Source organism: Anomalospiza imberbis, chromosome 1 (assembly GCF_031753505.1).
Source record: "Anomalospiza imberbis isolate Cuckoo-Finch-1a 21T00152 chromosome 1, ASM3175350v1, whole genome shotgun sequence".
NCBI classification, from domain to species: Eukaryota; Metazoa; Chordata; class Aves; order Passeriformes; family Viduidae; genus Anomalospiza; species Anomalospiza imberbis.
The window spans coordinates 33,766,268-33,910,446 of NC_089681.1; the positions used below are offsets into that span (position 1 = coordinate 33,766,268).

Below are 144,179 nucleotides of genomic sequence, written 5' to 3' on the forward strand. Positions count from 1 at the left end.
TTTGCTATAGGAGATCAGAATACATGATAAAAATGTTTCCTTTTGCTTCCGTTTCAAATACTTGTTGCACCAAGAAATTTCTACCATGGCGAAAATTGGCAAAGTAGTATGCCATAGTGTAATTGCAGCCCAGCCCTCGTCCATTTTTATCACTTCCCCATTTTAATCATCACAGGGAGAAGTGAAGAGTGACAATCTTTTAAAATACCTCAGGAACAGAGCATTTAGGGAATTTTAAAAGACCGAAGATTAATCATCTGTCCCGATCTCTTATGTTTCATGCCTTTTGTGCTTGAGTTCCATACAAAAACCAAGGAAGAGCAGATTAGGATTGTCAGGAACTAATGGCACTGATGCCAAAGAATGAGAGTGATAAAAGTGACACTTCTGCAGCTGCTGCTGTTTCTGAGCTTTGAAGGGATTTCAGAGCTTGTTGCAATGGAAACCATCTATTTTTTAGGATATCCTGACCCTTTTACTTCCAAGAACATTCATATTTCCTAAATGGTTGAAAAAGTGGAATGTAGAAAGAAAGATGTTAACTTTGGAAATACTGAAAAAGCCTTTTTTGCATACTTTCAATTTTAATTTTTAATTGGAAAATAAATTTTAATTTTTCTTTAAGTATCACATGCAAAACAAAATGTAATTCCTTACTTTTCAAACAAATTTTTCCCTGGTTTTGGGTATAGATAATTTTGGCAATGCAAATAAATTTCTATAAAATCAATTAAGTCAGTATCCTCTGAAAGAAAGAAAAGCCAAACACTGGCCAGTTTTTGAAGAAACGTATGCAGGGGAAACACATTCACTTCCTAGAAATGTCAATTCCAGCATTGTCATTTACCAGTATATGGACTGAGACCTGCTGACCAAACACTGTGTTCTGAGGCTGTCACTGCTGGAGGAAGCAGCATCTCCAGACATTGAGAGCACTCCAAGCAGTAGTCGTGGTCAACACATGGTGCTAAACCGACTTCACAGGAACTAAAAAGAACTTTGTCTGTCATCTAGTGAAGGGGCCCATGCTGTCTTCCTACTGTGACATCTTCTCACCATAGAACATAAAATTCCATTAAGCTGTAATTTTTACCACCTTCCCTCTCTGTCCCTGAACACAAAACACTGTTTGCTGGCAGTGAATACAAGAAAAAGTGAAACAGGTGTCCTGCTCACCACAGGCTGCTATTGGTAGCAAACCCAAGTCACCTGCCTGCAGCTTACCAGCCAGTGATAATACGGAGCAACATCTGGTGATGGGCAAATTGCCACCATGCCATCATAGGGACAGACTAAATCCCCCTTCCACCACTTAGTCCTGATTTAGAGTGAGGAACATGAGAAGTGGAGTAACCCAATACGTGGACTTGAGTGAACAGGTTAATTGTCCCTGCTTAGCTCCCATTCACCCTTGTTTCCTCAAAAAGGAGAAAACTTCAGCCATGGCCTTAGGTGCTTATGAATTCAGCACCCTCAGGAGGTAATTTGTAGATCTTCGCAGAACTGGAGTAATCTAGAGAGTGGGAGTATCCGTGTTTCCAGTTTTAGTCAAAGGCAGCCCCCTGGTTTTGGTCTCCCTTCTTCCCCTTGAGCATACTGGATAAAATACAGTATAATTTAGAACCAATGATATTTTATAGCCTTTCAGTACAGTGTGAGCAGCTGCAAGAACCTTTGAATATTATGGTGCAGTTTGTGTTTATTCAGAAACTTTCAGTTCTTTGGCCAGCCTATATATCTTTAAAAGTACATATAGTAAGATGCAGTTCTTCAGAACTTACTGTTATGTAAGTGGAGGTACAAATCTCCTACTAAGTGTTAGAAATGTACATTTGAAAGGTCCTAAATTAATATAGTGTTTTCAAAAATATGGGTTTTTTAATATTGATTATTAATCTGTAGTATTAGCTATTCATTCATTATGGCTCTGATCCAGCAGAACACTTAAATATGTGGGTAAATTTATATATTTAAATAATGAACTTGAAAATAATGCACATATGTAACTATGGGACTGAATCCTGTCTGCATTCAAAAAGAAATTCCTTTATCCAAAGAATATTTCTATGCTGAGCATTTTCCCCATGGGTTCAATGATAATTGTAACCAGAATAGCACAAAGTAGCACTTGAGTATTCTTCTGTGGCATTCAGGTGTGGCTACTTACATATCCAGCAATTGAGGAAGGCCATTATTTTCAAATAGAATTCGAATTCAAAATATTTTGTGAGAATGGGCTAAGATACATTCTCGCTCTTCCTGCCATTCACTTATTTTATGAATTTTTGTCTGAAAACCTATGTGTTACATGGGGAGATAGGTTAAATAAAGGCATCCTTCTGACCTTAGAGCCAATGAAATTGCTCAAGTAATGCTGTAGACTAGAATTGTGCCCTTTCACAGATTTTGAACCTAGAATTTCAGATGACAAATTGTCAGTATCCTGCACAAACGGAGCAGAGCATTGCCTGCTCAGTGGAACTTCAGAGAGCATGTTTGGGACAGGGGTCAGCACCTTCTGCACTGTTCTTGCAGGTTTTCCCCCAAAATGCCTGAATAATTGCTGCCTTACTACACTTTTCTGTGCATGTGATACCACAGCTCTTCATGTTGTTATATTGACATAAAATTGATGATGAATAGGTCCAAAGTGTCTTACTGCTATTTTGGAGCCAGATTCTTGGCTTCACTAGTCCAATGTTGAGGCTGAAGAACTAGACCATACCTAGTGTTGGAAGTTAACAAGCTGGTGCTTTAGCAAGTGTGTGTGAAGTAGGGAGTATCAAGCTTGTTTAGCTTTTATACTCTGTTCACTGGTTGTTACTACTATTTTTGGAGATTGAAGACAAAAAACTTCCTAAACAAGTTTATCTTTTTCTGTTTTCTCAATAATGTGTCTTTTACAATGGCTCAGGACATGCCATGCTGCATGCTTCAGAATCTGGGTTCCCCCACCTGAAGCCATCCAGCTGTGGTTGCTTTCCAGGGGCTTAAAACACCTGGTAATAGAGATTTACCAGGACTGCAGCCTGCATCATCATTGCTATGGACAGTGTTTGCTACTTATAAATTAAACCTGTAATCAACACATTTCAGGTTCTTCACATACTGGACTTGATTATTTGGACATTTTCATCACTTCAGAGTGCTTAGAAAATAGGCAGTCAACATCATGGTGGTAGATATATTCTTTGGTAGGGAATTACAGCTTTCTTATTTTTTCTTTTAACATCTTGTTTGACAAATAATTAAACAAGATTGCATGTAAAAATTGTCACAGAGTAGAGATGTGGAGCCTTCAGTGTGAGGACAGGATATGGCCAGATTCATATGATTAGTCTCCTTTACACTGAATATCACTAATACATGCTACTTTGTGGACAAAGGTCTGAAAGCCTACCTGATCCTCAGGAAGGAAATTTTTCCTATATTTTCCTCATAATTTATTGCGTACATTAAGGAGGAAAGTTAGCACTACCCATGTCCTGTGGCCATATTCATTGCATTAAACTGCAGTTAATAATTTTAGCAGTTGCCCCTCCAGTCCTTCAGCTCAGCTATCTTTTTTGTTAATACAGCCTGTTAAACACAGAGGTAGCTTTGCAATGTCAAAGTTGCTCCAAAGTTTTCTTGACTTCAAGTGTTACAGAATAGGTGCTTATTCATCCAGGTTCCATTCTACTCTTTTAATTATTGCATTATCCATTGTGTGTATTGTATTTATAAATTTGTTTTCAATCTCAAACCAGTTGTCACAATGTTATCCTGTAACATGTTTTGTTCATTATATAGAATAGGTGAAATGCTTTGGAATTAATGAAGGGCTACAAAAAGCATCCAAAATGTTTTCACCTTGAGGAAGGGTGAGACAGCTTGATAATCTCTGGACAATAGACTAAACAACACTGTGGTGCTAATAGGTACAGAAGTATTTAATGATATATTTACTATCACTTAAATAACATATTCAAGGCATGTCAGTGATGCAACTGCATGTGTTTCTGTTCCTAAAGTCTGGACTGCTCCAACAAAGACAGTGTTTGGAATTCCTGGTGGGCCAATTCCTACCTAGCTGTCCTGTGGGTAAGTAATTTCAGGAGTCTGTGTAGGATTTGGCCCAGCACTATTAGGTAAAGTAAAAGCTACACAGACCACAGAAGTCTCATGTGCGTAGAATGTATTCAGCCTGATGTAGCATGTTACTTTATTTAGTTGCTTTGCTTAAGCAGGGGCTAAAAATAAATTCTGTAGTAATGATAAGAAACACTGGGCTAAATTCTGGAACCACTTAACCAAGCAATATTAGCAAGCATTTGAATTAAAATGAGGATTGAAATCTGAAATATGAATGTTCTTTCATGGAATACCAGGAAGAGAGGGGTAGAATAAGAGCAAATTCTATCTCTAGAAATGGAAAAAGGCCAAATCTGGTTGACTTTAAAGTGAGCTATGATTTACAAGAGGGACGTTTGGTTTTAAAATCTTGAAGAAAAAATTTCCCTTTTGAATTCTGAACCATAATTTTTTGTCTTATTGTGCCTGGGCTGCTCATGCAGGGCAGGTGTCTGTATTCCAAATAGTACTGAAAGCACTAATAGCACTAATCACACTTCTGACCGACAGGCCAGAAAATTTGCTTCTGTAGCAAATTCCATATTTGAAAACCTGGAGGGAAATTTCCAAACAAAACAAAAAAAAATGTACAAAATGATCCAAAGCTGAGTTTCAGTAAAAAAATGGAAAATTTTCTGTCAGTGAGATCCACAGTTGAGTGGAGGCTTTCCTGGAAGAAAACCTGCTCTTTTCACCAGCTGAGCACATGGGAGTTTGGCTCCTGGCTGCAGTACATGCCTCTACCAAACGATTTGTGCAGAACAGCAACAGTCTTGGTAGCATTGTAGGAGCATGGAGTGGGCACACTGCCTGTAACTGTTTAGTTTTTAAAAAAATCATTATTGAGCAAATGTGTAGAGTATTAAGGAAATTTGTAGAGTATGTCTGATGGTATGAGTGTGTGGGTGCTGTGCTGTGGTAAAAAGAGAATTGGTTTATGCTGGGTATTTTTGCATACTTTAGGCTCCTGTATGGTTTTGGTTTTTCCTTTTTCTTTTTTTTTTTTTTAATTTATATTTATTTCTCATCAGAGCTTAGAGTAATTTTAAAGTTATATAACCCATGATTTAATGAAACCTACTGTCAGCATCTGTTGTAAACATGTGTTTACAAAACAAACACTTGAATACTTGATACTTGGAAATAAAAAATAGCATATCATGTGTGTTGACTGGGTCCAGATCCTCTCTGATTTCAAAGTAAGACTTGCATGTTTTCATTTCCAATACATATAACCACACAACAAGTCATCTTTCAGATCCCTTGCACATTACCAGTGTCCAAGACCAGAGCGGTTAAACCAAGGAAAGTGGATGAAATTAGATTTGTAGCACATCCCGGGTGCCGCTGCCGGTGAAGCCGGAATGGGTGCGGCAGCGCGGGCAGCGCAGGAGGGGCGCAGGCTCAAGGAGAGGCGCAGGCTCAAGGAGAGGCGCTTGTGGCGTGGCTCTGCACCGACACCTGCTGCCCGAGCGGCTGTGACACACTCCAGGCAGTCCCAGGCAGCTCAGGCTGGCACTGAATCCCCTCAGGTGCGACTCATCATTTCTGAAATGACTCTCTGGCTTGTACCCTATTTACTGCACATCGGTTCTCTCTGAAAAATGATGTCAGACCACACCAACAGGATTGAGTTTTGCTGAAACTAAAGGAAGAAGTTTCTTACAACATCACACGTACCCAGGCACCCACGGCTGCTCAGGGCTCAAGTCTGGTCCTGGGCAGATCTTCCTTGGACAAGGCTGTTGCACCTCTTGGGTTCTCAGCCCTGACTGTTTTACACAGATCCTTTCTGACTGTGCTTGTGTGACTTCAGTGTAGAGAGCTGCAAGCATCTCAAGGGATTTTGGCTGGGAGAGTGGTGGTGGTTTGTGCTCAGACCTGCACTCTAAAGTACCTTCCCTCAACTGTCACAAAAACCTACGGGTGGCTGAACTCCAGAATAATGCTCTGATCTGAATGTTTGCTTCTTTCTTTGTGGGTTCTTGGGTTCTTTTTTTGATTTTTAAAGCCACTTCTGACCCAAGCCACTTTGTGATTCTATGTCTAGTTCTGGAACTGAAGCACTACACATCTTTGCTCTTTTGCAGGGCTTTCAGTTGCTAGGCAGTCTCAGAAAGTGTTTCACACTGTCCAAGGACGTGAGGTTAATATGGCTGCCTTACCTTAAATTCCAGATGAAACTTTTTGCATAACACTGCTACCTCCCAAAGATGTGCGAGATTTAAAGTTCTTCTGCCCATCTCCAGGGGCCCTTCAGAAAGTCATGAACTATGTCCTGCCTTTCAGAATAGACACATCTCTACTGCTCTGCAGGTCACAAAAAGCTACAAAGGTCATCCTCTTGGCCCTCCCCCATGTGAGGAGCACTTGCCAGATTTAGGCACTTGCATCGTTCCTGAGCCTGCAACTGCCTGTAAAAGCTTCCTGACAATCCCACCATGCACTGCTCATGGACTTGACTGCCTCAGCTATGGGACAAGAAGTACTGTGCAAAAAGAAATACAAAAATTGGGACAGCAACACACTGCTTAGGCTGCATACTTAGAAATACGAGAGATTTTTGCCTCTAACTTGGTTTAGTTTTGTATTTGCTGCATGTTTCCAAGACAGCAAGGATCAGAGCTCATTGCTGTCTGTACCTCTTGCCTACAAAATCAGTGTCCTTTATAGTTTCTTTCCTCCACACTCCTATAAGAAACCTGTTAAAATGTCTCCCACCTGGTTTAGAAGGTAGAGCAGTGTTTAGCTGATAGTTTAGATGACAGAGTACTGTCCTAGACAAAGGAAGGTAGACAACTTTCAAACTAATAAGATGCTCTTTCTTCCATTTCCTGAATGAGTACTTTAAGCTCTCAGGTAAGGAGGAAGGACAAGAGGGGTGAATCGATGGACCACACTGTTGCACAATTCCCTTCTCTATCTCTGCCCCAGCATTAAGAGAGAAAGTACCTTGCTTGGTTCTTTCAAAGAACTGTACTTCCAAAGAATGTAGGGCACATTGTTGGCACTGGATAATTCCCTGCTCAGAAGTACAAGAGCTGGTTGTGTGGGACCTTGCTTCAATTTGCCTTTGTCCTTCAAGTCCTCCCAAACTCACTGGCTCAGCCTGCTCTGCACCCTGCTTTGAGATACATCCTGTGCTTACTACTGTGCTTTCAGGGCAGACTTCTCCCAGGGCTCTACCTGACACTGCAGTGACTGCTTTTTGAGCACTTGGATTCATCCACTTTCCTGATCCCCGCAAACATCACCTGTAACTTCATGTCTGCAGGAGCATCAGAGTCCCAGGACCATGTAAAAGAAAGAAGAGTTCAAGAAGTACAGATTCAGAGGCTGAGATTAGGTATGAAGTACTCTTATTCACAGGCCATTGAACAAACATAGAGTTCATGTAAGAGAGAGTATACTTTGAAAGCTAAGTTCCTTTTTGTGCTGACTCTTGTACAAGCAGACACAAGTCCTGACTAGGGATCTGTGGTTCACTCTTAGTAAGCACTGCATGTCTGGTCTGCAGTAATGTGCTGTCACAGGGAGAGCTGTGCAGGGAGGAGAGAAAACAGCAGAGCAAGATACGGCTTCATGAAACATTTCATTACTCCTGGGAACTGCTGGTTGTGCAGCTCGGTGCATGGAGTTCAAGGAAGAAAGGACCGGATGAATTTGGAATTTAAAAAAATTAAAGTCACAGGATGTCTTAAACAAAAAATATACATTACTCACATTTCCAGGAATAATTTATACCTAAAAGAATGTTGTGTGTTATTTTTTACATGTCGCTTTTAATGTAGATGGATTCTTAAAGCTGAAACTGTTAACATATTTTTGAAATGAACCTTATTCAGGAGGAAAACTGCATCATGTGGACTTCTTTGAAGCAGGTAAAGTAAAACACTTTTTATTTCAAGAAATATTGCTTCTAGACTTTCCCGAAGCCAGAATTGTACTATAAAAGTATCACAGAAATATTATACAAGATTTAAAAACACAGTTTGTATCCTAGTAACTTGAAACCTATGTACAAATAGCATCATTCATGACCATAAATATTTGTTTCTATCAATCAGCCCATGACACATACATCAGATAAAGAACTAGTAATTTTAACATATTTACAGAGTCCATCAAAAAGACTGCTTCTTAAAATTATTAAAATCCTACTAAAAGAATCTCCTTTTTAAAAAGTTTCAACTTAAAATACAATGTAATGAATGTAAGTTTAACCTGCAGGGCTTGCAATAGCCAAAAAATATTCACTACACTAAATAACATGTAACAGGTAGGAAACACACCCGTGAGTTGGACACTGTGGAATTACGTCTGTTGGAGGTAATTCTCTTTTGTTGCTGTTGTGATAATTATTTAAAAATTTATAAAAAAGCGAGGGAAAATATTAAGCTTTGACTAATACAGATTTTAGAAGTAATTTTTGTATTATACTTCATATGATTTAATGTTTGGTAAAAATCAAGAGAAAAAATAGAATACAACAACAAAAACTATTACTGAAGTACTATTTTTTACTCTCATGTGCCTTTTTTGTCTAAAATATTGGAAACCTAACATGATTTTATCATTCCCTTTAATGCCTTTTCAAAACAGAAAAGGAATTTATGACTCAAAATTATAATAATGCTTTCAAGATATTGCTCAGAATAACAAAAATCAGATGGGGCAACAAAAACATTTAAGTACTGATGCAAACCTTTCTACCAGTATCAGAAAAAAAAAGTCAGAAAAATTAATGGAATTTTAATACTGACAATATCAACATATAAGGAAACAATCCAATTTAAACAAATCCTTCTACAGTTAACAATTATTAGCCATACCTTTCTGAGATTAAATTTAATAAAGTAACAAAATCATGCAATATTTTTGCTAAGATAATATTTGAAGAGTCTGTTTCCACAATCCATGGTGTTTACCTCTTTCAGGTCAGTCTGTTTATTGGTTTCACAATTTCATAAGACAGTGAGCAAACTAAGAACCTGTAAGGTATTAGAAGCATAAATGGTATGGCATACAGATTTTCAAAGTGCATTTTACTTGAAAGCATGGCGTTAAGAATTGCCAGTGGTTAAAATAATTGATGAAAAATACATTATGCAGGCATACTGGGTGAACTGAAACATTCAGTTATGGTGGGACCATTTGGAAATAGAGAAAGTGACTTGAACATCCTTTTGGAAGAAATTATTTTTAGCTTTCAGAGAATGTGCTACTGCATTTGAAAACTGACACTGTTTCTTTTAATGGAAAACTGGAAATCTTGCTTCCCAGTGTGAAGAATTACAGTCAAAGTATGTGCATGTGAAAAAAAAATGCACAGAGACAAATACTGAACTGGGCTCAATTTAGCTGCAAAATGTATCTACAATAAACATGGAATGTCAGTTGTCTTGATTTATTAGTTTGCTAATAAGAAAAAGGAGAACTTATTTAATGGTTTACAATTTGATCTAATCCAAGGAGAGTGGAGCTGAGGCACTGCCTTCTGCATTTAGGATTTGTGAACTTTCTCCTCCAAGACTCTGTTTGGCTTTTTTAAAGAAAGTTCCTTCTTCCTGGGTACTGGCAGGTGAATCCCTAATGGATATGTTTACGGTCTGACGAATGAAGGGTTCATCAGACCTCATGGGAAGATACATTTGGTCTTCAAATATATCTTCCACAGTGTCACTATCCTGATGAATGTCTTTTTGAGGAATGCTGATGGGCTGTAGCATGAAGCTATGCCGGGACTCCAACTCTATCAAACCGTTTCCACTGAAATCCATATCAAAACGATCCGATTCTTTATCCTCCATCCATTTTTCAGCTGGATGACTATTTCTCCAGTGTGCATCATTCAAACTACTTTTCTCAGGAATATCATTGTTTAATTCAAGTTTCCTCTCCTGACTTAAATTCACCGTGCTCAAAGCAAGGGCTGCAAAGTCTGTTGGCACAATAAGCTGCAACTCTTCTGCAGTCAGGCCGCTGGACTCTTCAGCAGAAGTCATTTCCACCAAGGTGAATGGCGTGGATGATTCGTCCCTGTCCCCATTGCTCTGACCAGTGTTGTCCTTGTCTGGTTTATTTTGCTGGTAGTAACTGTTCAGCAGTGCAAACATTCTATCTACATCCTTCAAGTAATTAGTCCAGTCAGCCAGACTAAGTCTAAAGTTGTGTCTGTATTCATATACACTTTCATTCACACTGTACAAGTCTTCCAGTCCTTGCCAGTCAATGTCGCCAGTGAAAATGGGCAGCTTAGCCTTCCCATCCATCCCATAATTGTCCTCTGTTGAGAGAAAGAATAAAGCCTACTGGTGAACACTATTAAAGGTGCAAGCAAAGCTTCCATGTGTGTTTCTACTTCAACTGGCTTGAAAGCACCACTGTTCATAAAGTAGGTAGCTCAAAGTGTAAGACACTCCACCTCTTCTGTCATCAGAAGAATGATTCTGTGCTTGGGTATGTTCACAGCCCCTGCTAAACACACAGCAAGAACTCCCTGTCTCCTGCTACGTCCCTGGGCTGAGTAAAAAAAGAGCAAAATCTGGTCGAATGGGGCTTTGTGATGACATTCAGAGATAAGTCCTTCCTCTGATATTTCAAGGCAGGAAAAATGTTTCAATACACAAATAATCCATTTGCCTTTCTTGAGCACTCCAGCAAAACATGCAATAACCAAACAATGGTTAAGTATAAAAGAGGGGACTAACGCTGAAAGCCATTGGTGAACTTCAATGCCCACATGAATTTTGTTTCTGGATAGCTTAAAAATATGGTCTATAAACTAACTAGACACATTTTGTTTAGTAAATGTTAGCCAAAGGGGGTTTTAATCTATTTCATAACCATTCATTTTAGTTTACATGGAGCAATTAGGGGAAAAGAAAGCTGTAAAAAATTGGTGTGAATTAATTTATAGGACTGCACCACTGTGTAAAATAGTGTTTAAATATACACAGAGAATCTTCCTAAGGTTTTATTTTTAAAAAAAAAGCTTTCAAAGAAAATATCTAGCAGTCTTCTCAAATTATAAGTCTGAATAAAGTGTATAGATATGGGTCTATAAGCAACAACAGAACTGCATTTTTTTATTGATCACAGCCAGAAAATGCAAAGACACAAAAGAAACCCATTTCCAAAATATTTTAAAATTTGCTACAGTAACTATAGTGACTCAGATTATCACCTGTGATGTGAACTCTGTTTTATACTGAAAAGTAACACTGGACAGCAACATTTTATTGAATTCACTGGGCAGACTGAATTCACTGGAGAGATTTTATCAACAAGGTGGTCTGCAAGGAAAGACAAATCAAGCAATGCAAACGTTTGTCAGGAAAAGTGACAATTTTGCCCTTACAAATGATGTTGCAGGCAATCTTTAGTAATTAACTTACTGATTTATTCTCTTCGTGATAATTGTACAGGCAATAGGCTAGTAGCAATTACTTTAGAAGTTCAAATGGCTGCATTCCAACCATGTGAACTGAGCTCAATTCCTCATCTATATTGAGCCCTGCATCCCCACATTTGGCTCTTGGCATCTCCATTAATTTGTTTGTATTTTAAGTTGCCCATTCTCTTTATTCAAGTAGAACAGAAGATATAACATTTGTCTATCCTAGATTACATTCTTTGCTTCTTACTAGCTTGGGATTTCACAGTAAAAGAATTTCTCCAATATTTAGTCCATCATATGGAAAGTCAGAAAAATACCATTACGGTCAGAAAAAAACCTTGATATTTTCTTGCAATGTGGGGTCTTACTCTGCTCCACCAAAAGGAGACCACTTTCCTTATCTGAAAACACCTGAGCCTTTTCTCTTAGTTGGAAATATTTTGCAATATAAAATTTAAGTATTTTATTTTTTATTATCAATATCAAATATCAATATCAATATTAATATCAATATCAAATTCTAGAATTCTTTTTTTTTGCAAATATTTGACAAGTCTTCCTGATCCAGGAAGAAACAAAAGCTTTTTGAATTTGGTAGAACAGCTATGACAGAGCATCTTCTTTCTTTCCTGAAGCAGACAAGAGAAATGAAATGATGGCATGGCCACATGAGAGCCATCTTTGTAAGTCACATTATGGATAATTTGTTTCCTGAAACAAAAGATAATTAAATACCACAGAGATTTCAAGAAAGAAGATTTACTCTTCTGGTGCTTAGAGGCATAAAGGGCCCTAGAAAACATCATGGCAGGGGGCTGCTTTTGCAAGGAATTTAGTCACTAAACCCTTGAAGATATTAACCACACTGCAGATGCAACAATATTTAATTTTCTCTGTTATTATTTTTATTGGTAGGGTTTGTTTTGTTGTGTTTTTTTTTTTTTTTTCCTTTGCCAAGTCAGAGCCTGTATAGAAAAGCAAACTGTTGCAGGGACAGTCACGTGGGTGTTATGGCAGGAACTGGAACAGGAGAGATGCTGTTTGACTGGTAACAGGTTTGGGGACAGACCAGGGGACTGGGGGGCAAAGCAGGAGCTATAAAGGTGCATTTGGGGCCAGGAGGGCCTCTGCTGCCCATCCCCAGCAGGGGAACAGAGGCTTGAGCTGGGTGGCAGGTTGGGCAGTGGGGAAGTCTGGGGAGCAGTGAAGAAGAACAGGGCTTCTGAGGAGGCTCAGCAGCAGGGCAATGGGGCTGTGCTGCACAGGAGTGAGATCAGCAAGGAGTTTGCAGTGTTCCTACAAAATAGCTGAAAGTCTGAGTCAGAGCTACATGGTCCTTTACTCTGGATCTATTTTTTGCTCTCTAAATGTGGCACTGTTTCTGCAGTCTCAGAGAAGCTTCACAGCCGGGAAGGCACTGGGAATTGTTCCATGATCTTTGTGTCACACAGAGGAAAATAGCTTGTTTGAAGACAGAGATAACTTATATTCATATATGTTAAACAAACAGGGAAGCAAAGTCTCAAGGTCCTAGAGCTATTTTGGTTGACTGAGCAAATTACTTCACAGTTTAATTCCACAACTTGCAGTAAGCATGAAAAGTCTCCCACTGAAATTAAAGCAAACAGAGGGAAGAGGAGAGGAAAGAAGAGGTTTTTCCCCTGTAAGAAATTTTGTTACAAAGAAATATGAAATGGGAAAGTGCAGATGAGTTTCATTTGAGAAACAGCATGGCAGTAGTTTCCTTGATCAACATTTTGGAATTTCTCAGTTATGACATAGATCCAAAAGAGAAAAAAAATGTTGCTAGCAGTTCAAAGCAAAACTTGCTCTTTTTTTTTTTTTTTTTTTGGTTGTTGTTCTGTTGTTTGTTCATTTGTAGATCAAGCTTTAGTTAAGCTTTACTCTCCATTTATCCTACCCTGGCATCCTCTATAATGCCATCTGTGCCTGTTTTATTTCAAAACTAATAAGAGATTTGAATATGTCTCCTTTGAGACTAAAGACAGGTAGGTAAAATCATATCCTTGGTGGTTTTGAAAAACTTCAGACAAGTAGGAGAGGAGAGAGGAATGTGCAATTCACACATCCTGTTATCACCCTTGTCTGCAGAGCCCCACCACGTGGGTCACAGGGCAGAGGTGGTGCCAGTTCTTCCCTGCTGAAGCTCTCTGTCCCTTTGTGCAAAGCACACAGCATCATTCTGGCTATTTCCACATGGGCCTGTTGGCCCAGTGCTTTACTGCAGCACAGGCAGTGCTTTACTAACTCAGGGAATTTTGAACTGGAAACAGGTCTGAGTCAAGAACCTACATGATCTGAAGGAAGCCTAAGGAGCAGTTCAGATGACTTTTCATTGTCACTCAATTTGTTCTCTCCAGGCAGCAACAAAAGGATCCTCTACTAGATCATTGTTATGACTCCTGATAAATGGGATTTGTAAATTTTTGTTTTGTTTTGGTTGGTTGGTTTTGTTTTGTTTAAGAAGAGAAAAACATCCTACCAAGATGGCGCTTGAACCAAAATGTTGAATGTGTAAATTGAAAAGCTGTGTGTCTGCAATGTCACAACATTGCTTATGTTATATTATACTGCTGTTTATCACAGTAGCAAAATGTTTATGGTATGTTCTTTGGTATCAGAAGTTAAAATGTTTTTGTTGCTAAACAGTGTAGGAAGATATAATTAAAAAACATATCCTGTGTGCTCTACTATTTCATATAATCCTACAATTCAAAAATGCTATTTCTGTTAGAGCTGTAGTTAAAATGAGGAATGCTTACTTGCAAGGACTGCTTCTAATGAAAGACTTAAAAGCATAATTACAGGGATTGCTTTTTATCATTGTAGCAACCAGTTCACACCAGGCTGTAATGACCAATGCAAACAGTGGGATACAAACTAAAAAAAAGTTTATCATTTTCCTAGATCCCAAAACTACTCAGGTGAGAAAATACAAAACTATCTGCAAAAGAAAATCTATAGATGCAGATCTATACATTGAAATACATTAGCTTAATTGTTCTCTGACTTCTAGAAATTAATGAAAAAGTTTTTTTCAGAAGACTCTGTGAAAAAGGTTTTATGTAGACTTGTAGACCACTTGGACTCCCTTGTTTACTTTTCAAGTAAGCAGTGTGTATCAGCAGCTACTCCTCCAAAGTGTATAGAGGTGAAAATGTATAAAACTGATAAACTGTGAAAAGGAGTCCAGTCTAAATATGACACTCCACAGATGTTAATCTGTTTTTTACCCTGAGAACAATTACTGCTCAATGAATACCAAGGGCAGTACTCTTAAGACCTGCAGTTTTTTTAAGCTCTTCAGGTTTTGCTTTATGTTGGTCTGGTTTCTCCACCAGGAGACATAGAGCTCTGAATGATAAACATGTAGGTACAATAAGTATACTTTTAAACAGAAAAATATACTTTCAAAGAGATGTCTGTCATGTATTCCTCATGTTCAAGTGTTAGGTTTAAAAAACCTCACCTGGTACCTTTCCTCAGTTCAAATAATACAACCTTTTTAGGAAATTTTATTTCACGCTTGTCTGATCTGGTCCCAGCCCAAAGGAGCTTCATTTTTCTGCCACACTTAAATTGAACATCCTCCTGCTGGCTTCTGAGAACAGGCCGCTCATATTGAGCACTGCTTTTGCTTAAAGTGGTATCTGCCAACATTTCCAAAAGCCAGTGAGAAGATTTTGCTTTGCTTCCATAGGTTTGACTAGGTTCTTTGTACTTCAGAAAGCCTTCTAAGCATACTTAGTTTACATTTAAAAAGCAGTTGTGAAGACCTACTAAATAAAACCAGAAAAACACCTCCGACCCATTCAAAATCAACATGATAACACAAGAGCAACCCAAAAGAGGTGATTCTTCCTGTATAATTTTCCTTGGGCAAACATCTAAGGAGTACAGGCATGAAATATGAACTCTATGAGGTCTTGCTACGACAATGAGCTACATTAAATGCAGAATGGTAGATCTAAAAAACAATGGCCAAGTTCAGTGTAGGGTAGTTAGAAAATGCATGCATCAAAAGCTACGCTGTGTGCAACATGGCAGGATACAGACATTAGTTGAAATGGACTGGAGACATGCAATTATTTGGAAAGAAGCTGCTGAGGAGAATAAAAAAGTGTGGATACCTGTGTGGATCATAGCTTCCTCCATCTTTATTTCCTGATATAGGAAAATACAAGAGTAACTTTTGTTAGTGTTTAGAACTTGTAAAACCATTCAAAATGTAGTTTTCCATGCACAGCATCTAATTCCTAAAAAGAAACGTACTGTGTTAAATAAAGACAGAGCTGCAGTCCAACAAAGATTTCCTGGAAGTTTTACATAAAAGAACTGAAAACCCACAGGTTTTCAAAAATAATAAAACCCCCAAACAATTAGATATTGTAAAAAAGAGAAACATTTGTAGATGTAGAAAGAGATACAAAGAGGCAACACCACAAATTATACAGAATGGAGCATTCCTGTGAAAAAATAATAAATCACAATGTTCAATCAACCGAAGTTAAGAGCAAAGAATTCCAGAGACTTGAAGTAAAAATACCGGTTTTGTTTTACTCAGAGACTCTTGTAAAGAAATGTTGCTTTCTTAAAAAAGGAAGGAGACTACTGGTGATTAGAAGTTTACAACGTTAAATCTTGGTTGTGATAAGGAATCTGAAGTTGTTGACATAGGCAGACAGCATTTGAAATAAACACAGGTGTTAATACTTCATCTGATACTGGGAGGCAAAAACTAATGAAATAAACCCTGCAAGAGAGAAAAGAGATATGGCTGTGAAGATCTGCATGCAGCTGTTATTGATTAGCTCCAATAACGATATCCCTTCTGCAGCATTTCTATGAAGTGACAGGTTTTGCCATCAATATGTGTCAAGAATAACCTGTGCAGACTTGCAAAGAAGCCTCTTGGTCATGCAGATGTGCAGGATTGGTGTATATGGAAAATTCCAAATTGTTCAGAGCAATACTTAGGAGAGTGACACTTCATGGATACAATTAGAATTTAAGTAGGTGAAAACAATGTTAATAAAATGGAAATAGACCCTACTATTTATCTTGTACCTGTTTCAAGTCCCTTTGGCCTTGGATTGCACTGTTTGTAACCTTGACAACTTCTTAGTTCCATAAGCTGGATGTGTAATTGATTCAAAATGCCTCTTTCCACTGTGTGAACTGTATTGGTCAGCTGAAAAAGAGAGGAACCAAGGGAAATGATGCTTGTTAACAAAAAATAAGAAAAATCTGGGAAAAAAAAATTAAGGAAACTTTTGTAACAGGGAAAGGGGTTTACCTGATAGGGATCAGTGTTCATATCAAAATATTCCAAGAAGCCGGTCGCAAACTCACAAAACAGAAAATTGTGGGTGTCATTTACTGTTCGCAAACACCAGTAAGTGTTGTTGTTGGAGCTTGTGCAAGCACAGAAAGAGCCCACTGTAATTATAGAAATAAGTTATTAGTTTTCAGTCAAAAATAATATGCTCATTTCTCCTCCTAGTACCTTTAATCACAGTAATAAAATATTAGCATTGCTTTAGGTTTTTATTTAGATTTATTTAGATTATTTAGATTTGGGTACTGTGACTAGCTGTGAACAGTGTCAATGTTTTGAACAGGCTTAATAAAAATAGTAATAGTATTACAATACATTAATACATCTTCTTTAAATTGTGAACTGTGTCAAAAGGACATTTTTTTACCCATGACTGTTGCTGGAGCATTGCCAGAATGCACAGCAATATGAGAACTCTTTTCATAACTTTTTGTTACTCACAGTTAAAGAGAAATTAACTAATGTAATTGTTGTCTTTAAAACAAATATCATGCATATGACTACTTTAGGAACATCTTAAAATGTAAAGTGCATAGCAGAAGTCCTAGTCCAATCAGAACAGATTATCACTGGGAGACAATTTCTTTCTCCAAATGAAAAGTTGTTCTTAGCAAATTTTCAGCTTGGGGTCAAATATGTTGTAACTTAATCACCACCTGATCTTGAAATTTCTACAAATAAAGTTTTCAGTCACTTTTCTTTCTCCATCATCACAAATGAGAAAAATACTGGTTTTTAATGCTGACTCCTGAGAAAAGTTTAAGTGTGTCTCAATGGGATAATAATCTGTATACCGTCAAGTTTAAAGAGACTTAAAATAACCTTTAGCTCTAATATTTTATTCATATACAAAAGTGCTACGCAGTTGTGATTTTGAAAATATTTTAGGATATAAAAAGTGGAATAATGGGAAGAATTCATCAGGGATAGTATCTGCATTTTGTTCACGATATGTTGTTTATTATATACTTTGAAATAAAAATGTTAAAATGAAAGTAGACCTTTTATGTGCTGAAGTTTTTGACAGCATTAAAGGTCAGAATAATGCCCTGACTGCATGAAGTGGAAAGCCAGTAATACAGCAGAAGATAATGTAGATCACATCTGCATTTTGACATAAGACTCACAGTTCCAGAATGGTGCTGTTTGCCAGTGGTTGTTGTCATGGGTAAAACATGTCAGCCCGGGAAGGCTACACTCATCTCCCTTCTTCTGGCGCCTTTTTCCCTTCCGCTCCTTCTTCCTTCTCCGGTTCTCTTTGAACAGCTGCAGTTTGCCATCCACCTCCTGTGCTGCTTCTCTGTTCAGAGAAGTTGGGCATGGCTGACTAAGAACAGTCTCTGTTTGATTAACAACAGCTCTAGCAGTTTTTACATCTTTCTGGATTTTATAAAGGTGAAAGGATGAGAACAGGACCTTCTAGCTCAGCTTCCCCAGCTGTTGAGATAAGGTGTTCCCTTCAGCAAGCATGAGAAAGGATGCACTGCTGCACTTAGGTTTTACTGGATCTTCTCAAAAAATATTAATCAGTTTCTGACAGTACTATTTTCATCCTTTTTCTATCAGTAGGTTGAAGAAATATTATCCATAAACTTTCACAAGTTGGTCCAAAATTACTGAATGTTTCTTTTGATAGCTTTACTACACATGACCTTTTCTTCCCCTCACCTCCCTCCACAAAAAACACAACAAAACCCAAACCAAAAAAACTCCCCAAATGCCCAAAACTACATTTATCCAGCCACCAAAAAGTCAGCTGTGAGAGTGAGAGGTTAATAACAGCCTTACTTGAAGGGATGAAGATGGCTCTTGAGTTTGTCTTGGGCCTTTACCCCCTTCTCTTTGTTGTAATAGCTACAGGGAAAAATTTTAGGAATTATTAAGTCACTAAACTATTTTCAACACAAAACCAAAACAGAAATATACTATCATTGGCATTTTCTTAAGGAACTATACAGACTCAAAATTTTCACTTAATTTAAGAAAGTTATATCTGTGTGACACTATGCTAGGTTATAGCAGAACTACAGCTGGATTCAAACATGTTAGTAGAATACAAACATATGTAATCTTAAAATGTTAAAATTCATCTTCTTGTGGTTCACAGTAGCTTCTACTCATATCTAACTAAAATAGAGGTCTATTATGGTTATAAATATCAATAAAGCTTTGGGGTTTTATTTTCAATCTCAAAATCCCTGGAAATTGCATAAGCCTTAGAAATCAGAGTAGCATTCAATATTTAGTGCCACCTCTCTTACCTCTGTTTACTACAATCACATTCGTCTGGTTTTCTTCTTTTTAGGTGTCCTCTAACTTCCCTCAAATTCTTAATTTTGTCTTGGAGAGCTTCGATCTGCAAAGAGAATATTTCTGAGTCAGAATTATTCTTTGAAAAGCTATCAGTGTAAAGACTTCACCGAGATTTTAAAATACCTCTTACCTCCTTATCAATGTAAGCCTTGTGATCCTTCCAGGCTCTGGCAGACTGGTACAACTCCCTCTCACAGTGAATAGTGTCATTTGGAAGAATAAAACATCTGTGGATGTGAGTTTAAGAAATAGGAAAATGAAGGTCACTCGTTTCTCAGTTACCCACCCATTTTTACTCTTTCTTCCAACATTCCTAATCAATTTTTTAACATATTCTGTTAGTAAATAAATAAAAACGCTACAAGGTCTTCCTCTGTTGATTTAATAGTAACAATTGTTTTTATCTGTTTTCTCTGGAAAACTTGTCATCCATAACAGATGGTCTGTGCCTGCTAAGCAAAAAATGTAATACATTCTTATTCAATCAGAAATGAAATTGAAACTGAAGTAAAAATCTGCTCAGAATTAAAAGCCTCTTGTTAATCAAATGTGCCATTGTTTATTTAACCACCAGCTGCTGAGAAATACGTTCTTCTTGCCACATGAATGTGGCTCATCTTCCCAGCATTCAAAATACACAAGAAGAGAACATACAGTCAGAGAGCTGAAGATCAATATAATCAATAAAGACCAAGAAGAATCAAAGTTAGAGGAAAGAATTCAAACACATCATTAAACAAAAAGTCTACAGAGCACTTGAGTTAAAAAACAATGCAATGACAAAAATATTCACAACTGTGTTTGAAAAAACAGCTCTGCCAAGAAGAAAAAAAAAAGCAAAAGAAAAACTGAGGCAATGGACTGAGGCAGAAAATCCAGCAAAGTGCAGGCTAGGATTTCAATGGGACAAGGCTGGGATTGCCATGCTGACAAACAGAAATTCCTTAATTAGAGAAATATAATTTTATAGACAGAACTTTTCTTGGGTCCTCCTTCATCAGAGCCCTTCTTTTAGTTTTTGAGAAGAATAACAGAAAAAAGATGTAGATGCTTATCTCTTCCAACGTTATCATATTGTTTTTTTCTTCACTCAAAAATTATGAAAGCAATGCTGTTCTTTAAAGGTCAAAACACTTTATGGAAAAATCATATTTTTTCCGGAAAACTATTTAAAGCTCTAATAATTCCATGGCTGGAAATTATCAGTGCAAGAAAGTATAATTTCTGCTATTCAAAACTAACCTTCATGTCCTCTTAAAAAGAAAAAAAAAAAAAAAAAAGAAAAGAGATAAACTCTACTTACATTTAACATATAATAAAAGAGATTAAACAAAGATTTTTTCACCCTACGTATTCCTGGATTTTGAAACAAATCATATTAACTTGTTGAAATTAAAAATTATTTTGAGATGTTTGCCTTTTCATTCAGATTTAGTGTATCTTGAATAAACAGGTTTAATGTATCTTAGCTAGTGCTAATGGCTGCAAACAGCGAAGCATTAAGAAACATAATGTAGCTGACCTAATCTGTCTTCATGTAGAGTGAGACTTCAGTCATCTCAAATTTAGGCCTCTGTGATAAATTGGTAGTCTAGACTTTATAATAAACACCAGAAGCATCAACTGAACAGGGTGATTAATCCATCATAAAATGCATATTTTGATACCAGGCATGAATTTCCCTCTGGAGATGCCTACTCCTCCCTAGAAACAGAACCTAAACCAGAGGCCTCCATTTAAAATACACATGCTAAATATAAATTATTCCACTTCCCAAAAAACACAACTCAGGTGTATCTAAAATCTATGATGTCAGTTTCAGGTTCCTAAATACTGTACAGAGGGAGAAAGAGTACAGTTAGAATATGAAGATTTGGTTTTAAGAAACAGAAATGCCATATAGAGAAAGCAATCATACTTGTGTGTCACTCTGACAGAGCTGGGTTGACTGATAGCATCAGTGCCGTCAGCGAGCATTGTGTCACGAGCAGCACGAGCAGTTTCCTCTCCTTCCCCCTGATTTCCAACATTGTGACGCTTGGTGATACTTCTGGTCCTCAACACCTGCAGTTCTTCTTCTTCCAGGTTTATGTCGTATATCTCACCTTCAAATTCCACAGACAAGGACCGGGTTTGGCGAGTGTGAACAAATCGAGGTTTGTACTCTGAACCAGAAGAAACATTCACGGTCAAATATATATATATATATATATATATATATATATATGTATCTATATATGTATCTATATGTATATACATGGTCCATGCCATGAACATATATTCCAAAGAGAAGAATGCTGTTCAAAAAAACCAGTTGACTTTTTCTGTGACTTTACAGAATTTATTTAATGCTTTTTGATACATTGTGTCCCACATTTCCATGAGTAACATGAAATTTTGGTTGCTTCAAGGTTTGCATTTCATTTTAGTCTGACCTTATGCCACAGTTAGCATCTATATCTTCAAATAAAAAACAGTATCTCAGAAATCAGATATCTAGAAAGAGACACTAAAAAAAAAAAAAATCAGAGAATACAGGATTAGAAACCACTTTAGAAAATTAAAACATTCAGTACTGTGAAACAAGGTCACCACCTGTAAATTGGCATGTGACATATTAAGGTATATTTTAGAGTAAAAAAGTAATTTTTAAAAGGTTAATAGATTTTCCTTTTTAAAGGTAAGAATTTAGAGGGTAAGGATCCATCAGATATCAATATCTGTATATATCTACCTGTGTATATGTCCATATACTTCGACATATATGTCATCTGTATTTACATGTGCAAGTCATAGACCACGAAAGAGTTGCTGCATTGCAAAGCTACAGTGAGATTAATTGTGCCACTTTTACCCCTTGAAAGCTCTGAGCTTAGTAGGGTTACAGCTCTTTTAGTTACTGTGTATATGAGTAAGACTAACTAAGACAATTAACTTTTGTGAGGGGTCTTAAATTTAATGTACAAGAGAACCTCTGTTTGGTCTCAGTCTCAAAGACATTACTTACACTTTTTACTTCTTTTGCTAAATGCACTTGACCCAAACCAAGATGATAAAACTGACAGTCAATACCACACCAAAGCATGCTCTGTCTAGCATTGATGCCTTGCAAAGCCACCCACAGAGAGCTCTAAACATACAAAATTAAGCTTGTAAAATGTCAGTTGTAGGGCATTTCCATTTGTTGCATCTATGCTGAGTGCACCCATGTCCCCTAACAATAATTTATCCAGCAGAAAACAGAAGATGTAATAAGTACGGCCTTTGGTAGGCAGCATCACTTCTAGTGAGGTTTTTATGTTAGTGTTTTTGAGAGACTCAGGCTGAATTTTTTCTGCAAGAATCTTTTAAAGGAGAAGATAGTGAGCCTCACTGAACTTTTCATTCAAACCACCCTGTCATAAATGTTTTCAGCAATCACCGGCTGTCAGGTGAAAAAAGTCTCAGTCAAGGCAATGAGGACATTCATCTTCATCAACAGAAAAACTAGTTTCAAAGTATCTTTCTGGTCTGTAACCATATTATTCTTTAATAAAATTATATAGATAGATTCATAGGGTCAGATGGGACAATTTCTTACATTTGACAGCCTCTGATGATACTGCTCAGTAAACTCAGTAAAGTGGCTGAAAGGGTGGAATATATAGGCATCTCATGCATGTGTCATCTGAAGACAAACCTGAATTAGTAATTCCCTTTAAAATATTTCATCATTATGAGTCTTTCCCTGTTGTACTCAGAGGAGTGTTAAGGCTGATTTGGAGGAGGCTGAGAAGGGAAGAGATGTAAGAAGGCTGTAAAGAGTTAAAGCATAACAAAGCAACATTTTCCAATGCCTCCTTCAGATGTTTTCCATCCTTTCCCTACTTTCTCTCCCCAAGTAACTTGCTCCAGTCACAAACCCCTTTCAACCCTTGCTGGTGACTTGGCAGCACCTCTTTCCAAGGTACACAGAAAGTATCTCCCCACAAAAATATCACTTGAGGGAACATTCCCCAGTTTGAGAATCACCCTGGCAGGCTGTGGCATGTAGACTTTTCAGCAGAGCTCTGCCTGTACACACTGTGAGGTTCTTAGGTCATGCTAAACAAATGGAAGAAATTAGATCAAGACAGTATTTAGGCCAAACAGTGAGACAGCTTAAGACAGACAATATTGTGGTTGAATGTATAAAGAATACCAGGAATTCTTGTTCACATCCACAGTGCGGGGGGCTTTAAGTCAGGAAACATTTTGAATGATACTGACATTATTTTCTTAGTTCATAGACATCTGGGCAGCACCTTCTAACTTTTGTGTTTCTCATACAATTTCAGTAACATCTTGCTTGAAGACCCATCTTTACTTCATTCCCCAGTTTTGTACTCTAGTTAGACGGCAGGAGAGCACAGCCTGCTCCTCAACAAATTCTAAAATCTGTTTCTATTGCTACAGCTACAGAAATTCACTTGCATTGCTGGGCAGAGAGGAGAAAAATCGCTCTCCATTTAAAAGAATAGCGTCTTGAAATAGGCTTCTTTTGTAGAAATCATTAGCAGAAAGAAACCCAAGTGCTACAGTCCTAAAACCCTCTTGTACAATCCCTTCAGCCCACGCTCCACTAGAGGACACTGTGATCTCACTCGTGTCCCTGCGGGGATCCCGCTGCGGACGCGCAGCGCAGGGAGAAGGGAAGCGAGAGCTGAGCAGAATTTCAGTCCGAGAGCAGTCCCGCAGCGCCCCGGGGAGCACATGTGTGCGGGGCATCACCAAACAGCGAGTGGGTTCAGCCTTGGCCATGCAACAAAACGCTTGCCCCGGCCACCTTGGCAAGTAGCGGCCCCGAATCGCCGCGGAGGCCACCGGGCTGCCGTGCGTGAGCTGTGCGAGAGGTGGCACCAGAGCATCACCGCCACCACCGCCGCACCGCAGCCTAAAGGCTGCTCCTCACCCTGATCCAAAGGATAAATATCGCTGTTGTTAGAATCACAGAACGGTTTGCGTTGGAAAGGACCTGAAAGAATACCCAGTTCCAGCACCTCTGCCATGGGAAGGAACGCTTGCCACTAGAACAGGTTGCTCAAAGCTCCGCCTAACCTGGTCTTGAACACATCCAGGGATGGGGCATCCACAGCTTCTCTGGACAACCCTCACAATACTGAATTTCTTCCTAATATTTAACCCAAACCTACTCTGTCCAAGTTTAAAGCAATTTCCCCTTGTCCTGTCACTAAATGCCCTTGTAAAAAGTCCCTCTCCAGCTTTAGGCCCACTTTAGGTACTTATTACAGAGGCAATTATGCAGAACCTGACTACCAATTCTGGACAACTTCGTTAGACGCGAAGGTGAAAGCAAGAGCATACTGGTAGGAAAATGCTCTGCTTGCCATTTCCCCCTGCTCTCTGCCTCAGAGTCCAAGAGATCAAGTAACACTTACTTTGCACGTTAGGGTTTCTCAGGAACTGTCTTTGATTTTTCCTTTGGGTCCTGCTGTTCCGGTAATCAGTGTCTCCACAGTTGCAGTCTTTGTCTTTGCCGCTGTAGCCCCGAGAGTGGAGGCTGCGAGCTCTCTTTCTGATGGCGAGGATGTCGCTCGACACCTTGCACTTGTGAATTCGAAGTTTGCCAGAAGCATCCTCTGTGCACTGCCACTTCTGCAAAAGAGAGACATGAAGATGATTTCCCAGCAGCCTTCCAAACCCCTGTTGCTTTCAGGTAGACAGTAAAAGGAGACAGGTAAATTTATTTTTAAATTTAAGCAGTCCTGGGAAGGGAAATATTTTAGGACAAAAAATGCAGTCACATTCTCCACAACGTCTTTCTCATGCTAGGAAAACATAAGCTTGAATGAAATCACCTCAAATCTGTATAAAATATACAATCCAGACAAAAAAAACAACAAAACAAACAAACAAACAAACAAAAAAAACCCACAAAAAAACCCCAAAAAACCCCACCAAACAAACACACACACATATATATATATAAATCAAGAGTATCTAGACTACACACATCCCTGAAAAGAGCAAGTAAAAAGTCCTAGTTTACTGAGTCAAGGAGTAGTGGCAAGGCAGTTTTCACCCACCCTTTGTCTTCTTTGAAAAAAACAATGTACTTTGTTCTGTGACTTGGATTTTCTAGCATGATTCAGGGAAAAATTAAAAAAAAATCCTCAATCCATGGATGAGGAAGAACTGATTCAGTTGTAGAGTGTTTTGAAAAGAAAAAAACAAATTCTGGAAGTAATCTATAGAAAAATACATAAACCATTCCCTACAACCAGCAGGTGCAAGCAAGGGGATGAACCTTAGGGACAGTAAACAAGAAATTATCTTGGATAAACTCCTTTGGATTTATAAGTCATGAGATTTGTATGAGACTTGGGAGGAAAAGCTCTGGAAGGAGTACCTGTAAAAAGCATTGTATGTGTGCTGAATATCAGAGCAAGTGTGGGAGAATGAAAGGAAACAGATTTTTTTCCAGTTTGTCTGCACAATATCTGGCTGACTTAATTATCAACATCACTGGACCAGATGGAAGAATTCCAGGTGGGTTTTTCCTGTGGATCCCATCACCTTCACATTTCAAATTAAAAAGCAACTGGGACTTTAATTTCCTTTCCACATCATATTGTTTTAAAAAACCTAAATGTTATTTTAAAACAAAAAATGGATAGATGCTGAGAGATCAGAGCTCATTTGCCCACACTCAAAGCTTGCCATACATGGTACTCACAATACACTACACAAAATAAGAAGTCTGTGATGATTTTAAGTCAGTGGTAGTCTGAATAACAATAGGTAGAACTAGAAATAGCTATGTTTATTTATAATTTTAATGCAACCATAAATGACTATTACTCAGTGAGTTTTGTTTACTTTTGCATCTTAAGCCACAATGACCAGAGTTTGTGTACAAAGCACCAAGCTTGGCTGGATATTGCAAAGAACAAAACTTAGTAATGCTACTGGTAACTGGAACCTTTTAGCTGCAGTTTCAGTAAAGTTTCTCTGTACTGTGTCTTTTTTTTGGTTCCCATGACTGAATAGCATAAGTAGCTTTCTCTTGCCTCATTAATAATAAGAAAGATGGATGCTGGTCCTAATGGAGTTGCCAACTTCATTTTTGAAATGGACAATAATATTAGAGCATGCACATTTCGGTAAGCTCCATTAACTAATGGCTACTCTGGACTGTTTTTGGGATGCTGTCATGCTGACTGAAGAATGGAGAAAGAAAACTGAACCTCAGGTAGATTTTCTGGCCTGATAACCTGAGGAATGAGCTGATGTGAATCTGAACCACAGCATCATGAGTGCACTCTCTGTCCTAACATGTGGGCTGAATTAAAGATGGATTCCATGCTGAGATCCTCCTGTGGATTGGCATGACTCTGATCTCAGAACAGTAAGCCATGTGTAAAAGGACATTAGTTTGAACAAGTCTAATAAGTGGCAGAGAAATTACACTTGTGCCCAGACTTTCAGTGTAAAGGTACATCTGTAAGTGACAATGTAACTTTTTACAAGAAAAGGTGTCCAAGAGCTGTAAAGCTTTGCAGACTTTATTCTGCCATAGCACGTGCTCTCTTACTTCTGCAGCAAGAGATGGTTGTTATAGGATAAGAACTGACTGCACCACTATATTTCCTGTCTTTATTGAGTGCGTGTTACAGTTATAAACATATGGCACTAGCTTTTAAGGTGTCTCAAAAGCAGCATTTTAAAGTAGAATAAGTATTCTCTTTGTCTCTTTACATTAATCATAGCAAGAGGTAGTAGGAGTGGCTTCAAAAACCTTTTAGATCATTTTTAACAGTATTATGACTAACACTGAAACAAGACGCTCTGTGTCTAGTACAAGTCAATAATAGTTCCCTATTTAAAACAGGGATTAAATGTGATTCATTTCCTCTTCTATTTTCCTTTTAAAAATTCTACTTTAAAAAGTGTCATTATAAAGATGCTTTAGAGTTCTAAGATGGAATTTTCAGTCTAACTTTCCTGAAATCCTGCCCATGTCAGTGTAATCAGACACTAAGCATGCCTTATGCAGTTAAGTTGTAATAGTCCTTCTGCTCATCTTTAGATCTATAAAATGCATTAATGCACATAAAAGAAGATTCTGACTGAATGCCCTGCCCCTTTCCCTGTTTTCTACCTTCTTTCCCACTTTGAATACCAAACTATTCTTTGAAGTTCAGGACTATAAATTTTGGTTTCTGGATCACCATTTCTCCATCAATTAAATAACCCCATTAACATATACACAGGCTATATATGTCTTCATTAAATTTAAATTTGTATATGTTTTCTTATTTTCCCCATGTTTATCTTCTTTCTTACAGTGATATTTCACAAGACACCTAAGACAATCTAACAATCCACTGTTGCCATAGGAATATAGGCTAGTCCTTGCTTCTGGCTGCCTGCTGATTTAGGCACTTTGCACTGATTTTTTCTAACCTCGGTAGGAGAAAAGACAACTAACTGAGAATTAAAAACTCAAAACTAATAGTAGAGAAAAAAACCAAGCCCCTGACATTCGGCTGTAACAAGCCGTTATATTGTTTCAGTCATGTTGTGAAACTTCATCTGTGTCAGCCTTTTTCCTTGCCATTGACTCATCTTTTCCTTCTTTCATCTCATTTCATCACCTACCCTCCAGCCACTATTTCCCTCTCACCTCAGCTCCCTGCCTTCAGTTCACATTCCTCCTCAATTTAGGTTCAGAGGGAAAGCAAAGGTGAAAAAGGATCTTTAATGCTTCCACACCAGTGGAGCCCTGAAACCCCACACCTGAAAGCTGATGGAACTTAGCCCACTGGGAGGAGCTTTGATAGTTTACAGCCACCCTGAACCAAGCAGGGTTTGTTCTGCATATGCACTTGAAGCCTTGGCTGGGTTTGTGTGTGCTGGCTGCCAGCTCTTCCCAGTGCCTTCCCTGCCCCCGTCAGCAAATTGCAAAGGAGCTTAGGAGAGATAAAAGTGTAAAAGGACTGAGCAGCTAAGGGCTTTGAGTTTGTCAGGTTTGAAAGAAACAGGCTGAGGGGCAATGTCATTGCTCTTCATAGCTCTCTGAGGAGGGAAAGCAGAGAGGGCGATGTGGATCCAGTGACAGGACATGTGGGAAATGATTCAAAGTTGTGCCAGGGGAGGTTCAGATTGGACATTAGGATGCATTTCTTTACTAAGAGAGTAGTCAAACACTGTACAGGCTTCCTGGAGATGGGGTTGTTGCCCCAAGCCTGTCAATGTTCAAAAGGCATTTGGACATGCCATGGAAGTGGCCAGGCAGTTGGACTCAATGATCGTGGTAGGTCCCTTCCAACAGAAATAGTTCTATCCCATCCTATTGTGCTGATTTAGGCTGAGGTAGAGTTAATTTTCTTCACAGTGGCTGGTATGGGCCTGTTTTGGATTTGTGCTGAACACATGGTTGATAATATAGAGATGTTTTTGTTATTGCTGAGCAGGGCTTACACAGAGCCAAAGCCTTTTCTGCTTTTTCTGCTGCCATGCTGGTGAAGGAACTGTATGTGGCTGGAGGGCTGGGGGGAGACATAGCTGGAAAAGGCAACCCCAACTGATCAAAGGGATATTCCAGACCATATGACATCATACTCAGTATATAAAGTTAGGGAAAAAGGGAATATTGTCTTCCCAGATCATTGTTACATGTGATGGAGTCCTGCTCTCCCAGAGATGGCTGAAAAACTGCCTGTCCCTGGGAAGGGGTGAATGAACTCCCTTTTGCTTTGCTTGTGTGCACTGCTTTTCCTTTCCCTATCAAACTTTATGTCAACCCATGAGTTTCCTAGCTTTTACTCTTCCGATTCTCTCTTTGATCCCACTGGTGAGGGAGAGAGTGAGTGGCTGTGTGGTCTTAGTTGCTGGCTGGGGTTAAACCACTACTCCTATCCTATCCTATCCTATCCTATCCTATCCTATCCTATCCTATCCTTCAGAAGTTGAGCTGCTTTAATCTCTGCCAAACCTGAAGTTTAAACATGTAAGTACCTGTGCCTGTTCCTCAGTGTTGAGGCAAGCAAGGCAACGGTGCTGCAGCAGGAGCTTTTCCTTGGATAATGGCACTAGCATGATGCACTTTCTTCTGGGGATAGAGGATTGTCCTCATAAAGACATTTCAAAGACAAAGGGTAGAACATGGGCTGGTTAAAAGCGATGATTTGTCCTTGGTGGCTTTGCTTTGCCTTGCTACCTGGCATGGCTCCAGTTGTGACTTGCAGCTACATAAGGAAGACAGCACCAATTGACTTCATAACTACCTGGGATCTCAATTTCCTGGTATTAATCAGTTGTGCCACGGACTTAAAATTAAGTCTATTTCATTACTGATTATAATTAAGACATAAAACTATACATTCAGAATGAATCATTGTGATGTGTTCCACATCACAAAATAGCTGCTTAGGCAGGACTTCCAATCAGCTTTGTGCAGTTAATAGACTGTGACGGATTTGCGACAGTTGCTGCTCCCTTATATAGAGGGGAAATGAATTAGACAAGTCATGAAAAGTGTCCCAACAGTAGGCAAGCTAAAGGTTTCTATGAAATGTAAACACCTAGTATTTGCAGTAGACACGTCAGTGTTAAATACCTTGTCAGATTTTATCACAAAGTTACAAAACCCCAAACAACACGCAACCGGAAATATAACCTAGCAGCAATATTTTTACAGGTGCTCTTTAATTTTTGTAATGTATGACTGACTTTGAGTATTATTGCTCAGCCTAGGGAATGTTAAGATAAGGCCTGAAAAATGAAGACTTCATGAATTTAAACATGTCCTCAAGATCTCATTTCCCTTTTTTCCTGTTTTGAAAGGTACGCTCTAAATTTGAAAACAGTATAGATGGAAATACCATCACAGGCTGAATATGTGTGCACCATTTTCCTTCATTAGCAGTAACCAGATATGGGGGAGTACAAGGGGACTTGATGTGATAATGCTGGAAAAGGAGTCTGGTTCAGGGCTGTGCTGCTGCAATCAGAGCTGTCTTGCTTTTGCTTTCTCTGGGCCATTAGAAGAGGCCATGTCACACAACATATTGAAAAGTGCCCTGTAATTAGTTGACTACGGTAAACAGTACAGAGCAGCAGCAGTTCATTTCTGCTGAACTGGACCTGAATACTGAGAAACGTTTGCTGGTTAAAGTCATGTCCTCTGTGCATTCCCATAGAGCAGAACTGAACCCTGGTCCTGACCAAGGCTCCTAAATGCCCCTGGAAATACTAATCTGGGTTGTTTCATCTCAGCAGTACTTCAACATTGCATGAGTGCAGCTGTTTAACAGGGATGGTTTGCCAGTTTCACACAGGGAATTTGGAATTGCTGCATTTTTGTGGAAAAAAAAAGTCTCCTCCTCCATTTCAGAGCTAAGTAGATACTGCCTGTAATGGCAGATCCCAAGTTTTGCACCACTCTCTCATAAGTGAACCACTTTCTGTTGGATCATGCTCCAGAGTCTGGCAACATGAATATATTCAAAGGCAGTTATTTATATACAGCCTTAGCCCCTGAGAAGTGTTACTAAAAAATGCAATGGTCAGTGGCTCAACAGATAGTGAAGAAGTTTGTCCTACAAGAACTGATGGGCAGAAATGTATGACAGAATTTAGAAATACTTTCAGATAAATGCACAGGGACAGAACTGGAGGAAAAAAGGAATGAAGGAATTAATCACTAGATAACAGAAATAGCTACATAAAAATTAGCAACTTTGAGCTACATCACAAGCTTACGAAAAGAAAGAAAAAGAAAATTGCCCAGGAATTTTACAGACTACAAAATTTTGCATTCTTGCTGTATAGACAAGATTTATTTTAAGTGTTGCAGTTATAGAAGTTCTCTAGTTATCAAATATGCATGAACTGCATTGTTAGCTCTAGAAATATAGGCACCTAGGTCAAGAAAGCAAATATTTCTCCTGCATAGCATTCTCTACCAAATCTATTAACTTGCTTGTAGTTACAGCTCAACATCGAGAGACTTCTGTTGTTATCCAATAAACATCCACTATCAGGTGCAAACAAATAAGAGCTAATGAAAAGGATAAATTTAATCCTTTAGCTATAAATAGTAATACCATAATACCAACAACAATCTGTTACTATTGTGTCATATACATTTAACTTGCAGAGGACTTAGCTTATATTCTATTTCACTGGATACTTTAAAATGGAAACTCTGCAAAAAGAGAACCTCCAAGGAGTACTACAGAAAGTGTTAAAAATAATTCTTGCATAAACTGTGTTTTCTGTCTAGACATTTTTGGTACATAGAGTTACATTAATAAAGGTTTAAAGAATTTGCTTTGTTAAAAACTGCACCACTCCACCAAAAAGTTCTTTCTGTTGGAGAACACCAGTAAGGTGATAGTGAAAATGTTGAACACAGTTGTACGTTGAAAGAGATGAAACCAGCAAATCCAGTAATCTTCCTGGAATATCTCTGGATTTTATCCAGAATAGACTTCATACATCCAATTAAGAATTGCTTGAATTTAAAGAATTGTCAAATCTGGGAAGAGCTGCTCTCTGTTTGATAAAAACTTAAATATTTAGGCTGAAATGTGAACTATTTAGGCTGAAATATGAAATACCATGCCTTGAAAGATTATTTTTACAGATAAAGGAACTTATCTTCATATTTGGTTTCAGTTCATAAACAGAGTGGTATTTTAACTAGAGGTATCATAATTTCTGGCAATTCCTACAAATTCTTGAGCAACTGAATTGCAGGCATGTTTCTGTCAACCGTGAGGGATGACTCTACAGGGTCTAAAGTGAGGAATAGCTACAAGGGCTGTTCACAAAAGCACTGAAGTATGCACATAGTTTTAGGCACATAACTGGTCCCAAACACATGTGCTTCCAGTTAAGCCTGTGCATAGACACCTCCACTGAATTATTACTAAGAAAAGATGGTATCAGTGGGGAGATGGCAAAGAAGAGACAGCTTTGAATCAGTGCTCTGGTAAAACAGGTTGATCACCAACTGCTTTTTGACTCCTGCAAATATCAGGAGGTTGTTCTGGAATCTGGAGAATCCACGACTGATGTTAATATGCCATAGCATAATTTTAGTTGGGTTTTAGTGGGTGCTCAGGCTCTGGCTGTCAGTGGCTGGCCAGCCATCTGACACTTCTGGCCAGCTCTTACCAGTGTATGTGTTTTTATTCATACTCTGCAGCTGGTCATAAAGCTGACCTATACAAATGTATGGTCTGTGATATTTATTTTATGAGAACATAGATACGCGAGCCAAACCAGACTACACCTAATAAGCCCCATTCTAATTTCCTTTACAATATTATCTGTGAGCTGATTGATGGCAAGTGTTCTTTCAGTATGGCAAATAGATGTTCTCACGACTGAATGCTGATATGATAATTTGATAATATGAATATCAATAATAAAATTAAATTCTTATGCTTGGTTTTTAGAGGGTGAAAAATACACGAGGAATGGGAGTATAGGCTACAAAACATGCTTTTTGGATCAGAGCCAGAAGAATCTTGCACATTTACCACAAAGCTGATGTTTGGATTCAGCAACATGTCTCCAGTGACTACCCATAAAGACTCAGATCACTGTAAAATACACTGAGACATAATCTAACTAAAATCTCACTGTACAGTCTTCAGGCATTTTCTCCAAATGAAACATTATTTCCTCAGGGTAGTTTTGGGATACAGTTGTTCAGGAGGAAACTCAGTATTTTGCATCCCTAAAGCCGAGAGGCATGAAAAGAGAGCACAGGGAAGGTGCAGCTACGATGCTATACCTGTCTAGCACAGTGTGAGTTCATGTCATACCAACACGGGCAGCACAATGCATTTTTCTGCTCTGCCCACTGTCAGTGCTCATTGGAGCTGGCAGAAGGCCACAGATCTTTGCAAGTTTCAGACCTTTGCTGTTCACAAACTGGCAGGTAGTGTCGAGCAGATGGTAGGAGATGTATGCCCATAAAATAAACAGACCCATGTCTGGGTTTCACTGCTGAGTCATCCAATCTAAGAGCTGAAATTTTAAACACAGTTCTTCACAGTCCTCATTTGGGGAGGGTAGTTCTTTATTTTTATCCTATTGGGAAAATTTTAAAAAAAGATTGTGGTTTGTGTAATTTTTCTAAGAGAACGAAAAGGCATATTTGGCCATGGATTTGATACTGATTATAAATAATGGATTGAGCAGTACACTGGAGACATCCAGCCTATCAGTCACCAGACCTCATAAGGTAACTGTGATCTGGGAAAGAGTGTTAAGTCCCAGAAGTCAAAATTATGCCTTAGGAAAATTCCTATGACTCAGACTGGAGAGAAAAAGAATAAATACTTATGAATTAACTCAACTCCTTAATTACACATTTAGGTAAGGGAAGAGAGAAAGAAAAAGTATAAATGAAAACACAGTTAACATGGTTTTATTTGATATTTGCTAAGTATCCAGAAGAATTTCATGAGTGAGAAGATGGAATGAGTTCAAGAAAAATAACCTGCTGGAGGATTTAAGAGCAGCTTGCCTCTAAACCTCCTGAACTAACATATATTCTTGTCTCAGGTTATTCCAGTGGAAAGCTGAGAAGAGATTTGTGTCATGATAAGGTTGTATTAATCCAGAGAAACATTTGTTCACATGTTATTTTTTCTGCTCTGTTGGAAAATTAACAAAGCTTTATTACAAGCTGACACCAACTCTTTCCTATTTTAAAACAAAAGCAGGGTTATGCTGCAGATGAACACTGTAGATGAACACTGCAAATGAATCAATATTTCTGTATGGCGTAGCTTATTACTGTGAGGGTAAATATACATCAGTGAAATATAAAAATACCCTGCAAACAAACCATTTAATTGTTAAAACCCATCAGTATCCGCTGCTAAACCAACTGGGCTCAATCAGGTGACCTCAATAAGTTACACCATGTAAACTGGTGACAAACTTGGCATACGAACTATGAAAGAAACCTCCCGTTCCCATCATAAATTCTTGAGCATTCTCTCATGTGGAGATGTGGAGGGAACGCAAATTAAATGTCTGTCAATCTCCAAGTCCCAAGCTGAGCAGGGACCCCACCAGCTCCTGCTCTCTTTTCCAGGGGAGTGAATCTGGTTGATGTGATGGGACTGTCTGTGCTTTGGGTGAGCGCAGATCAACAGCTGGGGCAGGGCAGGGGCTGAAATCTGGTCTATATCCAAATATGACATGGGCAGGTGACCCATAACTCACTTACAAATTCATGAAATTAACAGCACTCCCCAAGTTTGAAGTTGAGGAGGAAGAAGAAAACATGAAATCCTCAAGGCCAGATACTAAGGAAGCAAAAAATTATGAGCATGTACTGAAGGTTATTTAGTTCATCCTCCTCCTCAAAGCAGCAACATTATTAGGTTTGGATGTATCCTAGAGTGGACTTTCCACAGCCTCTTTGGTCTCCAGTTCTTAATCATATTTATGGTAACACTTTTTTCCATGCACCTCTTTACAATTTCCCTTGCTGTAACTTGTCTCTTACTGATAGCCCTTTTGCTGTGCACCTCCAAGACATACCTTGGTCTGTCTTCTCTCTAATTAGCCATTGGTTAATCAAAGGAAACCATTAGCTTCTTCCTTTGCCTTCTCTTCCCCTGGCTAAACAAACCTCTGCCCCTTCTCAGTACTTCCACCCCACCTCTGGGGTCCTCCCCTGGACTTGCTCCAGTGCACCAAAGTCCCGTTGCTCATGGAGATCCCAACCCGGATGCAGCATTCCAGGTGCAGCCCACAGGCACCAGGGAGAGGCGAGTGCTCACTTCCCACGACCTGTCAGTGGTGCTCCTGCTAGTGTAGCTCAGCAGGAGCTCCTCTCCTTGGCATGGGCTCACTGCTGACCTGTGTCATGACTGCTGGAACATAACTCAGGAGTGAACACATCCCATGTACATCTCACTTCTGAGATGTTCTCAACGAGGTGGGTGAATGCTTGGAAACTGTCCTCCCATAAAGGGGATTAGGAAAAAACAGCAAGGGGACAGTGATCTACAATGTGATCTACAATGAAAGTGATGCAACATGTCAATGGTGCTAGTAAATTTAAACACACTAAAAACTAAGTGTGAAATTATTTTCTATTTATATTTTACAGATGTTTAGTATTTTTCTTCAAATCCCCCTGTTTTTGAGGTTTATCTATTTTCAGATACACATTGGACATGAAAAAAATAAGAATTTTGACAGTTTTAATTTAAAAAATATTATGCTAGGTTCCTTTATTTTCCTTTCTTTTAAAGAGAAAATAAGCTGAAGCAAGTATTTTCCTGAGTACCACAGCCTTGGAGATTTTGGAACTAGCAGATCTCAGGATCGCACCTCATTTAAATACAGGAATTTTTTTTTTTCTTTTTCAGCTTTCTTGTGTTCTCCTTTTCAAATAAACTACATATTGACTAGAGTAAGTTTAAATTAAGAGCAAGCTTTTAATGGGGTATTAATTCCCCACATGCTTATTCTCAGTTTCAGACATTTAGCAGCAGCTTCCCACAGACCAGTAATTTCACTATTTTAGATTCTGTCAGCAATCACTCATTCTGTGAAAGTAATTTTAATTTAACTGGTATTAACTGCAACTGATTAGAGTAAATGTAGGAAGTATTATAAACTACCATAATTTAAATGAAGATTTTATTTCTATATATGCACCTAAGTAATTGAAATCAACTATACAAATCTCAAAAGATAAAACAAAGTTAATTCATGCACAGCAATATTTTCTCTTTTCTAAGAGGTGCAAAATTATTAGAGCAAATCTGCTGCAGGAACCTCTTATTAAACTATGATGGCTCAGAAATTCACATTGGAACACATTTGGACTAAGGTACATTTATTTGATCTACTAACTTTTTTCTTTTTTAGAACTTCTCTACATGGAAAAAATCCTGCAGACACTTATTTCACATTGCAATGCCTCACTGAAGTTCAGTGTTGGTCTTTAAATTCACACCTTACCTATTCTATGCTGGCTTTCCTGTGAGCACCACAGGTAGTCTGTCCTTGAGAGAGAAACTGGTCTTGTTTCCCAGGGCTGGCGCAAGGGTGGACGGAGTGGGAGGAATGGGTTTGTGTCCCATGGGCTGAAGAAGCCCAGAGGATGATCCACCCCTCATGATGCTCTGCCTAACAGAAGTTTTCCACAGGCATATTAACTTCAGCATCCCCGCAGGAAGCCTTGAGGATGTTGAAATTATCAGGGACAGCCTTTATCTATTTTTTTAAGAAAATAATGCATACACGCCAATGGCTGTGTCTGAAAATTGGTCTCAAAGAGGTCAGTTCAGCCCTGTCCTTCATCCAGCTGTGAGGGATGGCTGCTGGGTTCTGTGCAGCCAACTATCTTCAGCACTGAAAAGACCTCGATGAGAGTTTGTAGGTGGGAGACCCACTATCAAACACTATTGCTCTTGTAGCCTCCCTGCTGCTCTTCTTCCTTCACCCTTTGGTCAAACTGGATTCACCAATATGGGATTGTCTGCTGCCCTGGCAGGGTTTCTTACTGCTTCAGGTGTTGTATCTGGTCAGGACACTTAACCTTTTCTATTCATATGTGAAAAAGTAGTTATTCCAAACCTGGATTTTGGCATAAGAGGTAATAAATATAAGGAATAATTGCAAAGAAAATATTTTGTTACTTTAAAATGAAACATCTTAGCGTCTAACAGTCTAAAATTACTGCATTGATCTGCTTTAGTTTTTATAAAGCATTCAGATTTTCAAACTTAATCTCTGTTTACAATGGCACTGCTTGAACTCCTGAAAACTTTGCCCTTGGGTGAGACTGCGATATTGTGTATATCCCTTCAAAAGTGGCTGCATTTAAGGAGCACGTGTGAGGTAAGAGCCGTGACAGAGGACCCGACCAAGGATGTGACAGCCAAAACATTAATCCAGTCCAATCTGCGATTACCCGAGAATTACTGTAACCCTACACTCCAGAGGAGAAGGGGAAAGGCAGGGACAGAGCATTTCTCTAGGCGAGCTCTCGGGCTGGCCGTGCAGAGCGCGACCTGCCCAGGGCTCGGCACCATGGGTGGCAGTGGAGCGGAGAGCAGCACAGAGAGGGCTTTGTGCCCTCGCTCCAAAGAGCCGGCCGAGATCCCAGCGCCAGGCCCACGGCTGCCTGCAGTGGTCTGAGCAAACATCTGAGGGGAAAGCGCAAGTGCCTGCCTGGGAGAAATCACCTCACACTTCTCCGGGGAGGTGTGTGGGGATGGGGATGGACTACAAGGACGGCAAGGCAGGCACAAGCCACTGCCTGGGGCCCCCAGCGTGTGCCCCAGGGTGGTTGGAGGTGGTGTCAGTGAGAAGGATTCAGCTTCTCTTACACATCTCCCCAGTAAATCCATCTTTGCATGTTAACATAGGTATTGCATTAATTCAGGATGGATTGATGAGAATTTGGAGTCACTTTTCTTAATTTAGCTCTCTTCCTGTGTGTGCACTGCAGAGATGCAGGTGTAAGCATAGTAGTCAGGGGTGGAGTAATTTCTGGTTTTATGAGCAGGCAGTTAGACCTTTGTATCAAAGTCAGGCATTACACTGAAATCATTAAGGCTGAAAGAAGAAAAAGTAATGCTTGGGTATGGGTATCACTGCTTGAATCCTTACAGTGACCTGAAATAGGGAGTGTTTCTGGGCAAGGGGACCCTTCTATTTAAAGTATTTCAATAAGTATTAAAGGATGATGATTACTAAGTGTGCTGTTAAGTTGTTCGTCCCAGCAAATGAATTCATGTGTAACCTTAGGACTAACCAGCTTGCTTTGGTAATTCTGAACTAGCCCAGTGAGTACAAGCTTTCACAGCTCAGAAAGATTCACTCCCTCATTAACAATTATCACTGAACTATCTTGCGTATTTATCAATGCACCCGATCAAAGGAAAAGTAGTCATTCCATGTTATATTTGAGCACAGGATTTTTATAATAAGCTCTGTACTAACACAGCAAATGAAGGACCAGGTCCTCCCCACCTTGAATTTGACCACAGCTTAGAGAAAGTTGTCTGGTTTTCTTTTGCTCTGAAGATATTAACAACAGTGATATTTTAGTTACCTTCCAAAAGCCATGTTCTTCAAATTCTTTTGACCTGTAGTGTAAAATGCATATTTCCCTGTGACATATAGAAAACTGCAGTTACTTGTGGCTTACCTGTCCTGGTTGTTCACAGGCTGTCTGATATCTTGCTTGTTGGCATAATTCTTTTACTCTCTCGTACTTTGGTAGTTGATTAGACTGCTGAGTGTTTTTATTGGGTTCCTCCTTCTTGCGTAGAAATTTGCTTATAAAAAAATAAAGTGGAATGTTTTAGGTACATTGTTCTAAGCCCTAAGGATGAATTTAACTTGAACAATGAAGCTAATTGAAGGTTTAATGTCTTCTCAGCGAAAAAAACCCCCCATATTTCTGTTACTGACCTTCGATGTAGGTCACATACTGAAAAAAAGCCTCAGGTGACTGGCTGAAAATTGCCAGAAGATAAATAAGTGCTGCTAAAATATGTCTAACTGGTACAGTTCAGCACCATTCATACATAGATGCAAGTTTTTACAAAAAGCAAAACTCTTTGAAGCACTACTTTCTTGGCTGGAAAACACAGCTGAGGACACAACAGGACTTTCATACTCAGCACAAGCTCGGCTGTATCTTATGTATTATGATGTGTTTTTCATGCACTGTTTTGTAATACATCTGACAAAGTTTTCATAATCTGTAGAGTCATAAAGTACCAAAAGGAAATTGCTGTAAAATTTTTTACCAAGAGAAAATTTTCACGGCAACAACTGGCAAGGTAAGAGGGTTTAAGGAGTTATCAGTAAAGAGAGGAGCAGTTATAGTCATGAACCTCAATTACACATAAGTCTTAGCTAGAACAAAAATGAAGAATGCTTCTAATACATGATGGAAAATACAAAATCAGATGATAAGAGGATTCTACACAGCTGGATTTGAAACTGAGATTTGGGAAGAAAATGATTTGGATAATGACAAAAGTGGGCACAAGCACAATGTTAGGGAAAGAGGCTAGGAGAATCATCCGAAAAACATGCTTTCAAATTTCTTCAGAGAAAGGGATTTGGGAGCACAGTAGATTGCAAAGGCAGTGGTGGGAAACTAGGAAAAAAGTCATGCCTGTCAGTTTGCTTGCAAAATTTACTGCTTCTCTGACCATAAAAAGAAAGAGGAGGAAGCAGAAAGGAAAGCATATACAAGGGAGTGTTCCCAGCAGGCAGGCTCTCCCAAAACTCTCTCACTCCTAGTAATTACCCTCTTTCCACTAGAAACGTGTCACGCCAAATTTTGGTCTTCTTGTTTGTTCGAAACCTGAAAGTAAAATAATGACATTTACTGCTGGCACTGAAGTACACCACTGTAAGTGTTAACAAATTATTTTTGAAAAAAACAGCTCTCCACTTATATATACACGCAATTTTATAGATCTACTACTTAAGAGACTCTTGAAATGGGAAAGCTGTGGTCGTTGCCATGACACAACTCATTTTCACAGAATCTGTTTTTCCACTCAGCTGTTGATTTACTAAGGTGTTTGCTTCTGATCTGGCTAAAAAAAGGATCATGGGACCCACCTGTTTCCTGGTCTCTCCAAGTCCAGAAGCTTTAGGACAGATTTGCCATCCATATCTGGAGGTGTGTCAAGGCCTGCTATATCCAGAATTGTTGGAGCAAGATCAATATTCAGAACTATCTGAGGCACACTGCAAATCAACAGGAAAGGTCATAGTTGCCATGTGTTCAATGTGTAAGTCTTCACATTCTTTTGGAAATAGAATGATAATTAATGCTTATCAGGCCTTTGAAGATGTAAAGCTCTACAGAAGTGCTAAGTTTAGAAACCCCCCTTTGAAGTCTACAGCTCAGAACGATAGGCCAGTACTGCAAACTGACATCACAAAGAAAAAGTTAAGCACAATTAAACAAGGAGGTGCAGCAGCAACACTGCTCTTATCTCACTGACAATGAGGGCATGATGCTAAATGACAGAGTGGGCAGTAAAGATGAGCACATTGTTTTTAAAAGCAAACCCCAAGTCTAATCCTATAGGACTATGCATTACACAGTTTTCTCATCTGCATTATAACTTATTCATAATATGCAAAGTGGAAAAAACTGCCTGTTTATGAGACTCATTGCTCTGCAATAATAGAGCATCCTTATGAAATGAAACTAGACAGAGTGATAATTACATGTTCTCAGAAACGTTTTACATTAGGCTCAACAGCTGTGCTAGAGACATAAGGAAACGTACACTGATCCCGGCTCCACACTTGGACCACGAATAAAGAAAGGAACTCGAATATCAAAGTCATATGGCATTGACTTCCCCTTCACCAGTCCGAACTGCCCAATATGGTATCCATGGTCAGCAGTGTAAATAATGTAGGTATTCTCCAGTTCTCCCATCTCTGCAAGCATTTGGTGTAACTGCAACCCAGCACAGAAAGAACTCCAAGTTAAATGTAGCAAAACATGTTTTGTGCAGAGTCGTGTATAGCCATCATTTATAACCCTTAAATACACAGGACCAAACAGGGCATCAATGACATTGTTGACACAGATTCTGGGGACTGATATTTGTACATCTTGCCTTTATTGTGCTGTGAAAAAATCAACATACCAGTTCAATTTCACATTTGACAGAGGGGACAATTAAACAACTCCAGAAAATTAGAATAGAAAAAATATGGTAATGACGGGGTAGCTGCCCTAGTATGTCCAAAATTCATTGTGTACTCAAACACAGCTTGTGAAAAATGTCTGCTACAGCTTTAGGGGAAAAGGTACTAAGATTTGATTTACTGAGCTAGTCTGCAACTTTCTCATTCCTTACAGTTGTGGGCTTGGGAAAAAGCTGTAAATTTTTATTAAAGTTTAAAGAAATCTCTCTAGGGGAAGATCTTTGGTCATGGTGCTTGATTTTGGAACAAAAAGTCATACAAAGTAAACCTAATAGTTCATGTATCATGTTACCTATAATTACCAGTACACTGCATTGCCTAACTTCAGCAAACACTTGTAGACTGACACCTGAGTTGCTGTGATTTGCCAGTTCCCAGATTTCAACGGAAGGACAAACTATGAATGAAGTGTGTGAAATGAATAGAAGTTGTCATGTGTGCACCTGTGTCTATCCATGTGTACTCACAGGTGATGCATCTTCTGTTAATACCAGGCTTTGCCCAGTGACTTTTCCCTTTAAAAAAGCCCACTATTTTTTTGACCCAGCAATTGAAAGAGGAAAGCCAGGACCTTGGTCTCACGTCGCAGAGAACCAAATTCAATTCTACTGGGAAAAAGTGGAGTAATTCCTCATAGTACAATGACTTACCCCAGAATGTGGTTGGTAAAGGTAAAGAAAAAATTAATTAGTTTAATTTTGTTACCAACTAATAAGATTGTATTCACAGCAGTTTCTTGCACTCACTCTTTCCATAGAGTCATCAACTGACATAAGGGTCTGAAGTCTTTTGCGTTGCAAGACGTTGGTGAACTCCATGTGGATTGGCAGCATGGGCCCCGTGTATTGCATAATCCAGTGCTTATCCATGTTTGGTGCATAGTTATAGCTGGGAGTGCTGCAGGAAAAGAATGGCTCTGAAAAGTTGTGCAGCATGACAGGCATCAGAGGCAGGTGGGAAGTCCTCCAACACAGAAATAGCCAACAAACAGTTAAATCACAAATTCCATGTGGTATCTGACAAATATCAACAAACATCACTTCAGTGGCTTCCAAGATTCATTGGGTCATGTATCACCTCCTCAAAATATTTTAACCACTTGCTTTCCAAACTTTCTTTCAGACTCAAAGACCACTACAAGTTCCACGTTAATATTTGGGATTTGCTAAAATCTATTTCTCAAACAAACCTGCAATCATTAAAAAGGCTTATCTGAATGGTGCATCCCATAGAGATAAGAAAATTAAGGAAGTTAGAAAAAGGACTGCTTCTTAATATTAAGGTATATTGCCCTGGTACTTCCAGTAGAGAAATTACCTCTAAATAAAAGTCAATGAAAGGTATTTTCCAGTGGGATAAAGAAATTTAGTAGTCAGTATAAAGAATACCACCAGTGTTACAGTTAGTTCTACACTAAATACTGTTGAGATGTTATTTTCAATGTGAATGCAAAGCACAGTGCATTACATGCATAAAATGAACCATGACAACTGAGTTAACACTGCTATTGATACTAGTACTAAGAAGAAGTATGGCACAGAGTCCTGTCTAAAGCAAAGAATGATGCTTTAGGAGTTTGCACAAACATCAAAAGAAATATTTAAGAGTGGTGTTCTATCCACAGCCAGTGTATTTTTGAAAGATATCATGTAAGAAACGAGAATATTTTCCCAGAGATATCACCTTGGGAGAAAATGTGTGGCAAAAAATGTGTCAAGTAAATTTTCTCTACAGAGAAACATGTTACAAAATTTCTCTATCATTCTTATTTTTATGCCTAGCATACATGACAACTACAAGGTGAAGAGAAACCAAGCAATATCCATTTCCTATAATGGTTTCACCTACATATAAGCAGTTCCCCTTCTTTAGAAAGAAGGAATCTAGGCTTTGTCATTTTCATTAAGTTCTTTGGGTTTTATTTTTCCCCTGTACATTGCAGTACGTGATACATGAACAGCAGCATTACATTTGAAAATTAAACATAAAGTGAAAAAATACTTTTGGGTGATTAGATTAATTTGATTACTCTCTTTTCAGTTTATAAGAAAAATGCAATTCAATATTAATTTACTGTTTAGGTACTGAAAATTATAACGTGCATTAACAAAAGGTACATTTTTCTGCTGAAATATGTATGTGTAGTTGTCTTTTCTTAAAATGAACAATATCAGAATACTATATAACTTAGAGTCATACCTTTAACCAGTCCTTCACTTAGGTTTCATTTTTCTTTACATGGTTGTATGTGATCTCAGAATGGTGGAAACAGTTGATTTTTATATCAGATATCATATGTATAACCTTTAACTACATACTCTGAGGACAAAAAAGTCAGCTGAAAGGATAACATAGTAAACTGATAATCAACTTCAATAAATTTCTGGAGTCCACTTTCAAACTGGAGACCATTATTTGAGAAGTTAGGTAGAATTTGAGAAGTATGTGTTTAACACACACAGCAAGTTTTGACTAACCTTCTTAATCATTAGTCTCAAGGGAAAAGAGAAGTGATGCAACAGTATCAGAGAATTTTGATAGAGATTATGAAGTATGAAAAGGTTAGCTCCCTACTGAGCAAAGACAAGCATAAACTAGAATTCCTTTTCTGTTGAAAAATCTTTCATTTCATGTTGAAAAGTCAAAGTTTTTGTAATTTCCCATGGTTGAAATCTGATTTTTAAAATTAATACTGTCATAATATTAATAAGATTTATGTCAGGAGCACAGCCCTCTGTGTTGCTGGCTAGCCTGCAGTCCTAGCAGAGGGAGACCCTAGAAGAAGCAAGTCTTAGGAATTCTGTCACCTATCATTTATCAGTTATCGGACAGAAAAGAAGGATACTTTCAGTGCAATTTTTTCTCTGTTTCCTTGGAAGTTTGTCAGACAAGATGTTTTCCCATGAAAGAGTTCATTTTTGATTAATCAGCATTTCCTAGTAAAACCCTGGAGTTTTTTTCAGTGAGGTCCTGAGTGCCGCAGGCACAGAGGGATGAGGTGGCTGTGAGCTGCGCTCCGCCGGCAGCGTGGTGACAGCCTGCTGCTGTGCCAGGAAGGAGAGCCAGCTGCTGAAGCAGGCTCAGGTCTTATGTTCCCAGGCTATTGTGAGCAGCCTCCTCCACATAATGGATAGTTTTTAAAAGCAGCACTCAAGGGTTTAGCAGGGCAGTTAAAACCTTTCGCAGACGCTTTCCAAATGCATTTTGAATTTTCTGGGTGAGAAATGCAGCAGGCAGAGAGAGAGCAGAACTTTCCTCCCAGGCAATTCAAGGAACAGGAACCTTCTGTGAAATATCCAATGTCACAGGCTGATGGATAAATGTGAAACAGGGGTCCATAATGTTGGAGAAAGAGTACTAAGGAAGAGACAGAAAGGAATTCCAAAACCCCACAGCTTGTACATGTTCCCTGTGTACCCCTGTTTGCTGGGCCTTTCAGAAATCCACCAGAATGGCACTGGCTGCCAGGCCCAAGATCTGACATTGCCCTCACCAACGAACCAACCAACCAAAAACTGCAGACATAAATCTTAGGGAGAATCTTGCTGCCTCTGAAAACTTGTCCATGTAGACAGACCTCTTCCTGGTCAGTGATAATTTTTTATCAAAACATTTTTTCTTGAAGCAGCTGGAGACTACCAGTTAGATGTTCAGCTGTTATAAAAGTCCTTGAAAGTCATTATGGCATGGTGCGTCTCTGTTTCTAGTCTTCCAATTTTGGAACAACTTTGCTCTGTATTGACAAGTGCTGCTATAAAGTATCACTGATATCTACATTTACTTGATTTCTCTTTGCACTGGAAGTTTGAAATTGAAGATGTGTGCCATATCTTCCATGGCCTCCTCTCAGTTGTGGAGTCCATTTTGTGTTGAGTACATTAGCTGATCCATGAGAGAGTGCCAGGTAGCCCATTATTTTCAGGTTACCCATGGCCTCTAAGTCTTGCAAGCTGCTACTGTAGTACTTGTCATTCTTGTAGAATATACTAACTTGGGCAAATCTAAATTGCTCCATTGCTCACTTTTATTTGTCCAACACATACTGTGAAGAATTTAATACACAGAGACCACTTGGTACTCCCTAACAGACCTATTCTGGCCCAGGAAGGCATTAGATTAATAAAATTTTAAATTGACACCCTCAGTTAAACTAACAAAAAATTCTAACTGTTACGTAGCAATAACAAATGCTGAGCACAGACACTTTCCTATAAAGGCATACTCATAATGAGAACATTTCACACTGAGATTTTTGTGGTCAGTCACCTATGTGAATAAGTTTAGAGAGAAATTTACAGTGATAATCAAGTGATCTATAGACTATGCAAGGAATAAATATTCATAACCATTAGTACATTTTTTAAAAAAAGATTCTCCTCAAAATGTATAGTTTATTTGTCTGTAAACATCAGTTCAAGTAGATACTTATGTTGAGAGAAAAGGAGTAGTATTAGCAGTCATTGCTGCAATCAAAAGGCCTCAGTAACTTTTTCTGACAACATATTTACTATATTCATATATTTAAATTTGAACTTCTAAATTAAGAATTCATCTTATTTGGCTTTTAAGGCACCACAATAACTTTAAGTTAGGCAAGAAACAATAAAAATACCCAACAACCCAAAAAATGGATGCTTGTACTTGATGATCTATTATAATGGTGTTCCCAAACAAATAATTCAGAAGCAAATTTCACTAGCTTCTACTAGTAACTGAATTGTCATATTCAATGAAATATATGGAATACAGCTGTTTTGCAAATCATTATTACAAAAATATATCTTACAGTTAAGAAAGGATTGGGAGAGTACAGAATGTTTTAAGAGCTTCAAGAATTTAGTACAACTTTAAATTAACATTTGCTTTCTTAAAAATTAATCTAAATATATATGTCTCTAACAGATGGGATAATGTGGAGAGAAACAAGTATGTTTCCAAACATTTGTTCAATTGCTCATAGTAAAAATCTGTGTTTGCCCCTATTTACAATCTTTCCTCCTGTAATTTCTTCCTGTTTCTACTCAACAAAAGAAATTATGTTCACAAAAATACTGCCTAAAAATGTTGAGTTTGAATAATTCCATAAAGTTCTCAGGGGGTTTTGTCCCAAAAGTGTTTGGCTAACATCTATTTGGATTGTGAGTCCTCCAGTTAGTAAAAATAATACAGTACTTAGATACCCCAAGAATATTTTCATTTCATAAAAATAAAAGTCAACAACATTTTAAAATAATAACTTTGGTAAAACTGATTGAGAAAAATGAATAGTTTTTCTACAGAATTAGCACCTCTATTATTCTTTAAAATATGATTAGCAAACACAGCATAAGTGGTTGTGTTTCTTCAAGTGAAAATAAACAAAGGAAGCAAATTCTTTGTTTCCAGGGAGAGTAGACTTCCAGGTTTAGACACTGTTCTTGGAAAGCAGGAAGCCTAGGTTCTGGGCAAAATTAAAAAAAAAAAAAAAAAAAAAAAAAGAAAACCACAAACAGTGGCCTTGGTCATTATTAATGTGAAGTTGAATTTCACCACTCTGGGTCTGCTTTTTGTGTCTTTTAAATGGGGACTCTTTTAAACCCAGTGATATTTATAGATGTGGGTATGTGGGGTATGAAAGTTTCACTCCTGAAGTGAACACAGCTCCTATATTTTAGAATAAAGAAGTGAGACAGTTGTTGCCTGTTAACACCTTTTCCATTTAGGAAACATTATTTGTTGCTCCTGCAGAAATTAATGGTGCAACTAGAATACTACTTACATTTCTATTTCACACCATTTCTTCTTGTTTTGTCTTGAAAATCACACTCACAATGACAGGTGCGATGATTGTGATCTCTTATCTCTAAGCCAGGAGTCCAATCAGGCCTCGGGCCAGTAGTGACACTGCACACTGCCATGTCAAGATTTATTACTGATGCAAATGCATGATCCCACTCTAATGGCCCCGTGTCCACATTACAAGAAGTGCCATTGTTACTAACACATGTTTGAGACTTGGCCTCAGTGATTCCAGATGCAGCCACCTAACACCCCAAACTCACACTGAAGACTGTTCTGGGGATCCAGAGCTACAAGATTTCTTTTGATGCTACACTACTGCAGACCTACACACCTGGTATATCAGCACCTTTCACATGATCTTTAAATGGAAATATAAACTTCTGCCTTTCATATCACCTACCTTTTCTTAGCTTGTGAAGTTTTCTGATCTATTCCAAGATAGATCAGATTCCATTTCTATCTGCTCCTCCTAATGTTTCTAGCTTGGCAATAGGAATGCTTCCAGGTAGTCATAAAATCTGGCTGCGAGTCCTCCTGCCAGCCCAAGTATTTTAACTCAGCACAGCCAGCAGTGGTTCAGATTTCCATTTTTTACATTCTTCAGTAAACCTGCCTCCTGTAGATTTTTGCTTCTAATGTTTGTTTACTTCACAGCTTATAAACAGCCTAGGTCTGATTCACAGTTCCTCTAAGACTGGTTCACACTGGAAGGTAAAGGGAAGTGAAAGTGCCAGAGGCCCTGAGCATAACAGATAATTCAGGCTTTCATCAGAGCATCCTTTGAGTCAAAGCTTACCTGCATCTGTCTGATGAAACAAGATTGTCCTGTAACATAACTTCATATTTAACAACAACGTTTCCAAAGGTCTAACAACCCTGCTCCCTAACAGATGATGTTCATTACCACAGCAAAAATCTGTGTATTGCTTTCATCTAGTACATCTTCTCTAGTCCCATTTTCTTTATCAGAAATAAATGTCTGGGGATAGTTAGAGTACATGCATTAGTATGATTTATTTTCAGAACATATTTCACTCATTATGGTGATAGCAGCCAGGATAAACCTTCAGAAATATTTCTAGATGTCAGAAATAGGACATACATTATGGAGAGGAGAAGCGGAAGAGTGGGAGGGGAGAATTGATGTTTAAAAACAATAAAGAGTCTGCTGCTTCTCATATGATATAGTTTGTGTTTCATTTTAAACTGGAGTTAATAAGAATTAACAGGAATCACTTAATAAGTAAACAGTGTACACATTACTGTTCTTGTCTTTGTAAGACTTTCCATTCCACTCCAGAGCCTGTTTGTGTTGAGGAGGACAGGACTGTAACATAATGATGGCATGTAATTCTTAATTTTCTTTTTGTCTTTGATGTATTTTTCACGAATCTTAACGACTTTGCTGCTGCATTAATTTGATTTTATTCTTGACATGTTGATAAGTGAGGAAATGAGACCAATAGACACCCACACTTGAGGGCAGAGTTCTCCCTGAACTGGAGTATTTCCTGCCATGGCCACTCCCTTCTTAATATGTGCCAGTGGAAAACTTCTTCTAAACAAACTTTTGGGCTGTTTTTTTTTATGTTGGTTTTGTTTTGTTTTGTTTTAATTCATAGAGGCAGCATTTAAATCTTTAGCAGGCACTTTACCAGCAAAGAGACATCATGTAATTTAAGGGTCTGCTTCAGCTACTGTTCTCTTAAGCAAAACTTCTTACATGTGGTTGACAGGCTATCTTAATCCTTGGTTTGTAGGTATAACCTTCCATCTCAGTTTGTTAAGCCAGCAAGCAGCTTTTGACCTGGCTTCCCTTCTTTGTTGGAGGTAGGCGTTACAGTAACATGATACAGCAACTACATTTTTAAAAACAAAATCCAAGGTCAGATGGCTGTCACCCAAGGTCAGAACGAAAGAGATTCAAATGGTGCTTGACCACCAAGGAAGAAAACCTAAGGGTTAAATGTTCAAATTACACAAACCTTGGCAGGAGGGATTTTATTGTTCTTGTTCTGTTTTCATAGGAAACACAGAATATTTCTATGAGAACTGAACTTCTCATATCTTTCAGAGCACGTTGCTCATATTTTTGATAGGGAAATCAGTTGGAATCGTCAGCCACCCAAACCCAAATTAGCAGTTTATCTTCAATTTGTCTCATTTCTCAGTCTGCAGACTGAACTTTAACACATGCAGTCAGTCAGTGCAATAAGAAACACAAAACAAGCCAGCAAGGATCTCTTAAGGTCATTGGAGAAAAAAATCTTTGCAAGAAGCTTGCCAAGAAATCAACAACACAAGAAGAAAAGAAGAAGCACAGCTGAGTGCTCTCACAAGTAGCCTAGCAGAGGAAGGTATTTAGACCCCAGGAGTCCACACAAATAAAAATTAATTGTAGCTAGGATTTTGCTTAATTTTTGCAGGTAACATGTAACCTGTATATAAGGTAGAGATGCAGTTAAAAATTTGGAGACTAGCTAAAGCCTTTTGTTCTACCAGCACAAGCTAGAAAACAAGCAGGCTGAACACACCAAGCAGCAGAAAGTGTCAAGAGCATGATAAACCAAAGCAAGTTCCTACAAGCACTTGTCAGAGGGGAGCAAGGAGCCTAAAATGAGTTTCTTTGGCCTGGGGAGAGGTAGGGTGAGATACAATGATTCAGTGGTTTTCTCCCAGACACTGTCCCCACAACTAAGTGGAAGCAGTTTGGATCCTGCCCTCCTGTATGATGGATAGTCCCCCAGCAGGCAGGATGGCTTGCCTGAGGCCAGGCAGTCTCTGCCACGAAATGGGAGACAATCTGTTGAATGGAGTGAGAACAAATAGATATAACTCTCTGGCAAAGAAAAGCGGCAATTGAAAGGAGACATGGGAGAAATCCTTTCAATTTGATATAGTGACTATTCATTATTCTTCACAGAATGGGAAGTAGGGGACACAGGTGGCATAACCAAGCTGCAGGTTTAGAAGGAAAGAGAAACTAGCCCTTTGTCCCCAGTGCACAAAGTGACACCATAGAACTTGTTGCCACAGGATGGTGGGGCTGCCACCAGAGCTCAAAAAGAGAGCAAACCAATGCAAAGAGAATGGGGCACGCTGACATGGATGTTCACCTAAACTTGTGATTTTCAGAAGCTAGAAGAACAGGGGAAAACATTTGGGGTTTTACTTCCCCCTCACTCCACCATTGTTCCCTGCTACTTTCTGCTGGAGCACATAATTCAGGACTGAGAATGTTTTTTCATACAACCCAATATAACAGGTTTCATATATTCGTGTCTGCCTTATTTACCAACAAAAATCTCAACTTCATTAGTTCCCTATATGGGTAGAAACTACTCTGAATATCTTAGTAACTACAAAATATTGCTGACTGGTTTGCATTACTTGCAAAGTCTGGTCTCAGGAATGTTGGATCATGGAGAATATAAGATTATAAGGTCAGGGAAATGGGCATATCTAGAAAGTAGCAGCCAGTAAGAGGATAAAAGATGTGAAACAACAAAAATGTAACCACGTGCCATGAACAGCAAATCTCTTTCTGGCCCCAACCAGTGATCAGTTTATGCATGCAGTTTATGCAGTAACTACTATTCCTAGAAATTTTAAAGTATTTAATGTAAGTTGAAAAACCATACTGGTGTGTGAACTACTGCAGAGTGTCCAAAATGCAATTTTTAGACCAAGGAGCTTTCCCATTGTCTAATTAAATTGATTTATCCTCATTTTGAGAGGGCAGATAAATGTACAATCCAGATGAAATATTTTATTAAGATTTTTTTTTTTACTTTTTTTAGTTGTTGTTGTTCTGTTGTTTTCTAAAGATGTGCAAAAACATTATTTCTGAACAAATGGAAAGACTGGTCTACAAACCCATGGGAGTCACAAGTGCAATGGAAATCATCCATAGGCTCTCACTATAATGAAAAGAACCCAGAATATTCAAGGTAGGAAGCAAGATAAGGATGTGGACTCTCCACAGATTTTTAACTGAAGTGGCTTTTTCTTCTAGAAACAAAATGAAGAGTTGTGTTTTTTTGTTATAGTTTAATCATCAGAAAAGATAAAGCATGTTATTTAAAAGTGCAGACTGATAGGCTATTTTGGGAATCTGCCAGTATCTAGTCTATAAACAAATCTGGTGCTCTCAAAAGCTTCAAAAGGGTGTTTTTACTCTCAATACATTCAGTTAGTTAGAGCCCAGGAAGCACATATCTTAGAGGGAAACGAAGGAAGTAATATCTTTCCAACAGATCCTGACCTGTGTCTACATATTTTCAGGGTATTGTAAGAAGCTGCCCTTACAAAGCCAAATACTGACCTTTTAATCTCCCACAACTTCCCAGGAGGAAAAGAGCTTCTCTCTGCTTTAATAATGGTCAGAGCTGTCACTCTCCCCCACAAAAGGAACAAGCACAGCAAAAGAAACAAGCAAACATTCTCTGCTTACATGAGTGTCTTATATTTGAATTCCCTGTTCCTGCGATGTCTCCATAAACAAATCCCTCGCAGAAGCAGATACAAGGAGCGCGTTTGGCAGTGTGTGAGTTTCACTTACATGTGCTGTGAAGCGTTGGGGTAGAGCTCTGAGAACTGCGGCGCAGAATCCTCGGGGCCATGGGGTGCAGCGTGGCTGATGACCATCATTATGGGCCTATGGGGATATATCCTCTTAGACATTCTGAAGTAATTAATGCTCTCATTAGTGATTAGGTCTGTGAAGTAGTCCTGGAACATACGATTAACACAAAGCAAAAGTTACAAAGTGCATGATTAATTAGATCACATACTATCATGTTATTATGTTATTTTTCAAGTCCTCATTAAAGCTCAGATCAGGAAGTAAAAGCATACCATCAAAGAGATGTATGATTTGAGGGAGCATAGGGGACACTGAGCAGTAATTACTTTCTTAAGCAGGCAATGCCACATAAAATGAGACAGTATTTTGCAAATCAGATACAGCAGCAAGTTGTATTAAGTAAATTTGATTACCAGATTTGGTAATATAATGCTAAGTAACATTTAAAATGGCAGACTGTACTGACAAAGATATGTTTCTTAAATTTCATTGATGAAACACCTCACAAGGTAATGGCTCCCAAATAACATTGAATCTTAATCTGGCTTTATGTTTACATAAACCTTTGTTGCACACTCTTTGTTCAGACTATACTTTTGCATATGTACAAAGTGGAAGACAGCTACAACAGGCAACAGATTGCAAAAAATCTTAATCAAAGAAATTGCAAATGAGAATGCAGGGAGCAGTTGAATTCCTGCAGGCTCTGTTCATTTAATTGTGCAACTTTAAGCAGTGCAGCTGCTGAGATTAAGGTTGTGACTCGCTAATAAACTGGCTTAACCCACAGCTAAGGTGGCAAATGGAAGCCTACAAGGAAAAGGGAGGAAATGGAACTAAGAAAAATAGATGAAAACTTAAATTAAACCACCTGCCACCTTGGAGTATTCACTGTTGGCCTGGAGGTCTAGCTCAAGCTTCATTGAGAAAGTGCTGAGACAACGTTTGTAATTTCAAGCACTTCCAGGCATGACTAATCTTATGTTGTGGATTCAAGGCCCTGAACAGCTGCAAAAGCAGAGCCTGAGGGACAAGGTCTGTGCATGACAGTGCTAGGACAAGCCAACCAGCTGTGACCTCCTCGGTCACCCACTCCCTGTCCCCTACCCCTTCCCCTCCCCTGCCGCACACTCGGAACATGCACAGTAGCCCTGGCTGCTACAAACCCTGCAAGCATATGGATGAGACGGTGAATGATTCTTTAGTTTCCAAAATGGATAATGAGTGTGAGGCACCAGGGCTGTGATAATTTCTGGGTTTGTGGCCTGAGTGAAATGCCTGTATGACTGCTCTCCCGAAGCATCTACTCCCCTCCTGTTTCCCTGTTTATTCTAGCTATATACACAGGGTGTGTAAGGAATGTATAACTAACCAGTATTCTATATTTCCTTTTTTTAACTCTGTATAAATATATAATCAGTATAATGTAATTTCTATGGATGGGAAAATCAGAAACAGGCATCACTAGCTTCCAATAAAAACTCATTACATGGGTCAGAAACCACAGCTGCAACATCTGTATCATCTTCCTTGAGCTACAATATGAGGAAATTCCAGATTGCTTTCTGCAGGCTGAACTGTCTGAGATCTGCCCTCCTAAGCCTTTCCAAGAAACTTCATGGCAGTGGGCAGGTCACCTTGGCATACTTTCCACAGTTTGTCAAGAGCACAAACAAGCTCTGAACCTTTCCAGCGGCCGTGTTCTTCCCCTTATCTACTCTCATACTCATATCCGGAGTCTGACACCACAGGCATACAGCCTTTGTTTGGTGTGCACTTTATAATGGAAAACAACATTAACCAAGGCTCTTCTGTGGGTAATAACTGACAACACTCAGCAAACTTTAAAGTTCAGCAGCACAAGGGGCCCAATTCTTTTTGGGAAAGGCTTTTATTTGCTGTTTGCTTCCGCCACCGAAACATCACATTCTGTCAGGGAGAGGGAGGGAGGAGAGGAAGGAGGGAGGTATCACCAGGCTCCGCTAAAGAACCTTGGGAGCATTCTTCTGTTGAGTGATTAATATTCTCACGTGGAAATTGATCTGAAATGCCCTGGAGAGAAAATGACATCTCAATTTCATGGTTGTAGTTGTTTAATTAATTAATTATCTGGTTAATTAATTATCTGAAAGTTATTTTTATATGGATTAATCATGTGGCATTTATGTGTCTGGAAAATACCTTTGCATAATCAAATCCGTGCTTCTCTTTGTTACCATTGCGAGAAATGGTGTAATTATAGAAGCGAGAGTTCTTCACTAATCCAACCCACTCTCTCCACCCAGGAGGGATGTAGCTGCCATTGTATTCATTGAGGTATTTCCCAAAAAAAGCTGTGAAGTAAAAAAAAAAAACAAAACAAAAAAAAAAACAAAACACACACGCATGAGGCTTTGCAATCCAAGTCTTTTAGTCTGAGTCAAAAGAACGTATGAATGAAGAGAAAATGTGTTAGAATGAGTCAGAGTTGCTTTACCAAAAATCTTCCTTTTATAGCTTAGAGGGTTTTGAAATTAAAATAAGTTATTTCCAGACTTTTATGAGAGTTGAAAGCCTTCGTGACTCTATGTTTTATTCTTAATCTTTTGGAATCTAGTGTTCATGTGAAATATTTTCAGGGTTTCTTTTAGAAAGAATATGCTCCTCTTGGTTTCCATTTGAATATGAAATAAAAGCTCAGTGCCCAGAGGAAACATCTGAGAAACACCTTGTGGTTTTAAGCAAGTCCTGTGATGTTTCAGAGCTTGGCTTCTGACTTTTTGAAAGTTCAGGCTTGCTATCCTGGCTACATTTGCTGGTTTGATAAAAGGTCTGGAAAGTACAGATCTCTATTCCATTAGGACATGTTCGGGTAGAGCAAGAAGGGATCCTCACCCTGCTTTGCTGCCACATCATCTCTAAGGCAAAACTTACAAAGAGGCAAAGGCTTGGAGGTCAAAATCCTCTACCTGGCCTGCCAAATTCCATGTAAGTTTTCCCATTAGCTCAAGGTTACAAGTCAGAACCCACTCAGACTGAAAATTTCAGCCTTTGCCATAGGTTTATAGGTGCTCCTGCCAATTCATCTGCAAGGAAGTGGGAAGAAAAGCAATCTCACAATACAGTGGGCTCCCAGCTATCCGGGAGTTGTGGATTGCCTGTGGCAAAGATACACAGACACCAAAAGCCAGCCAGCTGCCCTTGGAAGGGAGCATTTATGCTGGCATAGGACCCTGGAAAATGGAGCCACTTTGCTTCTAGGGAGAGAGGGGTATGGCTGCTTGTGTATGGTCTGTGACCTGGATCGAATAGTCAGTTTGGATGGTCCATTCTGCTTTTCCACTGCCTGGGAACTGCAGTGACAAAACACCTGATCAGATCTGCCATGTAGGTTTTTTTGGGATTTATTATCTCCAGTTCAGTCCCAGCGGCCTACTGGGGTGTCTCAGTATCTTCACTGTTCCCCCTTTTAATTTTCTTGAGGTTTACAAGCCCCTGGAGGATCACTTGTGCCAGCAGTTCTGTTGTTTGTATCCCCAGCAGTCTGCACACAGGTACTCCTGGCGCTCACAAAATCAGGCACCATGGAGGAGGAGGGAATAACAGAGACCTCTCCCTTTCCAGGGACAGAGCTCTTCATAGCTGTCCCTGCACCCCTCACAGTGCCCAGCCCTGTCCTTGCTGTCAGCCCCAACTCAGCAGTCAGGCTTGTCTGCAAAGAGCTGCTGCCCAGAAATGCTGTCCCTCAGCTGGGCAGTGGGACATACCTTGAGTCCCTGTACTTGTTTCCTACTAGGAAATGAGGTCACATTGGAAAGCCTCACATCCAACCTAGAAACATTCAATCTAACAAAAAAAAGCACATTTGTGGAAGGGCTCAAATAATTCAGATCTGATTGATGTGGGTATGGTGAACTTCTTGGGAAAACCGGTGGAAAAATCAAAATGTTCATAATTAAGACTTGTCTGAGGCAACATAAATATGATGCAATTCAATCAGGGAACTGCCAAATGCCAAATGTAACCAGAGACTACAGTCATATATAATATTACTTTCCTATACCACGTGGAATGTGACATAAAAACAAGTCCTACAGACACTAGACCAGGTTTCCAGCTCTTCTTCCCACAGCCACAAAGAAAGCAATCCAACCTGTCTCCTTTTTTATCCTGAGGCCTACCAGAAATCAAGAACTGTGAGGTGAAGAGAGTGACAGTGGGCAGGGGATACGTGCCCAGCACTGTTGTCTCCTGGAATGTAAACCATACCTCTCATCTAAGCCAGCCAAACTGGTTTAAACTCTCAGCCAGATATTATGGGAAAGTATATGGGTAAAGGCTGAAATTCTGTGAGAAGGAAAACCAAGGAAAAAGGAGAAGGGGAAGAGAAGTCAGAGAGAGAAAACAGTGAAGAAAAGTATGGGAGAGTGATGTAACAGAGAGAGAGAGGAAGCGTTGTTGAGCCAAGCAAAACCAAGGGCAATCTGTGGTTACAGGGGAAATCTAAGGTCAGCCCTTCTGAGTGCCATCCCAGGTCTACCAGCAGCTGCTGTACGATTCTGGGGAACCTCTGTGTGCTGTGCTCATCAGTAAAGGGCTCTACTGCCAACCTGTCTCTCACAAATATCAGAGGCTTTCAAATTGTGAAATGAAAGCTATGACAATTTATCATACAGGATGGTTTGACTTCCCCATGTATTATAAGATTGACTCACTTGGAGACCTGGACTCTGCTATTTACAGTCTTGCCAAACTTTAATCATTAGTGGTGATAGTTTCCATGCTATCTGACTCAGGCTGTATTTTGCTCTATGGAACCTTTCAGCCAAACAGTTCAGTAATTTCCAAGAAAAAGACTGGGGAAAAAGAAATGGGTTCGCCCATTTAAAAATAAATGTCAAACTTTTCTATAAGAAGTTCTAGTGTCTGTAGGTTTTGATGTAGGGCCTTTATAAATTACAGAGGTGACTATGAAAATCTGTCTCAAAATGACCAAGCTCAGAAAAACTGTGGCACACAGATGATTACTCCACCTTCTCACTTTAGCGTTGCAATGGAGTGTTCCTTTATGGATTTGAGAATGTTCCCAGAATTTAATTTTTGGCATTAAAACAAAAAGCCATCAGCTTCCCTTACTCCTGACTCTCTCTTTTGGTATTCATTACCTGAGAGAAAGCCACCAGCATAAAATGAAGAGATGAAATTACCTGGGGCATAAGGACAAGAATAGATAAACTGAATTTGGAAAAGAAAGGATGGCTTGGAGCTGGGGAGGGCCAATTCATCTTGGAGTTTCCTTGCTTTAGATTACTTAATTTTCAAACTTTAATAACGTTTTGTTAGATACCTTTTCGCCTGCTGAACCCCACATTTCAGTTCATGTTATGAGACCTCAGACTGACAGCCTGAACCATTCACCTTTGTGTTGGCAATGATTTAGTATTTTAACATAAAAATAATCTCAGCGCTGTCAAATTTTAAGCAGCTCACTGAGTGACAGTTTGCAGAAATAGATGTTTCCCCCTGATGCTGTGTAAAGCAATTCCCATGTCAAATGTGCAGCAAAGACCTGAATACTAGAAGAAACAGTGGCTGAGACAACGGATCGTATTTGCCAAAATGCTTTAACCAAAAATGGTATATTGGTCATAAACTCAAGAGGATATGAGTAATTAGACAGATGAAGGGAAAACCCAGGCTTTTACTGAAATACAAGCATACAGTCCTTGCACCATGTAGTGTTTTGAGTACGACTGAGAATAGGACAGGGCCAGTGAGTCAGAACTGGGGCCCAGTACCAGCAGTTAGTGTCTGGCCCTTCAGGCTCTGAATGAAGACAAGTGCCAGAGTAAAAGGAAAGCACAGGAGTGTCCATGGGACAAATAACAATCAGTAAGTAATCACCATGGGTGTCCTAGTTGTTTTTTGTTTAACCAGAGGATTGTTAACAAGTAAAGCACTATGGAATATGTCAAAGAACTGCCCAGGAACTGACATTGTGATGTGCAGATATCTTTGCTGGGTCTTCATATGCTTGGCTTGTATAGTCAACCCCCATCTTTAACTTAGCTGTAGCCCAACACTTGCTGAATTGCCCAAGTCTGAGAACCGACTGGGAAGCCTCAGCTTTAGAAGCTGCTTGTACTCAGCAGTTTGGGTTTAGGAAGGGTTTAGGAAGCCATTTCTGCTTGTAATTAGTAAAATGGATATTACGACTCAGTGGGTAAAAGCCTCATTAAAAAGTAATACCATTTCAAGGGACATCTTTTCATTATTATGTGTAATGGCCCCCATAGGGATAGCAGCAAAGATAAATGCTTACTTTTGCATTTTAATAAGACAATTTTTATCTGCATTCTGGCAGTTTTGCTAAATGTTCCCAGGACACATTGTTATTTTCTAATCACATGTAGTGTAGCTTTGTATATCAGAATAATTGTATTCTGTATTAGTATGTTCAATTACGTTTATGCAAACAACAACACATGACATGGTGAACAGTTTTACAGACATCTGTGTGTCTCTGGAGGGGCTGCAGAATATACATGTCTGGTACCTGACATGAGCAGATGCCTTAAGACAGGGTTTTGTTTTCCTTTTTACAATTAGCTAATGATTTCTGTACTGGAATGAGAGATCCAGAGGGTTGCAAAGGGTGCAAGACAAATATAATTTGACCCAGGGGCTCTCTAATACATACAGCTGAATGTGATTCAAATTCTCGTAATTCCCAGGACTTCTTTTCCCAGCACTTTTTTCTAGCAATTATGACTAATGTTTACAGTATTACACAATAGAGTTAGTCCTCTAACTCCTGTCAGCATTAGTGGATTAGTGCACAGGTGAACTGGGCTACATCTACTAGTGAGACATCTCTGCACTTCTATGGATCAAAGGACATATGTTATTTTCTACACCCTTGTTATTTGTTGAGGCTTATGGGAACGTTTCTGAGTTAAAACAAACTCAAACCTTTAAAAAGCCACACTGCAGAAAGGTTTAGTCACCGTGACCCAGACAAGAGCTTTAAGTAGACAGCCACTTCCTTTAACAAAGTCAGGAAATCATTTACAGGAGTGGCAAGGCACTGTTTATACGACATTTCAGGACTCAAACACAGTGATTCTATGTTTCTGTGGACAGAACCCAACATAATTTCAGCTTCCGAATCATTCCAGTAAATTCCTCCTTGCTTTCTTCCCATTATGCAAGCCATAGATTCAAACCCTAGAAGTTTGATTTTTCCCCTTGTTGAAAAATTGCAAAGGATAAGAGTGTATCACACCACTGGAGCATAGAAAGCCAGCTCAGTATGCCAGCACCGCCTAGGAAATGAAATAAGCATTGTCCCAAAAAATATGGTGAGGAAACTGAGGCACCAAGAGGTTAACCTTCAGCTAGACCCAAGTCACGCAGGAAGCCTGTGGCATTGCCAAGAATATAATTCGGATTACACGGTTCCCAGTCTTGTAACTCAAACGCGGTAGAAAACCTCAGGTTTTTTACTTTTTCTCCAGCTTTGTGGGTCTTTCCCAGTTGCTGCCAGGTTTACCATTGCAACCAAAAAGATCATTAAAGATTTTATAACTTTTTGCAGTTGCAAAAGGCATTAGCCTATAACTTGATATAGCAATTGTTAGCTTGGGTGATGTCTTTAACAAAGCCTGTATTATGGGCCAAGCTGGTAGCACTTTCCAATATTGATGTTGTCTGACACTTCTCATTATAAGACCCTGTTTTCAGCTGCTTCTAACTCTCTTATACTTGGACTTAAATTTTCCTCACTGGATGTCTGCCTCAGGCTGAATTTTTTGAAACTTTTTAGCCCAAACAGTAGCCATCTTTGAGAACCACAGTAATGGAAAAGGAATTCGGTTTAACATCTGAAAAAAATTATGTGAGATTTCATTTGATAGCACTTACATGCTCTGCACCGAGAGCAGGAACTCTGTGAAAGGCATGATGGTTTCTCTGTCAAGGAGGCATCTATTAGAATCCTTTGGATAAAACCTTGTAATTTGAATGTGCTGGAGAGCTGGACACCTCAGGACATTTATTCCCTGTCCACCTGTGAGTGGTGTCAGTAGGAGGGAGAAAGTTGATTGAAATGCAGAGGGCAGGAGGTGACATGATAAGGACAAGCAGTCTGGGGAATGGCAGGAAATCCAGCAAAGGAAAGGGGGGGAGGGGGGGGAAGAAGCAGTGGGGGCTTGGGGCCCCAGGACTGGGAATGTCAACCAAGAACTGGGACAATGAGTGCAGAAAGGAGAAAGAAGATGATTGACAAGGTGGGTGCGAGAAGCAGATTTGCTGATCAGGCTGGAAAAGGAGATCGGTAATGGTAAGCAGTGGGAACAGGACATGTCTGTCAAGAATTGACTGGACTTGAGAGAGGAGGGAGAGAGAGAGGGAGAGAGGGAGGGAGGGAATCACTTGAGGACAGACAAGCATAGGGACAAAGCTCAGAGCAGAGGCCAAGGTGATGTCTTGCAGGCCAGAAAATTGAGGAATGGATACTGCACTGCCTAATGGGGTAGGCTGGAGGGAGTCAGAAGTGCTTTTGGTCAGAGTGGAGGACCCAGCAATGTCTGAAAGGACTCTTCAGTCCTACTGGTTCCTGCCTTTCATAAGACATCTGGAAACCTACAGCAGCATGCCCTGCCCTATGTATGTGATAAAACCCCACTTTTTAGTTTCTCAGCAAGAGAGCAGTGGCATGGGGCAGATGGGATATGAAACCCCTGATCCTTGCTGATGTGGATGCCAGCACTGTGTCCTTTGATAGAACTAGTCTATCTTTTCAGATGGAGGAAATTTCATCCTCCATAAAGTGGTATGTTGTTATGTAGTCAAGGACTATAATTTGGCCATGTGAACAAGAGATGAAATGGTTGCATAGAAAATGTTCTACCCAGATTTTCCTAAATTAAGCACTTGAATACATAAACTTGTTAAAAGTCTTTTAGTGTATGGTTTTCTGCGGGATATTTGATAGCATAGAATTCTGCTTTAAGCATAAGTAGGCAGATATACTGTGGTTTTTGATGAGGTCCTGGACAGAAACCAAAAAAGTTTCACTTCACATGATACCATAGAACTAGAAAATCCTGCACGTTATTCTTTTGGCTTTTTTCCTCTTCTACATTTCACTTTCTGTGGACTATGTGCATACATTCAGCATATTTCACTTTGATTTATACATTTTTCATAGACAGAAAGTGCAAATTTTCTGAAAACTGAGACATATTTTTTATTATTTAAAATATTTGCAGATTAAATTATGTTTGATGTTTCCCAGAATATTTCATACCAATTAAGAAAGAACCTGAAAACTCAGAGTTCTCTCTCTCCTTCTTTTCACTTTAGAAATCATCTGAAAACCAGGACTTATTCTCTGCTCACTCATTCCCACCTCTGTATCATATTGTGCCACCCTCTCTGCTTTGAAAGGGTGCATGAAGTAGGATACAAATTAGGTCACTGAAATGATGCAGATTAAAAATAGCAAGTGCTGGCAGTGATTTGTACTGCAAGGCTGTGAACAGGAAACACACTGGCTTTGCCTCCAGAGGAAACTTACTGTCTGCCCACACCTTCAGGAGGCATAGCTTTTGCTCCCTTTATGAAAGATTAACATGTTTCTGTGTGTCAAAAGGGAATGGTGCACAGTTTAAATACTCCTTAATTTTCAGCTTCCTGTCATCTCAGTGCTTTATTAGTTCTTTGTTCATTACACTAAGAAATGTACCCATAAGTGACAGATGTCAATGGGCACACTGACATGTGCTGTTGAACACATTAGCCAGTGTCAACTAAGTGACCATTTCTGTTCATCACTGCAGAGAAGCCTGTGGCTAATGTCAAAACATGCCAGATAGGGGCATCTTGGTGTCACTTCTTGAGTTTGAAGTTTTACAAATGAAGGAATTTAGGAATTAACATTTGAGCTGCTTAACTTTGCATGTTATCATTTTTGTCCCACAAATGACATCAGAACACCCCCATGCATGAATCTTGAATGCTATTCTAATCAGTTGATACATCCGAGCAAGAAATAAAATACTGGGAAATACATCTTCCCAAAGACAACTCCAAAAAGTGCAAGCAAATCATTGCCTAATTTGGTGGTCCCTGTTCTTTCAGGTGGGATTCCATGAAGGGAGAGCCTGTTCCTCTGTTTGCCATGGTGCTGTGAGATGTCAGCAGCTGCTGAGCCAAGGCAGAGTCCTGCTCCCTCCTGCACAGTTACACTGGCTGTGAAGGGCTAAGAGAAGAGAGGATTAGAGAGTAGTAATTCTACAAGGTAACATTAAGCAGAGAGGGTTTGGAGTGCGTTGGTGTGTTAAGTCAGTATAAGAATTTAAAACTTATACTTCTTTTCATATTTGCAAAGGGATGAAACTTCAGCTGGTAAAAATGTAAATTCCTGCAATATGCAAAGTATGATCCACTACTTAAAAATAAAATGTTTCTTTTATTTGTATCTTCTGAATGTTGTCTGTTGTCATGTGATGGTTTGTCTTCTAAAATACTAAGATTATGCTTGGCTGTGGCTCAATTATTAAGATGCAGCACAATCACCCTTTCCTACTAATGAAGCCAAAGTTGCACTTCTGGGATTTCCCTTTGTGTTTGTGTAGGTGAATGACAAAGGGAACCAGCAACAGCAAAGGGCACATCTGAGAGGCAAGACTACGTGCCATAGGACTGGGACAGAGCAGCAGAAGATAAAGAAATTATGAGAAAGAACAGCAAATGACCAGCCAATACTTTGGAAAGCACAAAGCAAAATCTCTAACTCCTGCAGTTAATGAATTTATGAATTAAACTTCTAAATCTAGATATCTTAAGGAAGATCTATTAACTGAAAAACTATAAGATGAAAGAAAACTTCTCAAGCATTTCTCACAATTTCAAAAAAAAATTTGAAAGTGAGGGACTCTTTCCCCTCTCTAGTGTGACTGCCTGAATCCTACGTAATTAAAACAAATGTCATCACTGAAACTCTCCAGAGCTGCTTTGTTTTCTCTTTCTACCTCTTTACTGTGTGCCTTCCCTGCTATGTCCTACAAATTCAAATTTAATATGACCAGTTTTGTGGACAATCAAGAAGCTGCGCACTTGGTTCATTGCTGCATTGACATACAGCTTGTGAATAAGGGAAACTGTAAACATTGAAACATCCTTAATAGTTTTAGAAAATTATAATTAGAAGCAAAAGTGATTTGGGTTTGGCAGTGTTATTTCTGAATATTGTCTGCCCTGCTACTGCCCAATATTGTTTCTGAATGCTGCCTGCCTTGCTAGTGTCCAGCACAGTGTCTGCCTATGATTTAGCACTGACATACAAACTTCAAAAAGGGATGTTTCCATGAAATGCAACGTTGCCCTTAGGTCACATCAGAGTAGAAGAATAAAATAGAAAAAGGAAAGAAAAAACCATTCTGTCCTTTGCCAGGTTTCCCCGGTGGGCTCTAATTATAACCACAGTTTATTAGAGCACATTTCAGACCTCACTTTAAAGGGCCTGCTGTGCTTGTGTGGAGTCCTCGTGGCTTCAGCAGAACTCCCCTCATAACAGTCTGCCCACATGTGTCAATTGCAATAGAGGGGCCTTGGTAAAGGCTGCTGCAGGTTTAGACAATGGATGCTTTATAGATATTGAAAACTGTTTGGAGCAAACAGAAGTGAGCACATTATAGAAACGCTCTCCTACCCCTATATTGCCATTGACATGTATTAATTTGATCCTATGCAAAAAATGCATAAATTCTACCAGGTTGGAGGTATTGTACATTGGCTCATCCAGACTGGAGCTCTCTGGTCAGGTGCCTTATCAGGACTGTCACCAAACTGTGACTGGCCTGAGTCATTCACTTCTCTTTGTGTGTCTCAGTTTCCCATTGAGGAGGTTACTGATTTACTGTCAAAACACATAGAAATGCACAGGGTAAGTATCTATAACATCTGCAACCTCTCTCCACAGTTTCCTCATTTTCACTCCCAATTATTCTTGACTCCCAGGTATTTTTGAGTGATTATAATTTTACTAAACTTTCTAGCTGTGAAGTGTAGATTACTACTTGGCTAGCAGACTTTTGGTGACTTTTTAATAAGGCAACACTATCCTTGAGAAATGTATTATAAGATCTACTGTTAATTAAGCTACCACCGCAAAAAATAATTGTGGCTTAATTAGAAGATAGGCTCATCTTACAAGGAGTAAAAAGATAAATCTTTGCAGCCATAGTATTGTAGGATTGAACAATATACCTCAGTCAGAACTGGAGATTCATGCGGGTATTTCCATTTGTTTCCATTTTCTACTCTTTTCTGCCCTTTGTTAAAACTCACCTATCCTGACAGTTTTAGGACTGATGTTCTGTTTGCCTGCCTTTGAAAAGGTACCTTTTTCCTGTTCCTTTCCTTTTGACCCCTTTTTCCTTTCTATGTAATAAGGTCAAGTCTGCATTTAGTAAGCATCTCCACATGTCTTCATAACACAAGGCAGTGAAGAAGATATGCTCTAAGCTGTGTTTACCCTCAGAGGGGCAAAAAGGGCTAGTGACAGAGCTGTTCTGTTTATGTGTGAAGCATTTAGTTGTGCAAAACACAACAGGATACTGATTTTTTAAGAGCATTAAAGCCAGGTTCCACATGAAGCAGCCATACAACAAGCAGAAAGGATTTCTGAGATGTAAGTCATGAGATAAAGCTATATTTTAGGTCAAATTCAGCACCTTTTCTAACAGTGATGGTCAATTTGCTCTTCTTTCATATTCTCCTCCAAAGCCTTGACGCTGACCCCTACTCAGGCTTAGCAATGCTGTACTTAGATGGCAACTTCATTGAGACCAGCTTAATAGTGACCAAAGCACTACTCAGCTCACATGTCAGAGCCAACACCAAGCCCAAAAAAGTTACATATATGTCTGGTTTTGTTTTCAATACAGGAAGCAGAAGTTCTCCAGAACCAGAGATGCAGAGAGACAGAAGAAAAAAGAGTGAACTGTCTGTGGTGAACAAAAGATAGCACAGAGGCAGATAAACTTGAGGCATTGGATGTAGCAGCTTTAAGAGATTTGGATTAATTTGCCAGCACTGTGTTTTGAAAGCAATCCCTTCTTGTGCCTGAGCTGCCTATGGAAATAAGTTTCTTTGCTGCCAATTACATTGTAAGGAAGGCAGTTGGCAGGAGATCTGTGCCTCATTGCTCTGTAAAGAGGAGTCTGTGTAGCTGAATATCACTTCTGGACAAATTGCACTCTGACGACCTTGCACAACTCCGGTAGCTTGACGAGGGGAAGTCAGGCTGGAGCCTAACGTGTCTACAGATTCAATTTTTGGGGATAGGTGATGGAGAAATGAATTGAGTTTTACATCAAGCTGAAGCACAGATGAGAGGAATAAGAAGAGTTCTTTGTAGACAGGAAAGGGATCTCCTGACTACGGAAAACCACCAGGAATTTACAAGAAAACTATCAAATCTTATTGGTGCACAGTAGAACAATCCTTCTTAAAGGCATGTTTCTATTCCTTTTCAGAAATTGCAAATGAAATATCGCCCCACAGCAAAGTTTAAATTATACTATTCACCTTGTTTTGCTCCCATGACAGTCCCTCCACTCCTGTGAGGTCTTTGGCACCAGCTCCCAGCCTGGCCCTGACATCTTCTTCTGTAACTGCGAGCAGCTGTCCACAAGCAGGAGTAATACTGACCATAATCACGCCTGGAACTGCCAGTTCAGACCCACAATGCCACTAAAATGCACCTCTTTCACTGTAGGTGTAACTGCCCAGCAGCTTATTTCCCACCTGGGACACGCAAATGTGAAAATATGCTGCTTCACTACCAGTGGGTTTCTTTACCTGGATGTTGCTGCAGATGTGGTGGACCAGCAGTCAGTACTACCCTCCCTCTCCATAATATTCAACCTCTGCCCTGCACAGCCAGCTTGGGACAACAGTTGCTCCTGCTGTGGTTTAACACCAGTTAGCAACTAAATGCCACTCAGTTGCTCTCTCACTCCCCACCTCCTACCACCGTGGGATGGGGAGGAGAATAGGAAAGAAGGTAAAATCCATGGCTTGAGAAAAGAACAGTTTAACAATTTAAATTAGAAGTAATAGTCATAATAATAATAATAATAAATTATGGGAAACAACAAAAAGAGAGAGAGAAATAAACCCCACAAAAAAGTGCTAAACCCCCAAGTAATACAAAATAGAACTGTTCATCACTTATTTACCAATATCCAACCAGTTTCTAAGCAGCATCCTCTGGCCAGCTTTTCTCCAGTTTGTGTACTGAGCATGATGCCCTATGGTATGGAATATCCCACTAGCTGGTTTAGATCAACTGTTCCAGCTGTGTCCCCTCCCAGCTTTCTTTCTTCTCAGGGCATGAGACACTAAAAGGTTTTGACTTAGTATATGCTCTACTTAGCAGCAACTAAAAGCTTTGTTATGTTATCAATATTATTCTCATGCTAAATCCAAAACACAATGCTACAGCATCTACTTGGAAGGAAATGAACTCCATCAGAGCCAAGAAAAGTTTCATTTCAGGCAGTGACTTAAGAGCAATTGCTGAATACATCATCTTCACTTTAAGCCAAGAACTGTGCTTCATCTCTTACCTGTTCTGTACCCAGTGTTATTGAGATACACAGCAAAGGTACGAGGCTCATGAGTAGCCTGCCATGAGGGAGAGGAGCAGTTTTCGTTGTTGGTGTAAATGTTGTGGTTGTGCACATACTTCCCAGTCAGCATCGAGGAACGAGAGGGGCAGCACATGGGCGTAGTTACAAAGGCATTGATGAAAGAGGCCCCTCCATTCTCCATAATCCTCCTGGTTTTATTCATCACTTGCAAGGACCCTGCAATAAGAGGTACTGATCAGCACTGCGCTGTAAAAGATAGTTTGAATATATTGGCTGTTATTATGCTGTTAAAAGTAAAGTGTCAGTGATTAGCTTGCCTCTGAACATCAGTGTGCTTGGCTCTGTAGCTTTGGTAATTTTAGGAGAAAAGATCACATTTTTACTATACCAACAAAAATATTTTTAAGAAAGACTGATTTTTTTTTCCCTCAGACTTCAAAACAAAGTTGAAATATGGACTATACTAGAAACAGGGTCAAAGCTGTATCAAATTTATAGGTCAATAGTTCTTCAAATGCAGCTGTAGAAAAGCAGTATGCTACACAGACTGAATTATTAGTCAATATGCCAGTAAAATACATAAAATACTGAGATTACCAATGAAAATGTTAATACTCTTTCCATTTTATTAGATGACAGAAGAAAGAGAGAAATAGAGAGAGGAAGGGAGTAAAGGAGGGAGTGAGAGACAGAAGAAGGAAGGAGAGAATTCAGTAGCAATTTTTCTAAAGTAAAGTTTCTGTGGACACAAGATCAGCATGTCTAATTCTGATACTAAAGCCCTGTGCTCAAAATCAGTTTTTGGGGCTAAAAATACATGCAAAAAAATTGGCAAAATGCAGCACCTTTCTCAAGAAATTGCATTGATACTGTTGAAAGAACAAAGACATTTTTTTCATCCTTCAAAGCATCTTCATGAACTGCAAGGTGAGACAGGCAGGGCTTGCAGATTTCTGATTGCAGAAAGGCTGAGCAGCCCTGGATAGAGTCTGTCAGTATTTGCTGACAGCTGTCAAAGTTTGTTCTTTATGTTATCCAACAGAGCAGAGATTGAAGGGTGGGGTGAACTGTAGCTATGTCAGTATGTGCTTAGGAAACAAGTTTGTGAATTACAGTACTTGCACAATATTGGTGGTAAAAAAAGGTTTCTGGAATTTTCTTTTTTTTCCCTTTGATTTTTTGCACAGTTGTTTGTCCTTTACATTTAAATCTGTTGATTCCTCTGATACAACAAGAATTTTTCCTGATGGTTTTGTTTATGTTGCTTGAAAATCAAATTAAAAATATTCTACAGCAATTGCAAACCTGCCCGTAAAACCATAAAACTCCCAAGGATACTCAGCTTTAGATGTTAGCAGTAAAATCTTAAAAATTATCTTACTAGTTAAACATGCTCTGTTTTGGTTTTAGGCTAATGAGTCAGTGCTGAATATGAAGACCTTTGTGTAAAAAAATTGTTTAAAAAAGGGAAGAGGCAGTAGGTCTTCAGCATTTCATTTAAAATGCCAGGGTCTCTGTCCTTAAGGATACATTTAATACTGTGTATGAAAGTCACCATCACTTTGGGCTCTGTCTTTCATAGCCCTTATTTTCTAAATGCAGAACACCTGCATTTGTGTTTTCCTGAACCCCATGTGCTAGGGACACAGAAAAGAAGAAGAGTAACTGAGAGGTCCCTGAACACAAAAGGTCTCCATTTACATGAGTTAGGAGCATTTCACTGAATTGTTAAGTAAAAGAGAAATGAGAGATCATCCTCATCTACATGGTTTTATCTTGGACCTCAGGATGACTTTTTAGTTTTTGTTTTGTTTTGTTCTTTCTGTTTTGTTTTCACCAGAGCTCTCCCATTTTTGAAAAGTCATAGTTTTTTCCTGACAACTCAGCTGTAAAGTGCTTCGAGGTGCTCCGATTGAAAGTCGGCTATTCAGGTACCCTAATGCACAGTAACTGCAGCAGAGCTGATCTGCACTTTCCTGCCTCCATGTATTATAAATGAGTAGCTGTTAGAGTGCTTCCTCATTCCTCCAGCTGGTCAGCCCTCTGCTCTTCCAAACCTGCTGTTTAGGACTAAGTTTTCCCTCCAGGTATGCGCTTACTGACACTGATAATAGATTGAGCCCCTCTGGAAATTCTGGAACAGGCACTTCAAAGCAGGTGAGACTTCCTCATTTGGAAAACAAAACACAAGCAGGAGATAAAACTTGCTGATATAAGTTATAATCCTTTGCTGTCTGTGGCTCTCATCACAGCTTGTGTTTTTTACCATCTGGCCCACAGTCTTCAGGGCACACATACTCAGGCGCTGTCTGTCAGCAGGACACTCGTGCTCTACATGACCGGTTGGGGAGCACCTGAGGGCAACCAGATAACTGGGAATGGCCACTTTGGACACAGAAGTTAGTGAGTTTTGTCAGACAAGAAGTTCAGTGTCACTTCACAGTCTATTCTCATACCTCAAGAAATATGTTTGGCAACCAAGGTATCAAGTCTTTAAAGTTGCTATGGATTTTCATCACGGGTGGACATCTCTACAAATGGATGTCTAGGAGCCACCTTGTCTTTATAGGGGTTGTATGGAAGGCCCCAGGAAGATAATGGACTTTTTCAGATCAGCACATATCCCCATTTTTTTGGCTTCTGTTTTTTAGCGCTCTAGTTCTAGGGAAGATGGAAAGCACACCAGGCAAATTATGCCTGATGTGATGTATTTAGATGATGCTGTGATCTCTTTACCCAGTGCTCTACTCAGTAGCTGGTTTATATAGATTTCACTGGGTGGTCCATTAGGCTGTGAAAAAGGGTCAAAAACACTGTAACTACCAACATACTCATTAGTTTTTACTCCTATCTGACATTTTGCAAGATATTTTTTACAGCGAGGAGACTATAAGAGTGATTGGGGTGTCAAATATTGAGGTACTAATGTGTGCAAAATTATAGAGAATTGGGAGGACAAGGGAAGAGACCAAAACTCAAGCAAAATGTTGGACAGAAGAGGATATGGGCCTGACCCCAGTGGGAGCTGGGGCCACTTGGCCTGAAGAGCCACAGCATGCTGTCTGCAGGAAGGAAGAAGTTCTGGGTTCTGGGAGCTTTGCCTTGAGCAAGATGCCACTTCATTGGGCAGTGAGTCCTCTGCCCTCAGGATCTTGGTAGGGGAAAGACAGTGCACAGTGGCACAATTTAAGAAGTAAAATACCTTTGGAGCCCAAGTATTTGCTGATTTCTTTCAAGAGCTGTGGGCCAGGATGCTTCACACAGCTTAAGCTGAAATCTAACTGATCCCCACAAATTGTGGGGCAATTTGTTGGTTTTATCTAATAAAGTGAATGAGACAGCAACTCTGCTGAATTTCTTTGCACTTAGAATGCAAAACTCAGGGGGATGGTGCAGATCAATAGGAAGATGTGCATACCCCTATGGCTTGAGCACTAACTAAATGCAAACTCTCTGCCTCTTGCAATTTTTATTTTGGATGACTCCTCTATATATCAGTGGCACTCAGTCAGATGAATATTTTTGTTCAATGATTATACAAGCTCTGGAGACAAATCCTTCCTTGTTGAAGTCTATAATGCACCTTATATGCTTTTATATTAAAGTATTAATTTAGAATAGCTTTTAGAAATGTTCATGCTGGGAATACAATAGCAAATAATCCATATTCAGCGACTTTCAGTCTTGTGATTTTTGGATACTAATGCCTAAGTTTTAGTCTGTTTGTGGCAGAAAGTGTTACTTCCCACTGACCTTTGAGAAATTTAAGACTTTTCTCAGGAATCAATGAAGAGCAAGAGGAAAATTCACACATGGAAAACAGTTTGGCTTTATTTTTCAAATAAGCAGAATGATTTATTAGCAGAAGTGCGAATAATGCAGTACAGTAAATCTTCGGGCTGAATGCTGTTTCCTGTGAAATGATCTATGAAAAGGGGAAACCTGTGTGTTCATTCAAGGCAGTGGGAATACACATACACCCAGGCTATTGCTCAGCTGCCTGCTAATAGGAGCCAGAGTGCCCTGTGAACATTCAGAGCAGCTTTCAAAGAGAAGAGCTCCACAGTATGAACAAAGTGACTCGCCACATCCTTCCTCCTTTTTCACCACTCGCAAACCTTCTCGCAAGACTGAGGACAGCAAGTTGGTAACACTGTGTTCAGAGATGTGTGTGTCTGCTGACCTACCTTCCCCAGTGCCCTGAGTGCCCTGGAGAGAGTAGGCTCTTTCAGACCACAAAAAGGAAGACTTGACCCTTTTAACAAAATTTTTCAGAACGACTCCACCAAAAAGAAATGCACTCCCATTGTAAGAGCTGTATTGTAGACTAAAAATAGAACTGGGACCAGCTATTCATTATGCAGCATGGCTAAACAGAGCAGAGGTTTGAAAGAGTGAAAAATAAAAAAAAGATAAGAATCACTCAGATCTAAAGGCCTGTGTTTGGAGCTCTGCTGCATAAAAGCACCAACCTTCAGTCATGAAATATATTTTATTAATTATCTTTTCAGAACACTGAAGGACTGTGAAATTATTATTGCATCATGGCAAATACAAAAATGCTCGCAATCAAAGAACTGTTTTTTGTCTGCAATCTTCTGTCTGAAAGTATGTGATTTTAGAACAAATGAAGCTTTATGGAATGAAGCATTTATTTTTCAATGTCATATGGCATTTTGTCTAGAAATTCACTATACTTCTACTAAAAATATGTCTCTTGTTAAAAAAAAGCTAAGAATGCAAGATTTCATTTCAACTTAATTTGCCATTTTTTCACCTTTTTGATCTCACAACCCAAAATATTTGCTTGGGGGTAACCTAAAATGATCCTCTTTCTCTCCTTGATTTTTCATTTTGGGCAGTGAACCAAAAAATCAGTTATATGCATAACTACCATTAATATCTTTCTAACTTAATGGAAAACATTCAAAGGCATCCTGGAACATCATCTAAGTGTTTTAACTTTTTCCACCCTAAGAAAAATATGTGAAAATCACTTCTGACTGCTATGTGCTCAGATATTTGGTATACTTGTGAAAGCAAAACTACCATGCTTTTATACATACAGCATAGTTCTTAAAGCAGATGGATTTTAAACACTTCAGTAATTCATACAAATATTAAGATTACTAAATCCTGTAACTAGACCAGTTTTTCTGTGTGGATAAGTATGTCAGATGACATACATCCCTGTGACAAATATGTGGAGATACAGACATCTATACAGTACTGAGGGAAATGCTGGCCTCACAAGCCTCCTATTTCTAAATGCTACAAAAAGTCATAGAGTGAAAAAAGGTTTTTGATGCAAGTTTTTTACATGTATGTCCTTGCATACATTATTAAATAATTTTGTCATGCTGATTAAAACTTCCCATGGTGGATTTTGATAATCATGTATTTCCTAAAGTCTATAATTAAATGTGGTGAATGCCATGAAATAATACTGTTAACTCATTTTCCAAACTTGTCCCACATTCTGATACTATTCCAGGACCAGCAACTTCCCTGAATTTAAAGTTCTTTCTGCTTGGCATAAGCTATTGAAAGACACATGAAAAAATGTAGTAGCAAACAACAATTATTTCTCACCTAGCTCCACATCTTGATCATCTGTGAGTACAAGGATGATATTTGGTCTGATATTTTTTCGCTCCTGCTGCACACGTCCTCTGAACCTTGGGGACTTGATGGTGGAACAGTCACTTGTTAGCATTTCAGTACTGAGCACTGCCAACATGAGTGCCAACCAAGAAGGCTTCATAGTAGTTCCAGTATTTCAATGAAAAGACTGATCCAGAAGTTCCTGAATTCTAGTTTTCAAGACTGTAAAAGGAGGAAAAGAGATTTGGTTCAAGCAATAAATAAACTTCCAGTCATACACTGAAAGGATGGCACTTAGGGAAGTCAAGCCTGACACATGCCATTTAACATGATTATAAGCCATATTGTTGAATGAGAGCTTTATTCTGTCATTTTCTAAGAATAAACTCAGTCATTCTGCAACTATGCTGTCTCAAATAATTTTTGCTTGATGTCATGCCTGCATTTTGTATAGACATGACTTCTGGTAAATTCCTCACAGTGCTCCTTCTCCTACACCCCACACTTCTTTTTATGAAGCTTGGTTCCTTACATTCAGTACCTGGGCGCAGTAAAAAATTGCCGGGATGCAGACGCGTTCAGAACATCTGTAGGAGGAGCCCTGTGAGAAGGAGAAAGCAGAAGTCTTGTCAGTCAGAGACCTCAGTACTGTGGCTGTGCTTCAAAGTCTCCAGAACTGTTTGTTACAGCTTCTTTCTCTGTCCTGAAAGAAAAAAGTGAAAAAGAATTGCATTCTCAGCAGCTCCCCTACTTAATTTAATACCATACCTACGCAGGGGTTGGATGGCACCTTGGCTGCTAGAGATAAAGGGCATGTAGCTCATATCATCAGACACAGGTGCTTTTCCAATATTCATAGTCAGATTTACAGTGAGATTCTGAGAACAAGCATTAATTCCAGCATATGACACCTGGCAAGCACTAATGCTGTTTTAGGTTAACCCATCTGCATGAGAGACTAAACCCTTAAAAAGCAGAGGGGAGAGCATGGCTGTCATTTGCAATCTGCATGGGATCACTGTGTGAAAAGTCATCTTCCCACTGATAAGAAAGCTCATATTAAATGACGGTCCATATGATCTTACCCAGCATTGTGAAAAAGCACAACCATTCCTCAATCAATCAACAACAGAGCTGAGCGCCTCATCCATAATGCACAGTACCTCTGCCACAGCCTCGTCCTTGATACTCTGCTTCCAGACTTGTCTCAGTGCCTTATCAGAACCCTCTCTCCATGCCTGTCAGTCAAACAGCCTTGCTTTTGTAAGACCTGCTGCAAGCACAGAGGCTTGGCTTTGCTGCAGCACATTTAAACCAGTGACTGAAAATGACTGATTGGTCTGGAGAGGAAGGGGTAGCCACTTACACTTTGACATTTTTGGCATTACTGACTGAAGCCCTGCAAAATCCTTCCGTAACACAAGGGAAGGGAGAGAATATCTTGGGGCAAAAAGGAAGGGGGTGGGAAAGAAACCACGGAGCCATGCCTGTTCCCTCCAGGGTATTGACCTGCCACATACATTTCTTCTGGTTTTATTCTGGGACTGTGGATAAAAGCTCGGTGATATCGGTCAATTAAAAAAAACCTCACAAAACCACCCAAGCCCAAGAACAATCAAGAAGTTTGCCCAAGGGGAAGACTGCATGGGAACTGGGGTGTGCCTTATATAATTAGACTGGAGCATAAATCACGAGATCTGTGCACCCACACCTGAGACTTCAGACATGCAACATGAGCCACAAACAGATTAATAAACAGAAATAATGAGAGCAACACAGAAGACAAAAGGGGCCTCCAATCACTCACCTAAAAATGCGTTAATAGGGAGATGCTCTAAATTTCAGGGCAAGAAGCCACAGCAGAGGGAGAGGATGGGACTTGGTGCTGGACTGCTAGAAAAAGGATCGTGTTCTTGTTTCCACATACACCTTTTATTTTAAGCTTCGCAAGCTAAACAGTTTCATGCTCCTCACTCTGGCAGGCTGTAATTACACCAGAAGAGTGTGAACGTCTTTAAAAGGAAAATCCAAGCGTCCGTAGCAGAAAAATCTTGTCTTTCATTGTCTCTGCACCAACAGACTTCAGCCTTCCGCTAACATTACAGCACTGCAAAGTCAACACAGGGGATCGCCATCGAACACAAAATGCTATTTCAGTGATTACGCAACATTCAGATAATTAACAGGAAGTCTGTAATTAGTCTAGATGGACTTTTAAAAATAGTTCCATTTCCATGTATATGTTCTTAAGACACATAAAATCCGACAAGAGCCTCAAAGACCAGGGTTACCAGAGAAGTCAGCTTTCTTCTGGCAGACACCAGATACATGCTCTTGGTCCAAAAGCAGAAATACAATTTCTCTAGATGTCTGATCTTTAAATAGTGAAACTTTGACTCACATCACAAAGCACGAAAGGCTATATGAAGTGAGACTCAATGTTTAGTTTCTTACCTCTGTTGTACAGCAAACTTTTTCAGACAATGTTGACCTAGAAAGAGCAGTCATCCTGACTGCGCTGAGCAAACATTGGCACCAACGTGTTTGAATAATCCCCCACCATACGAAACTGCAAGTTCCTGACAATTACACCTCAGTGCTAATAAAATTTACACTAATCCAAATGGACATTTACAAGTATTCTTCATTTCAACCTGTCTGCTGTGCATTAGTATTTAAAAAAATCCCTTTCCTCTAGCATGTTTGAGACAACTTAGGCAGGTCTCTGCTACAAATAAGAGTATGAAAGTTTCTCTTCCTGCTCTAACATTTTTATTCTTGATGGATAAAGGAAAATGCCAAGACAGATTTATACATATAAAATTAATTATTCAAGTTTCATTGAATGGTTCTTATACAAGAGCACCGTAATGCCACATTTTGTTGCTCATCTTTCAGTTTTGCATATCGCAAATCTGTATTAAAAGGTGATCTTTGACTACTTGTCCTTTTACAGCCTGTTTCCCAGTCCTAGAAGGAAATTAAGCAAACTGTCAAAATACAGGCTTAATAGGGAAGACAAGACTGCAATGTTTGTGTTGGATACTGGCTGGTAGCATATAAGTGCCCCTGCAGATATTGCAATTTGTCTTAAGAAACAGACAAAAATAGGAGAAATTCTAAAAAAGAACTTTTCAAAGTTACATGGGGAAGCAAAGTGTATTTCTTTTGTGTTAGAAATCAAGATGGTACTGCAAAATGCTTTTTTTTTCATCCAAACAAACAAGTGCTGATCTAACTTCTATATGGAAATTTTAGAGTATATTTTTTATAGAAGATACCTATGATAACCAAATTGTAGTTAGTAAATAAATGAAACCAGAAGAATCCAAAGAAACTATTTTTTTTCCCACAGGAGCAGAAATACATAGTTTGCAACCACCTTTCAAGGAATAAAATCTGAAAACTTGTGTCTTTAGTTTTTTCTATGCAGCTAGTATTATAACATGCAGTTCAGGGAATTATTGGCGTGGAGAATTAATTACCCATGAAACTTGAATTACACTGGCAGAGCACTGCAAAGAAATGCTACAGTGCCACATTGTGTGGTGTGGCATAAAAAACTATGAGTACTTTATTTCAAGGTCTCATAAAAGAGTATATTTCAGTGATTTAGAAGAAAAGCAAAAGGCAGAACAGTATCTTTTGAAAGTCTGCAGACTTGTTACTCATTTTGATCCAGAACTGTTCAAGATTTTTCATGGCATTGACTGAAAGTGCTTAGTTTGGAACACAACAAAAGGCAGCCAGTATTCAAAAAAGAGCATTTGCCACTTTGTTCTTATGTCCACATTTTCACTCGGTTCACTTAAAATGCCATTTTGTGTTTGGCCAATAAAATCTGTCCAGAGTCATGCACTTTGTTTATGAAACACGGCACTGAGTATGCACATGAATATGCCATTATAAGTTTTTAAATATATATGAACTTATTCATATTTAATAATCTACAACTGCGTCTTCCATATATCATTGCACAGGGAATTTGTCTTATATGAACACATTTCCTGTCTGTAAATCTGACATCAAATGTGAGGATAGTGAGTAATGATATGGGACATACGTCCATCTCCAGTACTATGTGCTATGCAATGCCCCACGTCAGTAATTCACAGCCAAGGGGTAACAAAGGGCAAAAAACTTTGTCTTCTCTGCACTGTTTTCTTTTGAGCATGAACATTAAGGCATTATATTATCCAAAGTCATAGATTAAGGCCCACTGTCCTAGTGGTCTTTCCTTTGAAACAAAAATGGATCAGACAATACAGGAAACAGTGGTAATAAAACAATCATACTACTAATAATGTGGACTGCACTGCAGAACTTAAGAATCACAGAATTATTAGGGTTGGAAAGGAACTCTGGAGATCATCAAGTCCAAACCTCCTGCCATGGCAGCACAGGTCTCAGGTGTATCAGTCACTACCCCCAGTTTTGTACCATCAACAAACATGAGGATGAGAATTCTGGCTTCTGTTCCCCAGACATTAGTAGTAAATATGTCCAGTGAATTGAGAATGTAAGCTATAACAGGGTTCTTAAATCAGTAAACTTTTAATGCAGCACCTATTTGTGTTGTGTTCCTCTTTACTATCCAGTATCCTACAGATTTGATCTCTGTAATTAGATTTCTCTGCCTCCATAAATTGACATAGTTGTATGTTATTAAGATATAGTCCACAAACAAATGTTTTGCAACATAGGACATTTTTTAAATTCTCTGACAAGTGCAAGGAAATTGCACAAAAATGCACGGAAAAGAAGCAGAAGGCCTTGTTGTTGCAAATGTTCAGTTGCATAGTTTTCTTTATGCAAATGATAATCTTAGATATTTTTTTTCTTATAGGTTTCTCTGATAAATAAATGGATAAAACCCCTCAAAGAAACAAATCCTTGGATATCAATCACCACAAGAAAATGAGCTTTCTTTCTTCACCTCAAGCAGAAGAGCATCTTCCTATGTATCTTACCTCTGACCTGCTGACTTGACAGTTTTGGCTTTAATGAGCTTTTTTTACAGGAATATGATCCCAGTGTTCTCTGTTGCCTCTGACTGTCAATAAGAAAAAGAGAAAGGAAAAGGACAAATAGAAAAACTCTCCTAATTCAGAGTTGGGATTCTGCTATTGTCAGTGTTTTTTAATTTCCAATGTGACCTTGGATATTGTTCACTTTGCTGGACACCTGCTCAGCACAATTTCAAAAACCTGTCAGTCTGCCTGTAGTGCCAGAAACCACTGTCAGTGGCATCATGTAAGCTGGAGGTGGCTTCATCCATGACCCTACAAATGTCAGATTCAGGGTTTACAAATACCATTATAAATTGTATGCTTTAAACTGAATGAGTCCACCTGACATTGCTGCTGTATCTGAGAACATTTTGCATACATGGAAATTCCAGGGTGAAAGAAGGCGAAAGGGGCTTCCTGAGCCACACACACACAGCTTCTGTGAATCTTTGATGTTTGTGTCACAGGGTGGATGGACCTCGCCAAGTCCCACATGGCCTATACTGTGAATCATAACAAGTGTATGGTTTGAGACTCAACAAAATTAGCAACTTCGTAAGATTAGTAATTGCATGAAGATTGTGCAGACAGATTGAAACTCCATAATAAAAGGTCAGGGAAGTGAGATGTTCACCTGCACCCAGCAACCTAGTAGTTCATAGGTCTTAAATCTCTCCCTTAAATCATATTGCCTTGACGACTAGAGGGTTGTCACCCTACAACAACAACAACAGCTCTCACTTTCACTAATACAGTGAAGCACTTCAGTGGAAAAAGCTGTTGACAGATGACTATTTTAAGTTTAGCAATGTTAAAGCTCTTCTCACATCTTACTCTTCTATCTCGCATTTAAAGGCAAACTCTGCAATCTCAGACTACCAGGCACGCCGCGTAAATCTGCAGGTCAGTTTCCTGTGGGAATACTGAGCCTGAAGCCATGGGAAACACATTTACAGTACAGCAGAAGTCAGGAAAAAGCAAGATTTACCATTTTGTCTTAAAGGTTAATCCCCTAATCTAGGTTGTAAAGTACAGGATTTACAGTGAACACAAAGAATGTAGTTCCTATCTGGGTCTAATCTAATCATTATCTATTGGATTTCCAACACACTTAGCTAATCAATCAGATATCTTCTCCCCTTTCAAATGTAATCTGTGTATTCTAATGATGGATCCTCAGTGCCTCAGGCTAGATTAATTTAAAGTAACTATAATTTAAAGTAATTGCAGGTAGGGAGAGTCATAACCTTATATTACGTTTTTACATTGTAATTTTGCAAACAGTTACCGACAGGAAAGGAAAAAGCTTGCAGTGACTTGAAAGTGTAATGCAGGCTTGCTAATCCACTTTTATAACTTTGTACAGGTTAAGGGATATTCTCAGTAGGTAGAAGTTTCCAACACTTCATCTGTTAGGATGAAACAACAAACTACAATAACATTTTAAAAATATACAAGAGTAGGAGAAATTATCTACTTTTGAGAAAAGAAAAACGTGTATTTCATTTTAATGCTGCTAATATAGCGGAACAAAACATTAAAGAACATTAAAATAATGTTTTTATATTAATTTCAAATCTGTGGAAGTTTCAAAACAAAATTCCCACATATTTTTTTAAGAAGAATGCCCAATGTTAAGTTACAAACTTCTAATCATGTGCAGTTACCTAAATTTATTTCTTACCATCTGATTTACTTTGTTATAGAATTTCATATTTCAACACAGCCAAGGAGTGCACTTGTCATACAAAAGAGCCTGGTATAATTGAGCCAGATGATGTGCCCCACAAGTAAAATCGGCCATTCATGAAAGCTGGTCACCAGAGGCCATTTCAAACAATGCACATTTCAAAGTAATCTAAAGTAATCCCTTTTTTCTACTGATTTGGTTTCCAGGCAGTCTTAAGCACATGTGTGCAGCAAACAGGAGGCTTATTAAAACCTCATGTTATATTGGAGGCTATAATACCATTGCCTTGTGATTGAATTCCATGTCTGTTAGTCTTCAAAGAGAGGGGAAAAAATAAATTAAATTTATATGCTTATTACACGAGTGTCAAGATACGTGCAGTTTATTAGCACTTGCTAAATAATTAAGACTGAGAGAGATAATTAGATGTGTGCTAGGCTCCAAGCAGGCTTCTGAAATCAGATTTTTTTTATCTTTAAAGGAAGTGGCTTTCCAGCTAGAAGGTAATATAATTACTAAAAGACTCCAATTATTTTCAAATATAAAAACTAAATTCTGTATATGAGGGAATCTCAGGCAATTTTAAAATACTATTTTAAACCCACATATTTTTGCTATAAATAGTATAACGCTCCATTTGCTCACTTCAGCAGTGTGGGGCATTATGGAAAATATACTACACAATAACACACTGACAATTCAGTAAGTAGCCTTGCAATGGGAGATCATATCACAGAGGCGAACAGCAGCAACACATTTGCATATTTCTTTAAATTCCTGTTTAAGTTCACTGGCTTTAGAAACCATACAAGACCATAGCTTTCCACATCTCCTCTGGAGAGAAAACTCTCCCTTTAAAAAGTTTCCTTTCTAGATGTGTTTGCTTCCCCCAAATGTCTGTTGTCACAGGGAGGGGTTAGGGTAGGTGGTGCTGCCATGGGGGTGAGGGGTCTTGAGAGGAAGCTGAGCCTAACCCGTGGCTGCTCTGCCCACTCTCCTTGCTGACTGACCAGGGGAAGCAGCAGCAGCTCCTGGGCACCAGAGGAGTTTATGTAAGGACTGAACAGGGAGGAATTGCCTGTATGAATCTACGCAAGTGCATGTATGTAAACAGGGAATGTCACCTGTATTTCTAGGAGAGGAACTCAAGTATATTTTCAGTTGTATTGTCAGAGGATGGACTACTCAGAAACACTATAGGACTTTAGATAGGTGCCCTGGATAGCCAGGGAGTCAGGCAGTTCTAAGTGCTTTTGGAAAACTTTCTCTATTATACTACAGTGCAGAAAGGAAATTTATTTTTAGTGCCAGAACTTTGTGTGCTTAAATACAGTGAACGTGTTCTTCTGCACCTAGGTCCACTACAAATTGCATGTGGTGTCTGTTGACATTTTTTTTTCACTTTCAGGTCTGGACTCCTGGCCTAATAAAATTTTTAAATATAATCCCATTATATTCTAATGGTGTTACTTTCAATGAGTTCAAACTGAATTTAATAGGACTGCTAAGATATGCACCAATGCCTCAGGTTCTGAGTTCTGTTTTTAAAGCAAGATCTCTCCTACTATGCTACTTCTTGTCAAGCAGCTTTTCCAGTCCTGGCACAGTATAAATTCTGCCTTCACTGATATACATGTAAAAGATCCTTGACAGGCCAAGAAATGTGTTTTCAAATAAACTCCTCCCTGACAAACCTGTACTATAGAGAAACCAACCTACTATTAATAGTAAACAGACAGACCAAACAAAACAATCTGTTACAAAAACCCAAAACAAACCATGCTTCATATCCTGTTCCATAAAGACAAGTCAGCAAGGAAGATGCATTGACTTGAGGCACTGCTTGGAACAACATCACCCTTACTTTTAATCTCAACCTTACTTTTAATCTCCTTTGCAATCAGGAAGCCCTTGGAGTTCCCCAAGCTCCATTTTCTGGTGGTACACAAGGTAGAACCCCAGCTACCAGGAGCATGGGGGACTAGTGTCTGCTATCACAGAAATTCTCCCAGTCCACTCGCCTCCCCTCACCTCGCTGTCCCACTGTCCCTACTCAAGAACACACCTGAGTCTGCTCAGGGAGATTTGCACAGTGACTTGTGACTGACTCACAATGGGAAAACTCAGTTTAGTACAGGAATGGCAGCAAATATGAGCAAGGAGTACAACTGATGGATTTTACTGCCAAACCAGGTGTCTAAGACTTACTTAACCTCTGATATATGTCCTGCTGTGCAAGTTAAATAAGTCTTGTATTCAACTCCTTAAAACATTAATGCTCAGCTCCTTAAAACAACTTCCTGCAGGCTCTTCATTCCTGGTACAACAACATTTTAAGATCTATGGTATCTTTATTTTAGAAAACATCTAAGCATCAATGGTACATGAAGAAAGGCCAAAATGTACAAAGCATCAGAATACTGGCTTTCATCTGAAAACTTGTGTCAAAAAAGCCTGAAATTAGTCACATTTGCCTGTTCAAGGACAGAATATAACATATACAGCTTTTTTGTCTGAGGAACACCAATTATTCCAACCTGAATTCTGAAAATCCATTCTCAAAGGGCTGTTTGAAAATACTCTTCAGTCTGAGATCTAAAAAACTCAAGAATGACTTGCTGAAAATTATTCTGTGAACATCTTTATCTCAGAAAACATTTTGAAGGGATAGTACATATAAATGCACCTTCATTTTCCTAGTGAAAATGCCTGGAGAAACACTTTCTTCATCTTTCAAGTACACATACAGGTATTTCAATTTCACAGTACTGGCTTCTATAGATGGGAGAACAGTTTTAAAGCATGGAAGATGGAGCTGAATATATTGAGGCAAACATTTTTTTGTTTCCAATGCACTTCTTATTAAGCAATGTTTCTATTTAGCAATGAAAAGACATGATTTTATATTATCTTTACTTTTTAAAATATAGATAACTGTACATCTTTATATATCATTAACTGTAAGCCTGCTCATGAGCCCAGATTCTACTCAGGTGCTCAGCACATACTGAATTATTTTTTCTAGGAGTGGTGGAGCAGGCAGTCCATCTTATTTCGCAACACTGGAGTGTGCATTATGCACAGAGAAGGGAAGACGGGAATGGAAATTGGTAATCATTAGGCAGAAGCTTCTGAATGGATCAGAAATAGGCAGAAGCTTCAACATGGATCAGGAATATCATGGACTAGGATGTATAGGAAGCTGGTCCCAGAAAATTGAGAGGAGTTAGAAAGGCAAAGAACAGGACCATAGTGTTTTTCTTCATTTTGTGTAGGAAGGAATTTGAGAGGCATCTCATTTTACAGTGATTATCAAACATCAATGTTTGCTTTATTGGATGTTTTTTTTTTTTTTTTTTTCCCCTAAATGCAGATAAACTGTTCTTATATGAAAGGTGTCTCATAAACTGTGTCAATGACCCAATTCAGGAATGTTTAGACCAATAGAGAATCCGCTCCTCTGTCCTTAGCGGGCACAGCTGTGAGGTCAGACCAGGCTGCTCAGGGCTTTACCAAGTCATGTTTGAAAACCCCAAGGGTGGACACTGCCCAGATGCTCTGAGGCCCTATTCCACTACTCAACTGTTCTGAGAGTGAAATTTGTTTTTCTTTAGACCCAGTCTGAATGTCTTATATTTCAAGTTATGGCTGTTGCCTTCTTGCCTTGTCCTCCTGCCATAGATGACTGTTAAGAATGCGGCTCTGTCTTATCAGTGACCTCTTTCTAGTTGTACCCCCCAAAGCTGCTCTTTCTCCAGGCTGAACAACCCTTCTCCTCTAACTCCTTCATCTGGGACAAGAACTGCAGTCCCCAAGCATCTTGATGGCTATCTGCCAAACACTCTCCAGTTTACACACTCCCATACTGTCAACCTAGATCTGGACAGACTATTTAAGACAATCCTAGAATTTAGTATATAGTAGCATCAAGAGCAACATCTGTGTCTGTCATTGCCCCCAAGTCTGAGACCATTTCTAAGACCCTTTCTATTGGCTTTCTGTTCCACCTATTTCATCACTTTACACAGTTGATAAGAGATTACCGAGATTTGTCCCCCTCTTTAGAATTCTTAAATGCTGAAGGCTAAATTTGGTTTCTCAGTCAAAACAACTAGCCAGAATTTCAGGTTTTATCCTTGTCCTCTGAAATGGAGAAAAGTCTTTCAGTTATTTCAGTGGTCATTTCTTCAACAGAAATGAAACCTGATTTTAAAATATTTTTTGGGTCTTTATTCTCTTCTTAATAAAAAAGTTAAAGCAGTTGGGACTTAGAAAGAAAGTACAACTTTATGTATGAGAAAAGAGAGATTTGAAATACCCAGGCCCCATGTAAATGCAGAGAGCACAGTTGGAATGAAACAAATGATCTCACTGGTTTCTGATGAGCTGGGTGGTGTAAATGTTTCACACTAACCACACTGCACGTTCATAATACAGGAGCTAATTCATCTGCCATGAATACTTTCCTGTATATGTTGTCCTTTAAAATAAACAAGCAAAAATGAGTAATTTATTGAGTTAAACGAATAGTTTTCCAGAGGGACCCCTGTGTCCCATATGACTGATTTTAAAGTCTAAATGAAGACAGCTTAAATGCTACATCCTCTGTCTCACTATGTGAAACAGATACTGCTTTAAAATATGGAATTTCAATTTTTAACACTGTCAACAAGTTCCAATTGTTCCTTAAAATATCATTTGGACTGCTTATTCATTTCTTGGAAGACTGCAAAACTCTAAACACAGGGCTGCAGATGGTGAATCATGACAATTTTCCAAAGTCTCTATTGCATTGCATTTGCAAAATATGTTTATTTCTAAATTTAATTTAAGAAATTTCAAAGTAAATTTTGTAACTACAATAAAGCAGTTTTATAGGAAAAGTCTCCTAAAAAAAGTCAAATTATAACCAGCTCTGCATGCATTAAATTTTACAAATCCATTTTATATTTTATTATCTTAAAATTTATCAAAAAATGTACTATTTGTGAGATGTCATTATGATCTGTTAACCACAGAATGTTTAACGTGTTTCCCAGAGTTTTTCTACCCTAGAAATAAAGTTATTAATTTGCATTTGTTCTCATAGAATCTTCCCAAAAGTACAAGTTACTCATGGAGGCAAACTCTGATCATAAGGTCTTACTAGAAGATAGTCTGAGACTCAGGATCACAGGATTCTTATATTAATACAGACTCCAAATAAATTCCATCCAAAATTAAAGGTGCTTTCCATGGCTTGCAGTGAAGAGCAAACAATGCCTCTTGAACATAAGTTTCAGAAAAAGTCTACAAGGAGACCATTGCATAATCCCCACAGTTTTCTGCACAAACATTTTCCTTTGTGGCAGAAGAATTCAGAACTGAACATTAACACAGAAAAATTTCAGGACTGATAATACTCTGTAATTCATGTTTAGTGTCCTGATGCATATCTGGAGATGGCAATTTACACATAAAGAAAATCATCAACACTGTTTGGGAAACCACTTACTGTGGTGGCGGTGGTATGCAGAGACGCACCACAAAAGAATTCCACATTGCAGGAAAGATGATGCCCTAATAATACAGCATCTTTGTATGTTTGTTCTTTTATTCAAGTTTATAATGTGTTTTTCTAAAATTCGTGGCTCTCCTTAGCATTTCCTTTAAAATCAAGGTGGTTTTGAATGCATGACACACCCTAAATCCCCTCCCAACTTTGAGGATGTGGGTGACAGCACCCACAGAGCACAAAGCATAACCCGCACTCTGTTCCCTGCTTGTGTTACCCCACCTTCTTGTTTTTCCGTTTTACTGAAAGCTCCTAGAAACGTATTTGTTCCCCAGCCTGGTATAATATGGTCAGTTTATAGATATGTTTAAATTTGGTCAAAAATATACCAAACATTTCAGGGTATGAAGAAGGAGAAAGAATCTGAAATGAAAAATGCATTGTGCTAAAGTATCGTATGGCACCAGCTTATGTTTCCATTATCTCCTACATTTAAAAAGCTCTGTTGACCTCTGTCAGAGGCATTTATGTTAACATTGCAATGATTTGTTAAACTCTTGCACATTTCCTCGTTTGATTTTCCTTACCAAAATAGGCCTTTATTACAATATTGAGTTACATATTCCACTTTTCATGGGGTAGAGCTGGGAAAGAGATATGACAAAATGTCTGAGTGTTGGCATCTCTTCTCTACACCTGCTAATGTAATTTTTATATATCTGTAAATGAAATTCTCCTGTGTTTCCAGCAACAGCTATGAGCACATTTTCAGGACACTGCGTGGTCCCTGCGGGCCATGGCCAGGAGTAGCTGGGCAGGATCTTGGCAGCCTGTCCCATCCTAGCCCACAGCCAGCAGCAAGGCGTGAGGATGGCACAGCAGCAGCCCCAGCTCCCTGGCCATGAGGACAGGCACAGGCCATGCTGGGAAATGCCTGGGAGGAGCCTAGGAGCCTATACGACTCCATTTCAGGGCTGGAATGGAGTCCTGTGCTGTGGGCAGATGTGGGGAGCCCCGGAGGGCTGTAATGGGGTCCTGGGCCATAGGCAGGGAGGTGAAGGCACCGGAGGGTAGGCAGGAGCAGGCAGAACCAGGAGTGCCTCACGGCTGTGACACACACAGGCAGCAACAGGATTAATTGTAAGTGGCTGAGCAAGGATCTATCTGGCAGAATGAGAATCAAAACCATTGTCCATAACTTCAGGAAAGTTTCCCTAAAAGTTGTATTTCACCAGGAAATTGTGACAGGTAAAACCATAGAATTAGCTAGTGTGTGTGCAGTGGTGTAAACAACAACAACCAAGACCTGTAATACAATAGAATGTCACAAATCACCTTTACCAGCATGATAAAGAGGAGCCTATTTTTTATAAATTACCCTTTCTTCTATGGTTTATTTGTTTCAGCAACTGTGCAATATATATATATATATATCCATTGTTAAGAGTCAAATGATAGAGGTTTTAGCTTACAGGTGAGGACACAGTGGGAAAGCAATTTTGGGAAGCAAATAGCTGTAACCAAATAGCAAAGAGCTATTGCTAATACATTTTCTTTTTAGCGTGAAATTGCTTAAAACCAAGGCAGCTGATTGACTAGTGTGAATCAGATGGATCTCCTAGACTGCGTGATGAATGTCACAAGTTAGCATCTAATACCTGCCTAAGGCTTGAAAAACTACTCCTCATGCCATCTGTTATGGAAATATCCTGTTGAATAGGACTTTTGGACAAATTTTTAATCTGTCATTCTCTGTCTGTAAATGATACATGGAATATAACACTTCCAGTATTTTTTCATGTTTTCTTACATAATGTTCGTAAAAGTTATGTAAGAAACTTCATAAAAGTTCCGTGATTTACCATGCAAAGAATTAGTTAATTGATTATCACTGGTATCAACATAATAGCACTGAAACTAAAATGAAGAAGGATTAGCTTGAGTACTCTGACTTCGGACTAAGCTTTTTGCTTACTCCGAAGTGTGAGACTCAGATGGAAAACCTTTACTTTTCAATCTGAAAATAAATTTCAATACAGTTTCATGCCATGGAAAGAAAAAAAAAAAAAAACCAAAAATCACTGGAAGTCTTTTGTTTCCATTGCACTGTGAAATGAAAAAAATCTGAATCCTTGAAAGCTAAACTGTCATCCTCTGGCCCTTAATGAAAGATATAATGCAGATCATACATCCCTATAGTATCAAATTACAGGACTCATAAGTACAAGGCCTGCCTTAAAAACCAATAATATTATGACTGAGGATGTTATACCAGACAGACTTTCCAAAACCAACACCATTCATTAATTTATTTTGGATGATGACATGTCAAGCTAGACTAGACCATCAGGTAAGACTTCTTGATGATATATTCCTTAACTCCCGTTCATCAACCTTGCATTTGAGCTAATACTGTCTTACACTTAATTCATCTCTTTACTTGTAAAATGATCACACACTATTCAGAAATTATTAAGAGAAATGATAAGCTCACAATGCCATATTTGAGTCAATGTTCAAAGTAAAACCATAATTTCACTTACTGCTCTGTACAGTAGTAATATGAGACAGACTGTGTGTCCTGGTTTCTTCTGGGATAGAGTTAGTTTTCTTCCTAGTAGCTGGTATAGTGTCATGTCTTGGGATTAGTACCAGAACAATGTTGAGAGCGCATTGTGTGTTTTCAGTTGTTGCCAAGTAATGTTTATACTAAGTCAAGGGCTTTTCAGCTTCTCATGCTGAAGACAGTGAGAAGGCTGGAGGGGCACAAGAAGATGGGAGGGGACACAGCCTGGACAGCCGACGCTAGCTGATGTAAGGGATATTCTATAACATATGGCATCATGCTCAGTATATAAACTGGGGGGAAAGCTGGCTGGAAGCTGCTGCTTGGTAACTGGCTGGATACTGGTCACCAAGTGGTGAGCAATTCATTGTCCATCACTTGTTTTGTGTATTCTAATTCTATTAGTATGAGTGTTAGTAGTATTATTATCCTTATTTACAGAGTCATTAACTCTCTTTACAGGTTTTCTCCATTTTACTGTTCCTATTCTCTCCCCCATTCTGATGGGTGGAAGTGAGCGAGAAGCTCCTTGGGGCTTAGGAACTGGCAGGACTCAAATCATGACCTTCAGTAATGCAAGGTGTGCATTACCTTAGGAGCTAAATAAGGGAACTTGAAAAGATTTACTGATATTTACCTATCTACTAATACGAAATTTTCAGACAAGTTTATTTTGCAATCTTCAGCTGTGGTATGGTTCTCTGCCATATATAAATACGCAGCCATCGGACCTTCTACATTAAAATCCTCAACACTCTCTTTGAAGACGAAGCGGTTTTAAATTGCATGATCTATAGGGCATTCAGACTTCAGTAATGACAATAACAGTGAGGACTAAAATATGCTTGCTGCAGTGTTGTGGGCTATGTTGCTAGCTGCATCATGTTAAATGAGCATGTCACCTGTTGCATCAAATGCAGCACATCTTGAACAACTGTAAGTTAGCGCAGTTAGGCCAGATGAATTTGCTGATCCTATAGCCAAGTTATTGGTATCACTTAGCGGCTTTGTTCACAGGTTCCTAGACTACAAGCTGCCACATAGAAAAGTCCTCACAACAGGCTTGTACCTTAAGGAGAAATGCTTGCTGGCATTTAAACAGTAGTTACCATCTGTTAGGTTTTTTGGTTCATTACTGGCACAGGCATAGGTAAGACATCCTCTTCCATCTCACCACTGTATTTGAGTCTATCTAACAATATCAACTCACATCTTACTCACAACCTAATTTCTCTCAATCATCTTTCCCCTGCCCTGGAGCAGGAAAGGAGTTTATAATGACCATCAGCAGAGAGGCAGGGCTCCTTACCAGAGAGAAAGCAGTATCCCCCATGGAAAGAACCAGGAATGGCTATTCTAGTGAAAATGTTTGTCAAGTATCATTTTTCCAAGTCTTATCTGTACATGTAACACAGCAAAAGTTCAGGAAAAGAAAACTTTTGTGATCAAGTAATCAAAGTTTTCTCTACTCCCACAGCCAACTATTACTGATGTTATCTGTGCTGACAGTGTAGTGTCTCCCTCACAATTTGGGAATTAGTCTGTCTTGAACTAACCAGTGGTTATGATTCTTATTACTTTTCTTATTCTTTTTATCAACCAGCCTTCTAGGAAATTACATTGACAGCTGAAGATGGGATACACGCATTAGTTAACATGCAGCCTTCTTTATTTACAAAGGATTCCTCAATTCTGCAATTTTCCTCGGATGCTAGGTGGTTATGTATTCAGTGAATAATTCCTGCCTTTTCCTCCAAGAAAACCACATAATGTATGCACATCAAAGCCGTTGTCAATAAGGAATTAGCAAGGGATCACCCTGTGGAGGGTCTCTCAGTCTATGAATACTACTAATAGGGTAATAAGTATGAGAGTTTCCTCAATATGTAATTGCTTACTCTTCATCTCAGCAGGTTTTTCTTTACCTAATCATCAGCAAAATAACCCACGTAAATCACAGAATAGTCTAGTTGTTTGATCAGTCCCTTTCTTTGTGTTAGCCCTTTGATATTTAACCTCCCATTTCAGCCAGCCTCACAAGGATGTTTTCCAGTGAAACAGTATGTCACATTTGATGCTATATTAATCATTTGGAGAGAAAGTGCATGTTGCTAGGCTGGCAGTAAGTGTATGCATGTAAAAGCAGGGCCAGTCATGAGCCACAACGAGTTTCTTCTGCAACAGACCAAGAGCCCTTCATCTTTATTGACCTAGGGAGCAGGTCAGATATGATGGCTGCTATAACAAAGACATTTCTTCAATGCAAAAATGCCTTTGCAGTCACACCACCTAATCAGTCTGAAAATCTCAATTTTATTTGTCTTTAAAGTACCTTAAGATAACAGCACAATATGACTGACATGCTAGAGGACAGGCTAATACTCAATCTTTTCCAAGCCATGACAGACATGCAAATTAAATCTAAATGGAGAATGTAAGCCTTTTGGCAAACCCTTAAGTAACTTTTCACCTACCAACTAAAGCAACAGCTAGCTCCAGAGGAAGGTAACTTCTCCAGATAAATAAAACTCTCTGCCTCTATTACAAAAAAAAAAAAAAAAAAAAAAAAACCCCAAAACAAACAAAGAAAAAACCCCCAAAAACAAAAAACCCCAAACAAAAACCCAAGAAAACCCCCAAACAACTAGAAAAAGTTGTTGTGGTAAGCAATAGACTTACAGCATCTCTTTTTACTCTGCAAACATTTTTTTTTCACCCAGCTTGTAAGAGAGCAAGCAAACTGCATACTAACTATAGCACATATCCCTGTTATTTTCTGTGATCAAGCTCATGACAGTGAATTGTGTGCAAGTGGATGCTGAAAAGTAGTAACTTAGGATCAACTTGGATTCAGGTAAAGGATAAAAACTTTCATATGAACCACGACAAAAGAAAGATAATACTTTCACCATTTTCCTATCCTGAGGCACTTTCTCCAGCCTCACCTGAAGAATAAAACTTCTAAGATCACCGTAATGGAAAATTAATACCCTGACACTTATTTATGTGCTACATTGGAGGCAAAAACTTAATACTTCAAAAAATTAAACTTTAATTTATATGACAACTTCAAAAGAAGAAAAATCTAAGATAATTAATGAACTTTTCAACAACACAATAAGCTTGTACCCACTGTAAAACTACTCAGAGATTAGGGTTTGTAAGTTGTGTGGCAAATATTATAGGGATCTCAGTTTATATCCTGTTTCATGGGATGAAAAGAAGCGTTTAACTGCTTGGCTCCTGCTGTTTTTGAATGAAAATCCAATGCTTCATTAATATTTATCCCTTTTTATTCTAACCCTACTATACATGTTCTCTTTTGGGAGTTTCAGGAAAACCAGCAATTATCACATCAAAGGTCATCAGTCCACCAGGGAAACTTCAATCCTTAACTGGTGGAGAATTGCTGCAGCTTTTGCAAACATCTCAGATCAGGCGAGCAAGTGTTTTCCCTCCTCCCTTCCCTCCTGTGACTCTTGTTGGTTTTATTTAATCAGCTTAGAAGACCTCCTTAGTTTTCCTGTGATGCCATACACTATCCTAGACATCAAAAAGATTTTTATACTGCCATTATGTTTATACAGAGGGAATAAAAGAATAACAATGATGATTTAACCATGCTGCACAAGAGGTCCAGTCTGACACAGTCTGAAAGACTCTGCTTGGATTTCCCAAAATATATTTTTGTTAAGATCTGTTCTGAAATTATTTGCAACACTTTTGCTTACTTCAATAGCAACTAAAGAAAGAAGATGGTCCATCTGGATGAAAATGACAGAGATGTTCACTTTACTGCACAGCAGAAATCAGAAGAACCACTAAGAAATGAAGATTCTACTCCTGCCAACAGCAAGTGTTAAATAAAAAAAGATGTCAGTCAAATGCCCAAGATAAATCAAGAAACTGTTTTCAAAATAATACTCTTAAAAATTAATAAATTCTGTGTTTATGTTACTTATCTTTTGGCTTCCTTGCCCCTAAGATTGTGCATTTTGAAACTATTTTTGGCAATCCTAGGTACTAAAATATGTTTATTTCTTTCTTTCAAATTAGAGATAAGTTTTCCTAGAATCATATGATGCCAAAAATTGAGATGTCTGATAAAGGAGAATGAGATGGCAGTGCTAAAAATGTGCTTTCTTCAGGACTGAGGAAGACAGATCTGATGACACACAATGGGAAGGGTACCACATTCATCTGTGTTTTCAACCTCACTGGAGAATGGATAACCAAACATCATTAATTCTGAGTATTACTTTTTTGGACTCTCGTATGTTTGCACAATGAATTGATTTAGGTCAGCAGGAGTGTTGATCTTAATCAAAACATGACTTCACTGTCATGTAGCCTGCTAGCTTGGGCAGCTTACCTCCACTAAAACAAAGTATCATTCAGTGCTTAAAAAATAATAAAAATAAATTCTAAAAAATCAATCAACAAAAATGTCAGGAAATATTGCTCCACTTTGTGTGAAGTATCATTTCTTTCTGACTACTGTTTCTGCCTCTGATTCTTTGTACAAATCCTGTGGTCAAGTCACTTTAAGTAAGTATTTTCTACTTTTTATGTGAAGCTGTGCAGGGAATTTGTTTTCAAGATATTGTCAAGCAAATCTGAATAATTTTATCCAACTCACTTTTTTAACGTAATTAATTAGTTGGTTTAAGTTAAAAATTTAACCCACGCTCCTCGGTGCCTCCTTTAATGACAGATAATCAGAGGGAACACTCCCATGTATGAAGCCAAACCAGCTGTATGTTTCTGAAGCATGGTTTTCACTTTGGTAGAATTAAAAGGTTTTAATTCCATGTGTCTTTACCTTACAATAAATGTAATCTCACATCTAAGAGAGTGGGAAGCCACATAAGAAGCCACAGAACCATATGAGTCTGAAATTTCAGCCCTTCTCTGCTTTGCAGCCATCTTATCAAGATATGAGCTGGTACGTACCTCCTGCATGAGAGAGCTCTCTTTTCATGAAACTCTTTTGGTGAGGATCCTCTCCTTTTACTCATTTTGATAGGGCAGAAATGGGAAACAGGCAGAATAATTATTTCTTCCCCCAGACAAAAGAAAGCTGCTGTCTTACTGTGTGCTGGCAAGGCTGGGAATAATGGTGTTACACTACAGCTTTACATCACATAATTGCCTTTAATTCCTTGGACACCTTGTAAACGCAGGGCCTTCTCTACAATTAATGTACTTAAGGTGAATATAGTAATTTGTTTTTACTGTACTTGTGTATTACTGCACCTGGTCCTTGGGTATTTATGGGTTCAGTAAGGTTGGCACTGAGGATGGTACAAAGTAAACTGAAGAATTAGCTAGGAGCATTTTCTTTTATATAAAATGGACTTTGTTAAAAAGTGACACGAAATGTTAAACATTTGGTTTATTCAAATATCTAAGTGACTAAACATTTGAACTTGACTTCAGAACACTAATATTTTCACAGCAAAATATAGTGTGCTGAGGAATTTTGCCTATGGCTATGGTATGAATGAATTAAATCATCCCATAAAAAAGACACATTTCTTCCATCTTCCACTCAGCATGTAAAATAAAGGAATTCATATAGTATAGCAAGCAAGCTTTTATTCAATCAGTGAAATTTTATTGTTTTGTTTTATGATTAGTACATTTGGCCACACTGGAATTAGCTTCTTAATTCCTAGTTACTGCTCTGTTTTTAGCTCTGCTAACTTTGGTAAAGTTCAGTCAGATTTGACAAACAGATAAAAAGAAGCTGCAGAAGCAGCTGAAAGAGTTTCACTCCAGTGGACTGAAAGTTCACTCAGGTGAGCTGAAAGGAGCTTTCCAGGTAGGAAACCACTGGATAGAGATAAGGGACACACCAAGGGTCTGTCAAACGAATGCTAAATATGCTAAACTGCCCTTAAGTTAGATCCTTAAAGTTGAAAATGACAGCTGAAACCACAAAGGCCTTTTAAAAAAGTTTCTGCTGTTAAAGCAGAGACACGATTCCTCTTGGATGAAAATCCACTACAGATATAAAAACCCTTTCCCATCAAAGTTCAGCTGTAGCACTGTATCACGTGTAGCTATGAGTTGTTAGAAACACACTGAGGCTCTGAAGCTGCTGCAGAACATTCAACCCCAGGAGACTTACAGAGAGAAAGGATGTGCTAACAAAAGCTGCTGCTCTAGATGCTGTGATAAGCACTGAATTTCATCTATAAAGAAATGGTTCTGAGCATTGTACAGAAAACATTCTGTTTTCTGAATTATCTGAATTACAGTTCTGCAACAGGGGCAACTTGAAGACGGATTAGTTTGCTAGTTACATACATACACTTAAAACTTATGAAGCTTTAGGGAAAGATGTGTTTTCATGAAAGAGGCTTTCTTTTTCCAACAGGCTTGAGGAAATTAAATTGAAGAATATAGTATCTGGATTACATCATTGTAGGGGCAAACAGTAAGGACACTGTAAGGACAAAGTACATTGGGTTTTGCATTTTAATCAAGTTATAGTGTGTCTGTACACTACCACAATCACAGTGAAATAAAAGTTTCATGTGAAATACAGTATTTTTACTTGTTGGCCTCAAGTACTGCATATTGCAAGACTGTTGCTTGTCTAGACACAAGACCGTGACTAACTGATGATTAATTAGTTTAACTTATACTCTCATCAAATTCATTACTTTCCTAAGTAATTTCTTAAATGACTTAGCTCATGTAGGCAAACTTGGGCAATTATTGACATAATTCAAATTATTAAGCCTTGTAGCAGAAAGGCTCAAAGAAATACAATCAAACTGAAGTCTTACCAATTGTGAAGTTTTCTGGGGTCGCAGGCAACAGATTTTGCTGGCTCCACAGAGCTTTCAGAATCTGTTCCACATGGTGTGTCTTTGGTCCTTGTTTTGATAAGGGAAGATTGAGGGACTTACCCAGGCAATTAGCAAGGCATGGTTGGAACTACCTGTATTTATGGCAGGTCCCAATGCACTTAACAGACAATACTGACAGTAATTCCCTTCTTAGGTTAAGCAGTGTCTTAATTCTGCCACTGCTTACATTAAATGCTAGGAAGTTTGGATCAAAATTTTGACTACAGTTATGATCTAGAAATACTTTCTGTATGTGATTGTTACCATCTGGGTCAACAGCTTTGTATTTTGTCAAATGTCAATCACAAGTGGATCAGACTGTACTCCAGTGAAAAACAGGACCATCCCAATATAACTCTTATTCACCTTTCAAATTGTGACTCGATTAATTAATATTTTTAGAAAGTTCTTGAAGATTGCTATAGAAATCAAAAATATTTGCAGGCCATAGAAATGTTTTCTTCAGCACAATTAAGATATTTTTCTTGTTACATTTTCTCTAGTTATGTCTCTGTCTTGTCCATGTATTTTCTTTTCCATTGTCTAACAGAATGTTTGAGGTTTCTGGTGTTATTTATACACAAGCTGGCATTACAGTTTTAGAACCTCTGCTACTTGAATAGGACCTTTGAAGGGAAAAGTAAAAATATAGAAATTAACATAAAGCCATAAAGAATCTTACTGAATTATCCAAAAGTTTATTGTTCAGAATTTTCTGCTCTTGACAAAATAAAACCAAGGGCCTCTAGGAATAACTTTGTTGGAAGTGCCTTCATCAGATGTGGAAACATCATGCTTTAAACTGACCAACTTTCACAGCCACCATAAACCGCTAAGACTTTACTAAGTCTGAGGCTAGGCTTTCAAGTTTATTCTAGAACATATGTGTCTCACTGTTATGTGAAGAAACTACATGTGAATGAGTGTTAAAAGTTAAAAGTTTGGAGAAATAGAAAAATTAGTGCTGTAGTGCTATTCCATAGGCTTTCAAGAGCAGTCCAGGTCACAGTGTCAGCCTAGGATTTATGCAATGAAGTCTCTTGATGTGAAGCACATTTTAAAGATGAATAGACATCTTTAAAATGCATTACTTGTTAGCAGCCTAAAAACATCTATCCTATGAAAACCAAATAAGAACTAAAGTGCCCTCAGTCTACAGCTATCTAGAATTGACTTTTCTGATTGAACACAAGTCCATGCAACTCCTCCAGTCACTTCAAAAATACATGTTAAATGAAATTAATATATTAAAATAAAATAAAATAATTTAAGAAAATTTTAAAAATCTCTTTTAAAGCAGGACCAAACTGTCTGAAATCTTAGTGCAGTGCTCAGTGCTAAGCACAGTGCCTCCTCTAATAAATCGCAAACTCCTCTTCTAGAAAAATGGACCATGGCTCAGAAGCAGCTGATTCACTCCCTCCACCCCTTGTCACCTGTCAGATGGATTGCCACCAAAGCCAGATCCACTATGGGTTTGGCAGAGCAGCATTGAGCCAAAATTAATAAACCTCAGCTGGATACAGGTCGACACCACCAGTCTCTGTGTTTCCCAGGGAGCTGGCTTACTGTGGAGCCAGATAAGATTTATATGGGCTTATGATCTCCAGTTCTGTGTAACTCAAAAGCAGCTGTACTGATTATAGAGTTGAGATGCTTCTGGAAGGACTTTAGAAACATTCATGCAGCTCTCTGCTTCAACTGATACCTGTGGCATGAATAATCTGCAACACATGGATAATTAAGTGTTGATTGTATTCTGCTTCTGAATGGGTGCACAACCAACATACCTAGCGAGGCAGTGCTGAGACAGAAAAATTTAAGAGCTCTGAGCTGAAAAGAAATTAAAACCCTTCTTTATTTCTAGGCTGCCAGCCACTTGTTTTGCACAGAAAAACAAGACTGAATCTTGTTATTTAAAGGAAGGTTGAAGAGCCAGATTCACCTCCATGCATGGGATCATGAAAATCTTTGAATCACTTCAGGTCTGTTTTGACCACTTGTCAGAGCTCCATGGGTTTTGGGATCAGCCTCTCTCGTGGTATGAACACAGCCCTGAGGCCTCCATCATACTTAGTGCTAAACAAGTATGGTACTAATCATTATTTGGAATTGTTCAAACTCTACAGGACTAGCTCTCTGACTTCTGGTTTTAATATTTTCATTGGAAAGGAGTAAGTGTAATTGACTTATGTAATACTTAATGGGAGTTAGCATTACTAAATGTTTACTGACCACCCTGAATATCTTAAATATGAAAAAAAAAATCCAGAGTTACTTGCCTCATGAATACAGCATATATATCCCTCCTGTGATAGGTAAATAAAAGTAAGTTAACCATACACTGGATTTTAATTACACCTGATGGCTTCATAACAGAATAGGAATTTATTCATGTTGCAATCACAACAGTTTAAATTCAATCACTGTCTACTTCACAAATACATCTGCATCTACTTAAATGATTTCACAGGATAGGATTCACCTCTGCACCGCAGACATCAAGACTTAATTCTCAAAATGTTGGTAGGAGTTTAAGCTCTTACGACAGTCAGAGGAAAATCTAGCCTGTACAGTTAGGGGAACCTGGAAATTATTTCACTGTCCAGGTGCAGCTCTCCAAGCTCCACTGGCTGTATTGACTCAAAGGCTATTGCCTATAATGGGAGTCCAGATACTCACATCCTAGCATCTAGTCTAGATGTCTTGATCCAACCCAGTGGATGAGGTAATTAGTGACATTTTGTGAGCTATTGCCTTACCCTTTTTACAGAAAAGATATTGAAAAGTGCAAATTTGAAAGTTTTAAGATATATTCTACCTACCATACATACATATATTAAAATCTCCCTGGTGATGCTCCTTCAAGTTGTATGCAAAGGTACAATTATTGTACAAGTACAGAAGTGACAGAAGAAGAGGACGAAGATTCAATAGTTACACTGGGGACAGTTTCATACATTTTCATAATTTCCCAGCTTGTGTCTGGGGAAGCAGTGATTGTCGCAAGGCTAGAAGTTACACCTATGTCTTCATTGACATCTACTTACAGGTGCACATGCACATTCTTTTCTTATGCATGCATTTAAAACTTAGTACACTTATTTTCTCATAAAGGGAGAGAAAAGATATTAATGTTTTGCAATCTGCAGTTCAGATGAAAAACACAGGCTTGTATTCAGAAGCAAAAATTGTAACTCTCAATACAAGCAAATAAAATGCTGTTGCCTTTGGAAGAGTGACACTGACATAACATACACTTGCAGTACTAAAAGTATTTATTTACTGCTTTTCCTTATGCTTTAGGGAAGTTGTGCCTGAGTACCCAATGCTACTGTGAGGGAAAGCATGGCCAGTTTTGTCCTTTAATGTTTTTTTACTTTCTCCTGAAGCCTAATACATCAGCATACTCGGTGGTGGTCTGTTCCCCTTTCTATGCTCAGCTGTGCTAAGCAGGCTCACGGAGATGTCCAGATCCCAACTTTTGCTATGCAAAGCTTGAGGGCAAAGTATATTGCATTTTCAGGTTGTATTTAGTCTTATCTTTTTGCTGCTTATATTTCTTTTTGCCGGTTTTACACCTTCTGCAACTTTCTACAGAGATAAAAATGCAACTAAGAAGAGAATAAAAAGGAAAAGACTCAGAGAAAAGTTTATGGACTTTAAAGTTATGTAAACATCATTAAGAAAAAATGTGATTAAAGGAAAAAGAGAAAGGTGGCAGTGAAACAAATGGCACAGATGTGAAAAAGGCATGTCCATGTAGAAATCTGTGCTGATTAAGCTAATCAGGTTCAGTTAAATCCTTGCATAGGCACTTCTAGGAACTGTGACACATATACAAACAAATTAACAATCTCTGTCAGTACTTGGGTCACTATAGCATGAACCACTGTGCTTTTCAGCAAGTACGTAACAAATCACGTCAGTGCCCTTTCAGAGAAACTTAGGGGCTTAACTTCACAAGAGCAATTAAAATAATCCATACCTATCGTGCTGCACAGCTTAAGATACCTCAAGTTCTTTGGAGACCTAATGCTGGGCTTCTGGGTCTGCTCAGTTGTCACCCTGTCTGTGTTGCACTAATTGCTTGAGATCCTGCCTTTTAGCTAAAGCTGTTTGGGAGATGCAAAACAGGCGTAATTCTCCAAAGGACTCCAATTTGTGAAGGCACACACTGTTCATGGAAAATTCATGGGATGCTGGGGATCCATCAGAAACTGGAAGTCTCAATTTCAAGGGTTCCTGATCATGATGACATCTGGAGCTACAGCTCCAGTCCCAGGAGTGTTCCTTAGTCACCAGGCAATGGTGACAAGTGGTAAAATACACCTCTCCCAGGAAAGCTGGTTCAGGTAAGATCCATATGCTGGGGAGTGGGGAGTGGGATGGGGACCCTTAGTTCTGCAGGTTAGATCTCTTGATGTGGTGATGGGCTGCTGGCATTCTTGAGACATTTCTGCTTCTTATCAAACAAAACTTTTGGAATAACTTAGAAAGAGCCTAAGAGCAAGCACTGAGACTGAGGACATGACTTCAGGCTCCAAGCATCTGTTTCTCAGAGAAGACTGACTGTATCTGTGTTTGTGCAAGAGACAGCTATCTGGGGTATCCATCCCCTTGTCATCTACTATAAGCTGTTATCATTTCCCCTTACTCAGATCTCATGCTGGGAGGAAAAAAACCTACCCAACAGATTGTAGGTGTCAGATAATACTTAGCAAATTCTGTTCCCAGAGCATTCTGACCTAAACTCCCTTTATTGCCTTTTGCCTTAGAGAACAAAACTTTTCTCAAAGCACTCTTCACCACTCCAATGCACAGGAGAAGTCATGTGTACTCTGTGACTGTTTGGGAAGTTTCAGGCTCCCATCTGAGTGGCTTAATGTATTTTCTGATTACCTGTTAGAGATGACTCACAACATTGTGTAAATCTTGGTATTGTTACACGACTTATTTTGTCACTCAACAACCCAGGAAGGAGCCAGGAAAGCAGCACTTCAGGTCTGCTCCTGAGTTTCAGATATTTGATCAGGCTTCCTTCCTTAAGACCAGTGCTTGCAAAGTTTCACAAAAGCTGTTGTTTTTCATAACTGTAATTGTAAGTCTAGTTTGACCTACCATACCTAAACATATTTAAAAAATATATATTCTTAGGGCTAAATATATAAATGATTCTTTCTCTTTTTCTGATCAAGAAGAAATTTTCCACCCATGTAAAAATTGTTTGCTATTTAGCTAAGGGCATAAACATTCCTTTGGGAGGTCTGAGCTAAATGAAGCTATAGATTTCAGAGCTGGAGGTTTGACAATTCCCTCAGCTGTATGCTCAAAGACACAGGGCCCTCTTGGGCAGAGGCTACACTTTGCCAAATTCATTGAATGAAAGCTAAAAAGACCCTCATCCACTCAAACACAGAAACAACGTGTCATTACTTGCACTGTCAGTGCCTGAAAACATGTGACCTTTGCTGCTGGCAAAGTAACATCTTATAGCCCAGAGGTACATCAAATGAGCTTAACACAGAGTCAGTTTGACACTAACATTAATCTAGGGCTTGTGGACTTAGGAGAATCACAAATTTTCTTTTATAGCTTGAAGCAGGTCAAACATCTCCCTTTATCGAAACAGTTTTTCAGTTTTCTCTGCAGTTTTAACAGCATATATTATGCTACTGCTCATTAATTCCTTGTTTAGTTTGCTAGCATCCATAAAGTTACACATCACTGAAATGGCTGCATTTCAGTGATGGGTGAAATGATCCCTTGTTTTCTTCATATAGTGAAGTAACAGTGCAACATGAAAATGTTTTACTTTATTTATACTTACAGAAAGAACCTATCTAACAAAAGGGAAAAAAAAACCCAACCAAAAAAAAAAAAAACCCAACCAAAAAAAAAAAAAAAAAAAAAAGAGACAGTGAAACATCAGAGCCAGAAATCTCTTTTGCTGTTTTTAAACAGAAAGTGCACCCATTTCAAGTTTGCATTTTATAACTGATCTATAGAACTACTTTGCCACTATTCAATATACAGATCAAGAATGCACATTAAGTATTATCCTGCACTGAAAATTCAACTTGCAAAGTGATGCTTTCTTATTCAGCAATGTTTGCTTGGTGAGTAACAAATACAGGACTAATGCAAGAGCAGAACCAGAAGAGAAATCTTCCAAAGATAGATGTCTCGTTTAGCTGTTATAATGGTGATAGTCTAATAAAGAACTCTATATATGACATCTAAAATTTGGAGGCAGAAAAATTTTTCTACAGAAATGTATCTAATGTAGCCTGTCTACCTTTAGTAATAGTGATTTCCAAGATAAAAGTTATGTTTGCAAACTTCCTTGCAGAAGCTGAATAGGATCACTTTAATAGGATCACTGTAACCACCATGAACCATGGAAGACATGGAAGCTTTATGATACTGGTCATATGACCGAGTTGCACATTAATGAATATCACACAAAATTTTCAGAAGTCAGTAGAACAGTAGAGCTGTTCTACCATTCATATATTCCTGGAATGAGACAGATCCACTCAGCTCTCTCTTACCACAATTTCTCCACCTATAAATATTGCTGTTTCGTCTATTCTAGTTAATAGCCTTTGAGTTAATAGTTAGATCTTTGTTAATCTTGTATTTCAGCATCATGCTTCACCTTCACCTTTCTTTATTTTAATCCCAGCCTATGTCGTGTGGGTGATACAATATTCAGGTTGGAAGAAAAGTCTCAACAGAGACTTTTCTCAATAGACCCAGCAGAAAATTGCCATGCATCTAAGAATCACATAATGCATTCTGAAGTTGGTACAATAGCAGTTGGTACAAGATATAAGGAAAAATAAAAATCACCACTTCCACCCCAAAATAGCCTTAAAACGCATATTTTCTTTTATATGGTTAAAAATTCATCATGATCCTGATGAGTACCTTGAGGCATAAAATACATCCACTATGTTCTGAACATGAGAAAATATAATCCTTCTGGAATTTTAAGTGTAACCTTAGCATTAGACTGTGCAAACACAGTTCACCCCTTCCATGGCATCATGGCTGTGGAGATATTTATGAATTTATCTAAATCACAAATGAAATTCAAAGTCTAAGTTTTCACAGAAAAACTGTTTTCTTTTTTTGTCTTATGACATTCTGGATTATTTCAATAGTTATGCAGAGTTTGAAATATTCGGGAACACACAGTGTACATGATGGTTTAATCTGGTACCATTTAAACTATGAAGTGGGGAAGACCTGCTACCTAAAAGAAAAAGTTAATGTGTGTATAAGAATCTAAAAACACTGGTAAAGAATGTTTTCATTTCAGTTACAATTACTGTGTCATCATATCTTTATTTGCTTTCAATTTGTTGCATGGTTGAACATTGTCACTCGGTCATGTCTCTGGCTATTTATAAATATAAATTTAATGGCTATAAAGACCTGCTTTGTTAATCAGTGTTTATATTTTATTGCCTTAGTCATCTTAATTTACATCTCAGAGTATTCCAAAATCCCATAGAATCTCTGATCACTGAGGGGTCTGAGAACGCCTTCAGTGGGAACTGTTGTGGCCTGCAGCTTCCAGGATCAGTTCCTGGAGATAAATATGCTCCCTGTGTGATACATGGCTGTCGAGACATGAAGCCTGGGATTTCTCGGTGGCATTTATGAGCATCCCACTGCATTACCCAAGCACTTCACAATCTTAAATGTATCTGTCCTGTGAGGTGGTGAGGCCATGTTTTTACTGTGGCATTGGCTGTAGCACTGTCACACAGGAAGTCTTGCCCAGAGCAAGAAGGTGGGACTAGATTCCTCTAAATACTGGCTTATCCAACTAACTAGGGCACCAGTTTTCTCACTGCAATGTAGCACCAAACAAGCTGAGAGGAGGATGATATCTTACATAGAGAGTCTCGTGCATACACCTCTCTCCCCTCTGTACACACTCCTATATATTAGGAACCACAAAACTGGCTGGAAACCCATGAATTTTTCCTCCACATGAGGACTAAAGTGTGAAACATGGTTGAATTCTTCCCTAGAAGTTAGGAGGCAGTAGGGGAAATGATTACAAATTGAGGCAACAATAAGAAATGATGTCTTATGTAAAACAGCAAGGCAACTACAAATGCTGGAAAGTTTTACCATTAGTGTTTCTTGGCCCTGAGTCAGTAAGCTGCTTCATTGCTATGTCAATAGCACATATATAAACACATGTCCAAATACTTTTCTCAATGCAAGTAGATTTAAGCAGTTGCAGATACATAATTTTTTCTGGATGTCCAAAAAAGTCCTCTGTGAAAAAATGTTACCCATATACCCATATACCTCACTCAAAAAGCATTTACAGTTTTACTATTACTTTATCTCACCACTTATGAGACATTAGGCAGTTCTGCCTGTTTGCATGGTTTTGCTTTAACAGTTTTCTTTTGTCATTTTTGTCTTAATATGTAAAGTCACAAAAGAGTTTCCTTTCCAGTATTCCTTTCTTCCTTTCCCAGACTATATCATGTGAACTAGTTCCCATGTGCACCTCATAAAGATCAACAAGGCCAAGTGCAAGGTCCTGCATGTGGATCAAGCACAAACATGGACTGGGCAGAGAAAGGATTGAGAGCAGCCCTGAGGTAAAGACTTGGTGTGTTGGCTGACAAGAAGTTCAGCATAACCCAGCAATGTGCACTTTCAGCCCAGAAAGCCAACTGTACCCTGGGCTACATCAAAAAGAGAGTGGCCAGCATGTCGAGGGAAGTGATTTCACCCCTCTACTCCACTCTCGTGAGACCCCACCTGGAGTGCTGCATCCACTTCTTGGGGTTCTCAGCTCAAGAAGGACATGGAACTGTTGAAGCACATCCACAGGAGAGCCATTAAGATGATGAGAAGGCTGGAGCACCTCTCCTCTGAAGACAGGCTAAAACAGTTGGGATTGTTCAACCTGGAGAAGAAAATGTTCCAGGGAGACCTTAGGGCAGCCTTTTAGTACTGAAGAGCAGGAGGGCGACATTTTACAAGGCCATGTAGGGATAGGACAAGGGGGAATGGCTTTAAAAGGCAAAAGGATCAATTTAGGTTAGATATTAGGAAGAAATTCTTCTCTATCAGGACAGCGAGGCACTGGAACAGGTCACCCAGAGAAGCTGTCGATGCCCTATCTCTGGAAGAGTTCAAGGCCAGCTTGGATGGGGCATTGAGTAACCTGGTCTAGTGGAAGGTGCTCCGGCCCAGGGTGGGGATTTGGATCTCGATGATCTTTAAGGTGTCTTCTAACCCAAATCATTATATGACTATGATTCTGTAATAATTAAAGTCCAAATTGTTTTATAGGGCAACTTTGCATTTTTGCAAGAAAAATGTTGAGATACTTTTGGATCAAGTTACTGGCAGTAGAAGTGTATGGCTGAAAAAAATTACAATTCTTAAATGTTCATCTGATGGGAAATATTTGGGAGGAGGTAGGGGAAATAATGACGCATACAATTATTCTACAAAATCCACCTTAAAAACATTTCTTACATGAAATATTAGAAGTATTTTTATCAGACTATGCATGTCTTATTTTGGTGCCCTTGCATGGTTATATTTCTTCAGAAAGTAATGACTGATACTGGGCAGGAAGGAAGTGACTTGGCTCTTACAGGAAAAAAACAAAACAAAACACCACCTAAATGTAGTAAAAGGTTCATAAATACTTCCAGAGACTAGCAATTTGACAGCTTGATCTTGAAATCCTAAGAGTAAACTTAGAAAAAAAGTTCCTGCCTTCATTTTGGTGCAGGTTGGAAAGGAAGCTATTTGGATCTCTTTTACTCTTGCCCTTGTCTCTTTTCCTGAGCACACTCTGAGCACACTGCCCACCAAACTGCTGACTGCCTGTTCCTCATTAAGGCATGCGGTGCAGAGAAACACGCCAGTAAGAAAACCAATGAAGCAACATAATCAGCAGCTGAGAACCCCTTCCCACTAAGTAGCAGGAGGAAACGAAGGAGAAAAACCTCATCCTTTCCCTTTGCAGCTCTACTGGTGTGAACTAATTTAATAGGGATGAGCAGCCACAAAGGCAAACAAGTTAAGTGACATGTGGTAGGTTACAGATATACTAAAAATGAAGCCAAGAATCTTCATTTTCACAGCTTCTAAAGGGAAAACTCTGAGATCACAGACTTTCTACTGTATTGACAGTCTGTAAAAAAACTCCCTCTAGATCTTAATCGACAGTGTATATAGAGAAACATGGGAAAGGCTTATGTGTGAGAGTGTGATGGGAAAGAAAACCAAATGGAAAAGGCTCTTGTTTACCAGGTCAGATCAGAAATGTGATGTAGGCAAGAAAGTCACAAAATGGAGAGGACAAGAAGGGGCAAATTTGTGTATTTTTCTAATATCTCATTTTTTCAACTATAAATATTGTAGTTGGAAATCATTTACAACCCCCCCACCCCTTATCTTTCAGCTAATAATCCCCTTCTACATAACACACTTTTCCTAACTGAGAAACTTGACAACATGAGAGGAAAAAGAATCAGTTTTGTTGGCAAAAGTGGAATATGCTACTCAGAGAACTAAAGTCACTGATGGTAGAAATCTCACAGGGGGTATGCAGAAGTGACTAGCTTCTTCTCAGGCTTATTGGCAGATAATCTTCCTGTGGGTGCATGTCTAAACTTGTATAGGCACGCAATACAGAGATGCACTTCTCTGTATGTGTTAGAGGACTTTTCCTAAAGAATCTCCCTATTTTTGATGGGTATTTCCCTGTGACCTTTTAGCAGGAGAGAAAGAAAAATCCTCTAGACAAGGAGAACACTTGACAAGATTCTGGCTAGAGAAAAGCTTATTACAGATTCAGCACAACTTAGCTGCATCCTTTGTAGACAAATGATAACAATGAAGCGTCACAGCACAGAAAAAGGAACCCTACAAAAAGGCAGTAGCTCTGCTGTACACCTGCAAGCAGGACTCTCAACAGTACCTTGCTGATGCGCCCTCAGTGTGCACACAGTAAAATGAAGGGTGATGCACTGAACTGCAAGAAAATGTTACATGCTCTAATGCTCTATGTCCCTCAGCTTCCTAACCTCTCCTAGCGAACTGCTGACTGTTGAGACTTTTCTGAATTATTCTGTGAGACCCATCTGACCATCTACCCAGGTTTCTCTTGGAGACACTGCTGGTCAGCCCTGTACTCGACCTCATAGAGACTCACTAAACTGGGAACCCTATGTGTACATTTGGAGCTGGAACTGGGATACATGTGTGGGCAGCAAAGAAACTACATTTCTAAAAAATCTGACCCCCAGGGTTCAGTAGAATTCAACTTAACTGAAGTTGGATCCTGGAATGTCAGTGAGTAATGTGCCAGAAAAGTCTTTGCACTGAGTGTGTCATTAATAGATTATATACATAAGAGACATGATTTTTAAGCTTCAGGTCAAAAAGTTGCCTTTACATTTTTCTTGGAACTTTCCAACTATTTTATCCATGGTGCAAGTGATAACACTTTATTTTATAATAAATATTCTAAAGGCATTCCTAATACTGACAAATATGAATTACATTTAAGTACATTCACAGTTATAGGTTCATTGTATGAGACACTATGACCTTAAATCTGTAGAGAAAAGGTATGTTTATAAACTTGTAAAATCTCTCTAGAACAGCAGATAATGTAGTCAATGAAGAGAGAACCACTGAAGTTTCACGTTCAATAAAAATGTTCAAACTTTAAAAAAATAAAAATTAACCTTTGGATCAGCAAAAATTGCTTGGAATTCTTCCAATATAACATCCTTCTTAAGATTATTTGAGCTCCCTGCCTTTGGTAGACTGGAAACATGACCAAAATGATCACTTGTCATTTCATTGAGTAGGACTGAAAGGTATGGCAAATAATAATCCGATCCATTCTCTCCATCAAAATCAAGAGCACTCATCTATATCATATTATTCATAACTTCCACTTCTGTGGAAATCTGTGGTATTTTCTTGGCCTTAGTCTGGTTAACCTCTTCAAGAGCAACACAGGAAAATTATAGATAAACCTATAGATAAACATAGTAAAATTTAGATAAAGCTAGGAGAGAAAATTAAGTTGGAAATTAAGTTAATTACTAGATCACTGGTATAGGAAAGCTTGGATAGTCTGATATGCTGCATGCAAGAAAATAATATCTGCTTTGTATGGGACCATTATGCAGCCACACATCTGGAGGGAAAATAAAGCAGACTGAAAAATCTTATGTTAATTCTAGTAATTATGAAACATTATCTGAAGATCTGGAAATTTAGATATTTTGTAATTAAAATAAACTGTGAGCTAACATGTCAGAAAGTTACTGGTTCCAAGAAAATTCTATACAAAGACTTGCATGTGAAATAAACTTGATGTATACCAGCTGTCTTTCACTGCTAAAAATGTCCTAATTTTAAGTCCAAATTTACCTCTGCCACACATATACCTGCTATTAAATCACATGCATTTGCAAATTGTTTAACCAGAAATACTTTATGTAAATGAGGTGACAGAAAATAATATAGCTGAGGGGAAAAAATGAATCTCAGAGCATTTCAAACTTCCTGCTCTGTGTTCTGTCATGTGGCTTTATATTTTTATTTGTTAAGCTGAGATGTATGATTTGATACTGAGTCTATTGCCATAATTCCCACATCACGAGGTCACCACACAGCTTGCTAAGAGTTCCACCTAAAAGTCAGCCAGACCTTGAAAGCACAGAACTACCACAGATATTTTGGAATTGCTTTGGCAGAGTTGCATAAGACAGCTTGCAGAATGTTTTTTCTTTACCATGACCAGCTGCATACAGTGTGATTAGGTTCAAGTTTTCATAATTGTCATGTTCACATAAACAAGGGAAAATTCCAAACCATTATTTTTGCTTAATGTATATCTTACCCTGCAGGAAAACTGCACTTTTATCTTGACATAACTGAAGCCTATTAAATATTCCTTTTCATAAATGCAAGACAGGCATACAGTTTTTCACAGGATATTATTCAATAACCACAGAACATAGAATTCCTGGATGTCTTAAAAAAATAAAATTAATGGTAGCAAACGTCAGATTGAAAAGCTATCTGTGTAATCATTCACTGGGTTACTAAAATGTGAAGGGTCCTTGGGTTAGTCTTGAGCCTTTAAAGTTTGGCAGAATAGAACCTCCAGATTTACTACAGCTTAATTATTGACCTGACATAATACTTCAAGTATGTAGCACAAGCTGATGGCTTCTTTGGTTTAATTAATTACTGAATACACATATTATTTTTTTACCTTTGAAAATTTCCTGAAGTTAATGTGCCTTGGTTAATTTTCATAGCATTGGATAGAAGTCTGTATGTCTTGCTCAGTGAATATATAATGGGCAAAACCTGCAAAAAGGGGAGAACACATTAATAATTATAACTACTAGGAACCACACAGTTGTAACACAAGCTCTGTTCAGACTGGGTTTAGAATTTGTTTGCAAAATTCAACTTATGAATTCCTATTTATTTTGCTGAATCACTCTGTAGAATTAAGTTTATCCACATATAATTATCTTGCTTGCAAGTTAGCATGTTGCTATAGTTAAAATAATTGAAACTTAGAGCCTTAATAAACCCAGATTCTAATGAACAGTTCAAATATCTACATGTCCATCATTAAGTTCTATAACTTGTCAGGATATTTTCTGAGAATATTTGTAATATTTTAATTGAACCTTCTGTTTTGGAGATACTTGTCTAACCTTTCATAATTTTTCGTTTGTCCTTTACTAAAATGAGATAATACTGAAATCATATATAAATTAACACAAATTATCCCATTTTGTATTTAGGCATCTGAGAGGTAGCTACCAGTATGGGCTTTATTAATCTGAATTCCTTGCTCTTCTTCTTCCTTTGATAAAAAACAACTGGTAAATATCACCTTTCTTGCTTCTGAACCAAGCTACTATTAAGATTCCAGATTTAATGGGTGAATTCAGTCAGAAGGTTTCCCTGACAGAAAAAAAGAGCTTTGCTTCATTTATTTTCATGAACACAGGAAATATTTTGTTGACATGAGCCATAGTTTCAGCCTCAGCTAGGCACAAGCTTCTGACAGAACACCACCTTCCCCCACCGTCCTGGCAGTGAGTCTCCCCTGCATGTGTCAGCACAAGTGCTCCTGGGCTGAGGGGAGCCAGGTGAGAGAACTAATCTGTCCAAGTACTAACCATGCCAGCCAAAGTCATTAGAGCAAACTAGCAAACAAGATTATTTTTCAGATGTGTCAGCCCTTTCACTTGGCTCCCTGTGTTGTCACACCAGTTTCAGTGCTCTCATAAAAAGGAGAACCAGGGGTCACCACACCAGAAGTCAGCATGTGCAGCTTGAAGCCCTTGCCCCGAACACGTGGGCACTGAAACCACCAGACAGTGCTTTCCTGCCTAAAAATCAGCCTGTCAGTTAAAAGGGCATCTCTCTAGACTTTCTCGTCCTCTGTTGTGAAGTCTCTTTGTCTGTCAGTCTGTCTGCTCCCCTTCTCCAGGATCTCTCTCCATCTGGTGCACCACCCTTCTGGGAAGAACAGCCAGCCCCTGGCTGCCCAGTGCTTGCGCACTCTTGAACATCCCAGAGGGCTGACTTTGGTTTTGGAACAGTCATTCTTTACTGTTTCTTACAGCTGTTTGTAAGGGCAGTGGCAGAAAAGTCTATCTCTTTTGAGGCTGGTGAGTGCAGTTAGATTCTTCATTTGAGAACTTCTGAAAGGTCAAACTGAACCTTATTAGGAAAACTCTGGTGACTTGCACAGACACCATCAATGCAAACAATGAACACAGATGGGGAGCATTATTTCAGTCACAGCTGGGTACCTGGGACCAAAAAAAAAAAAAAAATCCCAGGATAACTGGGGCATTTATAGCTCCCAGGGAATGGAGTGGGAGGAAAAAAAAAGAAAGAATGATCTCTCCCTTCAATAAACCCAAACTGGAGATAGTATAAATCAAAACTGAGGAGCCTGAAATACATACAAGCCTAATATGCTGCTACAAAATGAAACGTAACTTTTTCTTTTCTAATGCAGAACAGGTTAATACAGTGTCATAAACAGCAGACTCATTGTCTCAGTTAATTGGAAAGGATTGTGAATTTTAAATCATCAGTTTTTAGGCAGCCAAGATTGTGAAGGTCTGAATAAGTTTAAATCAAAAGCTGCCAGTATTTGGGAACTTAACAAATTACCTCATAGTTATTAGTATGCCATAATTAAGTACCTGCAGTATTATGGTCCTCTAAATCTTACCTTTTTCTTATGCAAGAAAGAAATATTATTTTTCCACTCTCAGTTCAGTCTTTTTTTTTCTGTAACAAATAAACCAACAGAAATTATAGCAATTTCTAAGCAATAAATTTAATAATATTTTGGAAGGAAAAAAACCCAAAAATATCACTATACCTATCACTTTACTTCTAGGAGTAAATCCCAGCACAGTAAGAAAAACATTGCATACATGAATGTTTTTTTGAGCTATCCCATAAACTTCACTGGGACCATGGTCTCAAATTTCAGCAGGGAGCAGTTACAGCAAAATACATTGGTACTGCAATTTTCTGCATTTGTAATCAATGATTTTTCTTAATTAATTATTTTCTTGAGAAGATTATACAGGCAGCATACAGTATCTACAGTGGGCAATAGCTCTCTAAGCTGCTTCTGCAGGTACAAAGCAGAAATCCAGCAAGACTTATTTAGATTCCAGCCAGTAAGTTCAGTTAAGCCTGCTTCTTAATAAATCAAAATACAAACCAATGTGCTGTTTGGTTTTCAGTGTGGTAGTGGCTTTGAAAACCAGTAGGTCTTCTGCAATTTCACCTTGAAAATTTAAGCTCATAATCTGTGCTGAACACTCTTAGTGTTTAAAAAATACACAAGCATGAAATAACTACAGAAGTGAAAATTAATGTTATTATTTTATTACATAATATGTGACTTTGGATCTCTTTATTTGAAAGATTAGCTTGTCCAGCTTTTAATAATGTATTATTTTTGTTGTTTGGTTTCCAGTTTTTTAGCAGGGTAGTAATTGCTAGGATAATCAGACTGAAGTGTTTCTTTGCCATTGTCACTAGCTATTATTGAACTTTTTGCTCACCATTGATGTCATATAAAGTTATGGGCAACTAATGAAGACTTGTCTTTCTCTCCAGATACCCTCAGCACCCTTGGGCATGTATATTGCTTGGGCCAAGAGGTTAGGAATTAAAAAAAGGCAGTCTCACAGTCAATGACCCTCAACACAACTTGTCTGTCCCAATGGCCACACAAGCTCTCCTTTGACCACATCAGAGGAGCCAGCAATGCTCTGCCAACCTTCTGAGTGCCATAACTCTTTGGTGACCAGCACTAGGGATGGGTGAGTGCACCAGGGCCCTTCCCACAGGGGCTGGTTGAATGAACAGGAGTTCAACCAGAATGAACAATTTTTTTTTTTTCCCACAGCAAACTCTGTGATATAATGAAAGGTCAAGAAGTCAAAAAAGACATATTTTTTCCACTTACTGTGTTAGCTAGACCAAGCCTCATGGTGTGAGGAAATATCAGCCATCAGCTACAGTACAAGAGGATGTGAAGGAAGGATAGGTATGCAAATACTTCGAGATGATTAAGCAAATGATTCCTTCAGTTTTAAATTGTTAATGAGGTCTTACTCTGTTTTGTTACTGTTGCTTGTTGTAGCTACATGGGAGAGGTGGGCTGTGATGCATAAGGCCAGATGTTTAGCCTTAGTAATGTGAGTGCAAATCCCACAGAAAGGGTGACTGCATAGAAGTACCAAAGGATGAATTTTGGCCCTTAAATTGCTATTAAAAGGAGTATTTTTTCCCTATTATTGTTGTTGTTACGGGAAACAAACTGGGCAAAGAATTTTTTGGAAGGAAAGGGCTTTCTAATGGCCAAGAATGTAATAGCAAAGAAAATAAAACAAATTATTAAGATTACTAAGCTAATGAAGAAAACAATGGTTAGAACACCAAGTTAAACAGCAAGAAGATGCTTAAAAAAAATCTTTACATCATTCATGTTCACCATTTACTACCAAAATTCTTAGTGTAAATTCTTAATACAGCCAGGAACTTTGTCACAACACATTTCTAAACTGCGGTACAGATGGAAACTTAACAGCATCCCATGATGAGAAAGGCTTACAGCACACTGTAATACATAAAATTATTATTTATTGTTTCTGCCTTTGAGCAGCAGGAGTTTAGATACTGCCAGATGGCATATTGTTTGGGAATTTGGGGGAATGTAAATGCATATGTGACACTGAAAAAAATCCTCCCTGTATAACATAGATAACCCATAAAACATAGGAGAGTTTACTTTGTGCAGGACTTTTCCCATACCTGGGACATATTGGTGATAAAAAGTTTTCCAAATCATTCCAATAGGGGTAATACATGGTTGTAACCATCTCCTGGGGCTGCAATAATCTTGCTTAATTTCACAAAAGAAACACTGTCACAAAGCCTCCAAGGAAGACCTGAGGGACTGCAGGGACTGTTGTGTGTGATTCACTTCATCTCAGACAGACCTAAATTTACGCACTCGGTTTCATGCCAGAAGGGAGGTCTTTGAGAAAACAGGAAAATACCAGACCTACATCTTCCTACAGACTCAGCCTGAGACATGTTCATTTCTTCCTCAGACCTATGATGTACAATGTCCTCATGCAGCGGATTCCCATTTCACTCAGAAACAACTTTATTTCAATGGACAACTTGGTGATTTCTGTGTGCATTTCCATATGTATAAATATTTCATATATAAGTTAGAAGAGCAATTGATTTCAGATGTAACTCACTGAAAACAGAATGACCTGGAAAATATTTTGGTGGTGGACTTCACAATTGCCGATTAATGGACAGCAGAATCCCAATCCAGGTACCCAATACTATTTTTTGCTGGACTACCAACAAGAATGATTGCAAAGCAGCCTGAGGAACCACAATTTATGCAAGCGTTGAATTTTCTTCTGGCTTTGTCTCTCTTGTTGACTTCAGTAGGCAGTGGGAGGTATTTCTGGATAAGGATATATCTTAATATTTCTCAGAACTGCACTCCATTATTGACATATAAGGGATCTTCAGTGTACACAGAGTTTTCACACTGCCTGGCACTATCAGGCCATCTAGCATTGCTCATAATAGATTGAGAAGATAGAGTAGTTAAAAGGCACCAAATGTCAGCAACTTATGAACCTTACTGACTTCAGCACTCATTCAGCAGTATTGCCATCACAATGGAAACATCTATTGTTTAAAAAAAAAAAGGATCAGCCTATGAAGATCAATACAACATCTATTTCTGTATTTAAAACAGCACATTTATAACTGATCTCATATGCTTTTAGATATTCATAACTCAGTAGGATTATCTCATAGACTAATTTGTTAGCATTTTTGATCACTTACAGCTGAAGAAGATTACTTGCTACCCTTATACTGGATATACAAGGAGCAATTCAGCATCAGTTATTAAATGACCCCTGACATCCATTTCTGGGTAAGAAGGTACAGAAGAAAACTACTTGCTGTCACCTTTTTGAAGAGTAAATACTGCTTTTAGCAGTCATGAATAACCCACTCAAATTAAATAAAATTAAGCTACATAAATATTTTTTCTCCTGAAACAACTGACTTCAATAATTTAATTTTTCATTATTTTAATGGATACAACTAAAAATTACAGTAGCAGTTGAAGGTTTGAAAAAGATGGTAGCCTGATGCAGGAATCTATTTTGCTACACTGTGAAAAAATGCTGGCTATAGGATTCAAGTCTGCTTCAGTGCGTTGCTAGCTAGCTGGTGACAAAACTAGACACAATTCTTAACTTCAAAAGAACAAAGGGGAAAATTCTGCTTTATAACATAAATGTAGAAAGCAAAACCAAAAGTTTGAACATTAAGAGTATTAAAGTGAAAATACAATAAAGCCAACATAGTAGGCAATAGGAATATAGTAAACACTCTACAATAAGAGAAAAATATTAGGTTCAATATAACTTTATTACTTTATATAGAACTTGTGATTTTTCTTCCTTGATATAACCAGAGGGTTTATGTCATTGGAAGAGCAACTGATGTCATCTACCTGAATTTGTGAAAAACATTTGACAATGTCTCCTTGTCTATAAACTGTAAATGTGTGGATTTGATAGATTGAAAACTTGTTGGATAAAGAATTGGCCAGGTGGTCACACTCAAAGGTTTGGGGTCAGTGGCTCAATGTCTAAGAGAAGAGCAGTGAAAAGTGTTGCCCCTCTGGGTTCTGTATTGAGACTGGCACAGTTCAACATCTTTGTTGGTGACAAGGACAGTGGGATCGAGTGCACCGTCAGCAAGTTTGCCTAACATACCAAGCTGTGTGGTGCAGTTGACACCCTGGAGGTGGGGATGCCACCCAGTGGGACCATGACAGGCTTGAGATGTGGGTCCATGCAAAACTCATGAAGTTCAACGAGGCCAAGTATGGAGGGCTGCATCTCGGTTGAGTTAGTCCTGGGCACAAGCACAAGCTGGGCAGACAATGAACTTAGTGCAGCCCTGGGTAGAAGGAATTGGGGGTGTTGGCTGACAAGAAGCTCAACATGATCCAGCAATGGGTGCCTGGAGCCCAGAAAGCCTGTGTCCTGGGCTGCATCAAAAGAAATGTGTCCAGCAGGTCAGGGGTGGTGATTCTTCCCCTCTACTTCCCTTCTACTCTCTCATGAGACCCCACCTGGAGTGTTCCATTGAGCTCTTGGATCCCCAACACAAAAGGATCTTGAACTGTTGGAATACACCCAGAGAAGGGCCACCAAGGTTAGAGGTCTGGAGCACCTCTCCTCTGAAGACAGGCTTGGAGAGCTGGGGTTCAGGCTGAAGAAGAGAAGGTTCTGAGAGAACCTTAGAGAAGCCATTCAGTACCAAAAAGAGGCCTACAAAAAGCTGTCAAGGAGCATTTGACAAGGCCATGTAGGGGCAGGACAAAGAGTAATGGCTTCAAACTGAAAGAGAGTAGGTTTAGATAAGATATTAGGAAGAAATTCTATAGTGTGAGGGTGGTGAAGCCCTGGCAGAGGTTGCCCAGAGAAGCTGTGGATGCCCCATCCCTGGAAGTGTTTAATGCCGGGTTGGATGGGCCTTGGGGAACCTGGTCTTGTGGAAGGTGCCTCTGCAAATAGCAGAGAGTTTGGAACTAGACAATCTATAAGGTACCTTCTAACTCAAACCATTCTATGACTCTATGCATCTATGATTGGTTTTATTTGGCAAGTGTACTAATACTGAACAGAACTAAAGACTTTGGGGATATTCCTGTTATCATCATTCCAGGAGCATCAATCACTAAGGAAAGGGGCAAAAAATATGTGCCATCTTAGAAACACCAGAAAAGCAACAGAATCTCCTTGACATAGTCTTCTATACAACCATTATAATTTTTCAGGATGTAAAGCATTCCCATGTTTCTAGTATGCAATTGTGAGGGGAGAAAAGTATTAATTAGCATTTGAAGGGATGTCCATCTTAGTTTGGTATTTGGAAGACCTGGCAGCCACAAAATAGACTTAAAATATTAACTGATATTCAAAATACATGAAGGGGGAGGTGAAACAGGAAATTTCTTAGATGTGACTTGTTGAGGGTTAATGAGCCCTCAATTATATGTGTACTTTCTTGGTTGATAAAATATGAACATATTCCTCTGCCTTACTGTTCTGGAAGATATTTCAACAGCAAAATACAGCTTTTTGTTCAGCAAAAAACACAACCTGCCGACAAGGTTGTTTCAGACAGAAAAATAACTCAGGAGTCTTATAATAAAACAGATTTTCCTATATTTCAGTATTTAAAATAACAAAGTCAATGTGACTTGAAATTTGACCACTCCTTATCGCCTTCTGAACATAAAGAACAATGTCACTACAATCCATTGATCAAAAAGCAACATGACCTTAATTAAAAAATTTAAGGAGCAATTGAGGAAAGTGAAACATGAAGGTGAGGAAGGAGGGAAAGAAACTTACTTGCTGGAAATTTGCCTCTCTTATTTGGAGAATGCAGAATTTTACTAGAAAAAGATAGAATAGAAAATAAATGTAAGTAATAAATCTTTTGTGTTAGCTCGTTAATGTCTGTGCTTTTTAAAATTTTTATTAGCTTTTTTTTTTTTTTTTAAGAAATGTGGAACCATTCCATGGACCCAACTGAGCCCTGCCTTCTGTTAAGGGTTGCAGCTCCATTGAAGTTTGAAATAATTTAAGCAGTTCTGTTGGGCTTTCAATTCCCCCCACCTTCTTTTTTTCTTTCAGTGGATTGAAATGTGACCAAATAGCAGCATGACTGTGAATGGAAAAGATAATTCTCACACGACATTCTTTTCAGTGCTTTGGGGAAAATGCACACATACAAACACATTTGCTGATGTCTGATTCAAGATGTGAAAAAAGAAAAAAAAAGAAAAATCTATGAGTTTTTTTTTCTGAAATTGGAAACACACTTTAAAACTCTCCTATTGTTTGTTTTGTTTAGGCTAACTATGACTTTTGCTTTATGTTGCCACAATAGACACTAAACATTTGCAATATATTTGCCGAGATTAAAGGAATTATGGGATGAATTTGTATCTATTATGCCATTAGCCTTAAGCAACACTGCTTTAGTAATCAACGGGAATATATTTTTATAAGTCAAAAAGGTGACTTAGTGTAACCAGACATTTTGCATTCTCAATACATTACATAATAAAGAGTGATAGCAAATTTTGCTCTTCAGGAAAAAAAAAATTCTCTTGTTGAAATCTTATGTTGCTATATTAGCAGAGCTGGATTAAAAATGGGGGCAAAAAACTCATGGATTGGCCGGGAAGTATAACTTGCACTGTCTCTCTCATGTCTGAGCAATTTGTTTATTTTTATGTCCTTATACTGAACTTAAAAATTAGGAAATTCCTGAAGCAAAGTATGTCCAAAAGAGTGAAAGCTACATTAAATATTCTAATGTTAGAGATACAGGGATTTACTTCTGTTGTTGTGCCTCCCACGCGCTTGCACACAGAAAACACATTCACTTTCCTTATTAAAACATGATGGCGGAACTAGTTCTTACTAAGACCATTTTTTCCACATCCTACTCACAAAATCTAAATTAGATTAGAGTCAAGCTTCAGCCACATTGTCTCCTCTTCCAAGGAGTAGGGTTTTTTTAGCATCTATGTATCTTTTGAGTTTCTCCAGTGATATAAAGGACTGTGAAAACTCTTAGCTATAAAAGCTATTTTAGATCTTAAAAAATCATGTCTACTTTCTTTCCTCCAGCTCTTCTGTTGTATATTGTTATCTTTTCCTGAAGTCTACAGCCAGAAAACCGGTATCAGCATTTCTCCCCTTAATATCATGGTACACAGGACAACACAATATCAATTCACCAGTGAAACTCAAGGCCCTGATGTATGATTTTATATGCTATTAAATGAATAGATTAGTTCTTCCAATTCTTCCGTTTTCTGTATTTCTATCTGTGGACAAGTTTACTAGCCCTCTAACAGAGTCAGCAGAGTAGGAGGTCTATCCTGATGGGAGAGCTCCCCAGTGCTTCTTGCTCATAGCTTGGCATATAAACTACCATTTTAAAATACTTCAATGTGCATCAAGATGCAGAGTAGCTGAGGAGATTCCACGGAGGACATTCATCTTTGTTTGCAACAGGACTTCTAATTTCCAGGAGATTACAGGAGCAAGAGCTGGGAGGACAGATTCTGAAATCTCCCTGAGGCATCAGAGATCAAGGATCAGTGCGGAATAAAGATCTGTGTTGAGGCTCCAAGCTACAAGTGAGAAGTCTAAGACAGTATTTCAAACCCATCATCTTGCTGAGCAAAGAGTAGACCTAACAAGCTGGTGAGAAGGAGGATACTTTTGCCTTGTCAGAACTTGTATGTCTAAATTATCCTGCTCAGGAATAGACAACTTACTCTCCTCAGGAAGTTACAGGAGGAGCTCGACCCTTGTATGGTCAAGATCTTGTGGTGCAAAGAACACTGGTAAAGAAATTAGAAACATCCTTCAGATGAGAGTGGTCACACGTGTCTCTTCTACAGGATACCTTTACCACATGATTGTGGGGCTCTGCTGTCACATTTATTTGAGGAATGTTGAGCCAGTTTCAAAACATCTGTACAAGCGAGTTTGCACTGCTGCAAAAAGTCAATAAATGCCACTCTAGACAAGCTGTGAGTTTCAGAGACATTTACAGATTTATGGTGATGACTGCTATTACATTACGGTTACCTAGACCATTTACAAAGGATGGATAGTGGAAAAGCATGGAGAAAAATTGAATAGGACCATACTTGCTAGTAACTCAATTCAGCAAAAAAGTCAAAAAGAGCAGGACATTAGCCAGGTTTTAAGATGTTATTGTTGCTCAAGTTTAGGTTATTTTGAGTCTTTTTAATGCTAAACTTTATAAACAAGTCTCATAAATAAGTATTCTCCCTTACCACAACCCTATACAGAACCATGGAATTTCCTTTCACTTTCCTCACACTATGAAACTCTGACAAAAATTGATCAGATGTGGACTGAGCTTCAGAAAACATGTATCCATGTGTAGATATTCAAGAACTAGATGACTGGTGCAGGTGGTCACATCACTTGCATAATGGATAAGTCAACAATTGATCTTCTCTTACATGCCAAACAAAGTTCTTAATAAAAAAGTTGTTCAGATATTTTTTCTTATACCTATAACAGGAGAAATTGAAATTGTTTTTCCTCGAATACTACCAGAGGTTAGTAGTGTTCCTAATTAAATGCCTGGCATTGAATGAATTGAATGTTTAGTGCTATTCACAAAGTAGCTAAGCTCAGAGAGCAGGAGGCTTTCTAAGGCGACAGGTATGAGCAAACTCAGGTAGAAATCAGGCTAAAATTAACACAAAATATTCTCTAAACTAGGGTGGCCTTGGACTTGGTTTAAGGCATGTTTTAAGTTGATAAATTTCAGTTCTGTTGGTTAATTCTTTATCAAACTACAAACAGAATTTTAAAATAACTTCATAAGGACAATACATGCATCAATAGGATGTATGCATATTGGACTAAAATTAGATTGTTATAATTGTCAGTTCTAAAGTTATAGGGACATACAAGAAGGACCACTATGGAGAATCAACAATAAATTATGGGAAGAAGTTCCAGCCACATGAAGATAAGGAAAGGCAGCATTGCTGTAAAGCAGCAAGATATTCAGGGGAAATAATACCACTAATATCAATGATAATAAGTGTTCCAGACTGTGGGATGCTGTTGTTTGAAATTTATCTATTTTAGGACTCAAAAAGTTGATTCAAAGTCTTCCTAAACTTCTGTAGAAGGCAATAAAAAATCCATACTGAAAATAAAACCTAAACTCAAAGTAAAAATCTTGCATAGTTTTAGTTTATATATTTTGAGTAGTAGTCCTCAACACTGTTCAGTCGGACTGCACAGCAAGCCACTGAATTTGAGATAAAATTTGAAGAAAACCTTATGTGACAGACCTGGCCAAAAACAGGAAGAGCATCTTCTCATGTGAATGTATTTTGAGAAATATTTCTCCTGCAGTTCACTGTGACTGGAAGATCTACTTAAAGGTGAGCTAAGAATAACTGCACATATCATAAGCAAACTATAAGCTGAAATGAATTGCTTTCGTATACTGCTTTTTATAAATATCCAGTTTACTCAAAGGAACTGAGAAGCCAGGATGAAAATCAAGTATAAAATTTAATTTAGAGTAAGATAATGAAAACAACAAGTTGAGGGCAAGTGTTTCAAGCAAGATAAGCAACAGTTATTAAGTTAGAGGATGATGCTGAATTGGAGGTAGCAATGGATCTCTTCAAGACAGGACTGACAGAAGGACCTAGGTGGGCTGGAACAATAGGCCATCAGGATCCTAACAGAATTCAGCAAGGACTAACATGAAGTCCCTCTGCTCAGAGCTCATTAAGTGGCACTTATGCTCAATTTTTGGACCTACAGTAAAAAACCAGCTGTGATGAACTGGAGCAAGACCAGTGGAGGGCTATCAAGATGTTTTAGGGATGGAGCATTTGCCCTGCAGTGAGAACCCGGGGTTGTTCCTCCTGGAGATTAGCTGGACATGGTGAGGGGCTTCAGAGCAGCTGCTCAGTGCCTGTAATTAGGTTATAATGAGAGAGAGCCAAGCTCTGTCAGGAGTCAGCAGTGCAAGGCAGGAATAAAAGAGATAAGGAGTATAAGCTGAAACAAAAGAAAGTCAGACTAGATATAAATCAAAGCAAGCTTCTTCCCTGAAACAAAGTCAAATAGCAGAACAAGTTGCCCAAGACACTGTGCACTTAATATCATCTGGGTATTTTCAACATGCACCTGGATAAAGTCCTGAGCAACAGGATTTGATCTCATAGTCTAGTTTTAGCACCACCTGAGACCTCCCAAGTCCTTTCCAACCTGAATCTTCCAGTTCATTCTGTAAGTATATGAAATGTTTAATATATTTGTGAAGGGCCTGATTGAGAGTGTCCTCACAAGAAAGGTTGACTTTCCTTATTCTTGACAGAGGGATAAAGAATTGACTTGACCATCTCCATTCAGAATATTTATGGATGAACACAGTGCTACTCATACAACTGAGCTTTGTGAGAGCAAAATTTACACTGAAAACTAAACCAAAATGGAATTTGGTGTAGTTCTCAATATGAGTTCAATGAAATTTCAGTGTGAAGATTGGCCAGTTCTTTCCCTGCACTACACAGTACCTTTCACTATCACTGCACATTATTCTGTGTCTTGTAACAAAGTTCCATGGAACACAGTTTGATGTGGTATAACAAATGGAGACATCTCAAACTTCAAAATTCAACAATGGTTACTATTGAGACTGAGGGCAGGAAAGAACTTCAGACCAAGCTCTTCTCCTCTCAAGAGTGTGGTACCTGAAGAACATGACTGCCTTTCCATTAAAAGCAGCAGTGTCCTGAGGATGTGGTTTCTGCTGTTTCGGAAATTTTTTTACAGGATGATTGAAAAAGTCTTTTGGAGTGAGCACACCAAGGACTGAGACCCCCTATCTAGCCAAAAGCATTCTGTCTCACTCTGTGTGTGGCAGTAGGCAAAAAAGATGCCCAGACAGAAATGGAAAATATAGCAATATTTCTAGATTTTTGCAGAAGCAATGCACTCAATAAATTGCAAATGCAGCAATTCTGTTCATTTGTTCTTAATGACAATAAAGAAGATGCTTGGAAGGGAACAATTAACCAAACAGTTTTTTTCCCAAGACTTGTTAATCTCTAGCAAGAGAACTGACAAAATCATCACTAGCAAAATAGAGCTGGAGACATGAAAGAAGAAGGCTTGACACTTCATCGTCAATGCCACAAGCTATTAATTTCCCTCTGAAAATCCAGTGTAACAATTTTCATTCAAGAAAGATGAATGGCCATAGCAGGGAAAGTAAACATGAACTGTGGAAAGTCTTTCTGGTTAAGCTGGAAAGGCTTCAGCCAAGATATTTCCCACTTAACCTTCATCAAGGAAAGGTCAAAACAGGCTAATGTATTTAAGCAGGGCACAGGATGGAACAGAACAAAACTTCCTATGAAAAAGATGAAGTTCACATTCTTTTGGTCTTCATGAAAACTATTCCACATCACTCCACACTTTCATTTTAAGCAGTTTTCTGACAGCATTGAAGACAAGATCTTAAAGCATCTTTTGACAAAAGATAAAAGTGTAAATAGAAAACAATTTGTGCACTGTACACAAAACAGGGAAAAGTATGAAGGATGCATAAGAAAGAGAAAAGAAAAATAATACCTTTAGCCTTAGCAAATTATATAAGCAGTGGTATGCAAGGTAATCATCCACCCTGTGTACTTCCATGTACACGTACTCTAAGCTGAACAGTTACCAAGGCATATGTGACTTTACCAAAGTGGAATTTTTTTTTTTTTATATGAAGCTTCTAAGGAAGAAAGTATTTTCTTCAAGCACTACAAAAGAGAAGAAAATTAATGTCTACAGGTATGTAATTTCCAAACTGCTTAGAAAACAAAATAGCTCTGCTTTGACACTCTCACCTCCTCGTGTCCATAACAGCAACTATGGTTACTGGGCAATAGAATATAACATATGGTAAATGCCACACTCAGGATTTCTCCTGGAAGAACAGATAAGTATAACTTTGAACAGACTGATATGTGAATGGATCAACAGATATGTGCAACAAGCACACAGAAATGCTACTGAGAGAGAAAAAGAATATATTTTTGTTCCATTCTCCACTCACCAAATCTGGTCTGCCTTCCTTTGGGATATCTATCAGTGATGATGCAGACTCCTACTCCATCTATTTTACAAGTTTCCTAGTCTCTCAGTCTAATATGTGGTGTCTCTTGCCCTATAGTGTCAGCATGGCACTTTCTTGCCCAGCTCACTTTTCTTCCTTCATTGTTCACTATCATTTTTCCTATTAACTGTATATATTGGCAATTCATGATGAAGTGGGGAAAAAGCTTCTTCAAACAATGAGAGTGGCCCACACAGAGCTTTGAAGATAAGGACTGAGCCATGGACTCCTCGTTTCATACCAGATGTGACTCAGCAAGGTGTCTGGAAGAGACGGGTGAGGCATTCTAGGAAACCTGCTCTACCTCCCTGTGTTAGGCTGTCATCCAAAATAACTGCAACATCTTTTTTAGACATGAGTTTTTTCACAGTTGGATATGATTTCAAAAACCCAGACTCATAAATACATGCATTACTGAGATCAATTCTGAACTGAAAAGCCCAGCATATTCTTCTACTGTAGGCAGGGAAACAGCAACTCTGGCAGTCACTAGTGGCTGGAGACCAAAACAAACCAGTGAATAGCTCAAACAGCTACCAGATTCAACCCTCTGGTACTCCACATGTCTGTGTCCCTCTTCCACTGTCATGGTAGCACTAGTGTCACAGTTCGGGCTCCAGTACTGAGCTGTGATACTGCAGCAAAATGCAGAATGGTTGAATTACTGTTGTTATCTGAATGGTCTGTGACTGAAGGGCAAATATTCTTGTGGGAAATGAAAATTTGCTCTGCCCTGTATGTTGCCCTGGGGCTTCCAAGGTGTGTGCATGAGTAATCTCCATCAGAGGAGTGAAGCAGACAGGTCACAGCAGCAGCATCGCTCATCTGAACTTGAGCTGCTGATGCCCATATTGATGACCTCATTAAACTGTACACAGTATGTAGGAAACAGCTTTATTCAAAGCAGCCTTGAACCAGCACCCAACAGCAGTATGATAGGCATATGAATATCATTGCAGAACTCCCCCAACACAGATTCAAGCTCCTCAGCAAGTGATTCTCTCTAATAACCCTCTGGATTTCTTAGCAACAACTAAGGATTCTTACACAGCATATAAAAGGAGGAATACACAAAGTACACATGATATTTTCATACTGCAAATTCTCTGCAGCTACCAGAAAGAGCAGTAAATTCTCCATCCTTACACACAAGATAGACAGGGTCATCAAAACACACAATATCTAGATACAGTTGCACAGCGTCACTTGTCCAAGACAGCACATACATCAGCTATTCTTAGCCATGTCCTTGTTTTATCTGGCTTTTGCAGATCACTTTGCATGTTGGCAACTATTATCCTCTCTAAAGGTTTCACGGGATTTGATAGATGTCCTCTTTGTGCTATAGATATCCATGGTACCCAAGACCAAAACAAATAACTGTAACAGAGACCTATTTCTTGAGATGTGATTATATTGCATCTCAAATCCTTCACAAGTTTATGATGTGCAAAACTGTGCAAAATTTATGGAGAGGAGATGTTTGCAGAGCAACTTATTGAAAGACAAAATGGGACGTGAGCTGCAAAGGATGGAGAAAATCTGAAAAAATGGTGTACTTCTTTCAATACCTCACAGTAGCTGCACACTATGTTGAACTGCTATTCTTTTGAGGACTCTGGTGATTTCTGACTATGCATACCTCAAAGTCTCTTCATTTTGCCCTTCTTCACTTCAGAGGATCTCTGCTTTAGAGGAATGTTCCATACCAAGCAGAAGAAAAACAAAACCCAAATTCAGTGGCTTTTTTCACTTAGGAGTTGAGTTGCAGAGCAGTAGAGCTCAGGAACCCTTCCTCTGTAAGCCTATGTATTGACAGTGGACAGAAGTTTACAGTGGTATAAAAAAATACCAATGTGCTACTGTTATAGAGATAAAAGAAACTACTGGAATTCCTGACAGTTGCTTGTGTTCACTTCAGAACATTTTTATTGGTCTAACTGTGGTAGTTGTCTCCCTAAATCCTACCACCTCCTGGTGGCCAAGCAGATAGTGTTACAGTCTCAGTTCATAAATTGCCCCTAGATGTATAATAGATAACAACAAGTTAAATTCACATGTGTTTTACTAAACACACATTCAAGATTTCAGATGTTATAGCTAAAATAAAATAGCGGAGAATGACATCAAAGGAACCTTTGCTCAATATTTCTGCAAAGGTTGGATTAATGCAGAATTCTTTATTGTCACAAAGTTACCAAAACCCAAATATTATTCTAAAATCTACGATTCTTAGCATTTTTGCAGTCCTTGGGGAAAAAAAAAAGTGAAAGTTAAAAGGCATCCTGTGCTGGTTATTTACAGGATGTTCAGATTATTATTGCACTACTGTTCTCTAATTTGTGACTGGCATGCTCCTAGACAGTCAAGTCACTGGGAAATAATCCTCAAAAGATTTAGCATAGGTAGATCCAGAACATGGGTCCTGAATATTTTACTTTTCTCTCTTTCTTCCATTCTTTGTCCAACATCATATTCCTCTAAGATCATCCATTATTCCTCATTATGATTTTACTGCTTGTGGGCACCACCACCACCATCTCTGATTCCCCTAAGCTTTATCTACCCCACAGGCCTTTGAAACATTCCTTAAGTAGCAACACTGGGTGATTTTTAAAACATTTTTCTGTAACCTATATAATTTACATCCATATTTTTTTGTCAGCATAACCCAGCAATAAAACAGATGACACTTTGGAGGAGTACAGTGTTCCATTTCTACAGGCAGTACCAAAAATACATTTAATCTAAGTATCCTAGACTCTTCAAGTGGACCATATCTCCAGGGTTCAAATGAAAGACCTGCTTAATGCATTCTTCTGTGGAAAGTATAGGAGACACCTTAAAGAGCTGTGTAGGAATTACATCACAGCTGTTCAAATACAATGTTTAACCATGGCATTGCTCATCCATGGGTTGATCAAGAAACTCAAGATGATATCAAGTTCTTCCAGGTTAACCTCCTTAGCAATCTTTGCAAAGCAAGCGAGCTTCATCCCTACATATGGAAAGAGGCAGGTGTCTTTGAAGATTTACAAAAGGAATTCCTGCTTTCCTAACTGCAGTGCCTGGAGGTCTTCAGGGGGACTCTCTTCATTGATCAGAGAGAGAACACACCTTTAGGTAGCTCCTGTATAAGTATTTAAGACCCAAGGGGCACCTTGGCTACAAGGCTGGATCCCATCCTCAGAATCTCATTCACCTTTTTAAAGCAGCAGATGAGCAGGCACTTCTGTTTCTTTCCTCTTTTCTCTCCACACCACTTATTAGCTTCTCTCCAAAGCCTAGTTGTTAGGTTAGAGAGTCAGAAGTGGTAAGGGAGGACTTTCTATATTCTGAGTGACGCTGCAGTGATTCTCTAAATAAAAAGTGATAGGCTTTCATTAAAAGTGCACATTTAGCCTCATGCTTGTGGTGACACTGGCACAGTCGCACACATCTGTTATCACACTTCTACTGTAGACACACACAGTGCCCCAGTGTGTGGGTTGAGGTGTCACCAGGTAGTTGAATATCTTACAGCTCACTGTTGGCCATGTTTCCCCTCCTCACCCCAAGCCACCAGCTCCAACCACTTTCATTGTTCCATGCCGACCCTCTGTCCACTTGCTGAGATGAAACAACTCAGTAGGCAGGCAGCCAACAGAGCTTCCCACTGCTCTGATGAGTTCATTCAGCACTCCAGGAGGTGAGCCAAGAGCCAAACCTGGCACAAGGAAGGAGATGGGAACACACTGCTGCAGGCAGAAGATGGGAAGATCAAGGATGGGTTTCTCCAGGGCAGCAAGCTATTCTGCTGTCTGAGAGGAGACAAGAAACCTCACCCTCTGTTGCAATAAAACCTCTTTAACAAAATGGGAGTTTATCAGACGACTGATCAGAAATTTCAGGGGGAGCTGATTACAGTAAACCTCAGGAAAAAAAGTTGGGTTGTTTTAATTGCCAGGCATGACATGCACAAACCCACCTTGTTCACATAGCCTGTGTGCATTTGCATAGGCAGATTTGGGATTTCTGTTAGTTGCCTTCATGTTTCTGGAGCTGCATGCAAGCCAGCTGTCTCAGCAACCAGGAGGATTAGGTTTAAAAAACCAGAAACCAGAGATCTGAACTTCTCACGTTATATCTTGACTCTTACACTTGAAGCTTTACAAAAAAGGCTAAATATCTTCAGACTACTGATAAAAGTCAGGAGAGTTGGCAGTTTTGCAGGCATTTACAGGCTTGGCAACATATTTTTCTGTTTTTAAGTGAAAACAGACAAAACAGTGCACATGGTAGAATAACGAACATCTTGGCACATTGCAGTTACAATACTGGAACAGACCACTATTCAGTTTTAATAGATGCTTTTGAGAAAAACAATCCCCTGTGTTCAGCTCCCTGTTACATTTATTCTCCAGAACTCTAGTGCCAAAAGCTTCCCCATCTTCTCTGTGGGCTTTCCAAACAGAGTTCACCTCCTGTGAAGCACCACAAAAATACAGCTGCTGTCAAGCAGCTTCTCTCCTTGCTAAGATGGGTTAGAGTCACATCACAGAGAAATGGCAGCATGCAGTGCCACAATTACATTCAAACCAGGATAGGATTTTTTTTTTTGGAATACAACATCACTGACTTTCTAGTCATTTCCTTCTATATAGAAACTCCATGAAGTATTCTATGGATAGTCTAGAACTGATCTACAGCCAGGAATAAGATAGCACAGTACCACATCTAGAAATCTTCCCATATATATTCCAGCAATACTATCAAATTTACAGATATAAATACTATAATGCAAGTTTTATATTTAATTGTAAGTTAATTTTTGCTAGAAAATAAATCATTATTAAAAAAAAGGAAATAATGACAAAATTTTGAGCGTAAAGGTCAACAATTACAAAAATGTTTCAGTGTAACCAAACCACCAGTGGTGGTTATTACTGGGAAGGTTCAGAGCTCCAGGATTAATAGAGCACACACACTAACAAAGGCTTACCAACCTTTCCAGCAGATTCTGAAAGTGGGAATTTAAGTTCTGGGAAAATCACTGACACTAAATCTGCATAAACCATAAGATGAAACAAATATTAGTTTCCTCAGAAAACAAAATTCTTAAGACACATGAAATTAAAATGGAATTACTCTCACGAGTTAACAGCTTTTGATTATGAACAAGCAATGCTAAACAAAGATCTTGCAGGGGCCCTCAAAAGCAGTCTACTGACATAACTGAAATGTGCTAAAATAATTCAGCTAAAAAGAGTCTGGTTTGGCTATTAATTTAATAATTACTGTGCTGCATTCTGAGGTGACACTGCTTAGAGCCCTGAGCCTTTCCACTTTACAGCGTCCTCTCCAAGCACATGACAGCATTGAACTTGCCCCTCTTGGTAAGAAAAACAATGGAGTTACTGCACTCCGATCATATGGAAATGATGAATTAGCGTTGGAGCAATAAAAGTGAAAGACAAAAAAAAATCTGAGGGGGGCAGGAGAGAATATTATGCTGCTGATCCAGCTGCAAAGGCAGAGCGATGACTTAAGGCTTGACAAAAGGAGAAACAGGATGACTTGCTGCCACTGCTAGGGCACAGCACAGGGGACTGTACCCCCTCCCACTCCCTTCGACAGCTGCTTTCTACACGTGCAACTGCTCAGGGACAAGGTCTACAGGTAACTGCAGTGCAGGGACAGCCACAACTCAATGGACTATTCACTATGCACATACAGCCCCCCTAGTTCACCTGTAGCCCACCTGATGCCGCTCTACCTGTGATGGAGGCGTTAGGAAATTGTAGCATGAGGAAGATGACTGGGTCTTATGGGTGTCACAAAGCTCTCTTGAGAGCTGTGTTATTCAGTGCTTTCTGATTTAATGTCCTCAAAATCTCCAAAGATGGCAGTTAAAATTTAAACAGGCATTCTGAAAAGACACTCTTGATCCCATTATCAGTGTCATGGATGGGGTTACAATGGGGGTGGTAATGGTGGAAATGTTTTAGGAGAGATCTAGTATCAACAGCAGGAGTGGTCACTAATTGGATTCTTTCTATGTCACCGCAGAGTTGTCACGGGACTCTCGTTCTCTGTTGAACACTGCAGCTCCCAAGGCGCTCAGAAAGGAGCTTTCTCAATTGTTATCACATCAGTCTGCCTTCCCACTCAAACACAAATCCCCCAAAGCTCTTTCTAAAGCTAAGGAAATCATGAAACCCATGACTCCCATGACATCTGCAACAAGTGTCCTGCCTCATCAGTGTGAGAATGGGCCCTGACATTACACAAGGCTCAAACTCCTGATCCTGCATGAAAATTTTGTCATATATCTATGTATACATATATATATATGTATATATGTTATCAATTGCAGGATGTAAGTTAACTAAGCTAGATAAAAAAACTGAGAACTGTCAAAATAGTCTGCAATAAAGTGTTTCTAGCCAGAACAGAATTTGCAAATATTTCAGAATATTTTTTTCCTTAGCTGTCTAACATCCACTGAGTGTGGGTTTTATAATGGCTTGCACATTTAGGAGCACTGTCCCAGCATCACAACATTTTAAATAAACTGTTTTTATCAGTTCCTGACTGGAATAAGAGTGCTTACAATAATTTTCACACTGTTACTTGCAATCTCTAGGATACTTCTGGATTTCTACATGCAATTTTTTTCCTAACAAAGTCTAATTTAACACACTTTTTGAAGATGCATTTACATGCCATTTGAAAATTCACCAAGGGTTTTTTTTTTTTTCAAACCTATCATAATTATTTTTTTTCCTCTGAAACAGAGACAAAAATCAATGAAAGGCCAAGGAGACATGCCAAGAAGCAGAAACTGAAGTTGTATATTGTGACGTAATGAGCTCACCCACTTCAATTATAAAGTGCTAAGAAGAGGAAGCCCCTGACAAGCAGTAAACTGACACATAATTAAGACAATTCAGGGCAGAACACATTTTGGCTGGAAAACATTTTCTTGTGCTCTACCTAACTGCTCAGAGCAGTGAGAGAAAAAAAAACCCAGGGTGACACTTTGAAAACTCTATGAAGACAATAAGTATCCCACCTAGTTTTCACTAGCTGGGGGGAAAAGAAACACACCAGCTTTTGTGCAGTGCAGGTTGCCTCACATCACAAACAGAGTTGATAGTACAGACATGCCTGGTATGTTCAGCATTCCATATCAAGCAAAGATGAATTAGCCGCAACAAAAATGTGTTACAGCTTTCATGAAGCAGTTTATGGATTTTTTTTGTACCTCTGGAATTTTTTACCTTGAGCATATCATGGAACTTGTACTGTCTCAGATCTTTTCCTAAGATTGTTTTTATCTCACTGTGAGGAACATCTTTGTGGGCTCTGAACACTTTTACAGCTGCTAGGATGCTAATGGGAACTTCATGTGTGTACCCAGCACAAGTGCTCTCAGGAAAAAAAAAAGCCAATGTCAAAGGAAGGTATGTAGAAGTCACCATAAATATGTCTTTGAATGTTTACCATCTGGAACAGTAGATTACATTTTGACAAGAAGCTGGACTGCCCCGTGGGCATTGTCTTTTAAACAGCCCCATCATTATGAAGGAAGGAAAAACATGATTTGCTGTTCTTAGTTTCTCAGCCAGATTTTCTGGCAGTGCTAGAGAAACTAGTTTGTTTTTTTTTTTTTTTCCCTAGTAAAACAATAACAAGTTGGGCATGTGTAATTAGCTATGCGCTTTCTTTAAAAAATATGGTTTTGTGTAGATCATCTGATCTGTGATGATCTGTGATGATCCCACAAGGAGGGATAGGTTTCAGTTAGGCAGTGACAGCACCAGGCTCTGCAGCTCGCAGTGCTGCACCTCAGCTTTGCTGGAAGTCTGAACCTCTGTGTGCTGAAGCTGGCATATTGAGCTTCTCACAGGACACACTGGGAGAAAGAGGAGAAATCCAATATACAAGACTTGTACATGGAGCTATAATGAGGTTTTCCTTTGGTTTTGTTTTTCATTTTAAGCTTGTAAAAGTTTCCATCACTTTTTACAATGAGAAAGTGTAGACTGAGAGAAAAAAACAAAATGGTCAAATTTATTCACATAAATCTTAGTCTGGTTGTGCAGTGATTTTTGGGATTTAGCTAATTCTCTGTTTCAAATTGCTGTGGATGACTTCTGAGGACACATTCATACTAAAGAGTGTGCTTGAAAATACAAGCTGAGAACAACCTGTAAAGAGGCCAAATAGTCTGTTCAAGGGAAAAAAGCAAACAAAAAAGTTGGTTTGAGGCAAAAATATATGTGCAACATGAAACATGGGTTTATGGGCATCATTACACTGTTGAACACCAAAATCACAAAGCACCAGCTATAAATCCCTTTGCTCAGCCTACTAAACAGATCTTATTTCAGAGCACATTATATACAGTATTATATATAGAATATCTCACCTGTAAGTGGTGAGGACAGTGTTAGATTTCTTTCACAAGTAGGAGGCCAATAATTCATAAGCACCAGAGGTATGTGACAGTTACTGTGAAGAACTGTTAAGGTGTAAAAGAAGCAAATAATTTTGTTACTCTGCACAGGAAAACAGCATATATATACAGCAAATTTTAAACTAAACAACTCCAAACCAAATAAAAGGAAAAATAATCCATCCTCTAATTTCTCTATCTAGATAATTTAGAATAAGACAATGAAAACATATTTTCTGATAAGCTAACATACTGTAATTAGTGATAACATTTCTGATTTAGTTAATTTGCTGGGCTTCCCACACTCCAGACATCAATGAACTTAATAACGGAATTAAATGAAAATGATAGCAGAGTACTTCCATAACTAATTTCTAATTATATTTCTGCCCCTCTTCCTTCCTAAACATAAATTTTTGCCTACTTCTAATTAACACTTCAAATCGCTAGTTTAGAATCTATAAATATAGCGAGTTTTTAATGATCCATTATAGTGATGCTACTTCGTTTTCAATGACTTGTAAAACTTTCACAAACAGATCTGCAAATGAATTACATCCATCTGCTCTGCTGCAGCTGCAAGAGCACCATTACGTTGTACCCTGCCTTTCCCTGCTTTCCTGATTTTCTCTTAACTTAATGCCCATGTGTAAGTCAAACCATCTCGACGCCGATTTTCAGGAGCCCAGGCAGGTCTCTATAGAGGAGTCTTCAAACTTTACAGACATCTCAAACGCACTTTCAGAACAGTCTGGTTTGCCTCCCAGCTGAGCCCCAGACAGGCTGCACGCTGCTGAAGCATCCTGCTCAAAACCTAGGAAATGCTCTGCTGCGGTCCCTTCTCCCGCCCGACCGCGCGGTTTCCACGGCTCCGCTGGAGCACGGAGGCGATTGCAGACCCAGCACCCACCCGTGCCCGGCTGCCGCTTCCCCCGCGCCGCTCCGGGCACATACATGTGCGCCGAGCGGAGAGCGGTGCCTGCGCGGGGAGCAGAGGAGGCTCCTGCAGGGCTGGGATACACCGCTCCAGGGGAGATTTTCCAATCTACACCTCCGAAAGCGTGACCTTAGCGGCGTTAAGAGTGTTAGCTCTATGAAGACAGCCAAGCATCAGGCTGTGCTCGCTGTTATCTGTCAGCCGTACAATAGCAGCATTGATAAGGCAGCAGCAACTGGCTTTGACAAGTGTGCTGTGCTAGCATTCCTCTGAAAACCGTGAAGGAAAAAAAAAAAAAAAAAAAAAAGAGAGAGAGATTGAGAGAGGCATGAGGTGCCTTTTACTTTACCTGAACAAAGTGTGCGGTTTTATTTTCCCTCTGAGCTGCTGGAAACGACTCTTCCCTTTTCTCCCCCAGAGCTAGGTATTTCTTCTTTTGCTTGCAGCTCACACTTGGGGAAGACCACACAGCTCCAGCAAGGCTGCCTCTCTCCCCTAATCCCCACTCGAGTGTGATGACACACACTAACCCCAACCATCTGTTGAAACACGTCCTCAAGCACTCAGCACAGTGGTGTGTCAAGACGGGCTGCCCAATCCAATCGCTGGGGCTGGGTGGCTCTTAAGGAGCTGGAGGCAGAGACAAGGGCAGAAACTATAAGGCTGAGAACTCTTTAGCAAAGTAACCTGAGATTTTGAGAAAGGGCTGCTATTGAAAAAAAGAGCAGAAGGGGGAGGTACTCGCGGGAAGGTAGAGGGAGTGGATTAGTCTGGTGGCCAGTTGTGTAACTTCTCACAACTCCTTGTATTCCCAAGGGACCACTGGGACCCCTTCGCAGTGGGATGCACAGAAGCACAAGAGCAACACTAAAACGTTTTTGTGGCGGGTCTTTTGAGGGCAATCTCCTCCGAGACGCTTTTCTAAAAGAGATAAATTATGCAGTTTGAAATCCTGATAAAGTGCTACTGCGGGAGTCGTTTGCACGGCGATGTGACATCTGCATCCCGAATCCCAACTCCTTACCGTACCGCTGTTACCCCGTGGCTGCTTCCAGCCCTCCTGGGAGAACGGCGGAGAGAGGCTAGAGGAAAACCGGGGTGGGGGCCGAGGCGGGGAGAAGAGGGGCTATCCGAAGAGCAAATATTTCTGCTTCTGCACTCAGACATCTGCGAGTCCTTCCCCCGAGCCCGCGCTGCCCGGGACGCGGGCTGGCCGCCTCTGCTCCCCGGCGCGCCCCGCGGCTCGGTGGCCCAGCGGCGCACGCTGCTCGCCCGCCCTTGGCTGCTGCAGCGGCCGCTCCGCGCCCGCGGCGCTGGTGTGACAGCTCCGGCCCCGCTGGGCGCCCCGCGGCCCCGGCTGCCCCTCCCGGCCGGGAAACTGCCACCAGCCTGTTGCTTCCCCCTTCCCACCCGCTTCCGCCACCGCCGCGCCGCCCCGCAGTGTCCTGCGGGATGCGGCCGCAGTTTCGGGAGCGCTGCCCTTCCCCTGGGGACCCGTCACCGCCCCAGTCGGGGCTGGGGGCTCCGGGCAGTGCCGCGGCAAGTCTGGACTGTGTCTAGTCTGTACCTCAGTTTCCTTCAGCCACAAAGCAAATATTATCACACCTTCCTCCCTCTCAGGGACACTGCCAGGAAAAATCCACTAATTTACAGAAGATGTCCGGGAAGGATAGATAAGGGACACAGAAAAGGTGCTAAGTGCCAGAGAAACAGTTCTTTCCTTTCCCCTCCCTGTAATAGGATAGCGTGGAAGAGAGACTTAAAATCTCAAAGGTTTTTACCTCATTACCAAGTGCCTGACTTGACACTTGCATTAAATCTACATTTCACATTATGACAGATGTTGTGTTTTCTTTGAACTGAAAGGGAAGGACATTGTTTTGGCATTGAAAGTAACTCTGAAAGTGTTAACATCCAACCTGAAGAAAGGTTTGCGATTGTGAAAAGACACACTCTGCCCAGCTATATGAAAGCCATATGAGAGTCTTGAAATGTTGATTTGGCTTACTCGTTCTTTAATACCTTACACAAGGCTGTTTCTGAAAGACTAGTGGCAAAATGAATACTTAATAAAATGTGAGATTCAAGAGCTGGGGTCTGAGCCCAGATAGCTGTTAGCAAAGCTGATCTGGAAGAGAAAGGGAAAAGAAGAAACTGTAGTCACAACTGTGTTTGCCTAAATTCTTCCCCAAAGTGATGATACAGTGTCTGTTTCAGCCTATTACTCTGAAACTGCTATCACAGATGTTCGGTATCCACTAAAACACCACTCTGCTAATTCCACTAATCTGCTAATTCCACATAAATAAACAGCTGAATAATATTTTCAACAATAATATGTGGTGAAGTAGAGATGCAACTACTGTCCCTGAGGTATTGTAAGATTCTCAATGTTGCCAATTATATCTTCAGGGCAAGGGTTTAGTTTGATTTTGCTTCATTCTAGCAGACTGTGATCTGTAAACAGGCTGGATAAAATTACATACTCAAAAAGCCCTGGAGACTTTATTGAGCTCATTTGCATTTTCTTTAGCTGTACTTCTTACCAGTATTGTACAGTAAGTGCATTAAAAATCTATAGTGATCAAAGATGTGCAATATCAAAAAGCCCCTCAAATTGTGCTGCATCATCCTGTGTACTGACTCATTTTCTAAAATGCAGCTCACCTCACAGATGCTTTATGTTTTATTGGTCAGATGAGAGCCAAATTCAGCAGGGTTCAACCTCTAACCAACATGAATGACAGTTATGTGCATACAATTATTTTATGTTGTGATGTGGTATATGCTTATCCAATGTTGTTTATTATATCTGAGTATAAATTTACATAAGCAAGTTACTGAGCATTTGTGTGATGCGCAGGCCCAGATCTGTTGGGTTTTTATACCTGTGTAAGTTAGAGATGCCTCTGCTGATGCCTGTCAAGTCACAATACTGTAAAATTGACATGTTTGAAAGGTCCCCTAATTTAGTGTTTTGTATACAGAGACACACACCCCCACATTTCTCTTCAAAGACTCTGCCATGACCTGAAATACAAATTTTCATCTCTATTACTAACGTCAGTAATAGCCCTCAAACATCACGCATGATCATGTTTTCACTTAAAAGCTACTGCTGATGTTGCGGGATAATTTAACTGCTACTTGTGTGACCACAGCCAGGTTTAGTTTGCTGTGACAGCTTATAACAGACTTTTCCACCACTTCTCCTCTATGCACACTGCCATCTGCAAAGAGTTTAGGTTTTAAAGGCTGAAATGAAAGCTGCACTGAAGAGCCATACCCGAAATGCTGTTAAAATTATGCATCATAAAACAGGTTCTCAAGTTGACTGTCAAATCCTTGAACTCTTGCTAAGGTCAGGCTGCCCCCACTCACATATGACTGGTAGCAAAGTGAATAATGCTTTATGCAAATAAATCAGGACATCCTAATATGCAAGATTAATTGTAGGTAATTGTGATATTGAGAAATAGTCACTCCTGTTTTGTTCCCACAAATAACATGTCCTTCACATATTAGTAGTTCCAATTGGTTTCCATGGTAGCCAACAGCATCTTTAAGGCAGGGCACTGAGGTTCACTCTGTGTTACCTAGACTTTAACTCATCACCTTTCCTCCAGCACATATGGCCTTGGCAGTTTTGTGTGTCGGTGTGGAACATATGCACATAATCACACACGTGCACATCTGCTCAGGAACCTCATGTAATTCTCAACTCTAGCATTTTCAGCTCTCAAAAATAATTAAAGGGGATTTTTCATGATTACTGCAGCAACCTCAGTCTATCTCTCCTGCCAATATGAATGGAAGATGACTTTTTATTTCCTTGAATCATTTTATGTCCACCCTGGATTCCATTATTTTTCAAGAGTTTATATAGGAACAGAAGATGTTCTAGAACATGACCATAAATCTACATACAAGTTTACTGTTAAATTCCAGTTTGAAATGCATGCTCATGCTGTTGTTAAGTTTCAATGATATCTCATAGAAAATGAGATACAATAAAAAAGCCTTTGAAATCCTGAATTGCAAAGAAAAGCTAAATAATTAAAACCCAACGTTTCTTTCTAAAGATCCCAGCAAACAGCAGGTTCCAAGAAGCACAGAAAGATATACTTCTTCATGTGGAGCACAGTGAAACCTTGGAGCTACTTGCTGCAGGATTCAGTGAGGATAAAATGACATGTATTCAAGTGTTTGGACAAGTTCATGGAGAAAAAAAAAATTACTCACAGCAATTAAATACAAATATATAGCTTCTGGTACAGGGAATCCCTGAATCACCTGGAGTGGATCCTGGACAAATATTCTGTGTTTCTCCTCTCCTTACGCCTTACCCCAAGCATCCACTATTTTCCATTACTGGAGGGTGCCAAGCCTAGTATACCCATGACTTAGTGTGGCACAGCTGCTCTTTCTTTCTTAAAGAATTTGGCAATTTTGGGGCCTCATGGTGGGTAGTATAAGAGAGATGAATTCCTTTTAAGAACTTCAGCCAAGATTTTTAGAGGTTGGCTCATAAATCCATGTTGAGGAGCCTTAGTAAAAAAGGTCTGATCAAAAGTATTGAGTATACAGCAGCTGCTAGGGAAGCCAGCATTTCATTTTCTTTTTCTCCATATGTGGGCATTCCAAAGTCAGACATAGCCTCATGTAAAATTTTTGAGCTAAATCCTAAACTATATTCTGTTCAAAAGTATGCTCAACTGTTTCTTAACCTGGAGTCACCTAAAATTCAGAAACACGTGGTCTTTTAAAAGCGTTTCCTCCATGCTGCAATCCCAGTGCTGCGCAAGACTCAGGAGTCAGGCACCCCTTCACTACAGTCATCTAAATTGCTTCAGTGGGCTCTCAGAACTCATCTACCAAACTTGGAGACATTTGAGTGGCATAGCTAAAGATCAAAAACCTGGCTAGAGGAAGAAGAAATAAATAACTTTTAGGACATGCAACCAAATACCTGCTGGATAGCTTTCTTCTCACTGCCTCTGCTCAAATACCTGCTGGATAGCTTTCTTCTCACTGCCCCTGTTCAAACCCATTCATCTGAACAATATATTCCAACAATGATTATTCTGTGTAAAAACACAATAGGGTTAATGTACAAAAAATATTGAGAAATTTGGTGAGTTGCATACAGCACATACAGTTACATGAAGAATTCTGTATCTTAAAAGTGTGGATGTTAATCCATGCTCCCCTCAACAATTTCCATATTTTCTGAGGAAATGTGCATAGGCCTATACATGTACTCTCATAGTATGAAACCATACATGTGCTAGCTACAAAAGGACTGCTTTAGAAATGCATTAAGGGCACAGCTCCAGAATCAGGATTACCTGCCTGTGCATAGCTCTTGTGGGATAGAAGGATATAGACTTCATTTTTTTTAAGGAAGCTCTTCTGTCCTGCTCCATTTTCCTTGCAATGGAACCAGATGGTATGGAAGTTATACCCAGCTACAATCTGTTTTAGGACTGCAATACTAAAAACAATTCCCCTGAGGGGGTAACCAGAACAGAGGATAGAGTGCAGGTGAGACAGACAAAAGATCATAATTGACTCAATTCATCACAGGGCTTTACAATTTGTCAGATTGTTGTCATCACTATCACTTGCTTCCAGAAGAAGATTAATAGTTGAAATAATTGTCAGTCTCAAACTTGTGTTTCTTCACTTACACCCACTCTCAAAACACTGATTCTTTTTGGTTACCATTTCTTCTAAGGTAACTCCCTCATTAGTGGTTGCATAGTAATTTACTACCAAACAAGGTCACTGCAATAAAAAGGCACATGTCTTACCCTAGCAGAAGAGCTGATTAGATTTGTCATAGCTATTTTTTTTTTAGTATCCCAGAATTAAATAAAGAAGACCAAAAGAACCCAACAAATGAAAACCCAGTATATTTGTCATGTCATTGTTAGGGAAAAAGAAAACAAAGCCAGCAAAAGTTTTTCCAAGATAGAGCCTAACATGACGATTTAATGCACCAAGAAGCTGTGGTTCTTCCCTTCTCAGCTGCCAGCTGGCCAAGAGTTTCAACTCCAGCACAGTAAACAAGTGATCATTGTGTCTGGGAAGAGCTCAACACACCAGACAGCTGGAAAACAGGGGCAAATATAGGCAGGAAAATCAACAGATTTAACCAGTCTGCACAAGGTAGGTGATCCCATTCTCAGCAGTAGGGAGCACACCAAGGAGAGAGTATATATGGAGTCTATAAGGCTTTAAAAGTGTGAGAACTCAGAGAGAAACATACTCTCAGAACTTGTGCTGACTTCACATTTTTGGACAGAGTTCAATTTCATTACTGAAAAAAATTTGAGGTAAACCATCCAATACTTAACAAAAATTGAAAAAATGCCAAAAATTTAGAAGCCAGAATGTCTCATAGCTTTTAATGTTAAGTGTTAGTAAAGTGGTGATCACTGGTCATCTTTAAGTCCCTCCCTCTTACATAATTATCATCTTTGCTCCTACTCAAAACTTTCAGCCTGAAAAAATTGTAATAACAAAGAATGAAGGATTTCGACGACTCCACGAGAAACTCACCAAAATCAGGAAAAGTGTAATTATGAAGGTTTAATATTACTCCTCCCCCTTTGAGCATGCTTCTAATATTGCACATAATCAAGGTACCACTTGCCTAAAAAAAACCAACTATGTTCATGACGTTGTTCTGGACAGAGCGTGGGAATACACACAGTTTAACATACAGATTCATTTTTTTCCTAGAGAGTCAAGGAAGCAACAGCCCCTGTAGCCCTTTTATTTTTATAACAACAAAGTATCAGCAAATCCCATAACGATTTAGGAAAACATTTCATTTAACCCTTTTTAACCCATTTGTGATCTCATCTCAGACCCAACGATGAGAATATTTGGGAGCAGATAGCGCAGATACATTGCAGGACCAGCTATACCTCTGTGTACAGAAATTTTTGTATAGTAGCAGGGACCTTTCAGTCTCACTTCTATTCTCACTGAGAAAAGAAGCCAATATGCTTACCTTGCCTCACATATAATTAACTTTACAGTTACACCTGCTAAGACAATTAACCTCAAAGAAACTGGCATCTCATGTAAGGACATACTAATAAACAGGTAGGGCAATGCAGCCATAGCAGCTGGCAGACCCATTCAAGGCCCTCCTGATCATAAATCATGACATAGTCCCAACACCTAAGGTAAGCACAACTAAAGACATAATGGAGTTTTATGTCACCAAAAGAATGATAAAGCAGTATTCATTGCATGGAGAAAACTTGACTCTGGCACAAATATTCCTAGAATTGTCTTGGGTGTAACTATTACCTTCTCCTGCCCATGGGAATGACTTAAATGCCAATACCTATCCCTAAAAAAGCATGTGTAGACATGTGTAGGTAATGTTTATTAGTAGAATTAAATATATATGTATGTAAAACATATATATTTACATGTGTATATAATTCTATATCTAAATTTTTGTTACTGGGCCTAAATTAGGGATATCACAGATTGATAGCAAAATAAAACCATAACAATGCAGTATATTTAGAAACATGATGTATAGATAACAATTCAAATGTAGCTACTCTAAAAAAAAAAAAAAAAAGGAAAAAGAAGGAAAAAAGAAGGAAAGTTACCATCCTTATCCCACCAACCCAAGCTACTTGCCATTCTTTTTGTAGTTGCCAAAATCCAATAGGTTCCTCACTCCACTGCCAAAACCTCTAATACACCTCCTTAAAACATCTATGCCTCACAACCAGTGTCAGTAAAAAAAAAAAAACAATAAAAAAAAGAAATTAATTGTAGAGAAAACTGAAAAAGGGAGGACAGAGTGAAAACTGAAATGTAATATTGAGAAAGCCCAAGAGAGAAGAGCTAATGTGAGGTGGTGAGTTGCTGGAAGACATTATGATTACTTTGCAGGTCAGAACATTCATTGAAGATGCATAAAAATCCCAGTAGCAGGTGTAGGTCCTGTATTGGTGTTGCCAAGGGTGTTCAGTGCTAATGGAAAGAGAGCCCATTTCTTTCCAGGCAGAGCTAGTTTGGACAGAGTAAGTGGCACCCAATGCACAGCAGATTGTTTGACTGTATTGACTAATTGTAATTATGCTCTCCAAAGAATAGGCAAAATTCAGTATTGTAGCAGTGGCAGAAGGATTTGGGGGAGGAAGGAAGGAAAAAGGCATGGTACTTTGCAGAACAAGAAGGTATTAGTCAAATTTCAGAAAGTAAAAGAGGCTGAGGGCATTCAAGCTGATTGTCATGGAATTGAAAGGTCTTCAGAGAAGGAGTGAAGATTTAGAGAGGCTAGGAAAAGGTCCTAGGGGAACATCCATCCTTGATCCATATCAAGGAGGTTTTCACAAAAGTCAGAATTTGAAAAAAAACCAACATTGGGCTGCAGAGCCTGCTGGACATGGCATTTCTGAAAGGCTGTGTGTCGGAAGAGAGATTCCTGCCCCTTTTGCTGGTCTGTTCCTCTCTGTACTTTCTCTTCAACTGTGGCACAGGAGGAACTTGTTCTTCATCCTCATGGCTTCCCCTTTTCACTCTCCTCCACTGCCCTTTAGCACAGCAGCCACATTCCCTCTCTCTTTAGACAGTCCTGTGGCACTTCCCAGACTGTGAGCACTAAAGGGCAAGGGACACAGGGGAGCGGAAAGGGTCAGGACTGAAAGAGACAGAATGGAATTCTGGCTGGAAAAGCACTTTCTGCTTCTGATGCCACCATGAGCCTGAGTACCCCTTCAGGTCTCCTTTGTCTCTCCCTGTCCACACAAAACCTTCTACAGCAGCAAAGGAAAACTCCCAACAGATAATCTCATCTGCTGTCCTTAGGCTGACACTTACCCAAAATCTCCTGTCATGGCAAATGTAATTATTATTTACTCTCAATGGTAATTTAGGGCACTGAATCTTTTCCAAGCTTATGTCAGTACAATTGAATTTTAGAGGGACTGGAGCAGGAAGTTGTACTATTTGCCTGGCTGGATTACTTTGTTTTTATTTGAATTCCATATTCGGTTGAAGGGAGGGAAAATATTTTTCCTCTTCATTCTGGTATCGATTAGTAGGAAAGTAGAACCTGGTTGGTTAGATTAATGTAAAAGGCAGAGCTGTTCTTTCTTCTGTACTGTCCTAAGGGATTCAGAATATTTTTTATAGTTTGTTCATTCTCTTCCCAAGGCTGTACACATAGTTCTAAAAACAGGACAGAAATGCCATTTTGCAACTAGTTTCGAAACTTGTTTTTAATCTGCACTTTAATAAATCCAAGGCCTTTCTAACATTTTCTTCAAACTGGATGCTATCAGGGAGTCACTGAAAAATCAGAATTTGCAAAAGAGCTATAGTAAGGGCTGTTGTTTGATGTACAGTCCAACAATTGGCTCCAGAGAGGTGGCTATGAGCTCTACTCCAACTGCAGGTGATGCAGCTTCCAAGGACAGGTTCACATCCAGAGCAAAAACCTCTGACAGGAACAATCCATTGTTTTCCCTTGCTCTGCTCACACGGTTCTTGTTCCTGCTGACTCCTTTGTGTAAACATTAGCTGACCACTTTGGTGTTTTTTTGAGTGGCTAAATTTTACTCCAGTTTAATCAGACCACAAAGCTATGAAAATGATAGTGCTGACACAAGAAAAGGCACAGAGCCAAGGGAGAGGAAAAAATAAGATTCATCTTCCTTCAGAGACAATCTCATCTTAAATGGGCTTAAATTGATCTTAAAATCAAATTTTAGAACTCACACAAACTCAGGACAAGTCAAACTGGAGAAACTTTACAACGGCCACCTCCTGTGGGATGGCACTAGGTACAGAAAGTGTTCTACTGATGTGCAGTTGTCCCACTACAGGATATGAGACCTGTCCCTGAGATGCTGAATTATCATGAGAGGCAATCTTCAGATAAAAAGCATTATTTTTAGGTTTTAGCCCTGATGCTATTTAAACCAGGCTAATCAACAATAAAAAAGTTTCAGTGGAGTTGAGCTTGATTTCCTCATAATGATAGACTGAGATTAGAGTCTCTGCCATGCTTGTTGGAGACACAAGAAGGCTGACCTTTCCTGTCAGGAAGGTAGCCTGACACAGGAACTCCATAAATAACCTCGCTTTTGCTGGAGGTGTATTCTGCCAAAGAGTGCCCTTTTGAGAACATCTTTGGTTCTCAAGAAGGCCAAGACGGTATCAGGTATTTCCTGATAAATGAATACAGAGGTTTTTATACCCACTTGTAAGGGTTTTTAAACATGATTACACCTACTGTGTGCTTTCATGACTTTGCTTCATAGGTGGTAAAGTGGTCTACCTGAACTTTCTCAGAAGAAAAAGGAACTATATTTTATATAAATGTAAATATATGCATGTACATATACACACCATGTTTTATTACATTTAAGATTTTTCCTATTAGTTGAGAGTCCCTGGGCGAAAGAAAAAGACTTTTAACCTGTAGTTTTTCCAGAAGCAGCTGACAGCCTGACTAAGCTCTGTGCTTTTACAGCCTTTCCCTGCAGTGGGACCAAGCAGACAGATCATTTCACTGAAATAAATCATGTTTACCCTTCTACAAAAATTCCTTTCACACAAACCAATCCCCAGCTAAGTTTTAAGACAGCAGTGCCTGAATTATAAGTAGTAATGTAATGGCTGATCAATAACTGTGTCACAGAACTAATAAATAAAGGTATGCCAAAAAACGACTAATTGCAGATCTCGATCCCTGCCTGTCTTGTGCTTATGTGAAATCCCCCCAAGTGAAAGTGGTGGAGTGGAATTCACTGCCTAGTTTAGAAGCAATTTTGAGCTAGAGATCTGATCTGCTCTCTTGTGATCTTTCTTAGGAAAAACAAGAGAAGTATTTTATCACTGAGTGACAGTAATCATTGGCATATCATCAGGCCTTTTTTAAACCTCTCCACTTATGGTGAGTTACTTATTAAAATAAAAACTGGTCATTTTTACTGGGACAGCATAGTTTCCTGCAAATTTTTTTTCCATTCAACTGTTATTCCCAAAATTAGCACAACGGTAAGGCAGCCTGTGTTAACTCTTTCTTATGCTAAACAGCCCTTGTTAGTTTAACAGAACAAAAGCTTTGATTGTAAGTGCAAATATGTGTGAGAATCTAGAGTCAAAGCACATTGGTGGCTTTTTTTTTTACTGAATGACTTGCTTTGGTGCAAGTTTCCAAATAAAGATTTAATTGCACCCACTTGCATCAATTACAATATCAAAGCACATAAGTTATAAAAACAGAAGGTGCGGACACAATGGCTATTTCAGAGTCTGTTTTGAAAACAGATTAGACAGAGTTATAATGATCATTTCTTCAAAAGAACTCAGAGATTATCAGAAACAGAACAGACTGTGGATTTTAATTGAAAACTCACTCCAAATTCTTTGTATCCCTCTGCCCCAGCCTGGTCTCCTTCACAGCTTTTAACAAAATAGTTAATAAGTGGGTTTAAGAGGGGGGATTTGAAACCTGGAGATAAATACAGTTGCAATACCCAGTTCTTAATATTGCAGTGCCTGTGGTACCTTTGGGTGATCTCATTTCCTGCACTTACACTTTGACGTAATCACACTTAGCACCTGTACGTACAACTCAGCAATTCATTCCAGAAACCCAGACACTCTTCATGGGCCCCTTGGATTTGAGAACAGCTATCTGTACCTTTCCAAGGAGAAATCTCACTCACATATCCTTGAAAACCCTGTGTGGTTCTGAAATTTCAGTTTCTCTTTCCAGAGAGTAAAAAAATAAGCTAAAAGAAGAGAGCACTTTTTATATTTTGAATATTAGTAATCTCAAAGATATTTGTTTAGATTATGGAAATTGCCTGGAAGATGTTCTTGATAAACATTATTTGTGCACATACATGCATATTAAAAAGAAGTGGCGTCAAGGATGCTTTTGAAAAACCAGCTGACATTTCAGCCTCACCTAGTAAAATCAGAAGTGTTTAACGAGTATAACTTAATAGTTGTTAGATCAAGATATGAACACATATAAGTTCCTCTGCATATTGATTATTGCAAAGTCAGGAATATATTGAAAAATATAGAATAAGTTGATATACTGATTGATAGAAGGCACCTCTTTATGAACATGATGTGTTAATTAGGTCACATCATTTTTTTCTTATGCAAAGATTGTATTTTCTGAGGTTCTTTATTTCCACAAGCAGAATGATGCAGACATCCCAGGAAAGGCCCTTCATGTACCATGTTTTCTGAAAACTCTTTAATTGGAAATTAATCTGGATCATTTCGGCAAAGCAAGAGTCACTGCAGAAAATGCCTCCTATTCCAAATTAAGCCTCGTCTCTTGTCCATAGGGTGAGATCTGGACCACTCTGATTCTTGCTAAACACACAGATTTGGTTTCTCAACTGTTCCCAGCTCCGTGCCAGGGTACACCACTGTTTTGCTGTCACAGTCCCTTCAGCTCCTTAGAAACTCTGAGTTGGTCTGGGGCCCCACTTCTGGGGCACCCCAGTTTTATAAATGCAGAAGACATCCTCTGTATCTATATAGTACTCTTATTGAGTCTGCCTCTGCAAAAAAACTGTCCCAATGTTTTTAGGAGACTGAACAAAGCTTTTGGAAAAATTGTTGCCCGCTAAAGTTACTTGACTTCTTGCTCTTCTTAAACTTAGAGCTGATTTTTATCCATGGTTTCTGTCATTGCAAATTTCTCTGAGGGGATTAAGCATTTTAATTGCACTGACAAAAATATTCAGTGATATGTCCATTGCATAACTGATAATAAAAATTGAAATATTCTAAAAATATCAGCTAATTTAGAGTATCAAGGACACCTTCAAGGATACTGAAGGATTAGCAGTCACAGCCAAAGATAGCCAGGTGGCCAATTCAAACACATTACAAAACCTTTCTGAAAAGTAAAATAGCCTTGTGGTTTTACATCAGATTTTATTTCCATGCAGTTCTGTCACTGTCTTTTTTTATATAACAAGCAGTCTCGGAAACAACTTTAGCAATCACCTACATCTCACACAAGTACACATGCTGGTCTGACAGGAGCTGGGATGGACGTGCTCCCTACAGTCCCTGTGGAGCTGCTTTGCATCCTCTGGCAGGCAGAGATGGCTGCCCTGGCACACAGCAGCAGCCAGTATGGGATGAGTGTGGGGACACCTCTCACAGCAAAGCTACTGCGGGAAAGACAGGCAGAAAATCCTCTCAAGTGCATAGGGTTGGAACAGTGACATATTTTGTTCATGATGACTAGTGACTTGACTTTCAGGCAAAAGAATGTATCTCCCTATATAAACCTAATTTGCCTACTGTCACAAAGAGGAAGTGTGCAGGGTACCCCAGATAACAAGAGCCTTGATGACATCTAGCAACTTCTCCTAACTTTGGTGCATAGCAAGGAAGTTAAATAGGTGTCAGAAGAAGGGTGATGTGAAGAATAGGGCGCCTGATGGTGTGCTGATATGTCCCTCTCAGGGTTCATGAGCATGGGCCAGGCAAATACCTCACTTCTAAAGTTGCCACTGAGGTCATGACTTCTAATAATTTCCCTTTGCTTCCACACTCTCCCCAAAGCATGTCACTATTGCTTCCTGGATTTCAGATGTAATGCTTTATCTTTGAAAAAAATAAACAAACAGTGGGAGAAGGATACACTGTTTTAGAGATAAGGTGATTGAATGTCTTGGAAACCTTTAAACAAAATAGCAGAAATTCTACCAAATCGCCTATTTGTTTTATTTACCTGCTATTCAGGGCTGAGAGGTTTCAAAGTCAAACGACTGTAATGAGTCTTTAAAATCCATATTTGGGTAGATAAACAGATAGTGCTGAGCACTGCTGTTGTCTCCATCTTGTAAATGATAAGTAAATGGCTTCCAGGAATTGAGCAGCCACTCACTCAGGTAAACAAGTCAGTGGCTCTGGTGAATATAAATACAATGGGAGTGGGAATTAGCTCTGGGAAAGACCCTGACATAGAAGAGTCACACTTTCTGCCTTTACATTTTAAAAATGAGCAGTGGAAACAGTGGTGTGTCCCATCCTCCTGCTCTGTAATGCTTGATTTTGCCTTAAAAACATAGAACAAATGAAACTTAAAGGACAATCATCTAAATTAATAAAGATTATTGACAGAAGAGGGAGAACATTTTTGGGCTCCAAGTTGAATAGAAATGAGCACAGAGACACTTTGCTAACCAAACTGTGCAGCTAACCTCAAAG

The 144,179-nt window shown here is 39.0% G+C and overlaps 1 protein-coding gene and 1 long non-coding RNA gene across 5 annotated transcripts in view; both read right to left on the minus strand.

The window, feature by feature from the left end:
• Nucleotides 1-7,995: 7,995 nt before the first annotated feature.
• On the minus strand, nucleotides 7,996-71,761 carry SULF1 (sulfatase 1). 4 transcript variants are annotated; one of them, XM_068187061.1, is made up of 19 exons: nucleotides 71,517-71,761; nucleotides 65,901-66,140; nucleotides 53,464-53,615; nucleotides 51,259-51,428; nucleotides 41,663-41,813; nucleotides 40,487-40,662; nucleotides 39,807-39,935; nucleotides 39,487-39,543; nucleotides 38,371-38,500; nucleotides 24,602-24,818; nucleotides 21,103-21,349; nucleotides 19,315-19,411; nucleotides 19,133-19,227; nucleotides 18,660-18,725; nucleotides 17,999-18,171; nucleotides 16,830-16,972; nucleotides 16,601-16,724; nucleotides 15,664-15,697; nucleotides 9,856-10,399 (listed from the first exon to the last, which is right to left on the minus strand). In XM_068187061.1, the coding sequence occupies exons 1-19, from the start codon at nucleotides 71,686-71,688 to the stop codon at nucleotides 10,369-10,371; spliced, it is 2,604 nt and encodes an 867-aa protein (XP_068043162.1). In that variant the 5' UTR covers nucleotides 71,689-71,761; the 3' UTR covers nucleotides 9,856-10,368. The 4 variants fall into 4 exon arrangements, with proteins under 4 accessions (XP_068043139.1, XP_068043148.1, XP_068043162.1 ...); XM_068187038.1 differs by lacking the exon at nucleotides 15,664-15,697 and having other exon boundaries at nucleotides 7,996-10,399; XM_068187057.1 differs by lacking the exon at nucleotides 9,856-10,399 and having other exon boundaries at nucleotides 15,168-15,697.
• Nucleotides 71,762-135,832: 64,071 nt separating this feature from the next.
• The window catches only part of LOC137472216 (uncharacterized), a 9,506-nt gene continuing 1,159 nt past the window's right edge, over nucleotides 135,833-144,179 (minus strand). The window contains exon 2 of the long non-coding RNA XR_010998071.1: nucleotides 135,833-136,050. This is a non-coding gene — a long non-coding RNA (uncharacterized lncRNA). The remainder of the gene's footprint in view (nucleotides 136,051-144,179) is intronic.

What these genes read in the sequence shown, in the direction of transcription:
- SULF1 (XM_068187038.1), bottom strand. Translation starts at nt 71,688, where the DNA reads ATGAAGCCTTCTTGGTTGGCACTCATGTTGGCAGTGCTCAGTACTGAA. An exon ending in TGATCAAGATGTGGAGCTAG is followed by an intron (nt 66,141 to 71,516) that starts GTGAGAAATAAT and finishes CTCTTATTGCAG; the next exon opens with GGTCCTTGCAAGTGATGAAT. An exon ending in AGTGTGGAGCCGGGATCAGT is followed by an intron (nt 39,936 to 40,486) that starts GTACGTTTCCTT and finishes GTTGATTTGCAG; the next exon opens with TGTGCCTCAGATAGTTCTGA.